Here is a 114,445-nt window from a genome sequence, read left to right on the forward strand (position 1 = left end):
TATATGTTGTGCTCTTTGGTAATCCTGCAGACAGCCTGCTGTGATCTGAGTAGTGTAACTGTTAGGGGAGTATAACTGGAGACCCTCATTTCCGTTGGAGGGATGTGATGTTCATTTACAGTAACTTGGATTTGTTGAAGTCTTCACTACTGACTTTTATCATATAATACACGTAATGCTTTTTTTTGCCATAACCAGATACCTCAGTCAGGTTCTCTAACTTCAGCTCCTTGAAACTCCGAATAATCATTTTACTACCTGGGAAGAGGAAGCCTACAGACATGGTTAAGCATAGGAAACTAGTGTTTCTGGTCTGCTTTGTAGCATAGTAACTACTTCAGGCAGACTAGAAATTGTGTTAGACTTGCAAGACTTGAGTCAGGCATAAATATTAAACAGAAGTTTAATGAACAAGTTCAGCATAGTACTCAGCCACTATACCTTTTGGTGTCATTCTAGAAAGAGGGCATGTGATTTTATTACAGGAGGAAGACAGCTTGATTCATTTGCAATCTTCCAGTATCTTTCTTTAAGAACAAATGCAGCTGATTTGGGCTGTCGTTGGCGGGTAAATATTCCTTTTTTGTTCCCCAAAACACGTGTGGTCCCTGTAGAGAAGTTTTAAAATGAAGCAAGTATACATCAAGTACTCTTTTATCCCCTACTGTGAACTGTTACAGTGTATGTACTAAATCAGGTTAAATGGAAGAGATGTATGCACTTTCTTCCGCACAGTCAGGGACAGTGGGGAACCTGGCAGATGTAACTTGTGTTATCTTGGCAAGAGTAGTGGTGTAACTGAGCAATGCAGCTGCAGTTTATTGTAGTTACAACTGGTAAGTCAATGACAGTTAATTCAGGTGTGCCCATTGACTTGATCAGTATTGTATTTACAGCAGATATTCCTTCTGCCATTGGTTCCACCTTCCATTTGACAGTGAAAATGTTGCGTGCTGTTTAACTGTGCTGTCTTTAGTAGTGTTTGTGTTCTTTTTGCCTCTTTTTTCATGGGAAACTGGAAAATACAACTGCAACATGTAGAAAGCCTGGAACTGCCTATGTGTATGTGAACTTGTCTGTGTTTTCTCCATCCTATTTGAAACAGCACTTTTCTAATTGCTGCTCTGTGCTGATTGAGCTTTCTAATACCTACATTGGTGCTCTACAGGTTGTTATGAATGGTGTTTCTCTGCCTGAAATTAACACTGACTGTTCACCACCCTAACTCACTGCAGGTGGCATATGCATAACTAGTTCCTTCTTACTAGGTCTTCTGAGCTGTAATTGTTTAATTTCTCTGTGTCTGCACTGTAATGCCCCATACTTTGTGAATGCACATTAATAGTGGGACAGAGAGTCATGATAGACAGTGGTCTACCAGAATGGCATCTGGTCTTCTAGTGCTTAAACCTCTACCAAGTTAATAATACATTATTTAAGGTGCTCTGTTACCAAGGGCAGTTGTTGATGAGATATGAAGCAAGTGAGACATGTCCCTAACAGCTGACTAAAGTTCTGAATTGAGGATAGGAGGAAATAGCAGTAATCTGGGTCTGCTCACAAGCTTCCTTTGCATTCTGCTCAAGCATGTTGTCTTGTGTTTTGGGGAGCATCTCTGCAGAGGGGATACCCAGGAGCTTGAGATGTGGAGGGAGGATGCATTAAGTACAGGCAGGACCTTCCCTCTTGGCTTTGTCACAGAAACCAGCTCAAGAAGCAGAAGGCCCTTTTGTCCTACCCTACAGCACAATATTCTTTGTGTGTCATAAACCACTTTAAGCTTGCATGGAGGCTGGAGAGTTGGTTAGAATATAAATGTAAGCTTACCTTGATTGGTCATGAAGTCTGCAAAGTTCCAGATGAGCTCCCCAATCACATACTCTTTCCTCTTCTTGTCAAAAACTGAATGGTACTCCCTTAGCATCGCTTTCTGATACTCCTCACTGAACATCAGAGGTGGATCCTACAGCCAGGGAAAAGAGGTGGCCTTGAATGAAGTGAGAGTTAATCTCAGTATATTTACTGCCTGTTTGCTTGGGACCTGCTTCCTCAAGACAACCTTAACAACTGCTTGGTATTTCCATTGCGGCTGCATTAACTGTGACAGTTAGCAACTTCTGAAATAGCAAGGGGAAGCACAGTATGTAATATATATATATTATATATAATGCCAGGGATGCCTGGGGGGAAGTCGTGGTTTTGCTCGGTGCTTTGTGATAGGTGTATGAGTGCCACCGTTCCCTGTGGGACAGCCTCATGAAGTGAATGCCCACTCTCCAGTGTCTGTTTTCCAACTAAGCATTGTCTGTGAATGCTGAAGTGCAGATTTTGGTGCTCAGTGCTTTTAGTCAAAGTTAAAACCTTCTCTCTAAGTAGAACCTAATCTTTGTTAGTAGCACAGCTCATTGATTTCAGTGGAGCAGGATTACAATCCTGGAGTCTTTCAAACACTTGTAAACTCTCAAAGCTAAGTCAGGCTCAGTGGTACCCACCTCTTCTAATTAAACTTTGCTACCCCTGTAAGAAGAGCAGTGCTTTTTTCCATCTCAAGCATCTATAGCACTTACACTGTGAAGTCCAGGGACGGAGTCTGCTCCATATTCACTCTGGATAATGGGTTTTTGGTAGGTTTTATACCAGTTCTCAAACTGGGCTGTGAGTTGTAGTGGAATAACCTCCAGATGGCCTGGGTCATGATACCAGGAGAAGTAGCTATTTACACAAATTACATCCACATAAGGAGCCTATAAGAAAGCAAAGGGTGAGAGTATTTTATCACAGAGCTCAAAGTAGGCAACCTTCACTTGCAAAGCTAAATCCTCCTTTTGGTTCATTTAGTGGAATCCAGTTTTATTACATGTAGAATAAAGTCTTCCCCCCCATCACTCAGGCCTTCCCAACATAAAACTTCTCCCTGGAAAAAAGCAGTTATTAAATTAAATAATAACATACTAATTTGGCTTTTTTCTTACAGACTTAGGAAGTCACAGCAAAAAGTTAGACAAGATCAGCCCATTTCATCCTCAGGTTTGTTAGAAGTTTTTGAGTTTCCATGATGTCTCTGGCTTGCTGGTACATTTAGATGTACTTCTTGAGTATTGGGATGTGATTATCAAGTTAGTGGTCAAATATTTTGACTAGCAACTAAATTTGTGCATCAATGGTGCAATACTAGGACTAAGCATTCTGCAAGTTATATGCCATTTCTACCACATGGACAGTACAATACAAAGGGCATGAAGCCCACTAAAGATAAAGTGATGTTGTATGTAACTTGTTCAATGTTCTCTTAACATGTTTTGTAATAAAAGCAAAAAAGTTCTAATATCACATCAGTGTATGAGATCTATTCTTTGCTTTTGTTTTCCTGTGTCCTTAAGCTATTCAGAACACACTCCTGGGGATGGGATGTCAGGATCTGGCATGTGTGTGCCTGATGCAGCAGCACTACCCAAGGGCAGATCCCTGCTGGGCTCCTTCAATACTAAGGCCAGCAGGTTTTATCCTGTGGTGGGGAGGAAGAGAGCCCTTGGAGCTACAGAAAGCCATGTCAGGACAGCCTGAAAGAAATACAAAGTGTAACCTGTAGCAGGGACCTGTGGTAGAATCACATCCCTACAACCTGCCTGCGAGAAGTGTTTATTGTACAGTAGTGACAAGTACTATAAAGCCATCTTGGAGCAATTAAAAATGACATAGGAATGACCCCAGAAACAAATCTGTGTGTTAAAGATCCTTGGTTCATGTTGTGGCCAGCTTAAGGTACAGACATCCAAGAAAAGTGCCTTTTGGATATTTATACAGCTCTAAGACTTTTATAATGAAGCTGGAAGAGCTTACAGATGATTCAGTGTTAATAGACATCTGCCAAAGAAGATCTAGAGCAGTTTAAAGCAGGAATTAAAGCAAAGCTGCCTTCCTTTAGACTTCCACAAGGCCTGTTAAGCATTTTAAAGAGGTTTAAGCTTTGGTTTAATTGCAGGTGAATGCAAGCAATGGAATAGCAAAGCATGACAATGTTAATGGAATCCAGGAGTCTGATCCTGCACACTTCACTCAAGACAAAGTACTGTTCTTTCTTATGGATTTCTTTTTCCCCAGCTGGACTACAACTACAGGATAAGGTGCTTTATACCAGAAACAGAAATGTAAGTTCTTGTTTGCCTCTCCCTATTAAATATCTCCAGTAAACTTGGGGAGGAAGGGGGGAAAGGAGAGTAATAGAAACGAGGAAATTTAGTGCATCAATGGAAAAAAAGGCTAGAAAATAAAGTGAACTTACACCATGATCAAGAGCATAATGAGCTTCTGTCACATAGGTTACTGGTCTGGAGGGATCGAGAGCTTTAGTGTGAGCTATCACCGTCCTGTTTGCAAACAGTAAAGCAAGAGTTCAGCAACAGCATGGAGAAGCACAGCCCCATTTCCCCAAGCTCTCTGTCCTTCCACCCTCACAGACATTTGGAGCTGGGTCTGATTTAGCAGATAGTACTGTTAATTCAATACTGGAGGATACTTAGTGATCATCTATCGAGTGCCTGTAATGTAGCCCATTCTATAGGAGTATAAACATCATGTCACAAAGCCAGCTGCCATCCCACCTGAAAAAAGACCAGAGTGGAAGTGTACCAGGCATGGGCAGCTCAGGAGTTGGAGATGGAACAGTGAGTTTGAAGAGGAAAACATAAGAAAGGTAATGGGAAGTTCCCCATCAGCTCTGCTCCTGCTAAAGCACAAGGCCACAGCAGACAGAGCAGTTAGAGGCCTTTGAGGAAACCCTGAATGAGGGAAATAGAGGAATGGGGAGATGACAGTGAATGGGAGGGTCAAGCTCTGCTGCTGCCTTGATATTGCAGGAGGGTGGTGTGTCATTGTGAAGAGTGAAACTTCATGATTACTGCTTATGGCACTTAAAGCTACTAGGGACAGTCTGCTATCCCATTAGAGAGGTGACTCTTGGCTAACCAAAGCTTAAATCTCTTTAAAGGGGAAAGGAGGAGAGAAGAGCAGTAGAGACTCAAAGCAGTGGCTCTGAAGGGGGCATCATGATCCCCAGCAGAACAAATAACCAGCACTAACTGAAGAACCTTGTCTTTACAATTAAAGGCCAATTATTTTACAGCTCTTCTGTAACCCTCTAAGAATTTAGTTCCCAGTCTTCCACTGGGAATAAGGAATATGCTGGTCCCAGCAGCTTTGCTTTAGCTCAAACCAGATGGACCCCTGTTAATTCTGCAGAGCCTTACGTTTCCCCACAGCAGCAGATGGAGGCTGTTACATCGTGCTGAGCATCAGTTCAGCACGTGAGCAGCTGCACTGTCAGCTTGTGGGTACTGCTCCAGGGCTCCCAAGAAATGCTTGTCCTCTCTTTACTACTTCTCTGTGCCACCCCCAAGGAAGAAGATGCACCAAGAGCCAAGCCTCACCTCTCTGTACAAGCAGATGCACTTACTTAAAGTAATGAGCTGCTGGGGCCAGCTCCGACGCTGGCTCGTTGGCTACTGACCACATCACGACGGATGGCCTGTTCTTATCCCTGCGGATCAGCTCCTCCATCACAACCAGGTGATGCTGCAAGGACTTGTTCCCAAAGCTCTCACTGAAACACAAAAGGAAGCAAGACCTGGTGAGGTGAGGATATCAAATCCATCCCTTCTGCCCTTCCCTGTGGAAACACAAGCTCCTGGGATGTACAACTGAGCCTTGATGCTGGGTAATGGCTCCTGCCCTATCTCCCCACACGGTTCAGGGCCATGCTTTGGGCTCATTACCCCAGATGACGTGATGCCGTGTGGCCGAACGCCCTCCGCTTGCCCAACCCCACCAGGCACACGTGGCACAACAGGCTGATTGCTCCAGAGAGCAAAGTACTTCCATTATCAGGACAAGGGGCGCTGGGGGACGGGGGTGCTGTTGAAGGCACACACAGCCAAGGGAAGGGTCTTTGAGCACTCTCTTACGGCAGTTTAATGCCCACGGCCGGGCACTCGTCGATCACCACGATGCCGTAGGCATCGCACAGGTCCATGATCTCCTCGGCGTAGGGGTAGTGGCTGGTGCGGAAGGAGTTTGCCCCCAGCCAGCGCAGCAGGTTGAAGTCCTTCACAACCAGCGGCCAGTCCAGCCCTTTGCCACGGATCTGGGGGGACGGAGAGAGACATGGCAGCCCCTCACAGCCATGTCAGCCCATTACAGCCATGTCAGCCCCTCACAGCCATGGCAGCCCCTCACAGCCATGGCAGCCCCTCACAGCCATGGCAGCCCCTCACAGCCATGTCAGCCCCTCACAGCCATGGCAGCCCCTCACAGCCGTGGCAGCCCAGCACCACCGCTCGCTCCCGGAGCACCTCCAGCCCCGGCTGCCATTTCCAGCTGACCGCACACCTCCCCGTGCAGTGTTCGCCTTCATGAGGGCACTGCCGCTGCCCTCCATGCCCGCCCGGTCCCCATCACGGCTCTGAGCCCGCGCGGCCGCCGCCATGAGGTAAAGCGGCGAGGGGAGGACGAAGCCTCGGGCGCCATCCCGTGGCCTGGCCTCGCCTCGCAGCCCTGCGGCTCCCACACGTTATCCCGGCATTCCCGACACCGGGAACCGCTGCTTGTGGCTGGAAGCCATGGCCGGGAGCCGCCATGCGAGCGGTGTCCCAGCAATGGCCGGCGTGGGGACGGTGTCACCTCAGCCATGTCCTGGTGCAGGCTGTGAGGAGATGGCTCCTCTGTGCAGTGAGGGGAGGTGAGGGCGGCCGCCGCCTCAGCAGCAGGACGTGAGGCACACATGGTGCACACTTACATCTGCATCCTCGTGCTTGTTGACGCCATGGAAGTAGAAGGGCCGTCCGTTGATGAGGAACTGTGTGCTGGTGACGTGCACGGTGCGGATGCCGACCGGGAGCGTGTACACGTCCTCCAGCATGGCCCCGTCCACCTGCGCCTGCATCTTCACCTGGAGATCCGAGGAGACGACACAAGTGACGTGATGGGCTCCGCAAGGATGCCCTGTCCTCCCTCCCCTTCACTGCCATGGCTACCTCAGCCTCCCATCCCTTCCCCTGCCTGCTCCTCACTGCTGCTTCAGCCACCTCCTGTGGGCCTCAGGGATGGAGCAAGGTTTGACTGAACAGGCAATAGAAACCCAAGCTGGGGAAGATGAAGGATGAAGAATGAACCCTGGATGCCCCTCCTGGGGCTTGTTCACTCCAAGAGATTCAGTCTATTTTCCCCTTACCCATCTGGGCCATTTTGTCTCCCAAAGCAAGGCAGCAGCAGAGCAGCAGCCCAACACCAGTACAGCACCAGTACAGCAGCAATACAGCACCAGTACAGCAGCACAGCACCAGTACAGCACCAGTACAGCAGCAATACAGCACCAGTACAGCAGCAGCACAGCACCAGTACAGCAGCAGCACAGAGTGGAAAGGGAGAAACATCACATTACCTCTAAGGAGTAGCGGTATCCAGGGGTCTCGTGCATCAGGTAAGGCCACCAAAGGTTTGGGTTCAGGACTTTTAGCTCTCCAGCTGGCCCATCACCTGTAGCAACCACTTTCCCCTCTTGGTCATATAAGCTCAGGGATAAGGAGTAGAGTGTGCTGCCAACAACAGACACCTGATACTGCACCATTGCTGGTTCAAAGGAGACAAAAGACAATCAGAAACTGCTATGAAAGGAAAAATACATGCAGCAAATGCTGAAGGGGTTTCACACAGAGCAGCATTAAAAGAGGGAGGTGCAGAATAACAACAGAGTGTCATCCCCATTTGGAGCCTCAGGTAGCTGCTGTAATTGTTTTGGACCTACCAACACTGTCTGATGCAGTAGTTGTCACAGTAATATCATCTATGTAGACAGAAGGAGTGGTGTAAAGCACAACTGGGCGATGGATTCCAGCGTAATTAAAGAAATCAAACCTGGTGTTCTGTATAAAATAGTTCTTGGGATACCTGAGTGAGGAAGACAGGAGAAATGGCTACGTTATGTTTCATTACAGGAATTGAAGGCAGCCTATGGATGTAAATTGTCATGTAATAACAAATGCTAGCTGGTAAAATAGTCTTTACAGCAGGATGGATCTATCTTTCAGTAGTGCTGCTGCTGCACTGAGGGGGACTCCCAGTTAACAAGTATCTAATGCACTGAGCAGGTTTGGTCCTGCAGGATAGCTGGTACTTGTATATTCCAGCTGAATTCAAGCTTCTCAAATCTGCCATTTATTCAACTTGGCAAATCACTTAATCCCAGTTCCTTGTGTATAAAACAGATACAATAACTCAGTGCCAATTCCTCGTAACAGCAAAGCTGAAACACCTCCCTGCTCAACTGATGAATTTCGGCATAAATACAATCCCATGCTTTCCTAAGGTGCTTGGAAGGTCCTATGAACCAGCAGCTGAATCAAGTCCCATTCTCTCAGTCCTGGGATAAGCTCAGCAGTACAGTAAGTAACTCACCTTGTGCTGTCATTCATGTATAGAATTGACCCTGGAGGCAGAGTATGGGGGGTGAGAGTGTTGTTGAGTGCAACAGTGATGCGGCAGGGGATCCCTGGGCTGTCCTGGACGATGCTGCTTATATCTGCCTCAAAAGGGAGGTGGCCCCCTTCATGTTCCACCACTTGCACTCCATTGACCCACTGCAAGAGAAGACACCTGTGAGCCCAAGAAGCAGGTTATTGGGTTTTGTGGCAAGCATAGAAGGGCAAAGGGAAGCCCAGCAAAAGGCAGTTGGGATTCCCAGTAACACTGAACCTTGTTCTGGGCTCTTACTCCTTGAGGGATCAGTTTAGCAGCCCTTCCTTTGCTGGGTGCTAGGTCTGGGTCATGTATAAGCAAGGGTCACTGAGATGACAGTGGCACATCCTGTAGCAAGGAAATGTTTTAGTTGCTAGTCCTGATACTGGAGAATCAGAGAAGAGACCTGGAAACAGGGCCAAGTTCTCAGCTGGAGGAAAACAGGCAGGGGTTAAGATATAAAATCTAGGCAGAGGTGTAGGTGCTGAACAAGCCACAAGACAGATTTAGTGCAGCACAATTCTGGAAACATAAGGACCATCTCCCATCAACATACCACAATGGAGTAGTAATGGGCACTGCCAAAGCGGAGCACCACCCTGGTGTTGAGGTTGTCCTGAAGCCAGCGGAGAGGGAGCAGCACCTCTTTCTCATACCAAACCCAGCCGATGTAGTTCTCCAAGCTGGGGTCTTGAGTGATATCGTTGAAGCTGGCAGGCACTGGCATGTCAATCACAGGGCCAGTCTGGCAGGAATGGAACAGAAAGGGAGGAAACAGTTAAAGAAATGTTACTGTCTTGGGTGTCCAACCTGTACTGCTGCAGGTGTCCCTGTCCACTGACAGCCTTACAATCCCTTTGTCCAGTGGAAATACTTGGGAAGATCTGTTTAGAAACCAGTGTGCTCTGTCACAGGTCCTGTACAAGTCCTGCTTTGTACCAGGCCCAGGTACCTGCTTGTTCCTACAGGAAGAAACTGCTCATATCTTTTCCCCTGATGGTGTATAGTGAAATGCTTTCATTAATGACTCTGGTACTCCAGAATCAGAGAAGTGAGGGGAAAAACATGCCCAGGTCATTGTTTCAGTTTGAGACTTGGCACAAGCAGTAGTTTCTCTTGCACAGCTCTAGGTGTTTGGTGAGCAGGGCTGGTGGTGTGCTGCCAGGTCACTGGTGTGGGGTGCTGCTTGTTGGGCTAAGAGTTGTAGAAGGGTTACAAGAGGCACAGATATTTTGGGTCAGATTCCCCATGGAAGGTTTGTGGAGACTGTTTGGAATGAGTCCACCCTTTCTCATTCCCTGAAAGCAAAATAGACTCCTTGGGATTACATGGAGTGAATTCACTCACTTAATGTAAGGATCATAGGCAGGCAGTGTTGGAATACATTTAACATTGAGATAACCAGATGCTATTGTGACATAGAGCTGTCCATCTTTAGTACCTACTGTGCTCATGATGTTGCACACAAGAGTGCTGCTGCAGCAGCTTCCCCTTTCCTCAGGAAGCCCTTCCATGGAGAACGGAACAAGGAAGGCCTGGTTGCCCAGGGGTGAGCATCATGTGCGCAGCTGACTCAGCACTGAACTGTACCAGTGCTGCAGAGAAACTCAGCACCCTTATCAGCCATCAGAAAATCCTAGCAGGAGAATCTCTGTATAGTGGAGTGGATTTTCCTGTACCTGATACAGGAAATCCCTTGACTGGAATGGCCATAATGTGCATCTCCTTAGGGAGAGTCTCATCTCAGGCAGGTTGAGTGTACATGGCCAAGCCTCCCTCTGCGGGAGCACAGTAAAGGATCCCTCTCCTCTGGCTGCCTCATTTCACTGTGCTTCCAGCAGCGAAGTGCCTTTCAGCTTCTCTCCTTCCGAAATTGGGCAAAAAAGCAGGCCAAAGGGCTAAAAGAGAAATGATGGACATGTACATTTTACACATAGACTACTTATTCCTTTTAGGTCATGGTGTTAATTCCATACTTGCTTGCAGTTACACTGGAATGGTTTATCAGCACTCAGGTACTTTGGAATAAAATCACTCGAGTGCCCTTTCCAGGCGTTTTTGTTTATCCGATGCTGTTGATCATAGATAAACGTTGTGCAAGGCAGCGCTAAAGGTGGCTGCGGTTCATTCAAATGCTTTCCGGCTCTGAGCCCCAGCGGGGTCATCAGAGGCGGGTGGTTCTTAGCAGGTCTCAAGGCACAGGCACAGAGCAGCCGCTCCGCAGGCCGGGTGGGAAGGGAGAGAGGAACCGGTCCTGCCTGCGGAGCAGCGGCCCTGCCCTGCGGCCTGCCCCGGGGCACCCCCGCCCGCACCCGCCGTACCTGCCGGAGCGGCCGCCGGTACCAGCGCTGCACGAAGCCGGCGTCCCTGCTCGGAGAGAGGTCTGCGCGGAAGCTCCAGAGGCCGCCGAGCTCCTTCCGCTCTCGGGACGGGGTGTCCCGGGGGTACAACATGCCTCGGGGCCGTGCCGCTGTCCGCCACACCGCCAGCAGCAGCAGCAGCAGGCGGCAGGACCCCGTTAACCCCGGTACCGTACCCCGGCCGCACGCTGCTGCTGCCGCCGCCATCCCCGCTGTGGGCAGGGCTCGGCCGTGGGGCGGTACCAGCGGGGGTAGGGCCTGCTGCGGAGCCCGAGCCGTCGGTTGGGGCTGCAGCCGCCTGTAGGCAAAGAGTGGCGTTCAAACGGTTGTGGGCTCCGAGAGGAGGATGGTTTTGTGTCTATTGATGTGCTTGCCCGCTTCCCTCTGTTCTCAGAGGCGCTTTATTTTCTGAGTCACTTTTCTTCATTCGCAGACTTGTTGAAGCGGGAGGGCAAGAAGTTGTTGGTAAACGGCACAGAAGAGGGCTGAGGACCGGATGGAATAGTGGGAACAGGCGGGGGGATGATTGCTGCGTTAGAAAACTACGGCAGGTCTCGGCTGTGAAGCACGGTAACACTTTCCTATTCAGACCACGGCTCCCAGAACTCCATTAGGAATAAAGAGAAAAGTATCACAGGGGCAAGGGAGGGAGGCAATGCCATCAGACTGGGTTTAGTTTTGTAGGATATTTATTTGTAGCCTATGTGTGCGTCCTGGATGATGACATGTACCTCCATGGACAGTAAGCAGCCGTCGGTCATGTTGTATTTGGTTCAGTTACAGAAGCACAAACGGCCTCGTTTACTGCAGGTCAGTGAATGGTTTGGTGAAAGGTGAATGGTCAAATGGGAGTACCAGTGATGATGATGAACTGTTTATTTAAGCAATAGATAGAGGTGTGATAATCTGTTAAAACCACCTCCTTTTTTCAAACAGCATTGCCCCCCAAGGTGCTGAACAGTGGCAGCTGGGAACAAGGGAAAGCTGAGTAGGCTGAGACATGTGAAATGAAACAATGGGGAGAAAGCTTAATTTTAACTGGAATTGCCCTAAAACGATACTCACTTGTGTGGCTTCCTACATGTGAGGAAAGGAAAGAACCATGAGCTGGGAAGGAGATAATCCCTCTTCTGAGTGTTGGTGTTGGCTGTTGCTGTCACCTTTCCACCTGAATTAAGTGTACATAATGGATTTCCCTGCCACAGCTAACTTGGCTGGAAGGTGAGACACATATACTAAATCAGAGAGAAGCATCAGTAAGCAGGAGAGGACCTGAGGATGTCCTGGCAGTTTGTACCGCAAGTAAGGCTGTTCCTGCTCTTAGTTCTGGTTTTACTTGTGTAAGGGCAAAGGTGGTAAATGATCTCTGTAAGAGGCAATAGCAATGCAATTTCTTTTTAAAGCACTCTGTACTAACTTAGCTTGAAGGCAAATCAGGGTATGTGTGACACACAGGGAAGTACAGGTAGTTCTGTGATGGGTTGGGATGAGCTGGGGTTGGCACAACCTGCCTAAGGCCATGCAAGCTCTAGTGCCAGGGCCTGAGGAGGTTTAATTTTCCTGCCAGAAGGGAGGCAGGGGAACATAATCCTAGCAGGAGGGCAGTGATAGCTGGAGATGTGGTGTGTGTTACAGGTGCTACACCAAGCATTCCCCTTTGTGAACGCACAGAGTCCTCCTGCAACACATGTGCTGACATTCCTACTGCTCTCCGCCTACCAGAAGCCACATCTGTCGTACTTCTAAGAAGGAAGACACAAGCCAGGAGTTTCAGTGAGCTACATACACCACAGTGTTTATTAACTCCAGGTTAGTGATATAGGCACAACGTTGCATCCACGGGATCTCTCCCCACACTCTAAGCCTGTTCCTTCAGCCTCTTGAGCTGCTCCCTCAGGTGATCGATCTGGGCACTCACGCTGCTCTTGGCAGTGCCACCCATGGCCGTGTACTGCTCCACACTGTTGAAGAAGTTGAAGACCTGGGAGACATCGCTGCCAAACAGGGGGCTGGGGAGGCAAAGAGAAGAGTGTCAATGGAGAGCACTGGGTGCTGGTGCCTGCTGGAAGTGCTCAGTGCCTGTGGAGATGGTGAAGGAGTGGACATGGAGCCTTTTGGGAAAGGGAAAGGCCTCCCGCAGCCCTGGCACTTCTGGTGCCTGACAGTAGCTGCTTGTGGGAGACCAGTGAGTCAGCTCCACAGATACAAGTCTGGAGGTAAAGTCTGCTGGAGGGCTGGTGCCTCCAGGTTAGGGCATGAGTTTCATCCAGTCCCTCCCAGTAGGTGCTGCCCGTGGCCTGCTGGAGCTGAGTGGTAGTGATGTTGTCCCCATTCTCCCAGCAGGATTTTGGGATGCTGTCTGGCTCAGATGATTTGGGGAAGGGCACCTTGTTGAGGGAACTCAAGGTAAAAGTGATACAAACCTGATGTTCTTCAGCTCATCAGGGGTGAGTTTATTGATGGGGATGCCTTTAGTCTCAGCAAGGTGGATGGCCTTTCCAGCAGCAATGTGGGCTTGTCTGAATGGCATCTGCAGTGAGTAGAGGCTGCAGTCAGTGACCAGGCAATGGGGGTGTTTTCCAAAGGACACAAAAAAGATGTGTTCTCTGTTTTGCTTGGCTCATTTTCATCTAGCAAAGTGCCATGTGAATCCAGTTGTGTTGACCCAGACTGATCACCTCAGAACAGAACACAAGGCCTCATCTCAGGCCTTCGCTAAGCAGTATTCTGCATCCAAAGGAATCACAGTTCCAAGTTTCTCGCTGATACTTACCCCTTTACGGACCAAGTAGAGAGCCAGGTCAGTCGACAGCATCTCAGGGCTCAGAGCCCTCTCCATGTTCTCCTTGTTGATCTGCAGAAAGGGTGAGAGGGAGGCATCATCACCTCTTCCTTTGGGATGTCAGTGGTCCCGGTGAGGGGACTTTATCTGGAAGGGACTTGCTCTAAAAAGACACTCTCATCCTAAAGCAGCTGACAGTGGTGGCCACAGTGAGCCATATGGGTGGGCTACTGAAGAGCCTTCATCTTAGGACCCATGTACAGCTCATTGACCCATGTTATTTACACAATGTGCACCCCAACCATGTTCAGTAGTGAGAGCTTGAAGCCTTACCTGGAGGGTAGAAATCACTCCAGTGGCCACCTGGAGCACAGCATTCAGGGTGTCCACAACATCAAAGACAGCCTCCTTGTCCTCCTGCATTAGAACAGGGATGGAAACTGCTGTGAGTAAACCTGGTGCAGCCCAAAAGCCCAACCAAGAGCCAAGAGCAGGGGCTCCTCTATGGCCATGGTGCCAAGTGCATTGTGCTGAGCCTCAGCCCCTTCCTCACCCCCTACACATAAGCAGGGCTTGTGCAGGGACAAGGACTGGCAAAGTGCACCAGAGTAGGAGAGACCTGTGTGTTTGAGAGACCCTGTGAAAGCCAACCTGTGTTTTACCTGCAGATCCTTGTTGTAGGTGCTCGGAAGGCCTTTGAGAACCATGAGAATGGCAGCCAGCTGCAGAGAGAAGCAGGTGAGGTGGTTAGGTACAAGAGGAGAAGCACATTGTCGCAGGAGAGGTGCAGAGCTCAGACTGGGCACATTTCTTTCAGCAGAGATGAGAAGGAGGAACATTCCTCAGCCCTGGATGAGCAGTTTCCCCATCCCCTTCTCTGCAGAGCCTGCTCACCCGTCCGAACACTCGTCCAGCTTTGCTGCGGATCAGTTCCAGGCTATCAGGGTTCTTCTTCTGAGGCATCAGGCTGCTGCCAGTGCTGGAAGAAAGGTGAGTGGAGTGTAACGGTGAGCAGGACCCCAGCCCAACAGACACGGGTCATGCTGCTACCTCCTGCTGCAGCCCTCCAAAAGCAACACATCTGTCCCTTTTTCTTTCTAGGCTTTAGGAAAGCAGTGAATTAAATGTCCCAACTTTCACGTGTTTACCACAGCAAAGCCTTTGGCTTTGCAGTCCTGCCTGGAGCTGACATGCAGTTTCACCTCTTACAGAGGCAGCAGAGAGGAGATTTGCCCCCAAGCCTCCCCATGGCTGCTCTCAGCAGGTCAGCTCTCCTTCTGTGACAACAAAGAGGGAGGGCTGTGTTGTGCTGCCCCCAGACACAGGAAATCCGTTAGGATTGCAGAGCTGGGCAGGCAGGTAAGGCTTTGGCAGTCAGTGCCAGCAGAGGAGGAAGTTTTCTGTGCCAGCAGTTGCTGGGGAGGGGCGAGTGCTGAATGCAGACTTGGTTGAGTTGCCAGAATCAGAAAGAAGTGTTCAGTACTGAGGGGTATTCACCCTACGGCTGCCTTTCTGCCAGCCTTTTAATGGTGTGTCAGCCTGGGGCAGCAGGGAGACCCCAAACACTGTCTTACTGTAACCCTCAGGTGAGGATAGCTGAGGAGGAGAGGCTGAGGGAAGGGCTCTTTGTCCAGAGACCTACCTATAAGCATCAGAGAGGGTCACAAAGCCAAACTCGCTGGTGCTGTAGATGATGAGATCTTCAGCCATCTTGCTCAGGTGGATCATCAGCAGGGTGGCAAAGGAGAGGAATTCCACTGCAGAGAAGGAAATCAGGATGTGGAAAAGGTGCTTGTTTGCTTGAACAACCCAGGGAGCCCTGACTAGAGTTTAAACACTATCAAAAAGATTTTCTGTATAAGTACTTCCTAGTGGAAGATTTCAGTCCTTCATGAAGGGAAGTTAACCAGAAAGGGCTCAAGAGGCTGCTTCTAGAATGGTGTTGGGAAGAAGTGATTGAGTTGTGCTTACCCACAAAGTCTCTCTCACTAACAGCATCCATGCTGTTCAGGCTGATGGAGGCAAAGTCCAGCTCTGTAAGGAAGGTAATGGACAAAGGAAGTTAGGCTTGGTATGAATGGAGCTAGAATATAGCAGTTTGCCCCAGCATGCAGGTAACTGAGCCCTTGAGTAGTCCCAGGAACACAAACATGCTTTGTTATTAGCCCAGGCAGGCAGTGTGCGGCAGAGTTGGTTCTGTTGATGGTCCTACCTTACAGGCACCTGTTGCTTCACTGCAGTAAAAAGTCTCCTGGCTTACTAAGGCAATAGGAGCTGCCTCCCTCCTCTTTCACTGAGCATCAGATAACACTTATTTCTTTTTAATTAACACTCTCCATGTGCATGTTTCAGATATTGCAACTTCAGGACAATGTGTCAAAGCTTCCCCATCTCCCAGGGATTATGAGCAGATCTGTGCCTCTCAGTCATGTGGAGATGTTTACCATTACGTAGAAGCTCTCTGTCAATGTCCAGTGGGTGACCAGCCAGAGCACCACTGCCAGGGGGAGAAAGAAACAGAAGTCACATATGACATCCTGCACACTCAAACCAAAGGTGAGCTCTGGCACCCAGTGATGACACCTCTCTGAAGATTACCCTCCCCAGGTTCATTTTGGTGTCATACAGTGTGGCATGAAGGTTGGCAGCTCTGATCTCTGAAATGAGAGCAGGGTTTATTTGTTAAAGATTGTAGTTCCTAATTTCAGGAAGTGAGAAGAACAGTCTCTCTGTGGTGACAGTCTGCTATTTGGCAAGAGAAGCAAGGATTGCAGCCTTGCAGGTCCTTAATGAGCAGATTATACAAACCCCAGTGGTTCAGGGATGCAAAGATGTGCCCCAGACGTTTCACAGAGCAAAGAGAGACCCAAGGACTACACACAAAGTAGACTTTATACCTTCCCAAAGGCAAGACATTCATCCTCCTCTTCACATCTCCCAGGCGCTCAGAGTCACGGGTCAGAGCAACAGCATGGCTGGGAAAGGACATGAGAGGTGAAGCATCTGATGTCAGAAAGTATCACACAACCCAAGAGGTGAGAGTGGCCAAAGCATGGAGCATGCAGGAGTCAGCCTCCACTGCCCCTCAATGCTTGGATCAGAGCCATGTGGGGAGCTCCTGTTCCAGCCTGCAAGGTTATCTCTGGTTTGTCACCAGCCCTGTCTGCACCCTCAAAGGACGATGTCCTTCTAGGCTCCAGCTGAGCACGGCCCCCAGGGTGGAGAAGGGTCCCTGCAGCCAAGTGTAAAGGTGGTTACCTGAGCAAGAACTGGCTCCATCTGATGGGCTGAGCTTTCTGCAGGTGGGTGTAGCCAGGCAAGATAACATCAATTTCTCTGCATGTGAAAGGAGAGAAAGAGGTGAGCAGCAGCTGTGAGGACACCAGCAGTGGCAGGTACACTGCAGAGTGTGCTGAAGCTGGTCTATCTCCCTGTCACCTGCTACCTAAGCACATGGGGTTTAGATTTCCTAATTTTCCAGAGTGGTATATCTGCCATAGGCCTCTCTGTTAAAACTGCCTGGTACAGTAATCCCTCTGGCAGGTAAATGTTCCCCCATGTACCACTGGCTCAGAGTGTGGTGTGTAAGAAGGAGTTAGACATGGAGTTCACACAGCTGAGCTTTTCTCATATTTAGCAACCTGAAATATGTTCCCCACTCCTTCAGATGGATTTGGTCCTTCTAAAGTCTCATCTGCATTTCCCACCTCAGTTCCTTTGCTTGGATAGACTGGGAGAGGAGAAAGGTCTTTGTCATGTGAACTGTGGGGAAGGAGGGTCCGTTGCCTTTCCCTCTGCTGCCACACACTGCCTGTCTGTCTGTAACTTCCTCTGCAGGAGACCCTGCTGCTGCCCTCACTGCAGCCACTCAAAGAACAAGCCTGGAAGTCTCCTGGTCCTGTAAGGCAAAAGTCATGGATTTTGGAAAGCACTTACATGGCAGCACGTTCCACCAGGGTCTTAATGAGCTGCAGGAGGTGACTGGAGATGACAGAGAGGGAATTCCTCATGAACAGCTTCAAGTCAGTCACAACCTGTATGAGATTGGCCACAGTCAGACAAAGCAGAATGTGACATATGTAGCGATGGGTCCCTTTTACAGCAATGCCCTCCTTGTTGTGTGTGATGGGAAGATCTTCCTGTTGTTATTTGGTCATTTTGATGTGGTAATGTCAGTATACCTTGCTCCTCAGGGCAAGAGCCAAAGGCAGCTCTGGTCTCAGGTCTCCTCAAGTGAGGTGGGGGAGGAGTAGAAAGGATTCAAAATAGATTCTGTACATACCTGATCATTCCTGCTTCTTCCAGTGTGCAGCTTTCCAGCTATGTCTCCAATCAGCTCCTGAGGACAAGAAGAGTATTTCTATCAGTATCTTTGTACTCTAAGCAGGAGACTCCACATGAGCAGCCCTCATCCCTGCCTGGAAGGGATTCTAGAGGATCCTGTGAGTAGCCATGGGATCCCTTGTGGGGATGGGCACATTTGGGTTCTCTACTTGTACAGTGCCTCTTGCACAAAAGGGGTCTTGGAGCCACTTGATTGTGCAGCAGGGGTCTAGTGGAATCTCCCAGTGGACCAGAGGTACAAGCACTTCATGTCAGGCAGATCCAGCTCCAGAGGAGCAGGAGGGAGAGATGAGAGGACCCAAACCTTTAGTCTGCGTTCGTTGGCAGTGTGGATATCCTCATCGGTGTGTTTCACCACAAAGGCTCCTTTAGACCATTCCTCAGAGATCTACAAACACCAGCAGAAACACCAGTCAGCCTCTCCAGTTACCCTGATGCTGCTGTGCATGAGTGTCCTCAGGAAATGCCAGTTTCTGCCATGCCAGTGGAAATCAAAGTGTTCAGTCTCCCATGAGCTGCTTGCTCTATCCCAGTATTCTATAGTGCACTTGGTGGGATTCCTCTCTCTCCATGATGATTCTGCACTGTTATGGCTATAGGAGGATTTCAGCTTTGCAGCAAAAAGGGAGTTCATTGTCCACCAGGATTTTCCTATACAAACATTGTATAGAGTCGCCATTGTCCATGGTGGGTGAGCAGGAACAATGGGATATTTTCTATGCAGCCTATGCATTGCCTGCTTCTGACTCGGGCAGCCAGACTCAGCAGGAAAATAATATTCCTAATTCATAGGGAAACCATTCCTGGTTTGAGCATCCGTCTCCTGCCCAAATGTCTCCAAGAGCCCTGAGTGCAGTACACATGAGCCTGTCATGTCTGTGACTTAGGGCAGCATTCCCTTTCAGGAAAGCACTTCAGCACATGCCTAGCTCCAAGGAATAGAACATGAGAACATGCAAAGATTCTCTTTAGAACAGCAGCTCAGGGATGCTACTAGAGATGCTGTCAGAGAAGGAGCCATTCATTCTAGCACACCTGACAGTGAGGGAAATAAATACCTTTTCCAGGCCACTCAGGATCTTCTCCATCTCACTTTTAGGTAGGATTCCAGTCTTCTCCAAGGCTTTGGCATAAGCCATGCTCCCCTGGATATCAACTTCAGCCAGTCTCTGATCATAGCTGATGGAAGCATTGAGCATCTCCATGACTGGATCTGTGCTTCCGCTGAATCTTCCTCCCCAAAGTTTATCTCCCTGAGAGAAAGGAAGCAGCATATTAAAGAGGCCCAATAACTTCAGTGAAGGTCCTATGCACTATATAACATCCAGTGCTCTATCTGTTCATGCAGTACTGAGGCCATGCTCAGCTATAGTTTTGCAGGTGGTAGCACTGACCAGAAATGCCCTGGACTTCAGAACCTTTGGGAAAGCAATGGAGAACCTGTCATTGTCACTAGTGTTCAGCTCCCAGGCTGTGAGGCCTGGCTTAGGAATCCTCTAGGACATTTTCTCTCTGCAGGGAGTCCTTGAAATTATTATCAGGGCATATGGTGCAAGATCAGCATGCATTTCTCTTTTAAGGCAGCTGCAGGTCAGCAACCCTTTGACAGCCTTTTAAAGGGGGGAAAAAGGAAAGCAGTCACTAACAAATAGAGTGAAAGCCAGTGTCATCAAAGGCTTTTTTATTCAGTTGAGCTAACAGATATGTTTCTTTGATTGATGAAGAGCTGAAGGCCAGCACAAACCACATTATGACGTGTTTGGGGCAACTCCAGTGTCCACGATGTTCTTGCAAGTTTTGGCCCAGAATTAGCATAAAACTGCTTCAGATCCAGGCTCCACAATGAGAGTCAGGCATCAAGAATGTTCAGGCAAATAAATCAATAGGAAGGTTTTAAAATGCATAGAAATGAAAGTTGGTTTTCTACCCATAACCAAGAGTCATAGAGTAACCCGACACACTTGAGTGTGTCATCTACGTAACTACTGCACTGGGTGACCAAAGACAGGTATGTAATTCTATCTATGCATCACAGCTGGTTGTGTGTAAGCTTTTTCACCAGTGAATCAGCAACTGAACGGATTCACCAGCTAAGAGACATATATGTCACTTTTTGCTTGCCTGGGTGGGACACCCCAAAACTCTGGCAAACTTGCACTGAAATGGAATTTCACTTGTGCCTTACAAATTACCCAAGATTTCAAAAGCAGCTCTCTAGTGCTAACAGGCTCAAAAAAGAAACTGGAGTCATTTAAAGGAAGGGCCTAAATCCGGTCACCATTACAGAGCAGGTAATAATTACTGATCTACCTGATTTTCTTTCAGACACCCCTGTCCAGTCCCTTCTCACACTGTAACTACCATGGACAGCAAGAAGCTGGTGGGACAGTTTCAAGCTGCTCTGTGTCAGGGCTTTATCAGTCAGACAAAGCACTGTTGAGTAACCCAGAAACTTGATTCCTAGTGATTGTCTCCATGTCTCTGCTGATTCCTGCTGAAACAACGTGACTGAGAGGGCAGCAGGAGAGAGCCTGCACAGGTAAGGGTGTAGGCATCTTGAAGGCAGGTTTGTCAGAAAGCTGAGGGAAGGAGGAGGGGGAATCAGAATTGAGCAAGAAAAGCAGTAGAGACTTCAGTGTGCATCTGGTGCCCACAGGAGCATGGCACAGGGGGTGCTGAATTAAAGGGCAGTAAGAGAGGCCGAGTGCTTCAGTAGGGAACAGGACTGTTCAGATATAAGTTCAGTACTATGGGTTTCCATCAAAGTGAGAAGTGGGTCAGCAGAAGCATTGCAACACATACATTTGCAATCAGGAAATTAAAACTGAAAGATTCACTTTAGCTAGCTGCGGGACTCTGATTTGAGAGGTGGCTATGACAGTCCAAGAGCTGACAGACAGTCCACAACCCAGCGCAGAGGAGGCCAGGGCTGTAGTAGTCATTTGAAGGTAGAGAGTGTGACTCACTGAGATGACTGCTCACGTCTCACCTGCCAAGCACAGAAACTGAAAACGCAGCTTTTGTACAGAGAAACGTTTGCAGAACCTGCTGTGCAGAACCTCCTGCCCCAACACAAGTCATCGGGAATGAACTGCACGGGTTATTAGTCCTTCCCTGGGAGAAGGAAGAACCTGCAGGCAATGGCAGCTGCTCAGCCTGCGACTTACACTTTAACTCAGCTGAATTTGTGTTTGCCAGAGCACCCCGAGACCACCCCTCCAGAGAAGCAAAGTTCACCCTCACCTCGCCTGCCATTGCGGACGATGTTCTTCTTGTTCCTACAGCGATCCCGCAACTGGTGCGACCTGTGGGACAGCGCAGTGAGGTGAGGCTCCCAGTCCTGGTACTGGTCCCAGTGGCCGGTCCCGTCCCTCGCCCCTCTCACCTGCTCCGCAGCTCAGCCCCGATCCCTCGCTATCCCCCAGCCCCGCCGCCCGCTTTTACCCCCTTGTGCGCGGGGCTGGCGGCTCGTCCCTCCCCGTCGGGGCGGGGTGTCCCCGGGGCCGGCCCCGCTCCGGTCCCCCCTCCCCTCGTACCACCCAGCGACACGGGGGGCTCAGCTTTGTCTGTGCTACAATGACATTCTCTCCCCTGTGTCCGCTGCCGGGGGCCTCTGAGGGTTGCAGGAAGTGCATCCCCCTTTTCTTGTCCCCTTTTGGGTTTCCTGCCCTTTGTCCAGCCCTCTTGGCATAGGGCCACAGGATAATTCAGGTAGGAAGGGACCAGTCCAGCTGTCTTTCTTATCATCCCCTTTCTGAGCTGAAGTCAAGGGCACAATGGGATTGCTCGACTGGAGCGTGCTGCATTCAGTAGCAGAGAGGGCGTGGGCAGAGTGACATGGCCACCATCAGGCTGCTTCTGGCTACCAAATCTGAATGAGCAAGTACCTTTTGCAGCTGGATTTCCAGTGTGCCACCTTCAGTATCAGTCCAGAACATGCCCTGTTCCCTTTCAGACTTCCAGGTTTGTGGGAGCACAGAGCATCACACTGTCTACACTGAGGGAACCTCTTTAGGCCATTTTGTTGTCAGATTTCTTCCTTTTCTGAGGTCCCTCATTTTTAATGCTTCTCTTGTAATGTTCCTCTATTAAGAATGTCTGAGTCCTTATTCTGAGCTTTGACAAGAGGTTGCTGAGGATTTGGAAAACCAGTCAGCACTAGAGTTAAGTCTAGAATGAAGCATGTACAGGGAGAGGCTTTACCTCGGGGTGTTTGTGATATGGGCTCAGGGCTGGCTATGTGGAGCATGTACAACCTGTTCAAAGATTGGCCTCCAGAGACCACTTGTGACCCACAGAGCTAAGAAGTGGAAGATGGGATCTCTGTGGCACCTGCAGGGTTGCCCTGTATCTATTTTGAGAGTTGTGTTTTCACATTATCAACCCTATGTATGTGTGCTATATGATAGCTTTGATTTCTAAATGTTACCTGTATTTAAACAGTTCCATGGTTAAATATACCAGTGAAAGCTCTACTTTCAGTTCTATTAGTTCCAGGCCTCTGTGTAGTTTTTTCCACATATCTGTATGTGCATCTCTCTGTAATGTGAGGACTAGAAATGGTTGAAGAATGCCAATGAAACTGGTTTGTGTTGCCAGGAAGAGTCCAGCGTAGATGGACACGTTTGGTCACTGCTGTCTCAAATTCACCCATGGTGCCTGCAGGGGACGTTGCTGTCACGCAGTGCATCCGTTCTCACAGTTCTCTTGCTGTGGCAGGGAAATATGACTAGCTCAGCTTCTTCCATAGGGAGCTAGGGGACAAAAGGACCAGGCACAGGAATTTGTTTAGGAGACAGAATATTCCACCGGATTTTCCCCAGGTGTAAAAGCAGGTTAGAGACATTTTCCTTGAGAAGAATTCACTACTTTCTGGGATGTCTCAAGAGCCCTTCTGTAGGTTTGTTACCTACTTGGGTGTCAGATCACAGTTACATAGCCATCTGCGGAGAGTTTCAGTACTTCATGATCAGCCTACATGAATTCGTGGTTTAAGTGCCTTCCTGTGGTCTGTAATGGAGCAGATCAGAGTAAGTCCAGAGTAGTGTTCAAGCTGCTGAGCCTTCTGTCTGTACAGATCTTCCTGTGGTAAGGATCAGGGCTTTAAAAACCCAAATCACAATGGGTTGTAATAGGATGATGGTAAAAGATATTGTGGGCCACTAACTGTTATAATCATAGGATCCCAGGCTGGTTTGGGTTGAAGCGACCTAGAAGCTCATCCAGCTCCAACCCCTGTCATGGGCACGGACACCTTCCATAGAGCAGCTGCTCCAAGCCCCTGTGTCCAACCTGGCTTTGAACACTGCCAGGGATGGAGCAGTTACCACTCCTCTGGGCACCCTGTGCCAGCGCCTCAGCACCCTCACAATGAAGAATTTCCTCCTAATAGCTCATTTCAATCTCCTCTCTTTTAGCTTAAAGCCATTCCCCCTTGTCCTGTCCCTACAGGCCCTTGTAAAAAGGGCTTGGGAGGCCTCTGCAGGTCCCTGCCAATCTAAATGATTTCACAGTTTTAAGGAAAAGGTGGATGAGTGGGAAGTGGCAGTGATTGTGAACTGCTCATGTAAGTAGGAGACCGAGAGTGATAATCTGCTAATACCTTCCTTTCTCTTTCAGTTTGGCAGAGCTCTGTGTCACTCAGCACTGGTCCTGAGGAACAATGCCAGACATCTGCTGCTGCCAGCAAGAGAAAATCTGTTCAGCCTCTGAAGGTATTGAGAAAGAGGTAGAAGGAACAAATAGGGACAAAGAGGGGGGTGTGCCACAGGTCAAGAAAACTTATGTGAGGGAAAAGAGCTATGCAGTGGAAATGAGGAGATATCCCTTCTTCTGGCTCTGTCTTGTGTTGGTGTCACCTCTCCCTTTGTTGCTCCTTTCCTCTCTCAGCTAAGAGCACATAAGTGATTTCCCAGCCACAGCTAACCTATCTGGGGGGTGAGACACAAGCACCGAAACAAACACAGCAGGAAGTAACAGAGCAAACACAATATAATTTTATGGAGTGGTGATTGAAATGTGCTGTTCTTTAAATGCCAGGAGAACAGATCAGGTTCAGGATCAGAACAAGGGGACACTGAGGGTGAAGTGTTGAAGAAAGGGAAGTTTTCAAGTGCTGGTTTTTCTCTTTAAGCACATGGGAGAAGAATGTCCTGGGGTACTTTGTTAATGGCAGGAAATTTAGCTTGTGGCAGTTTGTAGTGTTTGTGCTGTAGCCCTTAACCTAAACATGGGGAGGCAATGCTTGCATTACTGCCATTACCTGTTTGTGCTACAGTCTTGTAGTCCTAATGTATTGCTGCATCAGCAGAGTACAGGGTGCTGAGCACAACACCTTTAAAATGCTGTGACAGCAAAGAAATTGTCCATGACAAAACTGATACTACTGTGCTGTAGGTCCCAGGTTCAGGCTGGTTTAGTGTTTAAAGAAAACTGCACCACTTTCCCTCTGGACAACTGTTCTTTCTTTGTCTTTCAAGTCAAGTTGTAGGCATATTCCTCCCAGAAATCACTGCAGAACAATAGTGGGGAATGATGTTTCAGGTGTTTGTTTAATCAAATATGTAATTCCCCAAGTAGGGCTTTTTCTGGTCTTTATTCTGAGCATATTTCTATGAGGAAGGAAGGAAAATAGCATAAAGATTCAGAAGAGGCAGCCAGCCATGCCAGTGTCTTCTCGAACACTCTGCCACAGATAGCTTGGCTGGGTCACACAGAAAAAAGCTTGACCTGGGCCCATGCAACCCCTGTGATTTCAAGGAAACTGGGGCCAAAGGGAGCTTTGTGTTGGGCTGGAATGACCTCTGTGTTGATGTGCTGGCCACGTCCTGCCTAAGACTAAGCAAGTTTGGTCCCAGGTGATGAGAAGACTTCTTCTGGCCACTTCATCTCCCCTGTTGGCAGGCAGGCAGGAAGCATAGTCCTGTGAGGAGGGCAGTGATAGCTGGAGTTGTGGCATGTGTTACAAATGCAGTATCAGGTGCATGTTGTGCACACCACAAGCCTCCCTCAGCACATTATGTGTCCTGCTCTGGACTGCTGGGTCCAGCCTTGTGCTGCATAGAATCATGGAATCATTTAGGTTGGAAATGACCTTTAATATCATTGAGCCTTAACTGTAAGCCTAACAGTGCCAAGTTGGCCAGTAAACCATGTCCCTAAGCATCACATCTACATGTCTGTCAGATACCTCCAGGGGCTCCACAACTTTTCAAGTCTTATGAGGAGTGGCTGAGGGACCTGGGGGGTTCAGTCTGGAGAATAGAAGGGTCAGGGTCTCCTGCCTGACAGGAGATTTTAGTGAGATGGGGTCAGTCTTTTCTCTCGATTAACAAGCAATAAGACAAGAGGAAATGGCCTCAAGCTGCACCAGGGGAGGTTTAAACTGGATATTAGGAACAATTAATTCACAGAGAGGGTGCTCAGGCACTGGAACAGGCTGCCCAGGGTGGAATCACCATCCCTGGAAGTGTTCACAAACCATGTAGTTGAGGCCCTCAGTGCCATGGCTTAGTGGTGGCCTTGGCAGTGCTGGGGCAATGGTTGGACTTGGTGATCTGCAAGATCTTTTACAGCCCAGCTGAATCTATGTTCTATGATTCCCTGAGCAGCCTTGGCATGGTTTAAACACAGCCAATAACTAAGTACCAGCAGCCCCTCGCTCACCCCTTTATCCCCACACTGGGTGGGATGGGGGGAGAATGGAAAGAATTAAAACCTCACAGGCTGAGATAAGAACAGTTTAATAACTAAAATACAGTTTAATACTACTACGACTAATAATGATAACAATAAGGGAAATAACAAGGGGAGAGGATATAAAACTAAAAGGGAAAAGTTAAAACAACATTAAACACAAGTGATACACAATACAACTGCTCAGCACCTGCTGACCCACACCCAGCCTGACCCGAGCAGTGATCTGGGCCTTCTGGGTGACTCCCCCAGTTTCTATCCTGGGCATGACGTGCTGAGGTATGGAATAGCCCTTTGGCTAGTTTGGGTCTGGTGTCCTGTCTCTGCTCCATCCTGGCTCCTTGTGCCCCTCCTCACTGGCAGAGCATGAGAGCCTGAAAAGTCCTTTGTTGGGGTAAGCTAAAAACATTGGTCTGTTACCAGCATTGCTCTCAGACTAAAGCTGAAACACAGCTCTGTACCAGCTACTAGGAAGGAAATTAACTCCATCCCAGCTGAAACCAGGATAGGCCTGTTCCAGTGCTTGACAGCTCTTCTGGTGAAGAGATTTTTCCTAATACCCTCCCCTAGTGCAGCTTGAGACCATTTCCTTTTGTTCTATCCCTTGTTACTTGAGAGAAGAAACCAATCCCCACCTCACTACAACCTCCAGTCAGGGAGGTCTAGGGAGCGATCAGGTCCCCCCTGAGCCTTCTCTTCTCCAGACTGACCCCCCCAGGTCCCTCAGCCGTTCCCCATCATACTTGTGCTCCAGCTCTGTTGCCCTTCTCTGGCCCTGCTCCAGCACCTCAGTGTCTCTCTTGTAGTGAGGGACCCAGAACACAGCATTCAAGGTGCAGCCTCACCAATGTCAGGTGCAAAGGAACAATGAGTTCCCCAGTTTACCCACCTCCATGCCAAGAGACATATTTCAGGTCTCTTGCTGTAGCAGGACACTGCAGCTGCTCTGAACACACCAGACCCTGAGATATTGAGCACCCCACTGCCAGGGGAGAAGGCCACAGGCCCATATTCTTTCACACCAGTGAACATTTTACCAGGCTTCACCCAGGCTAAGAAAGCCCAACTCAGTCATGCCCGTAAGAAGGAAGACACAAGCCAGGAGTTTCAGTGAGCTACATACACCACAGTGTTTATTAACTCCAGGTTAGTGATATAGGCACAACGTTGCATCCACGGGATCTCTCCCCACACTCTAAGCCTGTTCCTTCAGCCTCTTGAGCTGCTCCCTCAGGTGATCGATCTGGGCACTCACGCTGCTCTTGGCAGTGCCACCCATGGCCGTGTACTGCTCCACACTGTTGAAGAAGTTGAAGACCTGGGAGACATCGCTGCCAAACAGGGGGCTGGGGAGGCAAAGAGAAGAGTGTCAATGGAGAGCACTGGGTGCTGGTGCCTGCTGGAAGTGCTCAGTGCCTGTGGAGATGGTGAAGGAGTGGACATGGAGCCTTTTGGGAAAGGGAAAGGCCTCCTGCAGCTCTGGCACTTCTGGTGCCTGACAGTAGCTGCTTGTGGGAGACCAAAGAGTCAGCTCCACAGGTACAAGTCTGGAGGCAAAGTCTGCTGGAGGGCTGGTGCCTCCAGGTTAGGGCATGAGTTTCATCCAGTCCCTCCCAGTAGCTACTGCCCGCGGTCTGCTGGAGCTGAGTGGTAGTGATGTTGTCCCCATTCTGTGTTGTGAGGGCCAGCAGTAACAGCACTGATTTTGGGGTATTGTCTGGGGCAGGTGATTTGGGAAAGGGCATCATAAGGAAGCCCATATGAGAGGAGGCTGATACCAGCCTGTTGAGGAAAGTCAAATGATACAAACCTGATGCTCTTCAGATCATCCAGGCTGAGATTATTGATGGGGATGCCTTTAGACTCAGCAAGGTGGACGGCCTTTCCAGTGTCAATGTGGGCTTGTCTGAACGGCATCTGCAGGGAGAAGCAGACGACACAGTCAGTGACCAGGCAATGGGGGTGTTTTCCAAAGGGAAAAAAGAATGGATGTGCTGTGTTTTGGTTGGCTTGTTTTCACCTAGGGCAATGGAATCTCAATCCGGGTTTTCTGGGGTGTGAAGAGGGAAGGAGTTAGTAGGTAAAACTCCACCTGTAAATTACTATCAAGTCCACCTGGCAGCAGTTCCACTACTTGGGATACATGTAAAGAATAGGTTTCCAGCTTTCGTGTCTGTTCACCCAGACTGATCATCACCTGGGAACAGAACACAAGGCCTCATCTCAGGCCTTCGCTGAGCAGTATTCTGCATCCAAAGGAATCACAGCTTCCAGTCTCCCCCTGACACTTACTCCTTTATGAACCAAGTAGAGGGCCAGGTCAGAAGACAGGATCTCAGGGCTCAGAGCCCTCTCCATGTTCTCCTTGTTGATCTGCAGAAGAAAGGTCAGAAGGAGGCATTACCATTAACTCTTCCATGGGGCCCAAATTAGCTGACAGTGGTGGCCATAGTGAGCCATATGGGTGGGCTACTGAAGAGCCTTCATCTTAGGACCCATCTACAGCTCATTGACCCATGTTATTTACATAATGTGCACCCCAACCATGTTCAGTAGTGAGAGCTTGAAGCCTTACCTGGAGGGTAGAAATCACTCCAGTGGCCACCTGGAGCACAGCATTCAGGGTGTCCACAACATCAAAGACAGCCTCCTTGTCCTCCTGCATTAGAACAGGGATGGAAACTGCTGTGAGTCAAGCTGGTGCAGCCCAAAAGCCCAACCAAGAGTCTGAGCAGCTTGGCCAGCAGAGCAGGGCCTCCTCTATGGCCATGGTGCCAAGTGCATCGTGCTGAACCTCAGCTCCTTCCTCACCCCCTACACATAAGCAGGGCTTGTGCAGGGACAGGGACTGGCAAAGTGCTCCAGAGTAGGAGAGATCTGTGTGTTTGAGAGACCTTATGAAAGCCAACCTGTGTTTTACCTGCAGATCCTTGTTGTAGGTGCTCGGAAGGCCTTTGAGAACCATGAGAATGGCAGCCAGCTGCAGAGAGAAGCAGGTGAGGTGGTTAGGTACAAGAGGAGAAGCACATTGTTGCAGGAGAGGTGAAGAGCCCAGAGTGGGCACACTTCTTTCAGCAGAGATGAGAAGGAGGAACATTCCTCAGCCCTGGATGAGCAGTTTCCCCATCCCCTTCTCTGCAGAGCCCACTCACCCGTCCGAACACTCGTCCAGCTTTGCTGCGGATCAGTTCCAGGCTATCAGGGTTCTTCTTCTGAGGCATCAGGCTGCTGCCAGTGCTGGAAGAAAGGTGTGTGGAGTGTTACGGTGAGCAGGACCCCAGCCCGTACAGGCACAGGTCATGCTGGTACCTCCTGCTGCAGCCCTCCAAAAGCAACAGAGCTGGGCAGGCAGGGAGGGCTTTGGCAGGCAGTGCCAGCAGAGGAGGAAGTTTTCTGTGCCAGCAGTTGCTGGGGAGGGGCAAGTGCTGAATGCAGACTTGGTTGAGTTGCCAGAATCAGAAAGAAGTGTTCAGTAGTGAGGGGTATTTACCCTATGGCTGCCTTTCTGCCAGCCTTTTAATGGTGTGTCAGCCTGGGGCAGCAGGGAGACCCCAAACACTGTCTTACCATAACCCTCAGGCGAGGGTACCAGAAGAGAATTACTCTCCAGAGACCAAAAACTTACCAGTAGGTATCAGAGAGGGTCACAAAGCCAAACTCGCTGGTGCTGTAGATGATGAGATCTTCAGCCATCTTGCTCAGGTGGATCATCAGCAGGGTGGCAAAGGAAAGGAATTCCACTGCAGAGAAGGCAGGAAATCAGGATGTGAAAAAGGTGCTTGTTTGCTTGAACAACCCAGGGAGCCCTGACTGGAGCTTTGGAGTTATTTCCTAGTGAAGGATTTCAGTCCTTTATGAAAGGAGTTAACTGGAAAGGGCTCGGGAGGCTGCTTCTAGAATGGTGTTGGGAAGAAGTGACTGAGTTGTGCTTACCCACAAAGTCTCTCTCACTAACAGCATCCATGCTGTTCAGGCTGATGGAGGCAAAGTCCAGCTCTGTAAGGAAGGTGATGGACAAAGTTAGTCAGGCTTGGTATGAATGGAGCTAGAATATAGCAGTTTGCCTCAGCATGCAGGTAACAGCCCTTGAGTAGTCCCAGAAACAGAGTCATATTAAACTCTTCACTGACTGGAGTCTTTTTTGTTAGCCCAGGCAGCCAGTGTGCAGCAATTAGCTCTTGCTGCTCTCAGCTAACAGGCATTGTCTCTCTTTGCAGTAAAAAGCCTTAGGAAAGAAAAGCTTTGGCTCCAGCACAGTGTATTGTGGTGCCATTGTAAGCCATACATCAATGCTTCTGTCCCTTCTAGATATTACAGGTAGGCAAGTGTCACTCAACCATATGGAGACATTTACCACTACGCAGAAGCTCTCTATCAATTTCCAGTGGGTTGCCAGCCAAAGCACCGCTGCCAGGGAAGAAAGAAACAGAAGTCATGCAAGATATTCAACCAAAACTGAGCTCTAGGAAGCAGATGAGGCAGAGCAAAGCCTGCTCAGTGATAATGCAAACTTACCTTCCCAAAGGCAAGACATTCATCCTCCTCTTCACATCTCCCAGGCGCTCAGAGTCACGGGTCAGAGCAACAGCATGGCTGGGAAAGGACATGAGAGGTGAAGCACCTGATGTCAGAAAGTGTCACACAACCCAAGAGGTGAGAGTGGCCAAAGGATGGAGCATGCAGGATTCAGCCAAAGGATGGAGCATGCAGGATTCAGCCTCCACTGCCCCTCAATGCTTGGATCAGAGCCATATGGGGAGCTCCTGTTCCAGCCTGCAAGGTTACCTCTGGTTTGTCACCAGCCCTGTCTGCACCCTCAAAGGACAATGCCCTTCTAGGCTCCAGCTGAGCATGGCCCCCAGGGTGGAGAAGGGTCCCTGCAGCCAAGTGTAAAGGTGGTTACCTGAGCAAGAACTGGCTCCATCTGATGGGCTGAGCTTTCTGCAGGTGGGTGTAGCCAGGCAAGATAACATCAATTTCTCTGCATGTGAAAGGAGAGAAAGAGGTGAGCAGCAGCTGTGAGGATACCAGCAGTGGCAGGTACACTGCAGAGTGTGCTGAAGCTGGTCTGTCTCCCTGTCACCTGCTACCTAAGCACATGGGGTTTAGATTTCCCAGTTTTCCAGAGTGGTGTATCTGTCATAGGCCTCTCTGGAAAACTACAGGCAAAGATTCCCCAGTCCACCACCAGTTTGGAGTGTAATGTGTAAGGAGCACAGTTAAACAGGGAGTTCACACAGCTGAGCTTTTCTCATATTTAGCAACCTGAAATATGTTCCCCACTCCTTCAGATGGATTTGGTGCCTTAAATTCATGTGGGAACCTCCCACCTCAGTTCCTTTTGCCTGGATAGACTGGGACAGGAGGAAGGTCTTTGTGATGTGAACTGTGGGGAAGGAGGGTCCGTTGCCTTTCCCTCTGCTGCCACACACTGCCTGTCTGTCTGTAACTTCCTCTGCAGGAGACCCTGCTGCTGCCCTCACTGCAGCCAGTCAAAGAAGAAGCCTGGAAGTCTCCTGGTCCTGTAAGGCAAAAGTCATGGATTTGGAAAGCACTTACATGGCAGCACGTTCCACCAGGGTCTTAATGAGCTGCAGGAGGTGACTGGAGATGACAGAGAGGGAATTCCTCATGAACAGCTTCAAGTCAGTCACAACCTGTATGAGATTGGCCACAGTCAGACAAAGCAGAATGTGACATATGTAGCGATGGGTCCCTTTTACAGCAGTCCCCTCCTTGTTGTGTGTGATGGGAAGATCTTCCTGTCATCATTTTGTCATTTTGATGTGGTAATGTCAGTATACCTTGCTCCTCAGGGCAAGAGCCAAAGGCAGCTCTGGTCTCAGGTCTCCTCAAGTGAGGTGGGGGAGGAGTAGAAAGGATTCAAAATAGATTCTGTACATACCTGATCATTCCTGCTTCTTCCAGTGTGCAGCTTTCCAGCTATGTCTCCAATCAGCTCCTGAGGACAAGAAGAGTATTTCTATCAGTATCTTTGTACTCTTAAGCAGGAGACTCCACATGAGCAGCCCTCATCCCTGCCTGGAAGGGATGCTAGAGGATCCTGTGAGTAGCCCTTGTGGGGATGGGCACGTTTGGGTTCTCTACTTGTACAATGCCTCTTGCACAAAAGGGGTCTTGGAGCCACTTGATTGTGCAGCAGGGGTCTAGTGGAATCTCCCAGTGGACCAGAGGTACAAGCACTTCATGTCAGGCAGATCCAGCTCCAGAGGAGCAGGAGGGAGAGGTGAGAGGACCCAAACCTTTAGTCTGCGTTCGTTGGCAGTGTGGATATCCTCATCGGTGTGTTTCACCACAAAGGCTCCTTTAGACCATTCCTCAGAGATCTACAAACACCAGCAGAAACACCAGTCAGCCTCTCCAGTTACCCTGATGCTGCTGTGCATGAGTGTCCTCAGGAAATGCCAGTTTCTGCCATGCCAGTGGAAATCAAAGTGTTCAGTCTCCCATGAGCTGCTTGCTCTATCCCAATATTCTATAGTGCACTTGGTGGGATTCCTCTCTCTCCCCATGATGATTCTGCACTGTTATGGCTATAGGAGGATTTCAGCTTTGCAGCAAAAAGGGAGCTCATTGTCCACCAGGATTTTCCTATACAAACATTGTATAGAGTCGCCATTGTCCATGGTGGGTGAGCAGGAACAATGGGATATTTTCTATGCAGCCTATGCATTGCCTGCTTCTGACTCGGGCAGCCAGACTCAGCAGGAAAGTAATATTCCTAATTCATAGGGAAACCATTCCTGGTGACCGTGTGGTGTGAAGAGGCTGGGCAGGTCACACTGAGCACACCTCAGCATGGCACTGGGGCTGTCACGATGAGCATTGGCAGTGTGCTCCTCAGGGCTTCAAGGCTCTCACTGGGGGCTTCTCAGCTGGTTCACATCCCACTGTTGGGCTTTGGTGCCTTTAGTGGGATGCAGTTTGAGCATCCGACTCCTGCCCAGAATGTCTCCAAGAGACCTGAGTGCAGTACACATGAGCTTGTCATGTCTGTGACTTAGGGCAGCATTCCCTTTCAGGAAAGCACTTCAGCACATGCCTAGCTCCAAGGAATAGGACATGAGAACATGGAAGGATTCTCTTTCTAGTGAGACACTGGAAGAGGTTGCCCAAAGATGTGGCAGTGTTCAAGGCCAGGCTGGACAGAGTCTTGGCTGACATGGTCTAGTTTGTGGTGTCCAAGCCCACAGCAGGGGGTTTGGAACTTAGTGATTTTAAGGTCCTTTCCAACTCAAACTATTCTATAGTTCTATGATTCTTTAGAACAGCAGGTCAGGGAGACTACTAGTGATGCTGTCATAGAAGGAGCCATTCATTTCAGCATGCACAACAGGTTGTGAAGGAATTAAATACCTTTTCCAGGCCACTTAAGATCTTCTCCATCTCACTTTTAGGTAGGATTCCAGTCTTCTCCAAGGCTTTGGCATAAGCTATGCTTCCCTGGATATCAACTTCAGCCAGTCTCTGATCATAGGTAATGGAAGCGCTGAGCATCTCCATGACTGGATCTCTGCTTCCAACAAACCTTCCTGCCATCATTTTATCTCCCTGGAAGTAATAGTTCAGAGACATTCTTAGAAGACTTTCTGATGTATCCCCTATAACTTGGTCAATGTCCATGCTACTCCTTATCCAGGTATAACTGAGGACACACTCAGGAATGTTTTCAGTTTGTACCATTAACCAGAAAAGCCCTGGACTTTATGACCTGTCAGGTCTGGCTCAGGAATCCTCCCAGTTGCTTTACTTCTGTAGGAGCCTGGAGAGGGTATATCCTGCCCATGATCCTATGAAGAAGAGTATCAGGGCATATTTTGCAAGACCAGCAGGGATCTCTTTTAAGGAAGCTGCTGATCACTGACCCTTTGATAGTCTCCTGACACAGAATAAATTACGGGATCCAGGGATATAGTGAAAGCTGTATAGTGAAACCTACTGTTACTTGAAATGACAACTTTTAAACCGCTACTCTTTGAGAGAGACTGTAATGAAACGGTTTACAAAGAGCTGTGGGCCAGCACAAGCCACATCCTCTAAACTACTCTAACTATGAAGTGCTTGAAGTTACCGTTTGAAGCATCTCCAGTCTTCATGAGGTGCTTGCAAGCTTTGGCATAAAAGTAGCAGAAAACTGGTTAAGGTGCAGACTGCAGAAGGGGATGTCTGGGTCCCTTTGGGTGTTAGGAATGTTCGAGTAAAGAGGAAAGGAAAGAAACACCCCCCAAAGCCCCAATGCCCTACACAAGGTCTGTGGAGCAGCGCGGAGCTGCGCAGCGCGCACGCTACCATGGACAGCGGCAGAGCCGGGGACCGGAGCAACCCCTTCCCCAGGGCCTGACCCAAGGAGGGAAGGGGAACCCGAGAGGAGAGCAGGAGAGAGCCCGTGGATGTCAGGGCGCAGGCACAGGGTGCTGATGATCCCGGTTGTGAGCGGGTTTGTCAGTAGGAGCTGTGAGGAATTGGAATTTGATTGGAATTGAAAAGGAAAGTTTTGCAGCTCCTAGCTGAGATACCAGTCCTTGGGGTGAACGGCAGGGGGGATGGAGCATGAAAGACGAGTGCTGGGAGCTGAGTGCTGAATGGGGAAGAGGTACCCAGGTATACCCAACTACTTGTGGGAATCAGAGGTGAGTCATTGCAACTATTGCAACAAATATGTTTGCTATCCCCTTCTCCATTTAAAACCCAGGAAAACAAATCGAGAAGCACCCAGGTCAGCAGGGCAGGTTGCAGTGCTGGGGTTATCATGCAGCTGAGCCTGTTTGCCAGAGCACCCCGAGACCACCCTTCCAGAGAAGCAAAGTTCACCCTCACCTCGCCTGCCATTGCGGACGATGTTCTTGTTCCTACAGCGATCCCGCAACTGGTGCGACCTGTGGGACAGCGCAGTGAGGTGAGACGAGATGAGGAGCCCGGTCCCCGGTCCCAGTCCTGGTCCCGATGCCCGACGCTGGCCCCTCTCACCTGCTCCACAGCTCAGCCCCGGTCGCTCGCTGTTCCCTGTCCCCGCTGCCTGCTTTTACCAGCACGGGGCTGGCTGCTCGTCCCTCCCCGTCGGGGCGGGGTGTCCCTGGACCCGGCCCCGATCCCGTGTCGTGTCCCCCCCCCACGGCCCCTTTCGCCCTTCCTACCCCCCAGTTGCCTCCGGCCCCTGTTCAGTGATGAGCAAGTCAAGGAGAGAAGCGTCTTTGGAGGCAGGGTGGCCGCAGAGAGGAGGGTTGAGAGAGATGCTTTGTTAGTGAAGTTACTGGTGTAGCTTGGGGCAGTGCTCTGGCAGTGCCAGAGTGTCTTGTATATGGATAGGTTGGCTCCTTTTCTGGGGATATCATTATACTGAAGGAATCACATCACTCCTTCTAATGAGCAGCCTTTGACAGGAATTGATATGATGGTGGATCATTGTTGCTCTATCCCCATTGCCACCTTAGCAAATACACAAGAGCAGAATAGGTGGGAGCTAGTTGCTCTTTCCCAGTTTCATGTAGATGAGGCTTTTCACCCCACCTGGAAGGATGCTGCAGCTCCCCTTGCTGTCACTAGTTGCATGGGGTCACTCTCACCAAGAGGTTCCTGTGAACCTTAGGCTGTGGCAGTGGGGTGTGAGGTTCTGCTCTGAAGCCTCGGCAGGGAGCCTGTCTCTTAAATTCATCAAACCCCAACTATCATGGAAGTAAAGAACCAGTATGAAGTACAACAGAGCTTTGGGAGCAGCAACTCGTAAAGCTACAGCTCAGCACCAGTTCCTCATGAGCACCTCACACACTGAGCACTTTTCTGCTTGCAGGTCTGCGTACTGAGTACACTAATATGGTATAATATTTTCCCATCTGCATGCTCCAAACCTTTCACGGAGCTCAGGAAACATATTCCAGCTTTCTTATCCACATTTTATTGGGTTCTTTGCATTCCTTTAACTGACCCACTTGTCCTTTTCTGCTGTTCTCTCTGTTCTGCAACTCGCCTCCTTTTCCTTTTTACACTTGGATCATTGATCATTAGGAAAGCTCCTTCCAACTGTGAAACCCCCCATTTTTACCATTTTTCTTGCCTTATTCACCCTTTAGGAGCGTCCTTGTCCTATCTCTGGGCATTGACAAGAGATTGCTGATGTGTTGGGAAAACAGTAACACTGAATTTGTAACCAGAGCACATCAATGTCAGTAAGATCTTATTAATCTGTGTCTGATATTACCTGTTTCAAGGGCTTGTGCTTCCACATGGGATCTGTCAGCACTATCCCTGTGTGTTCAGCAGACTTCAGAGGGATTAGTTTGCTTATAGTATGCTGTTTAACTCCTGTCTCAGTTTGCAGCTAGGAGATTATTCAGTCTCCCTTTTCCCATTTTTAGATGAAATAGGCAATCACTATCCTTTCTATAAAATAAGCAATGTAGAATACAGAGGAATGTATTTTTATAATAAGAATGAAATGAAACTTCCAAGCAGAAGTCATTAATGTAAATTGAACATTGAAGAAATAGCACTACTTAAAGGTGCTCGGAACTGGAGAGCTGGACTTTGTTGCAGGTCAGACAGTGAAATGGCATTGCAAATAGGTTTTCTAATGCACACTGGAATGGACTCTCATTACTGACTTCTCAATTTGATTTGGTTTGGATGGCTCTCCACTTCCCATCATCTTCTTTCAACATTTGATTTGCTTAGTGAAATAGGAAGATTAACCCCCAATCTATGGTTCAAAACCAAGGAAGGCCCGAGAGAAAGGTCTTCCCCTTATTTTCCCTTGTGGCACGTTGTTCACACATCAATATCCCCTGCTACAATATTCCTTTTCTAATCTGAGATACGATGAGGTAGTACTAAAGAGTAAATTGCCCACTTTGCAGCATGAAGAAGTTTAATTCAATGCATTTGAATGTCCTCAAAGTTTTGAGCTTTATTTGTGCCTGCTTTTGTCATCAGTCACAGCCTTACTATTCCTTTCCGAGTGCACTTGTTGCTGGAAGAGCACAATACCTGGGGAGTGCAGCTCCAAAGAGCACTTTGGTGGTTTCTAGAAGTCCATTTTTCATATTAGGACTCATTTCCATAACTGAGTCCAGGGAAGATGAAGGATGCAGACGCTGCTGCAGTGCACCTGCTTTAAAAACCTTCTGTCATTTAGGTTTAGGACAAGGCTAAAAGCTCTGTGGGCTGAAAGTGCTGCTCAAACGCACCGTCAGCTGCACTGCTGTGGAGCACTGCTGACATTTTCTGTTGGGAAAAAAACCAACTTTGTTTAATGAATTTTGAATGTAAAAGAAAAAAAAAGACACTAAATGGTGCTCAGCGAAATGCTGAATCCAGTAAACATCTTTCATGACAAAGAACACAAATACCCCGCAGATCTGCTTTCAATAGCAACTACTAGGCCCCCTGCTTTCAATAGTTAATACCGAGGCCCCTCTCTCACCAAGCCTTAGTGGTAACAATCACAGGCCAATGCTTAAAATGTTGACATGCTAAGCACATTTAGTAAAACCTATGTCTGCATTCCCTATGGATGGTGTAGCATAACTGTCTAACACCTAAAAATGCAGCAATTCAAAACAAAGTGAACTGAGCTCATCACCATCTCCTGGAAAGTTGTGTGTAAAGATAAGGAGTTCTCTCTTTAGATATTCCCCTTCTCCCTTGCATGGACCTGTAGCTGCTCCATATATATGTATATATTTACACCCTAGCATGTATGTCTCCATTGGAAAACACTTAGGAAGAATATCTCTATTTAACTAACTAGCTGTGGAGAGAGGCGTATGACACTGATGCCCTTGATAAGGTTATGTACAGCTGCTTTAAAAGGTGATGGGAGTATTCTACAGCTAGTTCAGCCTTACTGTATGGCTTGCGCATGACTGGATTTGATTCGGAAGGGCCTCTTAGGATACTCTTAGGATACTATTAGGATACCATTTCCCTTTGTCACACTTGGCAGCAGGTAACGATCAGGATCGGGGTGTATTTGAACAACGCTCATGTCTGTCCCCCATAGTTACAAGTGCTGGGGCGCAAGCAGCGTTACCATCACTGGCATTGGTGGTTCAGTGGTAGAATTCTCGCCTGCCACGCGGGAGGCCCGGGTTCGATTCCCGGCCAATGCAGTTGATGTTTTTTCCCCCCTCCTCTCCCCCCCTTTATTTCTCCTTCCTTTTCCGCTTCCGTCCCGGCAGCCCAGACTTCCTGCGGCTCCTCCCGGCCTCTCCCGCACTGCCCTCGCCGTCTCCGGGTGCCTGTGTCAGTGTCAAGGGAGGTTCTCGGTGCGGCGGCCGGGCCCGACAAGATGGAGGTGTAAGGAGCGGCGGGGGGGGGGGGGGGGGGCGCAGGGCCGGGCCGCAGCCTGGCGTCAGCGGGGGCCCCAGGGCAGGGGGTGTTCCTGGGTACATCCGTATGGGCCTGCTGTGCGGTGTGTGAGGGCTTTATATATATATATATATGTGCTTGCCTTGATGTGTGTGTGGGGGTGCATGTGTATAGGCTTCCTGTGAGGTGTATGGTATCGCTGGATCATAAAATCCCAGACTGGTTTGGGCTGAATGGACCTTAAAGCTCATCCAGCTCCAACCCCTGCCACAGGCAGGGACACCTTCCATTGGAGCAGCTGCTCCAAGCCCCTGTGTCCAACCTGGCCTTGAGCACTGCCAGGGATGGGGCAGCCACAGCTCCTCTGGGCACCCTGTGCCAGCGCCTCAGCACCCTCACAGGGAACAACTTCCTAATGTCTGACTGAAATCTCTCCTCTGCCAGTTTAAAACAGTTCACCCTTGTCCTATCACTACACGCCCTTGTGAAAAGTCACTCTGTGTTGCTGTATGGACCTCCCAGCAGTGTGTGTGTGTGTGGGGGTATTTCTATGGGCCTGCCTGTGGTGTACGGGGGGTATATTGGGCCTTTAACACCCCTATAACCAGCAGTGTGTTGAGGTGTTCTGCTGAGAAACCGAGGGGGTTCACCTTAAATAGAGTGCTGAAGAATCTGTTTATGGGGGAAAAAGGCAGCGTGGCTCAGCCTGACCCCTGCTCTCAGCCCCTGTCTCCTTGGGCTCCCTTCTCTGTCCTGCCCTGGAGAGGTGGAACATGGATCCTTGGCTTTGGGGAGAGTTATTCCTGTGAGCACTGTGGGAGCTGAATATGCTGGAGAAGGAGAAAACCTAATGGGGGGGTTTGATTATCTGATGTCCAGAGGTCACTTCCATCCTCATGGTGTGGTTACATGCATCAGTAGACAAGAGAGGTGAGTCAATGTGTTGGCTAGCTGATAACTGAAGTAGTTACCCCAGCCACCCCCAGGCAGCAAGTGGGGTTGGCTTCCTAAGCTGACAGCACTGTGTGTGTGTCTTGTTACCATCGCCCAGGCACAAAACAACAGGAGCTGAGCTGGTTGGAAGCATAGAAACTCGTTCTCATGAGTTCTGTGGAGCTCCTTATGTTGTGTGGATGTATATGCATATGTGGTACTTGTTTCTAGTGAATAGGAGCATGGAGGGTAGGAGTCCAAGGGGTGTCTGTCAGCATCCACCAAAGTCAGCTGAGCTATTGTAGTTCATGTTATTCATGGGTATTTCATTATCATTAAATCTTCTGTATTATTATAATCAAATCTTTACATAAAATGCAGAAATAGATAATAAATAGGAAATACCCATTGATATAAATAGGAAATATCCACAATACAGGTTTGTGTTATGTTAGCCTGAGTATGAGTAACAGCCTGCAGGGAAATGAGCTGTTCTTGTCGCTGCATACTGAAAACTGGTGTGAAACATGCACAGGCCAAAAGTTGCTTTTGCATGTGAGGAAGGGCAGGATTTGCCCTGCTCAGAAAGATGCTTTTGATACGCTGATGTTTGTACATCCATTTGTGTTTTGTTACCTTGAGTAGCCCAACTTATTTTACTGGTGCTGCTTCTTTTAGTACCAATAAGAAGTCTCATCAGAGTAGAAGACAGGAGGGCTGAATTCCTGAGCTTTGGGTGAATGTCCATTGTATTGGAATGGAACAGTTCAGTCCATTTTGCACTTGAGTTACTTTTGGCATTTAATCTTCCTAATCTTTTGCTTCCTGCATGATGGCCTTCATAGAGAGAAGCTTTGCAGCTAAGCAAACCTCTCTTAGGTTCACACCATGGCAGAAGTATCTGCTACTAGAGGAAAGAACCCTTCAAGAACCATTGTGATGTAAATATGTAGCATATTTTCAGTAGTAGATTTAAAGCCATGAAAGGGCAGTGATACGTTGAGAGGTGTGATGCCATATTCTGGGATACTTTTCCTAGTATTTTTAGCTTCTCAGTAATATTTTGGTTTGGACTCAGATTTGGGCAAATATTACTTAGTTAAAGATTCTAAAAAGAGTTTATACATGTGGTGTTAACATGACTTTTCTTCCTTTCTGCTTTATATTAAGTCTTATTATTGCTTAATATTAAGTCTTATTATAGTTTAATATTAAGGCTCAATATCATAAAATGAAGCAGACTGTTTAGCTGACTATTTAAAAACACATCCTAGCATTCATCATTTAGAATTTCTCATTTTCTGAATGGATAAAATTGGCCACTGCTTCAGGGTAGTTAGCTCTGAAGGAAAGGGTGGTTCTGCTTGTCAGTCCTGCAAACGTTCTGGAAGCTGAATGCAGGGTGTTGTTGATCAGTTTATAACTGCAGTAATGCAGCACAAGGAAATGATTTGAGACTGATTCACTTGCTGTCTGTTGTTAGAAGAAAAAATAAGTGGTTTTCTCTATGATAATGTTTTTGGATTAAAAAGGAAGCAGTTGTCTGAATTATTTACCTTCAGATAGCTTTCACAGTCTCACTGGTATACTGGTGTATTTACATGGCCCTTTCACTTAACTGAGTAATCCCCTATATCATTCTTCCATGGCATTATTTTTTCTAACAAAGAATGTCTTTGATCCATAGGGATTTCTGTAGCGATAGCCTGAATGCAAACATTCTGGAGGATTGCCTTTACCTAACAACAAAAGCTATATGGTTTGTAAAACATGAATGAAAGCTAATGCGTGTGTGAGCTCACTGGCTGAAGTTCCACTGGAGTCAGCGGAATGGAAGTTGAAGTTCATCTCAGCGTATTTCAGAAGGTCCTTTTCATTTAAAAACAATGATGGAACCTGTGGAAGTTTGTGGATGCATTGAACTCGTTTGAAAGTGATGAACGTGACAGTTCTATTCAAACAGTTGATGGTGCTTAACAATACATGGTACCTTTTTGTTGCAGAAGCTGCTGCACAGACCTGAGAAAGGCCTTTTTTTCCTTTTGTATGGAAGCTGTCTGTTGTTGTGGCTGCTGACTGCTCAGCAGAATGTGTTGTTCAGGGAATATAGGATGTTCGGGGTTGGGTTTTCTCCCTTTTTTTGAGTTTAAAAATATAAAATTACAAGGTGCGGTAGTAATAGATGAGTCCCAATACATGCTTGACTCTGTGCAGGCAACCTACCAGCAGTGGATAAGGATTCTTGCTTAACTGGGACAGAATTAGTGGGGAATTGTTTGGCTGGTGGAAAATAGGAAACTCTCAGCATTGCCTGATGCTGATAAAGGAGCAGGCACAAGAAGAAATGGCCTCAAGCTGCACCAGCGGAGGTTTAGATTGGATATTAGGAACAATTCCTTCCTAGGTTGGATATGAGGAGCAATTCCTTCCCCAAAGGATGCTCAGGCATTGGAACAGGCTGCCCAGGGTAGTGCTGGAGTCACTGTCCCTGGAAGTGTTCACACACTGTGTACATGTGGCCCTCAGTGCCATGGGTCAGTGGTGGCCTTGGCAGTGCTGGGGAACAGTTGGACTGGATGAGCTTAAAGGGCTTTTCCAACCTGGGTCATTCTATGGTTCTATAATAAAGAGGAAATGGAGTGCAGTTTCTGTTTTACTCAGAGCAATATGTTGTAAGTACAGTGCCGTATTTATACACACACATATGTCTATGGTACTAAAATAGTGAGTATCTGTGTTCTTGACAAATAAATGGCATATGTAATCTGGATTACATTTTCCACCAGTCTTTATTCAAATAAAACTAGAGGCCTTTGGGTTTTTCTGTAAGGAAGATACAAGGCAGGTTGGGTTTAGTGTGTAAAACCGGGTGAGTGAATAAAACAGAGTGGCTGAGTGAACAGATTATGTTGTATTATGATTTAGGGAGCGTAGTTTTCAAAGTATATTCATGTAATATGTATGGAAAACTGTTTTCAGAGAGGATAACACTTCATGGAAACAGCATCTGTTCTTTTAGAATGTGCAACCAGCCAAGAAAACCTTTAAACAATTTCATTTGGAATATAAGTAACTGTGTTTATTATCCCTTTTAGGAAGGATGCGAACGCCGCATTACTCAGTAACTTTGAGGTAAGTTTAACTGCATTCTGGTTTTCAACCAGCACTTTAAAGCTGTCATCAGTCACTTGGATACTCCTGTAGTAGCTGAAAGTTGCCAGTGGCAGTCAACGAGACTGGTGTGTGAGTTCCACCCCATTGCTTTTGATCTGGTTTTAAGAAAAGGAGCTTTTTAAAGAAGATCTGGAAATGTTTTTACCAGTAATGAGTTGTATTATTATTAGTTTAGTCCCAAATCTATAAAACCAGATATAAACATGGATGAGAAGCAGATATGTAGAATGTCAGTGGCTTGAACTTCAGCCTTGTTGTATTTACACTGTTGCTGTATGGTTACTTTGCTGAATCCTCTTGTTTATGGTAGGTTGTCATTTAGAATTTGATTCTCCCCATCTTTAAACACTTGCACAGCTGGGCAAGTGCACTAGATTTCGTGGTTCTTTGGGGGGTGTATGGTGCATCGGATCCCAAATGGGGAGTGTTGACCCCCATGTGACTGAGCAGCAATATCCAAGTTCTCTTTGTTTTTAGTTTAATCTTATGCCAAGCCAGTATAGCACTGAGCATCATCCAAGAACCTGCAACTTATTAATGCATAGTTGTATGAAAGCCAGTGCTACTGGAAATGCAGTCTTACAGCCCTGAATGCTTGTATTCTTGTAAAGATCTTCCAAAGCAGGTGAGGTTATAGGAAGGGTGAAGCAGTTTGCTCATCTGACATGTGTTATTCAGGATAAACACTCCTAGGAGCCAGTGATGTTGCTTAGTCTGGAGCCCTGTTGTAACAAGCAATGAATATCGGCGTACACATAACAAATAGCAATATGGTGTTCTTGGTGGCTTAACCTTAGCCAAGTATTGGAGAGATCTCAGTGCTTTGCTCACAAATGTAATTGTTTGGCATGGTTTTAATAAGCCAAGTGCCTTGTATTATTTTGTTACTGAAGCTGGAGTGTTGCACAGCTGTTTCCATCTCTTCTGAAGTAAATCTTGAAATGTTTTATCATGAGCTGCATCTGTCTGTGGACAGCAGAGCAACCATCTGGGGACTCTTAGAAGGGCTTTAAGGACTCACTTGGAAAGAACTGTCTTGCCCAAGAAATAGATGATACTTTGTAGGCCAAACTAGTATTAGGTGGCTGTTTGTTAAAAACATCTACTATTGAAGGAAAATAGCAAGTATTTCAGAGATTATTTATTGCAAAATCATCTCTGCCTCCTTCTTCTTCATGTGCTGAGGTATTGTTAGAATATAGATATTGTTGTCTGCTGAGGTTCAAGTGATGGCAGCCACATTATGTAAAATCTATATGTGTCCTAAAGGTATGGGCCAGAATAGAGAGAATTGCAGAATCCATTCTTCATGCTCTTTGGTCAGAACTTTCTTCAGCTGAGTCCTTTTGTTGGTGAATGTACCATGTGTGTTGGAAAAGAGCAAAAGGAAGTGGAAAATGAAGTTATACTGATGAGAGTGCTTATTTCTCATTTCCCTTTCACAGCAGAGTTGTCACATATGCAGCTTTTCATTCTTTACAGGAAGGGATTTGCAGTGTCTGCAGCTATAGGCTTTTGGGGCATGGCTTTTCACTGCTCTTCAAAGTACCGATTCCCCTGAAACTAGTGGTATCTTTCTGTTTGCTCCTCTTTTCAGTTGCAATTTGACTGGCATAGCTAACATTCTCTGTATCAAGGTAATATTTTGCTCAGAAAGTGGTGTTTGAAAGAAGTATTCAGAATAGACATGTTTTATGTTCCATGCCTGCGTTTCTTGTGTGAGTTTTGAGTTGTTATGTCGTGTTTTGGTGTCACTGGCTACGTTTTCTTCAACTATATATATTAGGTAAAAGTTCCTAACTTGAATTTTGGCTTTCAAGTCAGGACTGACGGGTGTTTCTGCTTCACAGAAGATGCAGTATAAAGGGATTGCAGGTTATGTTCTTATTTCTCACTGTCTAAAAATGTTTGTATTCTTATTTCTATGGACTTGTCAGTTTATCATGGATCTTGATATGATCAAGATATCTTATATGATCCAGAGATCTTATCCTGATCTTGAATGAAGCTAGTTAAAAATTAAGGGACGAACAGAAAGAAGTGGTCTGTTACTTTGCTGTGAGTATTAGCTCCTAATATACTGTAAAGCCTGAAGCAAAACATCTAAAGAAATTTCAACCTAACGTGATTTAATATGGAATAAAAGAGTGATTGTGATACTGTCTCAACATGTTGCTGTGGATGTAGCTATGATGAGTAAAGATGTTGTGGTGTTGCAACGAAGTTGACAAAGCACAGTTGCAAAAATCGAAACATCTTCCTTCAGACTTCGAATCTGGTTCCTACATTAATAATCACTGCATCATAAATGTGAAGATAACTTTATTACATTCTTTTCAGGAATGTCTGCTTGTATTACATTGCTGTGATGTAATGGGGAGCTAGTTTAATCTTTGTGGCTTAACATACCATAACACTGTGCTGGTCACTGTAACATTTACTATGATGAATAACTCCACTGGAGTTTAGAATGGGATCACTAATCTCTGGAGCATCTATAGGTCAAGCCTTTATTTAGTTGGTTCCTGGCAATTTGACAGTTGTAGAGTTTACTTTTTTTTGCAGATAAAGTAAAATTGCATCTCTGTGAGACAGGATACATATCCCTTTTAATATTATAGGTCCATCTCTTGTAACAAATCCAGTAGGGCTGTAAACTTGTGTGACATTTTGCTTCAAGCATCACTCATATTTGAATGGGAGCTCTGTGCCAGTACAGCAGGGTATGACCCAACCGTGTTTAGAACATAAGATAAACAAGTAGAATGGATTCATCCTGGCAACTTCTCCTTTGGAGCTCTTGGGTAACACTTAACAAGTGCTGAAAATCTGTTATTATAAATCAATTTACACACCTTTTCATTGTTCTGGTGCCAAAACATTTTTCACTTGAATTGCTGGTACATTCTTCACCAAAGAAGCCACATTATTCCTGTTTGGTTGATAGGATTTTGCATTGTTCATTTCTGTTTTCTGGGGAAAATGCTCTCAAATGGTCTAAAATACTTTGTTTTTTCCCCTCAGGTGTTCCAGTTACTCAATGATCTTAAGCAGCAGCGCAAAGAGAGTGGGAAGAACAAGCAGAGCTCTGGTCAACAGAATCTGAACACGATCATGTATGAAGTGAGTAGCACTATGACATTCCTTTGCAAATTAGCCCAGACTGGAGTAGGTCACATCCTTAGTCTGTATATTAATAATTTTGTATCAGATCTCCCCTTGAAAGACCACAGTTCAATAGTGTATTTGCTACTTTGCTGTGGCCACTTTGCTCAGGTTGTGGCTGCCTGCACTATCGGAGCAGAGGCTGATCTTGCTAAAATCTGTCACAACAGTTTAACAGTTTTAGTTTTGTGACTTGTTTTCTTCTCTTTATTCCAAATATTCCCTCCTTTTAAGATGCAGAGCAGAACTTTCTTTCATCTGATGAATTGATGGTGCCATGTAATCATGATTCCAAAGCTGAGGCACAGATAACATATGGTATTTTTTGTATTAACAGAAATAAACTGCTAATTTCCAACTATTTTTCTTCCTTTTATTAAAAGAATAACCAAATCATATATTCAGATGGAAACTTGAGTTGGATGTCAGACTGGTAATGAGTGTTTAATCTATTGCTAGGAAGAACTTATAAAATTGTATGCTACAAGTAGGAACATTTGAAATCTCAAATGAGCAACTTCAGTACAGACTTGCAGTGTGACCTGTTGTGTCTGTGTTGGAGAATTGCATGAGTAGCACCATGATTAGCAGCGAGTTGAAAGCAGTTTGCCTTGCTTGCATAAGTAATCCTGTTGAGCAGCAAAACTACTCATGTGAATAAGATTTGGCCTAGGCTTTGTTTTGTTTTAGTTCTGGCTTTGTTTGAAAAGGTACAGGGTTGTAATTCCTAAGCCTCATATTCAACAAAATAGGGGCTTACATAAGGTCTAATTTAAATCTTCATGGAGACAAAAAGTCTCTTCCTGTACCGCTTTGAAACAGCTGAGAAAGATCCTGTAAGTATATGCTGTCAGAAGGTACCTTAAAGCTTTAATCGCTTTGTTATATTGCTATGTGTTAAGTACCTATAGGAAGCTTGCTTTTGTGCATGGAGTGAAGCTGGTGTACACACTAGGTGTATTTGCTTTATATCTGACTGAAAGAAAACCAGAATTTGATTGTCTTTGTTCATGCTGAGTATGTCTTCATGAGCTGTGGACAGGCTTGTATGCACTGGTACTGAGCTAACTAGATGAAGCTTGCTAAACTGGAGCTCTGTTTTGCTGTATGTCCAGCACTTTAATTGATTTGAAATTGCTAAAGAAAGACTAAACTGGAAAAGAAAATGACTCCTATTAAGCAATTTTATTACATGACAGTATGATGATTTAGTGTCAGTCATTATTGATGAGTAACAACTTCATTTTGCCTGAAAAGGTCAGGCAGGGCTTGTAGAAAGGAGGAATATCGAACACCTTATTGTGCTTTTAAATATATTTCTTAACAGTGCAATGAACCTTGTGCTTAAGAATAGCAGTGATTCATATTTCACTAGTTCTCTGCCTGTGTAGTAGGATGATTTATCCTGTGATGTTGAAGTCTGTTTCCTTTTACCTAGCATTTTATAATGATAACGGATTTGAATGCAAATACACTGGAAATACATTTACCTACTTTCTGATCTGCCTTAGTTGATCTTATAAGCTCATTTTTAACCAGTGTGTTGTTTTCTGCTTTGAGAGTACTGATGCTGCTTTCTTGGCCTCTGATTTTCCAATATAAATATATAACATTTTCTAAGAAAGAAACTCAGATTACCATGTAGAATTGTAGGGGGTTTTATTATTGTTATAGACATCTGTGCATGTGGTGTTCTACTACACGAGTCTCTATTTGCCATCCAGTAAGTGCACCAGGAGTCAGTTGTATTTTGAGCTTTATGTATAGCTATGCAGTATCAACAGGTGAAGATGTTTTTCCTTAATGCAAACCAATCATTGACAATAGTCTTAAATCCTTCCGTTGTTGATGCACGCAATGCAGACAATGCAAGGATTTCCTTGCCTTTTCCATTGATGGGCATTATTTCCAACCTTAATTTTGGCGTCTCATCCCAGCACCAAGCAACATTCAGCAAGATTCTAAGCTATTTCCACTGAAAAGACAGCTGTAAATTGGCATTTGTGTGGAGTTTTTATCAACAGATGTTTGGTTTTTACTCATGTCAGATTACATTATGTATTATCTGCCTGCTGGGTGTCGTGTTGTTTTAAACAAAGCAAGCAGATGTAACATCTGCTGCAACAGTTAGCTGAGGTTGGTGGGTGTTACATCAAAAGATGGAGCAAAGATAAATTGTCTTGTCAGATAAGCATTTCTCATAGTTCTTGCAGATGTTCATGACAACCCATTTAACCTGCTTCGATGAACTTTCAGAAAGTATTGCCAAATAGCATATGAAGGATGAAAACAACCATAGATTGGAGAGCTTACTGAGTTATTTATGGGTTGGCAGTGAGAGTATCCCTGGCAATGGGCATGTGAAAGCTTGGCAGAAGGTAGCATGATTTTAAGGATGAATAGTATCAAACTTGTCTGAAGTGTTACTGCTTGAAAACAAAGTAGTAGAAAAAGAAGTAAATGTGAGTGATGCTGTTCAGCACAGCTGTAAGTATGTCCTGATCACAGTCAGCATCACGTAAAATCATTTCAAGCCAAGAAAGCATCTGCTGTCACCACAGCAGGTGGTTTTTTTGTAGACAGAGCTAAAATTTGCTCCTTTCCTGTGCTGTTCTTCAACATGTGACTCTGGGCTTTGAAGAGATGAGATGAATGGCCTCCAGGGCCACAGAGGGAATAATCAAAGCTGTAATTCTCACCTGGATGTGTAATGAGCTGGTTGGTTCATGTCCTTACAGAATGAATTCACTGGGGCTTTCTGGGTAAGTACTAATGTCATTTCCATCACGTAAAGTTGTAGTTACATGTTGCCTGTTTCTTACTCCCTCAGCATGTATCAGTATAGGCTTACTGAAGGTAGAAATACGTGAGTGATCTGTGTCATCTATGACAGTGCTTCCCACTGTTAAATAAGAAACCAAACCCCGAGCACTGGAACTGACTTTTCCAGTGTTTCTGAGTAATACTGAGGAGACTTTCCAAAATCAGCTTGTTCCATACACAACCGGTAAACCAAAGAGTAACTGCGAAATAACAAATGCTTTCTGTCTGTTGCAGACCCTGAAGTACATTTCCAAAACACCCTGTAGACACCAGAGTCCTGAGACGGTGAGAAACTTCCTCATAGCAATGAAAGGCCATAAGCTAACCAAGTAAGTTGTGCCTTTGATTAGAAGTGTAAACTCATGGTAATGTTGAAAAACTGATCCCCAAGTGCACAGTATGATAACCTGTCAGGTTTGGATTAACCTATTTTCTACCATTATTTAGATACTCATCCAAACATCTTTTCCTTCACTTGTTAACACCTACATGGATATTTCCTTAACTGGGCCAGTGGTTACCACTGTGTATCTCAAGCAGGTTCTTATCAGTGTGCTGGGTTTTAGCATGTTTTCACATGGTCCAAGTGCAAAGTAGAGTTCATAAAATGTTTTCTGAGGATGAAGTTGTAAGTTGTAAATGGGTTTTGAGCAGAGTAAAAGAACTGCAAAGAATCCCCAAACCCAACTCCCCCTCTAGTTTTATGAACTTTCTAAAGGAAAAATGCATTCATTTCTAAGAGGTGATTAAAAAAAAAGGTGACTGTGTTGCAGGGAGGTAATAAGTAAATAAAATTCTAATATGGATGTATGGGGAAAATGTTACTCTGAAGTTAATCTTCAGGTGAATCTGTCAAACCCAGCTGCTACAGAGCCGGGTTATGCTCTCTACTTAGCATTGAGCAAACTAAGATGTTCAGCTTCTCTTTTTGTGCTGTCTGTCCACCAGGATTTCTGAGATGTACATTTCAGTTACCTAAATACTGTGTCAGTCAACCTCCCCTCATGCAGTTTCCAGTAAAGCTGCACATGGAGTTCATTCTTCTTAGTTTGGGAAGTCCTCTGTAGGAAAGATTTCCTTCATAGTTCCAAGAAGACTCAAAGGGCATTTTTCCTCTTTGGCAGTGGTGCAAATACCTGTTCACAGTGCTTGGAATGCATAATCCTTGTGAACCTCTCTGCAGAGTGTGAGCAAAGCCTGCTGTAAATAGTCAGATCCAGAAAGAGATTGCATCAGTTGGCTACTTGCTTGGATAGCTCTAATCAGTCATCTGATTCTTAAAGCAGAGAGAATAAAGATTTAGTTGCTTCTAAATGCCTCCTCCTTCACCACAAAGGGGTAGTTTATGCTGTATAAACACTGTGTTCTTTTTCCCTGCTGGAAGGACTCCCAGAGAGTTCATGTTCTGGGAAGGAGAACTACTAAGAATTTGGTTATGTCACAAAAAGAAATGCAAAGTGAGAGCATCTGGAGAGTGCAGTGCTACGAGGCAAGTTTTTACCCTGTCCAAAGCACAGTAAGTTGTGTAGAAAGCAGATTGTCAGCTGTTTTGTTGGCTTTCAGTGCCCCCTCTCTACAAACAGCCATGCTCACATCCAGTCTGTCAGCAGCTCTAATCACAGTATTGCTGTCTCTGCAGACACAGGGGTGCTAGTACTTGGAAGCTTAGTCATGGGTTTGTAACTTTGCTTGTAGTGCTTTCCTTTGTAGAACTAAAGTTGCAAGGTCAGTACATCAGTGTTTAGCCCTCCCATAGCTCATTTTATATAGTAGGATGCTAGTTTATGTAGTGGGCTTGTTGGAGCATGGAGAAAATGCTCTTGAATATAAAGACCTGGTAGTATGGAGACGAAAGAAAGCATATTAAATTGGCAGCAAACTACTTCTTGAGTAAATAATGAACATCCTTCATTTCTGGTAGCGTGAAACAGTCATCCTTTTTGAAGTGGAATAAGCTGGTTCAGTCTGTACAGGACCAGTTTAGGAAAGCACTAGAAGAATTCTGTATCACAGCAAAAAGCCAGTGAGAGTTAAAAAGGCAGAAGAGTATTTTTCAGAAGTAACTGAATGAGTCCCATTAAAAGCCATTTTATGTCCCATTTTGGGTTTTTTTGTTGTTGTTGTCTTAAAGCTCATTTTTAAACTTCTTTCAGGTAGAATTTGACCAGGACCTCATGGTTAACTCTTACAAAAAGGCAGGGGATGTATGACATTAAATTACTTGATTACATCTGCTCCCCTGTATGGGGTCTCCAAGAGTGAAACTAAGTCAATGTTGGGTCTTAAGGATGAAAAATCTTGCTACAGAATCTCTTGGTCTCTCCTAGTGCCTATCTGTTTTGTGAAGATCTACCCAAATATTCCCCTTCCCATACCTGCCTCTTCTGTGACCTTGAATATAGCACTGCTGCAGAAGTTGAAGTAGTTGCAAGCTTGAAATGAGATTTCTGAACTGTTTCTTGTGGATGCTAGGAAGTGCCCTTGGTTTTATATGTCATCCTCTCTGTCCTTCTGAATCACTCTATGAGGTAAGCAAGAGAATTATTCCAGAGTCATTTCCTTCTGCTTCATGGCAGAGGGATGAGAGTGTGAAGAGCCAACTGCTAATTTAGGTTCCAAATTTACCACATTTATGGCTTATCTTAACTCAGATGGGACTGTGACACCTTAGTTTCTTGAGCATCCTGCACAGCTTTGTTAATATCTTTGTCATCTGGTAAAGAACGTGGCAGCTCTGCGTTTGCCACATACTTTACAGAAGAAGAAACAGAATTATTTAGTGTGATCTTGGCAGTTCTTCTTTCTTCTAATCTTTTCCATTCAGACACTTGAATCTAGAAGTATCAAAGCCCATCTGGCAGACTCTTCACACCAAAACACAGAAAGCATATGGAGTGCAATTACTATATAATGCATTTTATGTTAAACCACTTAAAATAGTAATGCCTCCAAGGAAATTCTGAACTACCCTTTGGTTCATAACCAGGACCATTTCAACACTGCTCTGTTGTTAAATAAATGAGAAACTGAAGGCTTTAATCATTTCCATTCTGTGGTATTCATATAAAAGACTTCACTTAGTGATTTTGTTCTGATCACCTGGTAGCGAGCTTTCTCCCCCTTTAGGAGGAAGGATATTTGCTTCAATGCTTCAGTGTTTGCTGTCCCAAGACCTTGCTTACATGATTTTGCTGTAATGACCTTTCCTCCCATGAAGGGTAATAAACTTCAGAGTCTGTCTTTGCCACTTCCTTTCTGGGCAAGGCTTTCAAAGATGTGCTGTCCCCCTTAATTGCTTAGCTGGTCATATGCTGTCTCTGCTAGTAATAGCTTTCTGAAAGTAGGTGCTTTGATTTAGTTGATGTCTGTTCTCGGTGAGGGCACAGCAGTGTTTTCTGTTTTCTTGTTGCAAGAGGATTAGAGGATCTGGTTAAAAGATTGATTGCAAACACCCGATCATCTTAGACTGCTTCCTCTGCTCTTTCAATTCCTTGTTATGACTCTGCCTCTTCCTCAGGGAGGAAACACTTAAGCAGTGCGTTTGTGCTGTTAGGCTCAGCATCTTCTTTTCTAATACAGGGACTTCAGGGCTTTGAATGGAAGAAGGATTTGCAGCTATATCTGAAAACCCGACGGAGGTAGGTAGTGTCCTGAGCTCACTGTCCCTGCTCAGCATGTTATTGCAGTGTTCAAGCACTAGGTTGTGCTACTGCATGTGAGAATTTCAAGGTAGCCAGGAAAGAGCCGACAAGAACAGAGGCACCATTTGAAGAACAGAGCTTTTCATCAAGTGACTTTTCATTTCTCCTGCATTCCTTCCACAAACCTGAAGGCTCTGAAACGTTCTGGCACCAGTTTGCTCATAGCCTTGTGTTGGCACGTGGTGTGGTTCCTGTAAAATCACCTCAAGCCTTTTCTATCTGTTACTGCTGCTATTTGCTACTCAGGGTACCAGACCAGCATATCTTTCCTGCTGACAGCATCCGTTTGTTGGGATTTTCTCATTTAAAATACACTAACGTGTACAGACAACCCTTTCCAAGTCATCTCAGATAGTTGCCTTGCTAAATGGAGCAAATTCAATGACATCTAAAGGTAGAGTTCACTCATATTGTCAGTAAAGTGTGGTTAAGCACAGTTTTTAACTTGTCATCAGTTATTCTGGTAGAATCCAGACTGTAGAACTGAGATTTTTATACACTGAAAAGCTCTGAACTGACATCGTACTGAGGTTTATTATTACCTTGTGGAGGCCTCAAGCTTTGGCTAATGCAGTACAGTAAGCTGTGTTGTACTTGGAAATACACTATGCCACTGGCAGCTAATTTTCCAGTTTTAGTCCCTGGAATGGTTTCATATTTTCTAAGGTGGTGTGAATGGCACTGCATGAAAAGAACATTTATTAAACTTGCGCTCTGTAATCGCCATCAAACGAAACTTGGCTCTGCTTGTACTTCTCCCTGTTCCTGATAGCCTATCTTGGATTGAATTTTGGACTAATCACATTTCCAATCACTGTGTATTATTATACTTCTTTCAAAAAGGGACATAAACATGGCCTTTTTTGTCCTTATGTTAACACATTCAAGGAAGGGTTGAGCTGAAAAGCAGCAGTACCTCTAGAAAGTATTTTCCCTCATTACTGCCAAAAACTACAACAAATATAAATCTCTGCGATATTAAACACTGAATGATTTCCTTTGTCATTTTTGTCTCCTCCAGAGCTTTGAAATGAATATTCAACACTAAAGCCAGTTTAACAATAGCATCATTGAATACTCTTTAAAAAGGCTGTTGTGTTTCTCTCTAAATGGGTTAGAAGTTAACCCTTCAATTTGTAGCAGTGTTGCTCAATTCTTCATATTCAGATGCCATTATCAGCCCTCAGATTTCATCCTGGACAAATGTCCTGACACTGAAGTACAGTGGGAACCCCACAGGAGAACACAGCCCATGGACAGCTCAGGACTGCTCATCCCTAAGCCGGATCTTGTGTGATCTTGATTCAGATGTTTTACACCAGTTGCTGGGGTTGACTCAAGACCATAGGATTTGAGTCTTAAGTATTTTCAGCTAGTAATGAAAGCCATGGTTGTCTGCTGTTAGTTTATGGTTTTCCTAGCAACTAAAAAGCATCTATTCCTGAGGATAAATTTGCCTCTGCACAGTCACAGATGTTTTAGGGGATTTTTTTAGCTCTATGTGCTGTATCTTGGCACTGATACCGTTCTTACCCATGCCTATAGATCTCCTACTAGAGAAATAAAATGTGCATACATCTATATTTGCATGCAGTTCAGTAGCTAAAAACATACAATACCAAGTTTTGTTTAAAGCAAAATGCTGTAAATATTTGGCTCACTGCTGACAGAATATGATACATTTTGTCTTAATTTACACAACAGTATGTGACTGGTTTTATTACTGTTTTTAATCTGTGAATTGATAATCATAGAATCATAGAATGGTTTGGGTTGGAAAGGGCCTTAAAGTCATCCAGTTCCAACCCCCTGCTATGAACAGGGACACCTCACCCTATACCTTGTCACCCAAGGCTCTGTCCACCCTGGCCTTGGACAGTGCCAGGGATGGAGCATTTACTGCTCCTTTGGACAACCTGTTCAGGGCCTCACCACCCTCACAGTAAAGAACTTCTTCCTTTTATCTAATGCACCTTCCCCTGTTTGTTTGAACCCATCACCCCTGGTCCTGTCACTACAGTCCCTCATGAAGAGCAATGCACTACAGCAGTGTACAGGCCATTTTTCTACCCAGATATGCAGTGTGGTCTTGAACACAAGACAGTGTTTTTTTTGTCTTCTAAAAGAACTTAGTTTTTACTGTAAAGGAGTCCAGCACTGTAATCTCCATCCTCACCTCCTCTCCTCTCCCCTCAAACACAGACCTCAGACCTATTTTCTTCTCCCTTAACTGCACATATTTTTGTCTCCCGCAGCCTGAGCTTTGTACGTCCTGAAGCCATCTCCACATCATTTTGCCCTCAGCTGGAAATGCTGATCTTGGCTCTAGCTGAGTCTCAGCTACTGCTGGATGCAGCCTAGAAGTGGGAAATTGCCATTTTGGGATTTCTCCCTAGGCAGGTCCTGTAAGAGTCTGCACAACAGACAATTAACTCTGATTAGTGGAATCTTGCTTTTATGTGAGAAAATGGCTTGCAGCCATCACTCATCTTTTGTGTGCATTCTCTTGAATGAGCAGCTTTCATGTTCCAAACAGTGTTAACATAAATCCAGGCAATCTAGAGAAAATACAAATACAGACTGTTGGGGGGCAATTAAGCTGAAAATGTTCTTCACCCTCTCTTTAGATGAATGGGGCAGTTATCCTTTTTACTTAATGTGCACAAGGGTAAGCCCACATGCTGTAGGAAGTGTGAAGTTGGTTTTATCTGAGTTGGCAGAAGTTTGGTTTATTTCGTAGATGTAATGGAGCATGAACTAAATTCAGGCTTATCGTATCTTGTGCCCAAGCAAAATACTGCAGTCAGCAATTGATATTGATGCATGTTGAGGCTTGCAGCATTTGCCTGCCTTAAAGCTTATTTTTGGCAGAGTTGTAGGTATTCAGGTTCTAATTTGTGTATGTGCTTGCAAGAAATACTGGGTATGGGGAGATTCTGATGCTAATAAGTCAGATTTTGGTATCAGTGTTGGAAGAAGTCAGTGCAGTGGGTACTGAGCTCCAGCTTAAAGTGCATGCAGTGCTACACTGCTAGTGTTGAGGGCTGAGTAATCCACTTCTCTATTGCAGCATTGAACTTCAGAGGCATTTTTGTATTTGCCTCAAGGGGATGCCAGGAGTAGTAACCTTCTGGTTACTCCTTTTGTTAAGAGTAAGGTTAGAAATTACACACAGGGAGAAGAGATGGGATAAAGACATCAAAAGGGTCTTCTGAGCTGTTCTCAGTTCACTTGGAGTAAGTCACAAGGAGCAGGAAGAGCTGCTAAGGTGGTCCTCCTTGTAAGCAGAGGTAACTGTGTCTTGCACACACACGCTTGGTATTTCTTGATTAATCTTAACAGCTGGCTATTTACTAAACAGAAAGGAGAAAAGGTTACTGTTCTCTATTGCAGGAGAAGCCTATCTACCCATACTAGTACCCATGGCACCCACACTACTGTCAACATATCTCTCCAGTTGTCTTCAGTTATCCCTTTTGCCATCTTGCAGTATTTTGCCAAAATACAGTAACTTTCATCTTCATTATCAAAATGATCTTTAGGTTGATCAGCAAATAACTGGCTGGGTACCAATTTTCAGATGCCAGTTACTGAATAGTTGGTCATTTCTCAGTGTCTGGATTCCAGCTCTGTGTAAATAAAACACATGCATTGCTTAAGTCATAATTCTATAATGTTAATGTGTGTAAAGATTGCTATTTTTCAGTGTTAATTGGTGTTTATGATTTCTAAGCCCCTATAGCACCTTCAGAGGAAATATGTCATTTACACAGCTTTTGTTTTCTTGCACCCTGGTGCTAATTCCTTTTTGATGTTCTGAGTCATTTTTCCAGTAGGGAGCTTGGCAGATCAAAACCAGGCATGAAATTTTTCAGCTAACACATTTTAATTACTTACTTGCAAATTATCCTCATTATTCTGTACACATTTTAGAAACAGCAAATGCTGTGAAGGATATGATCGCTGCTGAAATAATGCTTCAGCTTTATTCCTTCTGTCCCATCTGTAACACTTCTGTCTGTTCCCTAATGACTTACAGAAATGTTTATGCCTTTATAAGCAAAAAGTATTTGACAGGCAACCTTTATTGTGTCCTGTGTTTCTTGTCTTAAGCAAACATGAACAGTTTCACTGATTGGTTTAATCACGTATGTCACTGGGTTTAATGTATTTCTGTTATTTACTGCTCTGCCAGTAGCCTTTCCATGCTAAACATGATGGAGTTCTATGTGTTGTGAAATAGCTCTGCATTAAGTAAGATATGCATTCTTCAGCACAGGCATATATGGCTTTGGCTCTTCGAGCCTGTTTATTTGGCTCTGAAGTTTTGTTGGCAGTAAACTTCAAAGGTACTACTTTGAAAAACAAGAATAAGAGAATCTCGTATGTGTGGTTCAGTAAAAGTCAAATAATGTGTTTTATCTGGAGAGGTGGTGGAGCTATAGGGTAGGACTGGGATATGGCTTGCTGCAGAAGTGAGGAATGACTTGTTTGAAAAGGCTCTGATGTGAGAAGTGGCATGTGAGTGTGCAGTGCAGTGAGAAACTTGTATACAGTTATGAATTCATTAAACAGTGAAAGTCTATAAATAGGGCTTTGGGAGGAGGGGGAGGTGTTTTACAAGGAGATATCCTCATGGCTCTCCTGTGAGAGCTGAAAATAGTGTCTGTTTTAGCTGTCTGGAAACTGAGGCATGGACATGTGCCTGGCCAGGGACCATAAAGCAAATAACATTGAAAGTCAGGACCAGAGAGGCAGATTCTGTGCCTCTGTCAAGTGCTCCAGGCACAGGACCAGGCAGTTTCCTAGCTCTTGAGGAAAAAACATTAAACCTTTCATGCCTTCATTCAGATGAATTGGCCAGGAGATCTTTAATATTCTTCACCCAGCTCTATTGGGACTTCTGCTTTTATGGCAGTGATGTCTTTCACTACAGTTTTACAAAGGTGTGTTTCTTTCTCTCATTAATTCCTTAAATGACCTCTCAATTTTAGTTCCAGCATAAAGGATTTCAGTACTTGTCTCCTGTCAACATTAAGGTTTTCTTTCTGTCCTTCATTACTTCTGATAGTAGGAAATGGCAGCAGTTACAAATACCTTATCTTTCTGACAATAAATCAGCCAACAGTGATGCTCTTGGTTCAATGTTAAATTCAGCCATGCTTTTAGTAGTCTGTTACTGTAATGGTCAAGTTGCTGAATAGCTGTAAGTGGTTAGCATGGGAAAACAGAGGAGGTGTATTTGCTGCTTCCTACCAATGGAAACATATTTGGCTTTTGTGCTTGAGTCTCCAAACCCAAAACAATCTAATAAATTTGGCTGTCCAAGGTAATTCTGATTCCTTTGTGATGTCTGTAAAATCACAGGGTTCAGAAGTTAAGACCAAACCCTGTGTTGCCAAAGGGCTGTTAACAGGAGAGTGAGGCAAATGCAAACAGTTACTCAGGAGGGAATAGAGAATGTAGTAACTACAGTCACTGCCTTTAAATACTGCTTTATACTATAACTGACACAAAGAACCTTCTCCCCTGCATCCTCCTGTATTTTTGCACCTTACAGTTCAGGAGTGCAAGGACAGATCCTTTTCAGAGTACTGCAAGATCCCCAGGATGAAGGAGGAGGTCTGGAGAGAGGCCATGAACATAAATTCCTTCACAGCATGAGTTAGTGGAGGCCTCAAAGGATATAGAAACATCTGCTGCCCTGTACTCTTAAGGGGCTTACTTTTCCTTCTCCCACACCACATCTCTTCCCCACTCTTACACCTCCAAAACCCAACACTTTTAAAGCACTCACCTCTTAATTGTTCTCCCTTGGTCTTACTGTCTGTAAAATGGGGATAAATGGGGATCGTGGTCCTTCCTGCTTTGTACAAGGCACACAAATAACTGAGGGCAGACTCAATGTCCAAGTAGCCTTTTAACTGTGAAATCTGCAATCGAGGTGAAATCTGCATTTATCCACATGCCAAATGTCACTTTGCAGCAGACTGTTTATGAAGACTGAGAAACATCTGATGTGGTTCTGTAGAAGCAGGAAAGAAGATTTAAAGGATTGGGTGGTACCCATGATATTAGAGCTCATTTTTAAACAGACATTTTGAACCGTTCTGTGGTTTATCACAGTGGAGGTTTTCTGCTTTGTTTCCCCTCCTTTGTGCAAGTTTTAATTCCTTACCCCCTCTCCAGTTTTGAAATGTAGAGAGTAGAAATATAGGTACATTTGTAAAGCAAATGTAAATTGAAGATGTTCAATTATGTACACTTTTTAATGGTAAGTGAATGTATAGGAGGAATCCTTAGAGCTCTCTGTTGTGAGAACGTTGCATTAAAAAATGATAAGCTTTTCTTTTGAAGCTGAACATCACGATCAAAATGATTTCCCAGCATTTATACAAATGGTGGCAGAATGGCTCAGGGATTAGGCAGAACAATTAAAAACTCTTCCTTTTGTCAGGATCTTGGGTTTGTTACCAGCAGCCTGGATCTAAAACCAAGTCATCTCTTTGGAGCTATTTCCTATTCTTAAGGGCTGTGAATACACATCACAAAACCTTCTGGTGTAACAAAGCCCATGAGCAGAGCAGTTTTCTTCAGTCCCCCATAGTCCTGTTCCCATCACTTGAAATCATGGACATTTTAGCTGAAGAGGGCCTGTTAGATCATCCAGTCTGTGGTAATACAGGATTTTTCCTTCAGGAAACACCAGCCAGGAAAATGTTATGTGTGTGCTGCTCGTTCGGTGTGTTTAGTGGATAAATGAAGGGCCTTATTCTTTGGGTGTCAGCCTGGTGCCTTCTGAAGTACTCCCTTCAGTCTCAACACGTACACGTGTGCTTGGCAACGCTTCTCCTGAGGAGTGCAAGCACCTTGGTCTTTGAACATGCCCCACTGTACATCCATGAATGATAAAGCATTGAAGTGCCTGACAGTGTTACAAGCTATGAGCTGGAGTTGGGTTTCAAGAGCAGCCCGTGTTGAAGCCATGTGAAATGGGACAGTACATCTGAAGTGTCTCCAGACACACAGACCTTGACCTGTGGGTTGTAAACGCCTGTGTGGGAGAGATCTGTGTTCTCTTGAAAGCTGTGCAGTTTCCTTTCTAAACTACCCACAGGTCCAATAAACCAGGGTAATGCTCTTCAGAAACAGTTCAATGTGCATTAAAGATGCCCTTTAAATAAGAAATTCCAAGCTTTAGTTCTTCAGAATGGCAACTTACTACTGTACCAGAGACAGTTCAGGCATGCTAGCTGTCACTTCTCACTTCAGCGTGTGAATGTGTGCAATAAAGATGTGCTGCATAAAATATAGATGACTGCTAGGAAAGGCTGTATATCAAGTAATAATAATTCAAGATTCCCTACCCCCCAATATCCTTTCAAGTTTCTTCTTACCTTTTCTTATTATACTTTAATTGTATCTTTTTATTATAAAACTGCATTTGTTACTGTTTCATACACTCTTTTAAACATCTGTTGTAGCTTTAGCAGTGTTGTATTGTGCTGCTCTGTTCTAAAACACAAAGATCAGCTTCCAGCATTAGACGTGCTGCTATTATGTGGTCAGTGTTTTGAGCTTCTGAACTGAGTGAAATATGCATTGCTGGCATATGACAGCTGGTTTTTTACTTTGGTTTTAGACTTATTTGTATTTAAGTAGGGTGTCAGATTAATAATTCAGAGCTATTGCCTGAATGTTGTGGTTTGAATTTAATGAACATACTTGTTTGATCATGTCTTCAAAAAACAAAAAAGGAATAAAGAAGAGAGCTTTTTAAATGTCAATGAAACATTTTCTCTCAAGCCCATTCTTTTAATTTCTTTGAATGATCAAAGTGTTTAAATGGACATTTGTGAGTCATGATTTCTTGATGAGAAAGTAGAGCTAATAGCTGCCTGGTTAAAATGAATCCAGTAAAACTGTGAGGATGGGTGAGCTTAATGATGGTTCTGAATGTACCGGGAGTTTTGCCACTGGCTTCAGTGGTGCTACCCTGTCTCTCTGGAGTATTGAAGTGTTTTGTGTTCTAACTACCAAAGTCAGACAAGTTTTACTGACTTCTCCCCCTTGCAGGCAGAAGAGAATGGAATTTGAGCTATTAAAAAGAGATGCAGCATGATTCATACCTAAGTCAAAACAAAAGAAGTTAATATTGACTGAAAGGCTTTTGTGCTAAAGGCATGGGACTGCAAATCTGAATTGCTTTCTGTCTGCCTTAGAGTACAGACAGGAGATCAGAAGTGTTTGAGTTACTGTAAATGGACAGGTAAAGAGAAGTGTTTGAATTATTGCCAATCAGTGAATTGCCACTTGTATGTTAAACCAGCAAAAGAGTCTGGGATATTTTGACAAGTTGTTTAGTGTTTCCATACAGCTTTTAACAAAGCAACAGTGGATGTTAGTTAATGCTTGTACAGTAATGATCTCAGGGTCTCTGCCTTGCCACCATAGACTAGAGGGGGAAGTAGCAGTATGCCTAAACACATAAGAAAGTAGTGTATTTAAAATATCCAAATGATCATGGCAATGAAACCACACTGCAAACCCAGTCAGAATTATTCTTGGCAGTGGTGTTTCACCCCTAAGTTATCAGGAATGTGTTTGCATCTTCCCAGTCGTTTGAGGGGATCCTCAAATTACATAGTAATGCGGATTGTCTTACGCTTTGCTTTTAAACAGGGCAGAAAAGCTCCAGTTGCTTAACCACAGGCCTGTGACAGCAGTTGAAATACAGCTGGTAAGTAACAATGCTCCTGACTGTTGAGAGCTCAAATGAAAGCAGCTTTAACCTTGAAGATCAATTGAATCATTACTTTCTTACGGTCAGTGATTGAATGTATCCCTTTATGCACATCTTTACATTCATGGCTGCAAATCCACTCTGCTTCCTCTCAGAGATCTCCTTAGAGACTTGCCCATCTTTCTCTCAGACAGATTCTCCACCTCTGTTTGCTTTAGTGTCACATAGTGAAAATGCCCAGTGCAGTCATTAAAGGTTAGTTGGGGTGTTACAACTAAGAATGTATTTAACCTGAGTCTTTTTGCTGCTGCTCTGTAATCGAGTACTTGATTTTTTGACAGCTGTGGTAACCTGATTGTTTTAATGCAGGGTTTTATGTTACAGTAAAACCAAATGCACTAAAAAGGATCAAGTAATGAATGATATGGACCTTTGAGCAGTGGTGCAGATTGAGAAATGGATATAAACAGACTTTTGGATGGAAAATAGCCATTGTCAATCTGTTAAGCACAATTCTGATGTAAAGAGGGATTGTTGCTAGATAGAAATAGTTGATTATATTTTCTGAAGTATCTCCTTAGGAATACAAAATCCTGTGGTAATAAGTTATTATAATAAGGATATTCTTTTAGTAAATATCTCTTCCGTTAAGACCATCTGTTTACAGTCTTGTTCTGAAACCAAACTGTGTAGCAACAGGATCAGATTTTGCTGCACAAAAGGGAAGGATTAAAGAGGTACCAGTAGGACTATTTTTCTTTCCTAGCCAGGGAGTAGAAATTATAATGCTGAAGGCATCTCATAAAAGAATGCTTCTAGCTGAGGAGTTAATACTGTGTTTTGTGATGGAGGAGATCAGTGTCAATCATCAGCCCAACCAAGAGCATTAAGGCTTCATGAGTTTTGCTTAGGAAGTTAGTCAAAAATGATGATACAGAGTATGTCTCATACCTTTGTATATGCTGAGACAGTGACATATTATGTTCCTATATAGGCCATATATGGTCTATTTTCCCCTTCTTTCAATTCAATGGTCTTTAGCTGCTTTCAGGTGACTCTGGTTTTGTCTGTCTTCCCTTCTCTCCTCATTGTCCTACCTTGTTCCTGATAATCTTACCTAGCCATAAAATACTGAAAATAGTTTTGTTCTTATGTCATATTTGGAGTTCAGAGAGCAAGTGGAAGAAAATTGGGCCTTTATATTAGAAATCAGGTTTCTGTGGAGTGTCATACGTCAGATTTTCCAAGATTTGTAATGTCAAGGTTAGATAAAACTCATTGCTGAAACTTGCAAGATACAGGTAAGAGATATAAGTTTGATGTCCATTACTAATATGTAACCCTTCTCTAAAGTTCAGAAGCAGTTTATAATATTCATACATTCAAGGATCAACCTGAATTTGTATCATCATGGAAGCATTAGGGATGCAGTTACTTCTGTTCCATTGTGATACCCCTGTAATTGCCAGGGCAAGTTTCTCCAAAACTAGTGCTACAGTAATCTAAGTTGACTGGACTGTTAGCACTGTGTTAAATGAAGCCTCCCCAGAATTGCAGTACGTTCACTCTTTCATCAAAGCACATCAAAGTCTTTTGAGCACAGTGGCTGCTAAGAAACTGCAGGGCATTTTTGTTAGTGAAATACAGAAACTAGAAGCAAGGAAATGATTTTGCTGTTTGATTGCTGTCTTGAGTGATTTTGGGGTTTGGTAAGGACTGAGGAAAGAGATTGTAGCAGTGCAGCTTCTTTGGAGCACACAGACCCTGTCTTCTCTGAGCATCTTTGAGTATAAAATAATGCAGAGCAGTGGAGGCTATCAGCGTTTTCTTTGATGTCAACAGGGAGAAGATTACCCATTCACATATTTCATGCAGGCAAGTCAATTCACTGCAGTTGATGAATGAGAGACAGCCCACAGAGAAGTGAATACTAGGTCTGAAATCACCTTGATTCTCTTTTCATCAAACTTTCCCCTGCCACTGAAAAGCTTTGAGTCACTCCTGGGTTTGAGTCAGAAATACATGATGATGAAGACTCTGACCACTTCATCTCATGTAGGCAAATCAGTCTTAAAAGCTTTAAACAAAATGCCACACAAGCTCTATCTCTGTCTCTCACTTACTTTAATAGTTTTGATGTCTCAAACTTTTACTCAGTGCTGCCTGTCCATGGAATGGAGTCAGGTTTATCTGATAGGCTTGTAATAGCTGATGTGAGAGGATAGTTATATTTACTACTGCTTGTTGCTTTTTTGCCTTTCCAGCTTTTTGTGGTTTATTCCCTTCTATAAAATTCACTGTCTTTTGTTGCATGCAAACTATAAATCAGTTTTGATAAAATCGTATTTAAGCTAAAAGGCAAATTTATGTTGTGATCTTTTGATCTCAAGTTCCTTTGTAAATCTTTATGCAGAAATTGCTGTAATTGCTCATATTTGTCTTTTCTGGACTGCATGTGAGGATTTGTTTTCAAACAACAATAGCAACAAAAGGAGCATGAAATTCTAATTCATATCCCACAGGGTAAAACACTGTACACATTGCAGCTATCTTGACCTCCTGTTTTAATCTTTAACATATGTTCCCGGCTCAGTGATTCAATTCACAAAGGAGGAACAACAAACAGCAGTGGTGCTCATCTAACCATGACAGTGGGCCAGCTTTACTTAATGCTGAGCCATGATGGGTTTGAAGATTAAACATCATCTTTCCTAATGAACAAATTGCTCCACATTCTTCTCTCTGAATGGAAAAGTGGATTTCAATTCTGTGCTTTTGAAAACTAGATTTCCATCCCAGAGAGCTTGGTACCACATCTTATGTGCTCTGCATAACCAGCCTGACAAATGGTCTTTTATTGTTGAAGGAAAAATAAGAGTGTAAAATATCCTTCTGGAAGCGAAAGACGTTAAGAGGATTTAATCATTTTACGTTCTCGACAATATCTTTTGCTCCCCACTTTGCATACTTGGTTAATTATCTCTGAGGGACATTAATCCAATCATTCAGTCTTTCACTTTAGTTCTTTTTTATGTGCCTTTTTTGCTATGAGCATGTTCCTGCTGAACAATTCCAAATTACTGCTCAAAGGAGGAAATAGTCATTTTCTCATCAAATACCCGTCTCCTACACTGGAGTTAAATGATGTGCTTGATAGCTTGGGAAGGGATCAGACCCGTCTCCTACACTGGAGTTAAATGATGTGCTTGATAGCTTGGGAAGGGATCAGACCCCTCTTTTTCACTGATTATTTTTTAAATAGAGCTTTAGTTTCGCATTCAAATAAACAACAGCTTTTAACCCACAGGTTGTTCTCTTGTGTGATGCTGAGGTTTGTTACCCGTCAAATATTACTTATCCTTGTGACAGTTTCTCAGTTCTGAGTGAACTTTGCAGGGTTCTTTAGTGTGGCTTTATTTATGCTTCTTAATTAGCAGCGTATTGTCATGTCTCAAGAGACTAAACGTTGACAATGAAAGCTGGAAAGGAGCACAGCGAGGATGGTGAAGTCTCTTATACTTTGCTTGTATTTGGGTAAGCAGAAAAGACAAGGGATGGCTGTAATTAGGGAAAGCATGTTCCTAAAATGATTGTCCTTGTTTCACTGGTAAAAAAGGAATATACATGTTTATATGTCTGTGTTCTTGTTTTGTGCTTACATGTATACCTGGCACTACTAATGTGCAGATTTGCACATTTATTTTAGGAACAGACATTGTAATGTTTGAGATCAGCTCAGTAGTCAGGCAAGCTGGGCTTTTCTGATCTACCTGCTCCATAAATGAAGCCTTCAAAAGCTTCTGAAAACTAGCTTTCTGCCATGAGAATGTATCAGCAGGCTTTAATGGGACTTACTGCTTAATGGAATTCTATTACTGCGTTCTGATTTGGTAATTAGGGTTGTTTTGTTCTTCTGAGAAACTCATACATAGTGCTCCATTAAAAAAAGCTACTGTTAAAATGTGCAGCTGGGAAAAGCTGCGTGGTACTAAACTGTTCCACATACACATTTGTTTTATAAGCCCAGCTCTGGTTCCCAGTAGCGGTTATGTTACTGTGCAAGGCATCTGCCAGTGTTTAATTCCACACTTGGCAAGTGATTTGTCTTTTCATTCTCATGTAGCAACATTCAGTGATGGATGTTGGATGCGTGTTTCATTTTGCTGTGTTAGGAAGCCCATCCATAGATAAATGTGGAGAGGAGAACAGAACTGGCATCCTTTTCTTGTTGTATTCTCTGTTTAATAAATGTTTGCCTGATTTTAAGCTTTAAGTCCAGTGGAGTTAGGTGGACTCCATGAGTGCTTGAAATTAAGTCAATACATAAGCTATGGCTTAACACTTGTAGCTATGAGGTGCTTAAGCAGGTGGAAAATTGGTTATTAGACTTTTAAATACAGATTGCAGTGCTCTCAAAGGTGAGCAGTACTGGGGCTTCAGCTGCCTTATGAGTATGTTGTGTATATTCCACAGTTCTGAAGGTCTGGCTGTTTTTGTTAATACATTCATTGACAAAGTAAGAATCAACTTTAGGTACTCAGGCTTGAAAAGTATATCTTAGCTGCAGGGGGAACATGCCTCCCTTTCTTAGCTGTAAGGATTGTGTGCCAATTATTAGCAAAGTTTTCCTGTTTCCTTCTTTGTGTCCTTCTGTAGTTGTCTTGTAGATTAGATTGTTTAGAGCATTAGCTGGAGGGGAAATGAAATGTGAGAATTGTGTAGTGTAGTAAGACATTGCAGTGATAGCTTAATAACTGTTACAAGTTTGAGTGAACTAAGAAGTCATGGAGGTCTGACTTAACTGAGTTGATCTTGACCACGTAGTTCCGTTTCCTAGCAAACACTGTGTGTATGTATGAATGACATTGCTATGCTCTAACATTTGCTACAAAACCACTGCAGTTATTTTGGGATAGTATAGACCTGAATGCTGAAAAGCTGTAACAGCTCAGGAATTATTTATTACAAGCAGCAGCATAGCTGACATGGCTTACTGCCTGCCTCTTGTGTTCATTTCAAGCAAATCCTTGCTCTCAGCCCTGAGCAGACACGCTTGTCTTGCAGCACCTCATGCTGCAAGACAAGCATTTATCTACAATAAGTGCTTTTTATCTATCAGCTGTGTTACTGTAACATTGTCCAATTCTGCTACTTGCACAAATCCCTGCATCTTGCAAATTCACACTTCAGTGGAGCTTTGGTTGACAATACCCTACACGTAACACATGGCATCATCTGTGAGGATAAACTATTTCCATTTGGTGCCTGTGGCACTGCCAATATAAACATCTTATGTCATACACTTATTAAAAACATTAGCATTTTTGTTTTCCTTAGTATAAACTTTGCATTCCTGACTGCTCATGGTTTGAAGCTCTTGCTTGAGCACTGTTGGCCAATTGCAAGTTAGAGGTTAGCAAGGCTTTTTGGGCAGATTTTTCATCTATTGGTAAGATTCTTGCTGGAAAAGCAGGTACTTGAATACAGTGGTTTCTTTTTGCCTCCTAGGCTTTTTCATACACACAATTTCTCTTCTGAGTATCATAACATTATTTCCTAGTACTATCAATAGCAAAGGTATTTTGTCTTCTAAATCAGAAGACCCTGAACATCTGTTGAATCTAGAATAAGCTTCTGAGTGACCTTCTGTTTCCCTTGAGATATGCTTTCCTTTTGGACAGTTTCATTTGCCCCTATCTACATGCTCTCTGTGCTTAACTTTGTGTTTTTCCTTTTGGCATCCTGCTTTGCTGCTTTCTAATTGCTTATGTTTCGTAAGTCACTGCTCAGGCTGTTTCCCTGAGGAGTGAAAGAAATTGATTTTTATAGCTTATGCATTTGATCCTTTGAACTCTTGCCTAGTATCACAGCAGAATAGTGCTGAAGCATCAACTGGAATAATAAGTTGTCCATCCTGCCTAATACAGAGTTTTAACTATTGGTAGTTCCTGGTGTGGGAGCTGGTAGTGAGGATGCATGGCTTTGGAGGCATTGAGAGGTGAGCCCCTGATGAGTTTGCTGCAGTAGTTTAAGGAATTACCACTTCCCTCTGGCAGAGGCTGTGGATCTGTCAGCAGAAGGAAATTTGGAGCTACATTACCCCCTCCTCAGTGCAATATCTGGCATCTTTCTTTAAAGATGCTTTTCACAACCATTTAATGAGACATCAGCGTCAAAGTGTCTGAAACATGTGAGACTGTTTCCTTTCATCAACTTTCTGGTAAAGTATGGTTTCTTAAATGGTCACAGCAACCACCAGAGCTCATCTGGTGATGTCCTGAGTCATATCCACCATTTATTAGTCTTGCAGGCTTCTGTGTTCAGCCAGTACAAAGGACACCAACATGGTTGTTCATACTGGGAGCTGGGGTATTACCCACTTGGCACTGAGGAGCACATCAGAAGCAGTGATTAGACACTCGTATAAGTGTCCTTAAATGCAGGAGTTGAGAAGAGTTGATGTTGATCTAGAAATCACTCTCTATTCTCAGTCTGAGTTCTGATTAAGTTCCTTGTGGCTACCTGCTACCTGAAGCAAGCACCTAAAGGAGAAAGTGTTTGGAGGAGAAATGGAAAGGAGATACCTAGGGAGGGATAAAATTTAAGTGGGGAGGTCTGACTTCATGTGATCCAATATATCAAACCTAAACCAGACAAGGGGCCATTTTTCTGAAGAACAGAAAGCAGTGGGATGGTAATAAATGTGGGAGACATTGGTCACTAAGAGAAGAATCATCCTGCCTTAAGTGATACTGTCTGTCCAAAGGATGTGGGCTTTTTCTTTGTATGATTCCTGTTGCTATGGGACTGTGACCTTTCAAATTCAATGTAACAGTAATTAATAACCCAATCCAAAAACCAGGCTGAGAATCCTCTACAGAACTTAATAGCATGGATCATCTACAGAGTAGTGGCTTTGTCAGCAGTGTTGGTGATGGGGAGTGTATGCACACAGTGCAGCGTACTGGATTGTATATTGTTGATGCTCCAAGGTATGCTAGTCAAGCTGCTGAGATGATCACTTCTGAAATGCAGCCTAGCAGGCAATTACCTGGTACCACTTCAGTAGCTGCAGCAGTTGCTTACACAGAAGGGTAATATTAGGAGGAGTTTTAGTATATTCTAGTGCACAATGTATAGTATAGCAGCTGGTGGTAATGACAGCCAGGGCTGTTTTTCAAGCCAGGGTCCTACAGTAGTTCTTGAACTAACAGTACTTGGAAAGCTGCTCCACAGAGAATTTCATCCTTTGATCAGGATAGTCCCCAGAAACAGTAATCTGCAAATGGATAATCGCTCTCTGCCTTTGCTACATGAGTGGATTCTAGTGTCTGTGTGTAATGGCTGATGAAAGATGATCAGATTGTGCAAAGAGGGATCATAGGACATTGAAGGGGAAAAAAAAAGTTAATTGAATATACCACTCTGCTTTTTACAAGGCAAAGATGTGTCTGAATAGCTGACAATTTATAGCTAGAGCTGATTAAAACTGCATTGACTTGGAATCATAATTTAATATAAATCACTGTGCTTCAAAGGGCATTCTAAAGGACTTTGTATAAAAAGAACATCTCAAACCCCACAATCCTAATTGGTTTCATTTGCGTTTGAAGAGTTCTTTTGGCTTGCTTTTCCGGGCCTCTGACAAGCTTTTCCTTTTAACAGCTGCCTATAAATTAGGGCAGTTGTTTTAACTGGTAGCAGTGATATAAGAGTTCCCACAGCTCCATAGTGAGAGCAGGGCCCTAATTAATTGTAGGGAATTTTACTGTTGATTCGTGACAGCGTGTTTTGTGTTGCCTTTATCTTCAGGAATCTCACAATCTAAGCACATTGGGATAAAGTATAGCTGCTTAGGATGAGGTGGTTTCTTTTATGGCCTGATTGCTTATAGTCTAGGTGCAGGATAAGATAGAAAGACTCAGTTAACCGCTCTCTGTCATCTCATTTTAGTTCATACATGAAAGCACTGGAACTTAGGAAAATCAGCCTGGAAGGTAGGTTTGCACATGAGCTCAATGAAAAGCCTGACTCAAGATATGGATGTGTACTGATGAGAGAGGCTTTAGAAGAAACCAGGGAGGAAAGTCTGTTCTGAGTGTGTCATTCTGGTTGCTGAGACCCCATTATGGAGTGCCAATTGTAACAGTTTACAATGGAGCTCTTCTGTCTTTATTTTTGAATACTGTAAGAGTTCCACTTTGTAAAATGCTTTGGCAATGAGCTCAGACTGTGTCTTGCATCCATTGAGAATTCTCTTTCCCAATTAGTTGAATCCTTCTGTTTGGATTCAGAACAAGGAAGGAAGTATGGATTTAATGATTACAATCCATTGCTTTTTTAACCTGCAGATGGTAGAAGAAAGCGAGGAAAGGCTCACAGAAGAGCAGATTGAGTCACTTCTCCAGACAGTCACCAGTATTCTTCCAGGGGATCCTGAAGAACAACAGAGAGACTCAGCAATGGCAACTGAAGACAAAAGTGACCAAGCTTAGGAGGCATCTAGACCAAAGCTGGCAACGATTTCAGCGGAAGAGAATCAGCTAATATTTTTCTGGTTTTTACTTGATACCAGTTTCATCTTGTATTGGACATCATTGTAAAATATGTTACAATTTTTATGACTTGGAGGTGATGAGGGAACCAATTGTTTACCAGAAAGCATGGAAAAGGACATTATTGTTTTGGCATTTTGTCATAAACAGGAATGGCAATAACTGAGTTTGTAAAGTCTGAGAAATTATGGGGCACCCAATCTGAAGCTTTTGTATTTTTTCCATTACCCATGTAACAGCTGTACATTTGAATAGGCTCATGTACAGCTGGCACTGTTTTAATTATCACAGCAGTGCTAAAATTATAATTGCTTTCATACGTTTTTGAATTGCCCAACTGGTTTTCAGAATGCATTCTACAATACAAAGCCAACTTGTGGAGCTGTTTGTGAAGAGGGCTCTTTTCAGTGACCAGAACAGAGAATAATGTACAAAAACTGCTTGGTATCTGGCCAGACAGTTTCATGTAGGCTGTTGGCATCGTGGAAGTGAGAAGATCTGTGGGAAGGGTAACTGTTCTCAAGAATGTCTGGCATTTCTTGGTAAAAGAATTACCCAGATCACTAGCTAAATCAATGTACTGCCACCATAGTCAGCTGCATTGGACCAGTTTATGGCAGCTGAGGCTCTGGACTCAGATGTTGAGGCTCTTAGTAATACAAACAGAAGAGTATTTAGGTGAGATGTATATTTTCCCTTCGACTGTTTGTTTCCATAGTTATATATAGACAAGTCACAGTCTTGTGAACATGCTCATGACCATGAAATAAATGAATGAGTCAACACCGGAGTCCTAATCTGGTTTGGAAGGATGGGAATCGGTCCTTGTTAAAGCAGAGTTTTCTGTGTACTGAGCTTTTGTCTGACTGAAGATTTCAGGATCAAGTATTTAATGTTGAAACTATAGATGATTATAATAAATCATTTGGGTAGTATACATATATATACATAAAGTAATGAGTTATACATGGCACTGGTTTTATACGATGACTGCAGACCATTCTTCTATAATTATAACATACTGGAAATAGAAATAAAGCTTAAAGTGTATCCTGGAAATTTTAAATCTTATAGACAAGATATAGGAGTTTGGATCAGGATATCTGACTTCTTTGCTTCTGTCATGGTTTTACTTTGTGGTTTTAGACAAAGAATTTATGCTTTCTAAGCCGTATGTGAAAGGGAGAGATAACTTCCAGTGTCTGGGGGATTTATGATACACATTTCCATGGTATTTTAAGCTGCTTTGATGTTTGGAGAGGAGAGTAAATAATTGGAAAATATATTTGTTACCTCTTAAAGATAATTCATCTGAAACGCATTCCAAAGCTGGAGACTAAAGCTGCGTTTTGACTGGGGAAGGGTATTAGTATTAGAGGGAAAGACCTTGGTTGAGTTTTATGATACATCATTATGCATTTTTTCTCTCTAAATGTGCAGCAAAACAAAAGAGGTAAGTAGATCAGAGCACAGAATGGCATGCAGCTAATTCCATAATTAGCACTTTTACCCGTAGCAGTCATGGTTTGACATGCTCTGGCCTTGGGCTGCAAGTGTTTACATTTTTAGCTGTCCTCTTCTAAAATGCAGATACTGAAGCACGTTCTGAGCTTACAAAAAGCAGATGGAAGCAGATTGCAAGCGCCTTTAGCCAGCAAGGATATTTTAACAGATCTCTGAAGCTGGGTGTTCCATCTTGGGAACTGCTGATTTGTTATCGGGGTGGATGTTTGCCAGCATCCATGTTGTCCTCTGCTGTGTGTGTGTTGTACAAGATACAAGAACTTGCTGTTGTATTTAACCTTGTCATCAAAATCAGTTCCAGATGGATACATGTATTAAACTTGTGCAAACACATGGGCAGCTCTTTCAGGCTCAGTTCAGGTACGTATAAGTTCCCTATAAATGCAATTCTAAGTTAACATTTAAAGGATTCTGGGATTTTGACATCTGCATTACATCAAGAAATCATTTTTAAACGTACTGTCTGTGCTCTGTGATCCTGTGAGTGCAGGTTAGGAATTGCTGTGGTGCTGAGAGCAGGTTCCTGTTGTGCTGTTTACCCTAAGGTGTGTTTTTCGGAAAGCCAAGACTCAGAAATGGGTTATGGAAAGCAAATGTCTCATCTTGCTTACGTGATACCATCTTTCCAGTGTCCTGTGTCTTACATGACAGATCTGCTTCTCTCCCAGGGCTGCTTTTTGTTAACTCATCAGTTACCTAACACAGTAAAAGTACTCTTCTAATTCTTTTGAAGGAGAGAAGATGACACAAAGAGGTGATAGTCTTCTGATGTGTCACGGGTACAAGAAAGTATACATGTGAATTGGGCATTTCAAAGGTTGGTTCCTAGTATCAAGAACAGAGAGGCAGAGTACTCCTCACTTTCTGATATTTAAGCACATATTGCTTTTAGCTTTCTCATTTCTTACATGTTCCTCATGTTTATTGTCTATTGCGTGTTTGGCTCTTGGCTCATTGACAGCACTGCTTAGGGCAGCTCCTGTGCTCTCAGCACTGCTCTGAGAGAGAGGGAATGAGCTGCCAGAATTCCTCTCCTATTTTGATACTTCTAAATACCCAGGGTTCCTCTTCTCATAAATCCAAGCCCAAGAAGGGCAGCTTGCCCTAGGCCTTGTTTGGCAGCTCTTGCTGGAGAAGTTTTATTAGAGCATTTGTTTTTATGGGAGGAGAAGGAGCTCCTACCTGGCTGTGCTCCGGAGCTGGGAAATGGATACACTGGGAACAGAAATGTCCATGGGGAATCTTGTAGAAGATCCAGGAAATCCCTGCCAATGAGCCAAGCAGCTTTGGTGGTGGTCAGACCATGGCAAGGCTGCATAGGGGCTGCTGCCCACCACTGAAGTGCAGAATTGGACAAGCTCTCCTTGTCTCACAGGGAGCAAAAGGCATTTTGTGTCTATCTGTGTGCTGTGTTCACTAGGTAAAGGTGTGTGGTCTTCAATAGAAAAGGCAAACCCCAACATTTGGAGGTTTGGCTTTCTTCTGAAGCAGGTTTTCTTCTGAAGCATGCCTTTAAACATGGTTATTCTGGATCCTGGGTTTGAAATGCACAAATCTTCCTGCACTGCATTGTCTATGACTAAATGTTTTACTGCCTCTGCCTCCCTGGGGTGGCAGCTCTGCCATGGCAATGCACAGACAGCACGTTCTGCACCCCAGAAAAGGCTTTGCTTCTGGGCATGAAAGCTGCTTCTCTGCTCTTGGACACAGGCTTCGAAAGCATCAGTCTTGACAGGGAAGCTGCTGTTGTTGAGTGACTTCTGAAATGCTTTGGGCTTTGACAGAGGAAGAGGAGTTGGGGGAGCCTGTGTGCACCTCAGCCTGGCTGAGATGGGGCTTTTCCCACCTTTCTTACTTTGTTTTCCATGTGCTAACCATAACCAGTCTATTCCAGCCTGTTCCTGCTGCCAGTCCCCAGAGCAAGGGGATGCCAGGCTCTTCCGAAAGACAGACTGCAGAAGAAGCAGGAAGATCTTCCATGCCTGAAAACTTGTTGGTTTATTTGCTTGTAGCAGTTGGTGTAAGTAATAGAGAGCATCTTCCCCCGTGAGCTTTGCCTCACTGATACACTGAGCATATGTGGTTATGAAATGCTCCTGGTAATAGAGAAGGACTTATGGCAGTATCTCAGTTGACCCCTCTCCAGCACAGGCAGGGGATGCTCACAAGGTAACCACCCCACAGAAATACAGCCTTACGTGGAATGTGAGTGACAGCCATTGTCCTTTCCGGGTGACACGCTGACCAGGCAGGCACACTCAGCTCCTGCTGTTCCCAAAGGTCTGTTCTTTGTCCTTAGAGATGTATTTCCTTCCCTGCAGATGTGTAGGGCTGGGGTAGAAGATGCAGAGCGAGGAGCTGGTGTGGCAGGATGGATGGTGTCTGTCTGGAGGGTTACGTAGTGCCTTTGGAGCTGGGATCAGTCAGCAAATGCCAGCTCTGCTACTGGCCTGTGGCCTTAGGAAGGTTGTTTCTCTCTCTTTCTCAATGCTCCCAATGCTGCACTGTGAAATCAGGGATTGGGATCCCTGTTCCTGGGTGATATCCTGTAAAAGGGGAGGAGGTTTGGGTCAAGGCAAGCGGGGAACTAGTTCTCCTTGGGATGTTAAAGCTCTTTAAAATGCTCCAACAGCAGCTTGGATGCATCCAGCCCCCTCACACTCCCCCAGATGAGCCCAGGGGATCTCTATAAAGAAGCCCAAAGTACCCGTTAAAACCATGATATTTTATAACCTTCCCAGAGAGAGGAAGGTCACTTTAGCCCCTTTCCAAAGGCCTGCTCTATGGAGGCGCGCATTGGGATCCAGCCAGCATCCTGGAGGGAGGGGGTGGCAGCTTTGTTTAGGTTGGAGCTGCTGAAGACGTTGACAGAGAAGATGTTTTGTGTTCCCACAGAAAGAATCCTGCTGCAGAGCTTTTATAGAGCAAAAAGAAAGGCTTGTGCTGAAGGAGACAGAGCTGCAGCCAAAGCACAACTGAATGCAGCGAGCAGATAGGAAACAGTTCAAGGCCCAAGAACTTTTGCTTGCCACAGGCAGGAGCCTCAATGCACATGTTGCCTGCGTTCATTTCCCTCTGCATTAAGGGTCTTTATTAACTGTATAGAAACAACCATCAAAGGTAGCAGAGGCTGTTCAGCTTTAAAGATAATGAGAATAAAGCTGGCCTGAGAATCAGCCAAGTGGGGTGAGAGAACGTCTGAGAAGAGATGGGGAAGCCAGAAGTCATGGGGAAGGATTTGATGCATGTAGTGAAGCTGGAAAGGAGCTCCAGGGAGTGCTCAGGGATGCTGCAAACAGTCCCAAGTGCTTTCAAGAGCTGTGGCTGGTGGTAAGGAGCATCCTCTGTCTCCTTAACACCATCTGCTCATCCCCTCAGATGAGCACAAAGGCTCGCTGTGGTTTAAAGCCCTTATCTGTGTATTGCACCCCTTGTCCTCCTCCTAAGGAGCAGCTTCACTGCCCCACTGCTGCTCGCAGTTAGTGCTCGGTCCTGCAGGGCTCCTGCTCGGTGCCTGCTGGGCTGCGAGAGAGGAGCTGGCAGGAACCATCCGGCCTCTGCTTTATGGGGCCAGGCACAAACCTCATTACTCATTTACAACAGAACAGCCCCCAAAAGCTGCACTTAACCCCCCTCAACCCCGCAGTTTGCATGGCGAGCCCTCCACCTCTCACCCCTAAACAGATGCCCCATCGCTTCCCATACGCAGGGTGGTGATGTTTAACATGGCCTGGGTCAGCCATGGGGCCGTGGCTTTAACCTGGAATATCAGTGCAGGAGGAAGCGGATGGGCTCAAACCATCAGTCCCAGCTGGAAAGGAGTAACCAAGCATCTTCACACTGCCCCATCAGAGTCGCACCTTACCCTGTGTTGGTCCTTGGGGGCTCCTGTGTCACTGGATGTCAGTTTGGGGAAGCAAATCCCTTTTGTTAGAGTCCAGATGCTGGCAAGTAAAAGGCATCCCAAAATAGAAGGCCTGAGCAGTTGATATTACCCAGCCCAGTGGTGAGCATGGGGGGGGTTCTGCTTCCCCACCTCTTCCCACACTTTATACATGTGTGTATTTTTATATCTAGTGGAAGTTAACCCCTGGGGCTGTGCCAAAGGCTTTGTAAATGTGCTCTGTTGGACTAGAGGGGTTTTGCCAGGTCTAAAAGGACCTTTAAGGGCTTTGCCACAGCACAAACTGTGCTGCCTGTCCAGAGGAGAGCATCAGCTGAGATGAACCCGGGGTCAGGGCTGAGGGAGTCCATTGCCTGACTCAGATTGCTGTTTCTTTGTTATTTAGGTGTGTTCAGCTACCTGACGGGCTTGGGATGGACAGGGATTCACAGCAGGACATGGTGAGCTCCGGAATGCCCCAGTGGGCAGAAAGCAGGTGGGGTTTAGGGGAAACCTGCAGCACAAACACCTTCATGTCTCCCTAGTCCCCATCCTGATGCGCTGGGCACCTGGTGTCCCATGTCCCACAATGGGGCTCCCATTGCTGTGTGCTTGGCTGACTCCTGTTCCTCTATCCCAGGCCAGCTCCATCCCAGCCCCTTCCCAGCCTCACTGACTGCAGCATCAACTGTCCATCCTCCACTTAGCATCTCAAGATGTGGTTGAGGGTTTTAGACTCTTCAGCTTCATCTGCAAAGACTTTGTTCCCCTTTTGTGCTGTTGATGGGTTTCCTTAGGAAAGGCTGTGGCCAAAGGTTTCCAGGGATGCAGCAGCCGGAGGGCAGCTGTGAGGGAGGGAACAGGAAGCACTGAAAACACCCACTCGAAACCTGTTGGGATCCAAATGCTTCCTCCCAGCAGGTTTGTTCCTTCATTGCTCAGCAAAGCCCATAGAACCCCCCGGATGCTGCTGCTCTGAGCTGCCCACACCTCAGCATCCGTGAGTGGGAAATGGGCCATTTCAGGCCAGTTTAAACACTGAGGCCAATTTAAACATCTTCCCTTTTCCTGTGCAATGTCCTGTCCCCAGGTGTGGGCTCTGCACAAAGTTGCCTCTTCCCCAAGCCTGGAAATGGCCCTAAAATGTTCCTTGTGCATCCGCATGGAACATCCCTGTGTGGGGCTATCCCATCCATGCCGGGTGTCTGCAGTGGGATGGCTGCTGCCCATCTTGGAAACCAGCAGGTTTGGTGGGATGAGATGGGGTGAGCAGTATGTGAATGGTCAGTGTTATACTGGTAGGATACTGTTGATCCTGTTTGCTTGTTGCATGGGGCTGATGTGCTTTGGGTTCCTTGGGAAGGGGTCTGGGGTGATAAAGATCGCTGGGATGATGAGAACAAGCAATTGCTGCTGGTTCATGCACTTTCCTTGTGCACAGATGCCAGGAGTGGCTCCAAAGGTGAATCCAGGCCTGGATTGTGCTGCTGCTGGATTGGGAAGGGGGAATGTGTGTGAAGAAATGCCCAGGGCAAGGAATGCACTAACCTGACTCCTTCCCAGGTAACCAGCAGCATCTCACTGGGATTCATCAGAGCAATGGAAAGTGAGGTCAGACCATGGGTCCCAGCCCATCTCTAGCACTCTGTACCGAGGAAGCCTGTGATTCAGCCCCAAACCCTACAGTGTATTCTACAGACGCTGCTTCTTCATGGTCTAACCTCCCAGAGCTGCTGCTGCTGCTGCTCTGGGCACTGGGGTTTGGGCTCTTCCCAGCTTTCTTCCTGGCTTTTTGCAGCTCTGGAAGCTGGAGCCTTCCCTCCAGTGCCAGCTGAGCTGGTTGTATCAGGACAGGAGCGGAGGCTCTGAGGAAAGCCATAAATACTGTGGGGCTGGGGATGAAGCAGGGAGCTGGCAGGAGCGGAAGGACAGGCAGAGGGAGGCTGTGGATCCTGTGTATTTGCTGGGGCCTCAGCAGAGCCCAATAGTTAATCATTAAAATATGCTTATATGTAACTAATCTCTGCAGGACAATGAACTGAGGAATTATTTAGTGCTATTTAAATGGGTCATAGTAGTCACTATAATAAGTGTGCCTTGAGCCAATGGGAGCTATCAGGCTCCTATAAAAACGGGTGGGGAAGAAATAGCAGCTAGAAGGAAGAGATTGCGGAAGATCCCATGTGTGTCCTGAGCTGCCTCTCAGAGCCCTCCCAACCTGCCTGAAACCAGGCTCCGGGCTGAGCCCTTCATCAAACACTGCTGATCCCATTGGGGTCAGTGGCTGCGGTGGCAAGGACGGGGTCTGCCTGGAGCCAGCACTCGCTGCCGCTCAGCACGGCCCATGGGGACCAGCATCACCGATTTAAGGCTAAAAAGGTGAATTTCAGCAGTGCTGTGAGTTGGGGGTTGCATTGCTGGGGCAGGGGTGAGAGGGAAACGCTTCCATGGGGCTGGTTGTGGTGAAACCCCATTTGGGTTTGCATGTTTGGAGGTGTGCTGTTAGCAGCGTTATCAAGGTGTTATCCTGGGGGGACAGGGACACAGCAGAGGGGGTGCTGCTGCCAGGGTTCTGCAGTAGCTTTGTAAAGGGAATGGGGTGGGGGAATGAATGGAAATGGGTTTTAGTGGACTTTGATCGGCTTGTGAGGGTTGTATCAGCAGGGTGCTCTGTGAGCTGATCCCAGCGGCTTCCCAAGTCCTGTTCTGCAAGCACAGTGCTTGGCTCCCAGCATTCCCACTGGGATTCTTTGGCTTTATCCCTGGTATCGTTCGCAGCGCCCCAGGACTGATGCATCAGGTGCTGTTGGTGAGCACAGCTCAGACCCTCCAGCACAGCACTGATCCCAATGGCTTTGTGAGGATGTATCTGCTGGAGGCAGAAGTGACCCTGAGCTTTCTGCAGCCTTGTTGCCTGCCTTGCAATGCCCAGGGAGGTGTGAGCTGCAGTGATCTGTAGCCCCACAGTACATCCATTTACCCCTGTGGTGATGCACGCTGCTGCCCTGGCTGCTGGCCCTTGGGTAACCAGTGAATCCAGCATCTCCAGACATCATTTTCATCTGGGGCTGGACCAGGTGACCTTTGAGGGTCCCTTCCAACCCAAACTGTTCTCTGATTCTATGATACTTGTTTTTTCTCCCTTCCTTTAGTTTCATCCTATTTCATCAGCCTCTTTCAGTGAATTTTCTGTCTTTGTCCAGTTTTAAGTCACGTACAGTTGATTTACACCAAACCCCACATTACATGAAACTAGCTTTGAGCTCCCTTTTCCCTCCTCGCAAGTGGGTGCAAAGAGTTTCAGAGGTGATCGTGGCTGCTCCAGCTGCTCTCCCATCCAGAAACTAAAGAGCACAGCCTGTTTCCTGTTAGATTTTGCTGGTCACATTGATTTACATTGTTTGTCTCGTGTTTTATGGCTTCCAAACTGATGTTGTGTTAAGCTGGCTGGAGTTTAGGCAAGAAATCAAATGCAGGCACTGGCAGGCTTCCCCACATGCATTCATGAGGGTTGATCACATCATAGTCACATTTTCTTAGTCACTGGAGGACAAACAGCAGCACTGCCTTGCTTGTGTCCTGGCTGGTTTGCATTGGGGCTATGCTGGTAAAAGGAGTTGATACTCAAAGTGTGGGGTAACACAGGCTGCAGAGGGGCTGCATCCCCCCCGTGCTATGGCTGGGTGCTCCTCCAGTGGTGGTTTGGTGCCATGGGGTATCTCTTGTCTTTATCTTAGCCCATGGGGTTTATCTTTTATCTTATATTCTGCCTGTTGAGGAGGGGATTGAGAGTGGCTGATGGGCACCCAGCAGCCAGCCAAGTCCATCACACCAAACCCATGGTTTGGGGCATCAGTTCATATGTATGTGTGTGTGTAGGATAATAGAATACCTCAAGTTGGAAGTGACCCATAGAATCATCAAGTCCAACTCCCTGCTCCTCACAGGGCTACCTAAAACTAAACCATATGTCTAAGAGCATCATCCAGATGCTCCTTGACCTCTGACAGGCTTGGTGCCATCAGTTCCACTGTACGTATGTGCATTCTATACATACATGCAAATGCATTTGAAGCAAAGCAGGATGAGTTTCTCCTTGCACAGAACATGCTGCTGGGACTCTGCAGGTGAATGGGGCTGCGTATTGCTGCTGCTGGTGACACAGGTCAGTGCATGGGTGGCTTTCATGGGGAGGTTGTTCATACAGACACAGCTGATCTGAGGGGATCTGCATCCCCAATGGGTTGCTAGCATCATCCCTGCTGCCTCTCAGCAAGTCTGTGCAATGGGCTGTGGATGTGTCCCCAGGAACCCCAACAAAAGCAGCTGCTCCATCCGCTGTGGGTCAGTCAGAGGCTGGATGCAGAGCAAGGAAGGGATTTCTGCCCAGAGGAGCCCAAAGTGTTTGGAATCCGAAGGATCTAAGGGAAAAAGCTTCTCGCTGTTCACATGAGTGAGGAAAGGTTCTTGTATCGTTTCACAGGTGTCAGCAGCACGTTGGGTTGGGAATTCTGCTGTTCCTGCACCATTTCTGGCTGAGGAAATCTCACTCTTTTCCTTAGGAAAACAAGAAATAGAATATTCCTGTAGGATTGAATGTGAGAGAATGTGCAGGAGTTAAGATTAGGGAAAGCATCCACAGAAACCCGCAGGTTCCTGTGGCAATAGGTCAAACAGCATTTAGCATTAACTAGAAATCATCTATGTGTGTGTGTATATTGGGGAATAGCAGAGGAACCACATGGGGGGTGTTGGAGCTGGATGGGTTGAGCGAGTCCTGATTTCTATTCCCTGTCTCTCCATTGCAGTTGGAACACCCGTGTATTGATGCTGCTCTCTGAGTGATTTACAAGTGCTGCTGCAGGGACACAGGTACATCATTTGCCTTTGCTGGTGTGACTTTGGGTTTCATAAGGCAAACCAAAGGGATTGTTTCTTGTTGTGCCCTGGGTTTTCCCACCAAGGGGCAGAGCTTCAGGAGATCATCCCTTTGGTGCATTTCACCTCTGTGCTGCTTTTTGAATGTAACATCTGGTTTCTGGTTGAGGGGGATGTTATCCGGTGGCTCGAGCTGGGAACAGGGAGAAAGGAGGTCTGGGTTTCATAGCTTGTCTACAATGAATTTACAGTCCCAAGCAGTGGGTGAAGGTTTCAGATGTCTTTGTGCCTTCAGGTTCCCTGCTTGGCTCTCCTGGCTCCCATCACCTCTCTGATGAAGGTCCCACCTCTGTTTTCTCCTCGTCGCAAGCTCAGCAGCATCTGAGCGAGCCCAGAGGGAGCATTAAATGCTGAGTTCCCCCTTTGAAAGGCCACTGTAAAAATCAATGATTGATGGAAACCAAACAAGAGGAATGAGCTCTGCACAAGGTCCTCCCTCCCTGTTGACTTTGGCCTGGGGGCTCCATTTCACAACCTGCCTCAGGATACAGCCTTGGGAATGAGAAACGGGGCTAAACCAGGATGTTGTTTTCAAGCAACATCATGGGCTGAGCTGTTCAACCACTGCAAACAGGGGAGGTCCATGGCCAGGGGAGGCTGCTGGATCCAGCAAATGAGCCTGTCCCCAAGAGCAAAGGGGGTTTATTTATCCTATTATTAGGGTATTGCGTTTCCCTCCTTGTGTGCCCCCAGGAAAGGAGCCAAACTGGGGTTGCTGGATTGATGCTGGTTGGTGATGAGCCTGAGAGCAGCCCTTGTGGAGGGAGAATTGGGGTTTAATTCAGTTTCTTTTAGCTCACAAATCCAGCTCACCCATAGAGGGGTGATGGAAACAACTGCACATCCAGAACAACCAACCATGGTGGGGATGGGATTTACAGGGAACCATAGGATGGTTTGGGTTGGAAAGGAGCTTAAGATCATCCAGTTCCAACCCCCTGCCATGGGCAGGGACACCTCACACTAAACCATGGTCCAACCTGGCCTTGAACACTGCCAGGGATGGAGCATTCACAACCTCCCTGGGCAACCCATTCCAGTGCCTCAGCACCCTTACAGCAAAGAACTTCTTCCTTATATCCAAATTATACAAATATATAATATACATATACATATACATATACACTGTGCTTTGTCTCATCTTTAATAGTCTCACCTTTAAAAGAAAAAGGCTGCTCCATGCCTGGTTTCACTGGCAGCATTAACAGTGTTCTTTATGCAGTTTTAAAGCTGCTTACACTTCCATATCTCATTGCAAGCTCTCCAGATGGTGAAGGGATGAGTGACAGACCCGTGCCTTGAGCGGGATGGAGATGCCAATGTATTTAGGTGATGGGATGGTTTTGTTTCCAGAGCTAGTGGCTGCAAGAGCCAAGTGCTGTGAGAGCAGCCGAGCTGGCTGTGCTGTGCATTGCAGACTGCAGCCAGTGGCCTGGGCATGGAGTGCGCAGCCAAGGTGATGTCTCACTGCCACCATCACAGCCAGGGGATGTGAAGGGCTTTGAGTGGATGCAAGCAGAGCTCTGTGTCTGTGGCAGTGGGTTTTAGGGGGTTTTAAGGCTTTTTGGGTTGTTTTTGTTTAGCTGTTGGGGTTTGTGAGCTGCTCTTTCATTTCCTTGTGCTGTTTTCCAGACACAGATGAGATCATTTCTTGTACCACTGGCATTATAAATAAGCTAATGGGTACTTAGTTCATTAAGTCACCACCCTGTTTGTTACTGCTTTACAAACTCAGGACTTAAGCCTGCAAACTGCTGAGCATCTCAGCCATTCAGACTTCATGGGACAAGAAATAGCTTATCCCTCTTCTGCTTAGGGCTGCCGTGCTGCTAGCAGTGCTTTCCCAGGCAGACACCAGTGGATGGGATGGATGAATGTGCTGTGCAGGCACAATGGGGCTGTGAGGAGCATCCCTCCTCTCTAGTAGATGAAAGCCCAGCACTTTGCTCCCTGCTTCCTTGTCCAGCCACGCAGAGCAGCTCAATGAAGGCCACCAAGAGCATCGCACATCACTCAAAGCAAACACCTTCAGCAGTGTGGTAGGGCTCATGTGAGACTCTAAGAGCTCCAGTTTGGTGAATCCCTGTGATACTGGTTTATTCCCCCTTTTATTTTAGGGAAACCTAAAGAAAAGGAAGGAATTGGGCAATGGTTTGTTCTTGGATGTTCCCATGCTAGAGACAAGCGCTCTGCCTGTGCACGTCCATAGTGCCACATAGGCAGCTGTCTGCAAGCCAAGGACAGGGGGAGATGCCTATAAATGTAAGAGAGGAGAGCATTCACTGCTGCTCTGTGAGTGGAAAACCAGTTCCTTCTGTATTTACTGGATAGCAAGGACTGCCTGGAAAACCCAGGACCTCTGCACCTCCAGAGGCTCCTGCAGCTGGGGAAAAACAGTCTCCCCATGAAATAATACATCTGATGCCTAAACCGCCTGTGAGAGCAGGGCTGAGGTGTTCCCAGCTCCGTAATTGTTTCTCCAGCCACATGGAAAGATCAGTTCTCAGCTGTCACGTTTAGAAAGCAGCAGACACGAGATCAGACAGAGGTGGGAGAATATGAAGCTCTTCATCACTAAGTGCTGCTCGCCATGGTCAGAGCAGAAATGGAGGATGAACACTGAGAATGGCACCTTCCAGGTCCTGCAGTGATTCCCATGGCTTGGTTTTGCTGGGTTTGGCTGTGAAACAAAATCCTATGGCTATCAAATATGCCCCAGCTCATGAGCCCATGAGACTCCATGTCTGCTTCTCCATCCCCCAGGGCAAACCTTGCACTGCCAACATGATCAGCATGGGAGGCAGGCAGGCCAGGAAGATAATATCAGTATCAGAGAAAAGCAATAAAGATGAGTGTGCCCCTGGGAACCACAGACAGACACTAGCAACCTTCCAAGTTAAACTGCATCCTCGCTGGGCTCGCAGCTGACAGCTCTGCTCTGCTCCTAAGACAGACTGTGCTAGGGGCAAGGCCTGATTTTAGGTGTAGAATCATCTATTCAGCAGAAACATCTCATTCTCCTGCTGTGAGGGGATGCAGAGGAATCTCATCAGCTTAATGGCTTGTGGGGCCTGTTTTCCCTGTACTTGTGAACACAGACCTTGGATGCTCTTCTCCTCCAGGGATCGTAAGTCTTCCCTGGCTGGGTCGTTTTGGCTCTGTCTGCAGTTATAGACACTGCTGTGATCCATCTGCAGTGGTGGGTGCCAGCTGCCCCCATTGCTCCCCATCCTACCATGGTGTGCAGCCAGGACTGGGGTATTCCCATCCCTTGCCCCTGCTTCTGGGGTCTGGAGTAACCCTCAGCCCAAGATCAGTTTAGGGCATCACAGAGGCCAGGATATGGAGAGGGATGTAGCCCCATGGTCCTCTCCTGGCCAAGGACCCCACTGAGGGCTTGAAAGCTGTGCTGATTAAAGAGCTGGCAGTTCACTTGGTCAGTGAGGTGTTACATCCATCCTTTCCCCCCTACCAGAGGGCAGTTTGTTCACAGTCATAAAGACAGAGATAACAGGATGGACTTAAGCATGTCTTTGACACAGAGCCAACTAAGCACTTAGGCAGGGAAGAATGGATGCTCAGTTGTGCTCTGGGCTGTGAGACAGCACAGGCACACGTGGGGCTTGGGAGTTCTGAACTACCTCTACCTAAAGGCTGGATGAATGTCCCAGAGGCACAGGACAAGCTGAAATCCAACCCACGTTGTGCTTTATCAGCATCCCCCTCCAAATCCCCTCAGTTCACTCTGGAATGGATCTACCCATATAAACCCTCCTATAACAGAGGTAATGGAGAGGTTTTGAGGCAGAAGCAACAGCTGAGCCCTCTCTCCTGGCTTTCCAAACTGCCTTTAGTGAGTGTGGGGCTGAAAGCCACAAGCACCAGTCCTGCTCCATCTGCCTCTGCCCGTGACAGCCAGCCAGCAATGAGCAGGGTTGTGCAATCCCTGCTGAGGCATTCAGGGAAAAGGAGTAATATTTAACAGTCCTGGCAGGAGCATGTTGGAGGCAGCAAGTGCAGCTGGGCAGGGCCAGAGGGAAATTCTTTGCCTTCTTAAGGTTGGAAAGGTGGAATTACAGTAAAATACTCTTGGATGAGGTCCAGGATACCGGAATGAGCAAGTTTTCTCTTGCTTTTAAACATCACATCTGAGCTGAATTCAGGAATACTCTTGGGATGGAATTGGTGTCAGGAGCATTGGAAGTCCAGGGAGGAAAAGGGAAAGAGACCTGGTTGTGACTCTGGATGTGCCAGACCTGTGGCTAGCAGAGGTCAGGGCAGCACTGCTGGGGACTGCACTCGCACATGTAGTGGCCCAGCAGTGGATGCTGTGCTAGGAAAGATGCTGCTCATCGGGCAGCCCTTGGTGCCAGTGTAAGGCAGCACAGTCTGTCACTGCTGCTGGAGCTGTGACACTCTGCATTGCCCAAGGTGCTGCCACCATCCCTGTGTATCCAACAAGTGGAGGGAGCAGGGATGCAGCCACCAGGCTCAGTCCCTCCAGGCAGGGATGTTCAGCTGGTTTTGATGTGAAGTTGTGCCTCACGTTTGGAGCTAACATGAAAAAAAGGCTTAATGGGACGCCCCTAAACGACTCCAGCTTTCAGGACTCAGGGCTGCTCTTCATCCCTCCTCCTCCCACCAGCAGTCCCAGATCCAGCAGTTAGCACTGCTTTAAAGTATGGGAACAACAGGGAACCGTGCCACTGCTGAGGGAAAACTGGACACAAAGCAGGAGCAGCCACTAGGACCCACTCCTGTTCCTATTAGAGCCCAGCACACCCTGAGTGTGGCCCTGCAGCATCAGCCAAGCTTCAGTCCTGGCCTCATCCTTCATCCCGTGCATGCGGCTGAGCCTCAACAACGAGGATTTATTCCCGAGCTTCAAGGAGCAAACCAGGAGCAAGGCAACAAGGAGCAGCCAATGGAAGTGTCAAACAAACCATGAGCAATTAAGTGCTATAGCTTCTTGTTTATCCACCTGCAACAGCAGCTTCATGGCTGGGACTCCAGCTCTGTCTCTATTGAGACTCCACATGATGCAGTATTTGATGGGTTATTTGATCCATGGTTCTCAGATGAGTGATGATTAAAGACGGGCCCAGCGCAGGACCCCTCTACTTAACAGCAGCTCTGTCTGCCTTGTGCAGCTTTTCCCTTGGAGAATGCCATTTTTCCCTTCCTGGAGGCTCTGTTTGATTGCCATGGATTGGAAGCCTTTAAAAGGGACTATCTGTGTGAGTCACAGTTAAAGCCACAAAAGAAAAACCAATAAAGCAATCTGAGAAGTGCTGTTTAATGGATGGAGGCAAACTGACTGGAAACAGGATACAGACTTTCATCTTTAAGTGGTCAGTTCAAATCCAGCTGCATTCGGGAGCAAATGACATTTATTCCTCCTCAACAGCTCAGAGAAAAGGAATTTTAGCACCTGAAAGGAGCTGCTGCTTTCTCTGTGCTCCCTGAGCAGGTCTGAAAGCCTTATGGGTGTTAGGTACTCTTGAGACTCAGTCTTTACAGGGCAGAGCTTTTCCCACCATGAAAATACACTGTCCTGAATGTAGGTATCTGCCTTTGCTTCATTTTCTTAGCAACTAAAACAAGCATAAGCCTCACTGTATTCACCCCTCTCAATAGTGATGCTTCTCCATCATCTCAATGAAGCAGGAGACATGGAATGAGTGCTCATCCATACAGCTCTCCGGGCAGCGCTGGCAGCGGGTGTTGGCTCATCAGTATCAGTGAAAACCACGTCTTGACAGGCTCATAAAAGCCTTATGACAGTGCGAGGGCTGTGAGACACGGGGTAATGGGCTGTGATTAACTCCCTCATCCTGATGGCATCGCTCTCAGCTCTGGCACTGTCGCTCCGCATCTCGTGGGACTGGGATGACGGCAAAGCCCAGCTGGTTACCTCCCTGGCAGCCCAGGATCTGTTCTGTCTCTCCGGGAGATGGGTCAATGAGTCAGACCTGATCCTAGAGCTTTCGGGATGGAAAGGGATATCTTCCTATACAGTGGTTTCCATCAAGGCCTCACTGCTGGTGCTGTCTCCCAGCCCTGGTGTCCCCAGCCAGCCAAGCTCTGGTGGCTCCATGCTGCACTGTCCTGCTGCAGTGACACAGAGACTGGACTTTGGGCTGGCATCATATTAAATCCCTTTGGATGACTTTCTTCCCCCTATTTGGCAAGCAGCAGAGATCTGGGGAATATCCCACGGGATTGTTCCCTCTGATTGACCCTGCAGCTGCCCTGACTTCTCTGCAGCATGTTTGTCTGCATGCGGTGATGGCAGCTGGGCCAGGGCTCCCCTGTGTAAAGAAGAAATATGTTTTCTGTTTAATTCAGCCTTTACATATCACTATGTTAATGTTAACAAGTCAAATTCAACCTATTTCCCCACTTTTTAGGGGAAAAAGGAATAAAAGGTATCATTCTGCAGAGCACTGGGAAGGAAGCAGTTAGGCTGACCTAAGGCAAGTGTTTGTTAGAGGTGAGTTAATCTATAGATGTGAATCTGCTCATATGGTTACACCTCCAGGAACAAAGTACTGGTGCAAATCATCTCCCCCCTTGCCCGGCTGCTCAGCCAGCTGTGGGGCAGGAGGGTTGTGAGATGTGCTGCAGCTGGCTCAAGCTTGTGCTCCAGCCTGATGCTTTTCCAGATGTGTGCACAGCTGCACACGTGGTGGGCACATGGCTGGTGCTTCCCCACTGCTGCAGGTGTGTGACAGCAGAGGAGACCTGAGCTGTGGGTCAGGCAGTACTCCCTGTCCTGCACTGCCTTGTGCCTGTTGAAATGTGTAACTGTGGCTTTTCTCCACTTACTGGACATTTGTAGTGCTGCACTTAACACCCAGGACAAAGGGACCATGGGGTTAGGATGGTTTCCAAGCAGCCGAGTAAGCCGATGGCATCCTGGCCTGTATCAGCACCAGTGTGATCCGCAGGGCCAGGGCAGTGACCATCCCCATGTACTGGGCACTGGTGAGGCTGCACCTTGAATGCTGTGTTCTGGGTCCCTCACTACAGGAGAGACATTGAGGTGCTGGAGTGGGGCCAGAGAAGGGCACGGAGCTGATGCAGGGTCTGGAGCTGAAGTGTGATGGGTGAACGGCTGAGGGACCTGGGGGGGTCAGTCTGGAGAAGGCTTGGGAGGACCTTATTGCTCCCTACAGCTGCTGACAGGAGGATGGAGTGAGGTGGGATCTGTTTCTTTTCCCAAGTAACAAGGAATAGGATAGGAAGAAACAGCCTCAAGCTGCCCCAGGGCAGGTTTAGATGGAGCTGAGGAACAATTCCTGCCCCACAGGGTGCTCAGGCATTGGGACAGGCTGCCCAGGGCAGGGCTGCAGGCACCGGCCCTGCAAGTGTTCACACACTGGAGACGAGGCCTCAGTGCCATGGGTTAGGGGTGGCCTTGGCAGTGCTGGGAATGGTTGGACTGGATGAGCTTAAAGGGCTTTCCCGACCCATCTGATTCCATGATTCCAGACTGCGGGAGGGGTTTTCCTGTCCCACGGCTCTGACCCCCCCCCCCCCCCAGCTGTGCACATCTGTCCGCGCGGGGCTCCTGCAGATGCTCACGTGGCACCACCGCCCAGATGTGCGCCCCCCCCAGCTGTGAGCACAGCTGTTCCCCGACACGCCTGGGGGGGGGGGGGGGGGGAAGGGGGGACGAACAGCCCCGCCCACAACGATAGGCCCCGCCCCCTTCAGCTGTCAATCTTCTTCTGTGGTCCAACCGCGTCCCGCGACATATGGAGGCCCTCGACCAATCAGGGCGCGGTTGTGATTTCCATGGCAGCTGCAGCCGCGCGGCTCGGGGCCGGTCCGGGTCTCGGTCTCCGGTCTCCGGTCTCCGGTTCCCGTCCCCTGCGATGGTTCCCGAGCGGAGCCGCGGCGGAGGACGGGCGGCAGCGCCGCTGCTGCGGCTCTACCCCGGCCCTGGCAGCGCAGGTGAGGAGCCGCCCGCAGCACCTGAGCAGGAGGCTCCGCCGGGGCCGTTCCCCGCTCGCAGCCCCGATGGGGCGGCCCCGGTGCTGCCGGAGCCGTTGCCTTTGTCGGCCGGGGTTGGTGGGGGGGGGACGGGAGCGGAGCGGCCCGGAGCGCTCCGCTGTGCGGGCATCGCAGCCGGGAGCGCCGGGGGATGCGCGGCGGGGCCGGGGCTGGGTTCCGTGCGGATCTGAGCCGGGTAAAGGGGAAGGTTCCGTGCGGGAGGAGGCTCACGGCTTTGTTCGGCAGCGGGGATGTGTCGGGGGAGGCTGCGGGCACCGCGGCCGAGCAGGGGGGGCTCCTGCGCCCGGAAATGGACCCACAGCGCTGCGTTTGTGTCCGCAAGCAAGGCAGAGCTGTCGTGGCGTGTGAGAGCTCAGCGGTAGTGTATAGAAGGGCGAGCGTCTCGGCTGGAAGGGGTTTCCTGGTGCTGTCGCTGGAAGAAGCCATTTGCATGTGATGGTGTGAGCGTGGATTTGTAGGTCTGTATCTTTATCATGAAGCAGTTTGAGTCAGTGAAGTGCCTTGTGTAAAACAGAGTGCTGGAATCTGCCTGAGGAGGCACAGCACAGGTAAAACCGCACGGAAGAGGAGCTCATCTGTTCATCACTGTGAGCTACTGCCTGGTTTCCCCCTCTTTTAGTTAAAAACCAAACCATCCATTTAAAGAGCTAGAAGCTTATGTTTTGCCAGTAAAATTCCTCTTGTTGAATTGTTCCCCACTGTAGTGCTTAACAGATACTGTGTATTCTGGTGTAACTGGGAGCATGTTGGTAACCCTCTTTTGACCATTCAATATGCCAATCCAGATCATTTACTGGATGTCTTATATATGCAGAATATTCTTTGCTTTCATCGTTTTACTTAGTTGTATTTTTAAACTCATTTTAGCTGGTTTCAATGTTGAAAAAGCTGAAAGTGCTTAATTTTGAGTCAGATTGGCATCAGTTTTGGGTCTGCTATGGTTTGCTTCTCTGGAAAGCTTGTCAGTGTTAGTAGATCCAGAGAAAGGACAAGTGCTTCTGACTTTCCTTACACACATACACACATACGTATATACATGTATATGTCTCTCTGTATGTCTATCTACATGTCTGTCTAGTGGAAGATTATGCAGAAAGCTGTCTTTTGGGGGCTGTAACTGGTAAACGGAAGGATTACAGCTTGCTGCATCTTTTGATTATATGAGAGAAATGCATAAATGTGAGCTCTTCTTTTTTTACTCCTTGTAATGTGATTGCACTCAAAACTGTGGGATTATTACAGAGTTGTATGTGGTCTCCCCCAGTATGGAAACTTGGGATTCATCCAGCTTTAGGTTAAAAAACAACCCCCCAAAGTAGGTTCAAGGGGAATGCAAATCTGTGAACAGCATTCCTACAGCATGGATGATAAGGGAATGCTGTTCACACATCTGCATTCCCCTACACTAACTCTGTCCAACTTTGTCCTATCGACTTGTCAAACTGCTCTGCGTGAAGACAGGCTTTCTGAGGTCGAGTTGGCTCTTTCATCTCTGCTGCTTTCTGGCAGATGACTTACTGCTTAGTTCTTTGTGGAAATGAGTAAAAGCTGCTTGTTCTGTTTTATCAGCCTTTCCTACTGTGTATCTAATGGGAGAGGAAACCTAGAGAAAACAGATGCAGGGCTTGATAGCCCTGATGGTTGAAAAGCTAAAGATGGACTTGGTACTCACAGCTGCTTGAGTTTTACTGCTAGCTTCGCTGTTTTGCTTGGGGTTTGCTTTCTTGTGCTGTAATCTGACATTCCTCTCTGATGCTGTTATGGGATTGGCAGTAACATATGATATCCGGTCTTTGGGGAAGTCATTAAGGTGATTATGCAAACACCACTTGAAAGGCATGAAAGTGCTTCCTGGATACTTAAATGACTTTTGGAACTATGTTCCACACGAGCCTACAATGGTTTGGATGGCTTCTTGAAGTGGTGGTATACAGTGAATATTTCAGTCGTGTTCTTTGGTGGTGTGCTATACCATTATCATGTAACTGTCAGCTTTCCTATGCAATCTTCTTGGTGGTGAACAAACACCAACGACCAGAAACAAACCAGTTCAGTGAAGGAATGGCTTTATGGAATTCCTTGCTGTCAGTTTTATTTAGGAATGCTGAAAGAATGACGTTGTATGCAAAGGCTTCATACTGAGACTGTTTAATACAGAACTTTCTCTAAGAAATATATTGTCTCCTCTTTTCTGAATGTATATTGTTTGGGAGATGATTCCTGAGCATTCTCAGTACCTGCTGCCTCTCCAGTATTCAGGTTTATAGAGCAAAAGTGAAGGTGCAAAGAGAGACAAGGAAGGTACTGATGTGATTGGCATTTACCTCTTTTAAGTCCTGGTAACATTTCATCTCTCTTTCGACTTTCAAGAGCAGAGAACAGAGTGACAATGATAACAACAGGTTAGGAGTTTTGTTTCCATTCACTTTAGCAATCTTGCCACTGTAAAATGAATGTCCTCTGCAGATTTATACCATGGGCCTTGGGTGCAGTAGCCAGGCTGTGGCTGTGCATCTGAAAGCGTTTCTGACCTGGGAGAATCTTCTGGTTCTAAAGTCTGTCTAAAGCCTTGGAGGGGGGAATTGTAGCCCCAGAGACTAAGAGATTGAATAGACCTCCTAAGCAGGAAAAGAAAATCCTATGAACACAACAGGGGGACAAGGTTAAACTGTAGAGGGAATGTGAGGGGGAGCACAACTTTCCAGCAGTGTGAACTCCAGCATTCCTGCTTTCCAGCAGAGGTGGGATGCTTATGGGAAGCGTGATAGCCTTTGAGAAGGATGCCTTTGAGAAGGATGCCTATGAAGTGTGATAGCCCAATTGACACACAGCTGAGTGTGATCTTTCCTCCCACCAAAGCTCTCCAGGTGTGTTGAGGTCAAGCATGATGGTGAATCCTTGGGCAGATGCAGGGACAAGATACACTCACAAAGATCTAAGCAGTACTACTGTGTTTGCTCTTCCTAGAAAGAGATCTGGTTGTCAGAGTCTGAGCCAGAAGTCCAAGAGGTGGAAGCAGAGCACAAGGACAAGCTAATCACTGTGAAATGCTTTTATTGGCGGGGTTGGCAGGGGTTTGGTTGGGTTTTTTGTTGTTGATATTGATAGTGCCAGTGTTATTGTGCTGCACTTTAGCCTTGGAAGAAGCTTGAACGTGAGAAGTGAGGTGGTCATCACTCTTTCCAGCCTCGAGAGTGCAAGTCTGAGCTCTGGAGCTTAGGAGGCTTGTTTATTACTGGGTGGTAGTGGATCATCTCTATTTCCTGCTGGCAGGGAATGCTTTAAACAACAACAGACCCCAGACTGGTCTAACATCAGGCACGAATAAATGATTCACCTCTTGACTATGCTAAAAACCTGCAATGCTTTTTGGGTGAACTTGAGGAAAAAAGGTCTTGACCTGCTGCATGCAGGGAGAGGGAAGGAGGGAGAGATGGTTGGTGTGTGCAGAAGGAGGAAACAAAGCAGGCATTTTTGCTTTGCTAACATCATCTTGTGGCTGACTCATAGGCCTGGCTTTTCTGGGAATAAAATTCAGCTCCATACACTTCTGCTTAGCTGCACTTTCTCCTGGTGAAACGTGGAGAGCTTTTTTTCTTGGAGGTACACTTATTTTCCTAGGAATTTGGTTTAGTCTCTCATTGGGAACTGTTGCTGCTGAAGGTCTTCCTTACTTGTAGTCATCCTCAGCTTCCTCAGTCTATGACTGTGTTGGGTGTGTTGTTTTGGGTGGTTTCTCTGTTGTTTTGGGGTATCTTTATTCACATGTGCTCTTAGGTGGAGCTTCACTGGGCTTCCCTCAGCTCACAGTGGGTAGGAATGCCGCAGCTTTTCAAAGCTCTGCTTAAATGCTGACAAGGGATTGCTTTGGCCTCCTTGTATTTTTAAATGCTCTCACTTTTGTGTCTGTTAGCAGCAGGACATTGAAGACTTGTAATAGTCCTTCAGGCTGGCAGATGTGATCCAGAGCACTTCCTCATGGTGAGCAGGGAGAAGGTGGGGTTTGTTGGCAAGCTGCTAGCAGGGCAGTAACTTCCATACATCATCCTTGTCCCAGAGAGCCTTCTGTGTAACTTCAGGCCCAGAAGGGAGTTTGCTGGCTTGGAGGGTAGCTTAGGTTGCTGATTCTGACTGCTCTTCTGTTGGCTTCCTGACATACAAAGTCCTGGTCTTGCCACAGTTCACGACAGTTGCAGGCTGCAGGTATTGCTTCCAGGTGGAACAACCCCATTTGTACAGGAGCTCTTTATGGTCTTCCAGCCTTTGGCATCTTTGAACTCAGCAAAACCAGCTCCTGCATCAAATGAGAGTATTTGTGGTTGAGTGGTATGGGGGGTTCTTTGTCATGTGGATGGGTTTTTGTTCTGTAGGGGAGGGGGCAATACTTGGAGCAGTTGAGGAAACCTACTGCAGACTGCAAGGCTGGTTTGCCTTCACAGCTGGAATGATGCTGACAGCCATCATTCTGCTTTACCCAACCTGTGAGATCAGGATCTCAGCCTTCAGTCAAAAGGCTTCTGCTTGTTGGTTCGGAAAGCTGGTGCTGGTTTTCTGTTGTTGTTTGGTTTAAGTGATATATATCCTCTTATAAATGGGCAAACAGTTGATGCACTCACTCTTGACACGTTTGCCTCCCGTAATCAGCCACCTAACTGCAGCATTTAGGGAATGTTTGTGTCGTCTTCCTTTTATTCCTTTGAGGAAATGAGGTTTATGGGATTTATTCAAACTTGAATCATGTCAGGAATTGTGTGAGCTATAAATACTTGCAGGTCTGGTGTGCTCTGTGGCAAGCCCTGTTCCTGTTGTGGTAACTCTGTACTGACTTTGAACTAAATCTTCACTGTACCTAAAGCATTTAAAGGTACTTTAGGTACTGTTTGCTAGTGTTAAGCAAACCAGTTTCCCCTTCCCTCATTGAAGGTTAGGTGTGCCTCCTGAATCTGTTCTGATTTCTGAGTACTGTTCAGCTGACCCCCACTTACATTTCTGGTAATGTGTTTCTTTTAATGGCCAGGTTTCTAAGGTACAGGTGAAGCCAGCTCCTCAACAAGGAGAGGTATGTAAAGGAGAATTAAACCTCTAATGGAGGATGAATTGATTATGAGAGTGATGTTCTGGCAAGAGAGTGTGGGAGAGCTCCATGGCCATTTCATATAGAAAGAAGTGAGTTAATCCTTAAGTTATGATTCCAGGTTAATTTTGGTAAGAAAGACTAAAAGCTGAACTTTGAGTGTAGTCATAATTGTTGATTGGAACAAGCTTTGTTAGTGTGAAGAAGCAAGACGTTCTCTCACAGCTTGGCAACTGGCTCTCTTGGATGCACTGCAAGAGAAAAGTATCCTGTGACAGATGCCTGCATGAGGAATTCCCTTCCTTCCTCCCTTCTCCTGCCCCTGCACTGCTATGGTGTGAAGTGGGAGTTCTGTCCTCTGCCTATTGCCATCTGGTTGCACAGCCTCATAGAGCAGAGGCTGCAGAGTGCAAGGTGCTTAAGAGCTGCAGCAGCATCTGCAAGGCAGCTTGCCTGCTACTGCTGACCATAAGGGCAATGATCTGGTGAGGAGCAGCTCTCCAGGGTCTTGCTCAGATGGTGACTTCAGAATCTGGGGGTTAATGGCTGGATTGGTGTGGAAGAAAAGGTGACGTGGATGATGTTTTGGAGAGAGGGCAGAGGAGGCAGAAGGGTGTTCTTCATTCAGGGCTGTGTCGTGCCTTGCTGACAGAGATGGAAAAGCCTTGAGGATGCCAGTCATTTAAAATGTTGGCTGTACTTGGAGGTCCTCACAATTAAGAGCATCTGTGATTCATACTGTGCAGTGAGTTATTTAGAGTACTGATTTCATTTGGGTTTTGAGAGGAAGAGTCGGTTTTCAGCCTACCTTGTCTGAAAATCCAAAGCTGATGAACTACAGGATACAGGTAAAACAGCTGTCTGTGTAATAGCTTTCATGAACAGAAAAAATAGAGATGCAGTGTACAGATTGTCATGAACAGATCTAGTCATCCAGGCAGTCGAGTCCCAGTTTTATCTCAGCTACTTGGATATAACCCACTGCTATTCATTTTAAGGCATGGAATAATCTTAGTCTTTCTTGTGTCCACATTGGAATTTGGCAGACAGGTCTTTTTTTAAGTCTTTTATTTCGATCTAAAAGCTTTGTTCAGACTCAGGCATCATCTCTCACAGCCTTTGTTTTCATCTCATCTGTAAGAATGAAAATTGCTTTTAAGTAAAGCAGTATTAAGAATCCTACATGAAAAAAGGGGAAAAAAGGAAATCCTTGGGTTTATTTTGTGTCTCTTGGGGTTTCAGACTTCATCTCCTTGGAAAAATAACCTTTAGAATTTACAAAAGGGGCTATATGGTATATTTAGGAATAGATGTGCTGGCTTTGCAAACCCTGAATTCCAGTGCAAGTCTAACTTGTTTTCGGATACTGAGCTCTACTGTCACTGTAGAGAGCAGTACCATACCTATTTCAAGAGAACTTGCAGGAGAAAAGAAGTGGCTTTTGGTGTGGTAAAATTGACTTGATTCTAATAAGTCATATAATAGTCATATTGAGAAATGGCTGTCACAGACAGAGCTATTCTTAATGGCCTAAAGGCCTCTATCGAAAATTGGACACTGTCAGTGTTGATACGTGACTGTGCAATGGCTTTTACTATCTTCTTGTGTCCTGTGAAGGAAATAGAGTATTGCAAGCAAAACAGGAGATCACGTAGCTATGTGAAAGTGTGATGATGAGCAGTGTACTGCTACCATCCGTGCAGCAAGCCAGAGGGATTCTAATGCTTACATTTGCCTGTCGTTTCTAACATGATTTGTGTTTTTTTTTGTTCTTGTTGGTTGTATCTTGGTGACTGGCTTCTTTGATGTGTAGAGTCCCATATAGATGATGTCTTGACTGTTAGCAGTAGCTATCCAATAGGAGAATCCTTTCAGGTATGTTAAGATGTGCCAGGGAACTTACATGTAAATGGTAACTGTAGTCATGATTCCTATGTTTTGTGTTGTGTCTATGGGTAAACAAAAAGGCTTTTTATTATGGGATGGTCATGTTTAGACTTTGCATTTACTGGTCTTAGTGCAGCACCAGGAAATAATAGGTTTATTGGACAGAGCCTTGGGTGCCATGGTTTAGTGTGAGGTGTCCCTGCCCATGGCAGGACGGTTGGAACTGGATGATCTTAAGGTCCAAACCATTCTATGATTCTATGAGTTCTGGTGTTGATTCCTCACAGTAGATCTTTAACAAAGTTCTAAATACGTATTTTCTTTTTCCCCTCTCACCAGACCTTAATTTATTTTGGATTAGGATTCCCATGGCATGTGAACTAGAAGATACTTTGAAATAGAAGGTTTCTTTCCTTTGAAGCCACAGTCTTTTATCAAAATGGTTGGAAAACTCAAACAGAACTTGCTGCTGGCATGTCTGGTGATCAGCTCGGTGACGGTGTTTTATTTGGGCCAACACGCTATGGAGTGTCACCATCGGATAGAGGAACGCAGCCAGCCTGTGAGGATGGAAAGTGTGAGAAGCACAGTAAGAACTGCTTCCAATGTGAACGCAAACAAAACCTTTGCTTACAACAAAGACATGCCTTTAATATTTATTGGAGGAGTACCTCGAAGTGGCACTACCTTAATGCGTGCTATGCTTGATGCCCATCCGGATATCCGATGTGGAGAAGAGACGAGGGTAATCCCAAGGATTCTGGCAGTTAAGCAGATGTGGGCTAGGTCAAGCAAAGAGAAGATCCGACTGGATGAAGCTGGAGTCACGGATGAGGTTCTGGACTCAGCCATGCAAGCGTTCTTGTTGGAAATCATTGTGAAACATGGGGAGCCTGCTCCGTATTTGTGTAACAAAGATCCCTTCGCTTTAAAATCCTTAACTTATCTTGCCAGAATTTTCCCCAATGCCAAATTTCTTCTGATGGTACGGGATGGGCGTGCATCCGTGCATTCCATGATATCTAGGAAAGTCACAATAGCTGGATTTGACCTTAACAGCTACAGGGACTGCTTGACCAAGTGGAATCGTGCTATAGAAACTATGTATAACCAGTGTATGGAGGTTGGTTTTGAAAGGTGTATGCTCGTACATTACGAACAGCTTGTATTGCATCCTGAAAGATGGATGAGAACTCTCTTAAAGTTTCTTCGCATCCCATGGAACCAAGCTGTGCTGCACCATGAAGAAATGATTGGAAAAGCAGGGGGTGTCTCCCTTTCAAAGTGAGTATGAACGTTCCTCCTGTACCTTGTATTGTTCTAAGAGCTAAAATAGTACATTTTGCATGTAAAAGACCAGTCATAATGTGGATTCAGTTTTTAAGTAGCTAATGATGTTTTGGGGAACTGATTTATGATGTGTGTTAGCTGCGATGTAAGAATCACTGTTAACTAATGATTTGAAGTCTCTGATTGCTCCCATTGAACAGCTGTCCCACTAACGTGTATGGAGCATGCGAGTGGATTTTTAACTAATGATCAGTCTAACTCGAATTTAGATGTCTTGTATCAGCCTTACCTCCAGTATAACTTTGCTTTTCTCCATGCCCCAAAATGAAGCTGGCTTATTTTATCTAGACTGGTGTTACTCATCCTGGCGAGATCACCCCTTTGATTTCAGCAACTTAAGTACTGTCAGTGCAAGAATGGCTGTTGAGTTCTGTTTGCCAAGAACATACTCTTCCAGGAAACTTGAGGAAGTGTTCCAACAGAATAGAAAGCAGAATTGGAGTGCAGTTCTGTTGGCACGGGCTCCGAAAAGAACAAGCATTTTGAATAACATTAACCTTGTTGTAAGCAAATCTCTCAATATTCTGCTGTGCCATCTGTGCACCTGATTTAGCCTCTTTCAGAAACCAAACTCCAGTTTAATTTCTTGGCTTTTGGTTATTGAATATTCATCACTGGCCAAATGCTTCTGAGTAACAGAGGCCTTGCACAGCCAGGAGTGTGGGCTGAGTAGAGACACGTCAAGCTGTTGGACACTGATTCCAATGTCTGTAAGAACTGGAGGGTTGAGAAATAAATACTGGGAGATTTGGTTTATTTAATGCCTGGGGAAGGGGCTGTGTGGGGTTTAATACATTGGAGGGGAATAAGATGTAGAGCAAATCATAGGATTATCAGTCAGCAGCTACAAAGAGAACTTGAAACAGCCACCACCACTGTTCACTGTTCATTCCCAGGGCATCTCAACCCCCTTTTTTTGCTGTTTGTTAACAGATTGAAGGTGTCTGATAATGTTAAGCTGAAGCAGGGCACTGTTGTATGTCTCTGCAAGCTGGATCTGTGGTGTGAACTCCTCTTCAGTTACCTGTATCATGTTACTGCTTCACAGTGGCAGCTGAGGGGGGACTAAACATAGTGATATAAATAGGTGCTTGCCAAGTTCTGTTAAGTGTCCTGTAAAAATAACTATGCAAAATGTCATTTCTTCTAAAATAGTATTACCTTACAGCTTCCAGATCAGCGTTTTTGAACGTGAATGAACCTCTATACTATAGAACTATAGTAGCCTTACTGAATTCATGCAGTTTCAAGTAATATTCCTGGTTAAATCTGGTGGAATGGGATGTGAGGAGCTGAGAACACTTGTTCATGGCTCTAAAAACTAAGGAATTGGATTATTGGAAGTAGAATATTTAGTTTCATGTTTATTTTTGATTCAAGCTTTCAAATTCAAGAGGGGCAAGTAGGAACATGTGCTTTTGACCTTCAGTTCAGTCTGTTCATGGACTTCTGCATGGTTTTATTATCTCTCATCTGATATGTGAGAGAGATCTATTATTTCAGAAGGCTCTGGCAGTAGTGGAAAAAGAAAGGGTTTTATTAGCGTTATGTCTGATGTTTTTCATCTAATCAATTGCAATAGCTGATGAGATTTGTTTTTCAATTGCAAGAGACATCTATAATCTGATAATGATTATATTATTATTATATATTACATATACTTATTATTCATATTATATGTTATATATTACTTATTAAATAATATAAAATTTTATTATTTAATTAAATTATATAATAATATTCTTACATATATGTGACTCAGGCTTTTGAAGGCTGTAAGAAAAATGGCAAATATGAAATTCTCTTCAATGTCTGTTTTGTGTATTTAACAGATATGAAGTTAGGGAGGGGGAGCTTGCGATTCCCCAGTTTGATTTCCTTGTACCAGTTAAAACTGCCTGCTTGTAGCATCCCAGCTTCTCACTGCCCTCTTGTGTGCAGTCAAGTGCTGTGGACAGGGACTGCTGCCTGTGTAGGGAATGGGTTGCCCAGGGAGGTTGTGAATGCTCCGTCCCTGGCAGTGTTCAAGGCCAGGTTGGACAGAGCCTTGGGTGCCATGGTTTAGTGTGAGGTGTCCCTGCCCATGGCAGGGGTTGGAACTGGATGATCTTAAGGTCCTTTCCAACCCAAACCATTCTATGATTCTATGAAATGTGATGTTCATTTAAAAGATCCCACCACATAAACCTAACCTGCCTAGTGTGGTAGGGACAGTATGAAGGTAAAATCAGTTCCCTCGTTGTCAGCAAGGTAGAAAACCTCAAAAGTGAGAGAAGGAACTACTACTATAATCTGTAAAGGCTGTGGTATTGTGTAAAGAAAATGAGCAGAGAAGCCTTATCACCTTCCACTCACTATAAAGGCTCTCAGACCTTTCACACAGGCTCAGCATCCTCATGGGTACCTGGGGGTGGTGTAATTGTTGGAGGGGTTTTGAAAAACAAATCTGACAAGAATTTGTTGTCTTGAAATGTTAAAAAATGATAAAAAAATAAAATAGATGTCAGTGTTTTTAAAAGCCCTTTATAATGGTGATAATCCCTGGTGACAGAATGGACATGTCTGAGAATATGGTTTTCACTCATCCGAAATCCAACGCTGTCAAATGAAATCTGTATCAGATGGAATGAGGCTCTACGGGCAGTGTAAGATGTTTTGTGTGTAGATTCAGATTGTGCATGGAGGTTGTTTCTGTGCCAGGGATGAGCCACCTGGCTTGTGGAATTCTTCAGGCACTGAGCTCTGTTCTTCTCTTATTGCAAATGCAAACTCTTATGCAACAGTCTGTTAACAGCAATATAGGTACCAGACAGCCTGTGTTTGAGATTCTGACTTCATCTGTTCCCCTGGCTGCTTGGTTTGAGGAAGCTCTTGGCTGCCTTACTCTCTTTTCCTGCATTTGCTTAGTAATCCCTGTTACTGATGCAGCCCTAGTCTCACTGTTCTATTTTACTTCTTGTTTTGGTTTTATCCAGCTGCAAGGAGAACCAGGGCAAGGGTTTTAAGGATGTGCACTGCAGCATTTGTAGTAGTGGGAAGCCTTCTGTGGTTTGAAGTAATTGCCAGCGTGGCTGTTGAAGGAATGTACTATGGCTGGACTACATGCTATAACTAGTATTGTTAATATAGCTCTGGCATTTGCCTCCTAACTGAAACCAGCTGTGGTGACCACGGACACAAAGAAATGTCAACCCTTTTATAGTGATTTTTATTAGGTTTGTTATGAAAATAGCTGTCTAAGCAGAATTACTTCAGAATGTGCTATTTTTAATGCATACCTTTCATCTGATTCTAGTACAGATGTAAAGTGTTTGGGGTTAGTCGTGTCTTCCATGCTACCAGCTGCTTTCAAACCTGAAACTGTGCCTGTGTGCTTGCAGTGGAGCCTGGCAGCGCTGACCAGGCAGCGTTTGCCATATGCATGCATAATCAAATATGTCAAGACCTGCTATGTTTCCTTGTTTTGAGCTGTTTGATGTATTTTTGGGGGTGGAGGGGTGTGTTTCTTTCCTCCTGTCCCCAGTCTGTCTTCCCCCATGCTCCTCAGGTGTTCTTTGCTCTGAAGGATCTTTCCCACAAACTGTGTTTTACTTCTCATCTTAACTAAAAGACCAGAAAAGGATTTATGCTGAAGACCAAATGTGGTATAGTGTATTTTTGACTCCATGCCTTGGAGCAGCTAAATGTAGTTCCCTGCTTATCTCTTGCCAGTGATTAATCACCAGGAAGTGTTTCATGCTGAGCTTATTTTTACCAAAGACTAAAATGGGAGTGGGGTAAAACATACACGTTTTAAATGTGCTTTTACTTCAGGATGAGTTAGCCACATGTGGACTAATGTAAGTCCTAACTGATGTCTAACACCCATTAGTTTGGGGTTCCAGTAAGCTCTTAGCCAAGGCCATTGCCTGGTTCTCACAATGTCACCCTTGTTTTAAATGGTCCAGTCAATCTGCAGCTTTGGTGATGGGATTGGCTGTCTCTGAGAGGGGAAGGACTGTAAATCATAGCCTTTTACAGATCTAGGGATATATTTGTCTTGACATTCCCAACCAGCATGGTTCTGAGGGCTCCTGACTTGTGGTGCTTTGTTCTCTGCTTTGCCACTTTGACCTTCAGAAACTCAACTCTTAACAGCTGTTTTCTTGCTCATTTGATATGAAGTTAGATTCTAATTAGAAGGATCAAAAAGGCAGTGCCCAGGCTTTTTACTTTGCTTGTGACCACAGGGCAATAGCCTTCAGGAGGGCTGAAATCAGGTTGTTGCTCCCCAAATCCCATTCTGACTTCCTGCCTTTGGTTTGAGCTACTGAAAATGGTTGGAGAGAGCAAGGCTGAGTGTTCTGGCAGCTGTCTTACATCGTCTTGGTCATCAGGTGCTTACTCATCAGCTTCCATTAAACACCTTTTGCAGCCATCTGTGAAGGCTCAGCTTGCCAAGGTGGTTTCCCCATGCGTGACCATTTCCCTGTCTGGTTTGTTCTGTGTTGATTGTGTTTAAAGTACATCAGGTACTGACCCTCCAGCATTGTATGACTGACTTCCTTCCTCTGTCCTGGAAACATTCTAGCTCTGATGACAAGTGAAAAAGAGCAACAAGACTGATGACTGGAAGACGTGCATGTATGGTTTATAATATAAGGCTTTCGTTGCACAGTACAGGGTGCATCTAAATGGGATGCTTCTTGCTATTGATTTAATGTTTGCTCTGCAACTATTCCTTAGCCTCTTCTTGGATTCATGAAGTTAATTAGGTAGCTGTAATCAAACTTGTTCCTCTTGCAAGCTGAGTGATGTCAGTCTTGAGAGCAATCCGACTTTAGCTCAGGCTTCTGGATTCTGTTGGCATTATATCTGGAAATGCCATTTATTTCTTTGTAGAAGATGCTTTCTCATCTCCTGCCTGCTGTAGGACCAGAGCACTGAGAAATAACTCAATCTCAGTTTTCTCATTCTTTATCGTGAGTAGAAAAGCTACTGCTGTTACACTTCATACTGTTCCTTTCACATAGATCACTTTCATTTCTGAGTGGTAGAGCTTTGTGAGATGGAAAACCCCTTATGATGTAAATAAGGCATGGGAAGAACGATAATTGCAAGTGCATGTGAGAGCTATATGCTTAGCATCAGGTTTGAGGCAGGTATAGCCATCCAGCAGGAATTAGATACTGTGGCATACCTAGGGTATTACTTGCAGTGCAGATGCAAATATTCCTTTAGGCATCTCATATATACAGACCTGATTTTTACTCTGCCTTAGAAGAAAGATAAACTTTGACCTCCAAAACGCTTGTGCACTTTTACTCCTCAGCCTGTTCTGAGTCCTGCTGGCCTGTTTCAGGAGTAACACAGTAAAGGTGTATGTTTCCTAACCTAAAAGAAGCAAGGAATGTGGGAAAACAAAGTGGGGACAGATTTCTTCCCTTGGAAAATACCAACGCAACAAGCACCCAGCAAAACTAGGGTGCAAGAACAAGCATGGGGCTTTAGGACTGGTGACTAAAAGAGCAACAAATCAACTGTTTCCTAAGCACAGTGCATATGACACTGCTGTGGTTATTCACTTGCCTTGAAGAACTGTGTAATGGCCAAACAATCAGTAAAAGGAATGGTTATGAATAATGTTATTGAAGTCTATGGATTTCTGTCATTCCCATAGAGGTGTCTTACTGGAAGAGTCACAGTATGTAGGGGGGAAGAAATGGCACTTGGACTTTAAATTTGGAATACAACTTTCAAGAGCATTTAAGACAATGAAAGAGCAAGTGTGGGAATTTGCCAGTGGGCAAACAGCTTTATATGTAGGTGTGTGCATACTTTTCACTTAACAGCTCTTTGGCTTTCACTGCTGTCTTTAGGCAAAGAACTTGCCCCAGGATGTTCTGTATGAAAGCCTAAACCATGAATGTTGTGCTTGTTATTCTCATTTTAGCCTCATGTCGTAAAACTTCACTTCCCATCAGCTCTGTAGAAACATGAAATTTGGAAAGGGAAAGATGAAAACCCCACCAAAATAAGCTAAAGATCTTAATGCCAGTGAAGAAGCAAGTATTGGTTGGAATGCAAAATGTAATCTGTCTTTCTTCTTCCACAGGGTTGAAAGATCTACTGACCAAGTAATCAAGCCAGTCAATGTGGAAGCACTGTCAAAGTGGGTTGGGAAGATACCTGCTGATGTTCTGCAAGACATGCCTGTGATTGCACCCATGCTAGCAAAACTGGGCTACGATCCGTATGCCAATCCACCAAATTATGGAAAGCCAGACCAAAAAGTTGTGGAAAACACAAGGAGGGTAAGGTGTTTTTGTGTGTTTAGTGACTGACTGAATGGGTGTGAGCTATGGAGCTGAAGAGCCTTGTTCGTTTGGGAGTTTTAGAGTCTGTTTCTAATACCTTTTGAGACTTAGCAATGTGGTTTCCTTGCCATGGGAATGAAAAGGAAGAATTCTGTGGGACCTTGAGCACTGGAAGTCTTTCTCCTGCTGCTTGGTTTATGTTCCTTTAACCCAAACCAAGGCTTGAGCCGTGTTCTTTGGTGTATGTAGCTAAACCTCTTGAGAACTGTGCACATAGCTGGGGAGCTAGTTAGTAGTGGCAGAAGCAGCTTTCTCACCCGAGCATCAGACTTGCCTGATGAGTTCAGCTTCTCACCCATGAGGGTTGGCAGAAGCTCTGACACAAAATTACACCCCAAATACTTGGTAGGATTTGAAAAGTGACCCATGGAAAACGGCTCAAGATGATCAAAATGACACATTTTTCCTATTCTTTGCTGTCCTTTGTAGAAACAAACAAAAGATGGAGGGAAGTCTGCTGCTGATTAACCTAAAGTTAAGGATTTGAGTCTGAACTTAATGTTGGAATGTGAGTAGTTAGGCTATACAGCTGTTTATCCCTGGAGGTATCCATTGGAAAGCTCATTACCATTGTTTGAAATGAGAGTAATTAATTCCTATGTCCTTTGGAGAATGTATACTTGATTAAAAGAAGGTGCCTGTTGCTGCTGTGGCAGAGTAATCATTGGAAAAATGGAATGAAACCATTAAAAAGGACTGTCTTCCACTAGCCTTCAGTATTAACCCCCCCTGGTTCATATGCTGCTGAGCTAAATACTGATGGAGGGGGAAAAAAGGCTTTTAGTGAAGTCTTCAAACACTTTTGTTCTTGCTTTCTTCTTACATTTCTTCACCTTGGCTAGTCTTGCACAGAGTTTTGTGCAGTTTGTGGGTATGTTGCTGGAGATGAAGCTGTCCAACTAAAATCTTTCCAAAGTTCCTCTTCAGTGCATAATAAGTACATATAAATCTTGCTTGTAACCATTTATTGCTTCACTTTGTGTTTGGAAGCTGTCCTGTTGTATTTTTATTTGTGGTCTCTGAGAACTTTTACATTTAACACAGAACTTGAATTTGATGCATTGAAAACAGAAAGTTTCGACTTCTGAAGCTGAGCTGTATTGTGGTAGCACAGTAACCCTTGCAGTGACTCACTGGGGGTAATGTTGAGTTATCTGACACTTGCTGCTCCGATACCATCATAGTTTCTTAGTCCCTTTCAAATGGCATGAGCTAGCACTTCATGTGATCAGGGGCTGGAGCACCTCCTGTATGGAGACAGGCTGAGACAGTTGGGGCTGTTCAGCCTGGGGAAGAGAAGCTGCGTGGAGACCTCATAGCAGCCTTCCAGTATCTGAAGGGGGGCTATAGGGGTGCTGGGGAGGGACTCTTCATTAGGGACTGTAGCGATAGGACAAGGGGTAACCGGTTCAAACTGAAAAAGAGGAGGTTTAGATTGGATATAAGGAAGAAATTCTTCCCTGTGAGGGTGGTGAGGCACTAGAATGGGTTGCCCAGGGAGGTTGTGAATGCTCCATCCCTGGCAGTGTTCAAGGCCAGGTTGGACAGAGCCTTGGGTGCCATGGTTTAGTGTGAGGTGTCCCTGCCCATGGCAGGGGTTGGAACTGGATGATCTTAAGGTCCTTTCCAACCCAAACCATTCTATGATTCTGTGAAGGGAATTGCTTTTGTCTGGCACACAGAGCAGCATTAAGGGAGAAGGACTGATGGGTTGGTTTGGTGGGGTGGGGGGTGTTCAGTTTTGTGAGGGTTACATAAATGCTGGCTTAAATTGATGGTGGAAGTTGCAACAACAGGGTGGAAGGCCAGCACCACTGAAATTACTGGCAAGGGAGATTCCGGCTCCACCTAAAGATGGAACAATGCTGTGTCATCCAGTGCATTGCATAAAGATAAGGAGGATGAAAACACGGAATTCATTTTCAGGCTGCAAAACAGCTTCTGTTGAGTGCAGAGGGGTCAGTATTTTATGAGCAGAAGCCTGTGCATTGCCCTGTTGTAGAAGATAACTTCAGAACATTACAAGCTTTAAACTGCCCCATGTCTGTTCTGAAATGTGCTTAGATGCTGTGTCTGGAGCTGTCCTGACTGCACTGAGCACAATCTATGGCTTCTTGGAAAAGGCTACAAATCAGGCTTAACAGTGAAAATACTGCTCAGCAATGACACGATGCTGCTGTTAGTCCTGAAGTTAAGACCTGACAATGTAAAGGTGCCTAAACTAAGGGCTAATAATGGAGAAACACAGAAAGGAATGGCTACTGTGGTGCAAGATATTAGCTTCCTCTAGCCTTTCCAAGCAGTAAAGTCCTCTTCTTGTTTTCTCCTTTTCTGTCTCTCTGCTGGTGACTGTACAGGTTAATGTACAGGTTATGTATGGGTTAAACCATCCTTTTTGTTCAGTCTGGAAGCAAAATGATGATCCTCACTGGCTCCAGTACAGTGCTTGAGTTAGAATTTCTATGTGCTCCTAGGTAATGCAATGGAAACGATGCTCTCTGCTAAGTTTGGGTTTTTCACTTGAATGCTACCTGCCTTGGGCACTGGAATGGTTAGGTTGGGTTTCTATGCCACTGTAACACAGGGCAGAAAAAGATGGAACCACTGTGTTTGTTTTTGTCACCTTAGTTCTGCTTTTGTTTCAGGAAATACCAGTGTTTGAAGCTAACCTCATCTCTTCTTACACTGCTCTCCAAGTGCTATGTGGTGTTATGAAATAAGACTCTGGCAGTATCTGCACTGGTGGAGTACAAATCCAACACGAGGATAACAGAATTTTCTGATGTTTTCAATAACAAAGCCATTAACTTCTTGTTTATCTGCTTTATGTTGTCCCTGATGATATCCTCTTTTATGGCACATAACTTCATCTTGTCTCGGCTTAAGGAATGCAGAGCAGAGAGAACAAGGTCTGAACAGCATTGCCCTATTCAGCAGATCTCTGCATGCAAGCTCCTCAAGAGGCAACTTCTAGTTATTCAGTGACTGCAGAATTGGGCCATCTTGTGTTTTCCTTCTAAGCCTGTTGCTGGTCTGTTCATTGTATTACAGTGATTGCAAGAATCCCTTCCTTGCAGATACACAACTGGCTACTTTTCTTCCTCCCCTAGAGTTTTAACACATTCTACATCCTGAACATAAAGGAAAACTGTAACTAAAAGGGGTTTTCACTTGCAGGTGATGCAGAAAATTATTCAGCTTGCTGCACTGGTAGCCCCATCACTATATGTTGAATTACCAAAGTAGAATCGCTCCATGTTAGAAGTGCCAGATATGTCCTTATCAATATTGTGAGTCTGTAAAAGCATATGTCAGCAGTTTAACAGCATGTACCAAAAGCAGAGAACAGCTCATAACTGGAAGACTCTGACTTATGCCCAGTAGAAACTGGCTTATTGTTATGTTATGATTGGCTAAGTGGTTTCCTCTCGCATCTGTAACATATTACATCAGATTTTCTTTGGCACATACTTCCCCCACTAAATGAATTTGTATGCCTGGAATACGTATTCTAGTCATTTCTTTTAACTTCTTCATGAAGTTTAATGTTCCTTGCCCTGGAGAGGTTGAGGGACGGAAGTGTACAGAACCATGTAGAAAAAGCTATGGTTTTCATCATGACTGTTTAAATATGTGTGGCTGCATCTAATCACATCCAAAAGCTGTTCTCTATGTCTGGTTATAGCCTGTTGATGGTATTTTCTGCAGTAACATCCAGAGGAATAAACCAGCTCTACTGACTCCTGTTCCGTGCCTGTTTTAGATTGTGAGGAAATGTCTCCTGCTGGTAAAACTAGAGACATCCATGGCAATCCTGATGTCAGGGTTTTATATTGGAGGTTTTAGAGACAGAAACAATCTATGGTAAAGAGTGTGAAGTATATTTATACCCATGCATGAGAATCATTACTTGCGCTGTCAAAGATGTGTAATTGAGGTATGCTGTAATGACAGGCTGCTCGAGGCCGTGCATCTCTGCTTACACTGGGTAACTTCAGCATAAAAGCATTGGGCTTTGTGGGCATTTTCTGATATTCAAAACAAAAATTGCAGGGTTTATTTCATCTGTGCCATTTCTACCAACAGCACAGACTTCCTCAGTGTCCTGTAGGTTTGTTTAACACCCTCTTCAGTGGGCTTTTCCAGCACGTGGATTCCCAGTTGCACTGGTTTTCTGCAGAGGTGCTGATACCTATGGTTTTTAAAGGAATTATGCGTATATATAGATAGATATATATATATGATCAAAACACAAAGGGATGGTTGCAAGCTGCCTTTTGGTGGACATTCATAGCCCAGTGTAAAATCTTGCTGTCTGTGTTAGATTTGCATCTCAGAAGTCCCCTTACTTGGCAGTTACAACAAAGAGGTGAGGAGTTGTGTAAGCCTTGTGAGCTGCCTTAAAAGCCAAGGGGAGTCTGAAAGAGCAGGATGTACCTGCATGTACTGTGCGGTACAGGGCAGCTTCTAGACAGGGCTCTGCTCTCTTTTTGCCAGTGTTCCTTTTGTTCCCTGTAACAATTAAACACTTCTGGCCTTGTACTCTGCCATAAAGACCCATTACCCAAAAGACCCATTGCCAAAAAGACCCATTACCTCTATGTACTGGAGCTGACCCGATATGATGTGACTCTGTCTAAACCAGGCTTGAAAATGGGTGCTTTAATCTTCTATAAAGAGGAATTCTAGGTTACACTTCTGAGTAACACTTCTGCTCCACAGTTTTCCTTGAGAAACCCCTTTAGAAGGGTTTTCTCAGCCAGCTGGATGTGGAACTTGTTTTCTGATCTCTCTCTGCAAATATTATGCATTTAGTTTGGCTTATAAGAATGTGCTTTGTTGTTTGAACAGAGCACTGCCAACACTGCACAACAAACTGACACAGGCTTAAGATTCCTCCTCCCTCTAGAAATCCATTTGGACTCACAAAATAATTCCCTTAGCAATGGTAAACACCATTTCTGCTCTATTTTAATGAATACTTGCTTAGACTGGAAATCATTCCAGTGTCCCACTTCTGCCTCTGCTCCTGCTCTCTGGATAACAGGGTTTCGACTTAAATTGGTCAGGAAAGAATTCTGAGTCTGAAACCTCTCAATTCCTTTGGCTGCAGATGGAGTCATTGTTTTTGGGGTTTCTGGATTGCAGTCGATCCCTGGGTTTTGATTCCAAAGGGCCACTTGCTGGGTTTGGAACTGCTTTAAGCCAGTTTGCGTGCAGTCTCGATCTTGACAAAACCAGTGTTCTAGGTAATGTCAGTCCTGAACCAAAATCAGGCAGTCTTGTGTGTTAAACCTGATCTTGGTGGGCTGCCACTGGTTAGGTTTGCCTTTGTAAACTGAGGTGTGTAAAGTGTGATATTTCATGTGAATATAACAGCAAGTGCCCCTGAAACATTTTCTTTCCAGGCTATGACATTAGCATTGCTGATGGATGAAAGCCCTTGGCCAACCACTCTTAGGTGGATGCCTATTAGGAGTAAATGCTGTTCCTACAGAGGGCATCACAATGGTAAAGCTTCTAGAGCAGACACACATATAGGTCTGAATGTATGTGTGTGGAAATCAGACCAAGGTGTGTTTGTAGGAGAAGGAAAGGAGGAGGCTTCCAGAGAGACAACCATGGTTCTGTCACTCTGGTTGTGACTCAGTCACAATGTACCACCATCATCATCAGTGTGAGCTCCTTTGGAGAATTCCCAGGTACTGACTGTAGTGGTTTGCTAGGAATGGTGAAGAAGGCTCTTTATAAAGTTAATATCTTTATAAAGATAACAGTGGGGTTTTATTCTGGTGAACCTTGCCTAGGTTCTGCTGCGGTGCTTGTTTAGGTGCTGATGTTGCTGATCTGCAAGCTCCATTTCTGCTCTCTAGAACACAGCCTGCATTTGAATGGCTTGGCCAAGAGCTGAAAACATGAAATACTTGCCTTCATGTATAAATATTTATGGTATATCCAGGCTCTAGTGAGCCACGCACTGAAGTTCTGACCGGTGTGGCTTTCATTAAGGTTTCCATGGGAATGACAGTCCCCTCTGGCTACATATAAATGAGAGCTGTACCTATCAGTTTGAATCAGCCTTTCTCTTTGATCTAAACCCAGCCTATGAGAAGGAGCAGGGTTCTGCAGTCTATGTGTGTAGTAATTCCTGCTCTCATGCTGGGACTTAGCAAAGCCTTGTTGTTTGGATGTGTTTAGCCTAGTGATGCAGAGCAGTGAGAACTGCCAGCTTCTGGGTCCACTGCACATGAGTCACAGGTTTAATGCTGCAGCCTGTTGTGGGGTGAGACAGGAAACCTGGAGCTGACTCAGCTGCAGGCCAAGGCCATGGCTGTAGATGGACAAAACCTCTTCATGTTCTGATCGTCTCTTCATAGGGAAGGGGAGAAAATGTCTGTGCTGAGTGATTCAAGGTCTGACACAGAGTGCTTGGGGGAAAATTGTACTGTTATAATATATATATATGTCTGATGTAATATATAATACATCTGATACTGTTATAATGGTATCTGTGTGTCTTGAAGATGAAAGGAAATGTATGAACTTTCCTGTTACCTGAAAATGACACCAAATTATATATGGAATAAAGGGATCGATAGGTGTAAGACAGGGTAAGAAGGAGATGCTGATGCTCCTGAGTGACCATTTTAGCAACACTGAAAGGTAAGCTGTTAACATTTTCACACTGACTGTAGTCGTGTTGTCTCCATGAACTGTATCTAACAGTGCTTTCCTTTGACAGCACAGTAACATGGGATCAGTTTTCTGTTTGTGTGATTGATACATGGTTTGTATCTAATGAATACAGTAACAGGTCAGAAAAATCACATTATGGGACATTTGTTGAGTTGAATTAAAGGCATTTTATGGAGTATATATAAGTGAAGGTGTTGAAATGTGAAACAGCAGATTTATTATAGGTAAGCCTCAAGTTTGATGTGGTAGCAGGTGACTCCTAGTGTAGTTCATCATCCTGTTCTTCTAAAAGCATAATGAATGGATTACACAGGACTTACTTAGTAATTTGAGCAAGCTTGAAATGTATGAGTTACATAGTTTTACCATTTTAATGCAGACAAGGTGGGAGTGTTGAGTACAGAGCAAGCCTGGTACTGATCATACAGCTTCAGCCAACCAAGCCTCGTGAATCAAACCAGCTTTTAGAACCAGACTGTGCTCAGTTTAGTTAGATCTGATTTAGCATTACTAGATCCTAATGACCCAGAAGAATCTTTCCCCCTTCACAGGTTCTTTACCATTTTAAACAGCACTGAATGCTGCCTTAACTTACCTATTGTTTCCTGTTTTCCAGGTCTATAAAGGTGAATTTCAGCTCCCTGACTTTCTTAAGGAAGTGCCACAGGTACAGTATTGGGTTAATTTGCTTTTTGCGGGTGTAGTGGCAAGTTAGTGTGTAACCAGTCTGTATCAACCCCTCCTTCATAAACGTGATTGTGTTTGATCACAGAATAGCTCACCCATGAGATGGGATCTGCAGTGCTCTTGCACTAGCAGCCCCAACCCTGTTGTGAGTGCATGTGTAACTCCTGTGTTAATAGTATGGTGCTTGTAAACCTGAGCTGAAGGAATATTGCTGTGAGACTCAAGGACTGTCTTTTGTACAGACCAGACGGCAAAGTTTGTTCTTTGTAGAGAAGCTTTAACTTTTGTTGCCTTCCGTGGAAAGGCTTAAAGCAAATATAGACCAGGGAGCAGTCTTTGAAGAAAGAAATGCTACTGTAGGAGACAAACCAAGCAAAACCAGTTCAGCCATGGCTACTGATGGGGTGGGGATGTAATAATGAAGTGAACTATTGAACTTTGGATTCCAGGGATGCCCCATGTTCAAGGCCAGGTTGGACAGGGCTTGGAGCAAGCTGCTCTATGGAAGGTGTCCCTGCCCATGGCAGGGGTTGGAACTGGATGAGCTTTAAGGTCCCTTCCAACCCAAACCATTCTGGGATTGTATTTACAATTCCTAATCTGGCACCTTTCAAATGCTCTGAATGGGCAGCAGCTCCTTAAGGGACCTTTTCAACAGTGGTTGAAAGAGCAAAATCCTTACCATGGAGCTCTCAACCTGCAGCATCCATGGATGCCTTCCCCAGCTGTGTGAGTGCTGGAGCCGTGCTTCCAGCCTCATGCCCTTTCCTCATGGAGACATCATGGAAGGGGTTTGGGCTGTAATCACAAACCCATTTACAGGAGGTCAGTTTGGAAGGTGGCATCCCTGGCTGCTGGGCAGCTCTTCTGTGTCTCCTGAAGGTATTGGAGCACATGAGCTGGATTTGTTCCGTGGAGCTGCCTGTTGGAGTGCTCCCCTTCAGTGTACTGAAGGGTTTCTCTGTGTGTGTCATTCCCCTCTTCCATGTGCAGTGACACCAGTGCTCCCTCCCTTGCAGATGTAAGCTCCTCTAACCCAGCCATGAAGAACCAGAGCAGATGATCCAGACAAGGAGCAAATCATTTAACTTCCCTTGTCAGAGAAATAACAAGATATTTGGGGTTTATTCCTTAAATGAACCATTTTATATGAATAAGAAACAATTCATTTTGTTTTCTTGGGTAAGAGCTGCTCAACGAGCCTCATAAAAATACCAGTTCTTGTAGGTTGTATAATTGATGGTAAATGTCTGAACACCATCTAAAGTGCTCTCACATTATGCTTGGATAGAAGCAGCAGGAAGTGGTTCATCTGCTGCTGTCTCATGTAAAACTGAATAGAAAAATACTTGGGTTTTTTGTTGGTTTGGGTTTTTTCAGCCCCTTGTGCGTACACAGGAGCACTGCAGGTGCTGCAGTGTTAGGAGAGGAAGCAGAGCCAGGGGCACTCGGCCTCCAGCCGTGTCTCTTTGCCTGCAGTACTTCATCCTTCCACTTGATTTCGCATCCTTTCTGATAGCCCAGAAGTTTGTTTTGAATGCAGGTGTAAGCAGCCTATCAAAACCAAACCGATTTGCAATGCCTTTGCTTTTCAAAGGAACAAACCCACGCACGATAGAGCCAACTGATGGCCTTCAAATCCCCAGTGTTAGGAAAGGTTCTTTGACTGTTGTGAGCTGCAGAGAGGGAAGAACACACAGGAGAACCTACCACATGTGGGCAAAGAGGTTTTACTTAGTTCATTAAAATGAAACTGAATTGATTAAAAAGGAAAATTGGTTTCTTCTGTTCCAGCCAAAGAAGACAGTAGAAGGAAAGTCTCGTGCCAAGATAAAATGAACATGGATCAGTGAAGTCGAATAGCTGTAGTGTCTGTCTCATGTGTTCAGAATGTGACTTTATGCTGTGGACACCAGTTCCTTCTGATAAAGCTTTGTGTGATCTCTCATGTGGGCTTTGCTCTTTATATTGGATGTTTGCCTGCTCTCACCCTTTGAACAGTCAGTGCTCGTGCTTTGCAAGTCATGCTCAGCTAATAGAAAACCAGTAAGAACCTGGCACCACGCAGCTAAATGTGCTGTTGCTCACAGCATTGTTCACTCTCAACTCTATGCAGCTTAAGGGCAAGACAGCTGTTTAAATGTGTGCTGCTTGCAAGTGATTGTCAGCAAATTGTCCGGCCAAAGTGGGCTGCAGTGATTCCTAATGCTTCCGAATGCAATCATTGTGGTTGGTTCAAGGTTATCTGTCTCCAGTGTTGCAGCTAAAGTTGCAGCAGGGCTGCCTGCAGGGACAGGCTGTGCCAGAACAGATGAAATACTGCTGAGAAGCAGTTGTGAGCAATGAGGGAGATGAGCTGTCTTTAAAACTGAGCACACTGATCAGAGTGTGCCAGCAAAATAAAGGGTCTGCCTACAGGATCCATTAGTTAAATTACACTGTGTTTGCCAGTTATCTTGTGATAGAGCACAAGAGCTTGGTCCACTCGTGGTAGTGAATGGCCTCTTCCAATCCATATGGGAGGGAGGCTTCAAAATGGGACTCAGCTGACTTTCAGCATTGAATTGCAGCATTGACCAAGCTCGGAGCAGAGTTATCCACAGTAAAGTCATCTAAAAAGCAAAACTAAGCTGTGTAAAATAGTAAAAGAATAATGTTTAAGCTGTAAAACTGACACTGGAACTGATGCTGCCAGTGACATTCTTTACTAAAGCTCAAATTAACTAAAGCTCAAATGTAACTAAAGAGCCAGATGGTTTTGAGTACAAACACTGGTGCTGGTGATGATATTTGTTTTTCCTCTAATACAAAATAGCTAATTTCATGTTATTCTTTACCTGACAGACTGAACCTATGGAATAGAAGCTGCCATGGATGTTCCTTACACAGAAGGTAATAAGAGCTTGCAGTCCTGTTCATTTGCTGCTCTTGATGCAGTTCAGGTGATTTTTCTGTTAAAGTTGTGTAGCTCCATGTAAGATGCTGGGTTACAGAACCCAGAGCTATGGAGCTTGGGTCAGAGCTGGTGAGAGTAACATTGAGGTAAGTTCAGGTGGTGAGAGCTCGTGTGCTTTAAGCCTCACAGCGTGCAGTTCCACATGGCTCATCACAGCACCATGGTGAAACCCTAAAGGTGCCTCTTCATCAGCTTTCATTTGGCTTTCATTTTGAAATTGTCCTTTCCAAAGAGGAGCTGATTTGTGTATGGTGTGTTCAGTATGTCCCAGAGCCTGCATTTTCCTTGCTGAAATAAGGGTGGCAAGATTGTGCAGAGAACATGGGAAATTCCAGGCTAGTTAATGACTGAATGGTGTAAGCATTACTGTATTAATAACCCAGGGTTTTTACTTGTCCACTGTGCTACCAAACGTTTGAGCTTGACAACAAAAGGTGGTAAAATGGGCACAATGCATCCAGTTTAAATACAGCCAAAAGCAACATGGCATGCAGATATACCCAGCATCGATACTTAATATGTGGCCATAAACATAGCAGGCTATAGACCTAAATATAGCCCAAAGCATCATCTCAATTAGAAATAATGGATATAAAAGTTTTCTAAAGCCTAACTGCAGGCATTCATTCTGAAATCAATAGAGAAGCCATAGCCTTGTCATGTAATCAATGTTAAAATGACTAAACCATCTACTTCATTTTGCCACTTTCCTCTTCCACAAATGTATTTAGAACCACAATATTCCCATCTAAAGCTGCTGCCCAGTTTCCAAGAAACCACTTTAAGTTCCCAGCAGTAACTACCAGTGGTACATTCTCAGGAGAGACACTTTCAGTGTGTCGATGCAGCCCACTTCCACATGTATTTTGAATGGAGGTGGAAATTCATGAGTTATATTCATATACATACATGAATGTATATATTATATCTAAATATGCTTGAAAAGCAGCCACGTTCCTTAGGGGAAAGTTTTAGTGGCACTGTGGTCAGTCTTGGCAGTGATTTCACCTAGTGAAAGAGCAGTGATTACTCCTAAGGCTGCAGTAGCTGTAATTAGGGGTGTCAGGGATAGAAACCAACTATCAATCAATCAATCAATCAATATCACATTGTCAACTCAAACACAACTTTCTTTCTCTTTAGAAAAGACGCAGCCTTTGCACTGGAGGTGCTGCCACCAGGACCGTCCTGCTGCCATCAGGGGCCTGCTTTCCTCTCAGTGTTCTCCCCCCTCTTTCATGCTGTTTTTGTTCAAGCTGTTGCTGTTGTGGCGCATGTAAACCTGCTCCATAGACCTCACCCATGGTAATGTAGAACTGTGTTACAGCCACACCACTCCCGGGTTTTAAGTTGAACAGACTCCAAGCACTGCCTGTCTCAAGTTGCTATTGTCTTCATGACAAACCTCTGGCTTCAGCTGTTTGCTTTCCTGCATCAGTTTGGTTTTTCATGTGTGAAGCTTCCAAAGGAGTGGTCTGTGCTTGTCCTAAGAGGTTTCTGGTGGAACTGTTGTTTTATTCACGTGTGGAAATTGTTAAATATCTTTTATTTAAAACAAAGAAGTTGATAATTCCCTGTACAATTATAATTCAATGATCTTTTGTATTTTATTTTTCAAAATAAATGCTTTAAATGTGATTTTCTTTTTGTTTGCCTCGAAGTTAACATTTAAATAATACAGAATATTGACACACATGCAGATGCAAGATATGCTCGAATGGCCTGGGTTTGGATTTGCTTTTAAGGTTTGCAATTGAATGCAGTTTGTTTGCTTGTAATAGATGTGAGATGAGGAAATAGTAAATTAGAGCATCCAATGGAGAGGTAGAAAAGTGTAGTGTGAGATCTGGTTATTACAGGAAAAAACAGGTCAGTTTTAGCATCCTGAAGCTGTTCCTCCAAGGCAAATCTGTTCAGACAGATGCTGCTGCTGTGAAGCAGCTGCTGCTGCAACCCTGCTGTGGCACG

The 114,445-nt window shown here is 45.3% G+C and overlaps 6 protein-coding genes and 1 non-coding gene across 12 annotated transcripts in view; 4 read left to right on the top strand and 3 right to left on the bottom strand.

Moving 5' to 3' along the window:
- VKORC1L1 (vitamin K epoxide reductase complex subunit 1 like 1) overlaps positions 1–3,330 on the top strand; it is a 21,431-nt gene extending 18,101 nt beyond the window's left edge. Inside the window, exon 3 of the mRNA XM_005154326.3 lies at positions 1–3,330. This exon is cut by the window's left edge and continues 5,865 nt beyond it. The gene's annotated coding sequence lies outside the window, so the exon portion shown is untranslated.
- On the bottom strand, positions 379–11,087 carry GUSB (glucuronidase beta). The gene is made up of 12 exons (XM_005154411.4): positions 10,830–11,087; positions 9,065–9,253; positions 8,449–8,630; positions 7,799–7,941; positions 7,436–7,623; positions 6,791–6,943; positions 5,961–6,139; positions 5,453–5,599; positions 4,283–4,367; positions 2,568–2,744; positions 1,828–1,963; positions 379–608 (listed from the first exon to the last, which is right to left on the bottom strand). The coding sequence occupies exons 1-12, from the start codon at positions 11,073–11,075 to the stop codon at positions 451–453; spliced, it is 1,983 nt and encodes a 660-aa protein (XP_005154468.4). The 5' UTR covers positions 11,076–11,087; the 3' UTR covers positions 379–450.
- A 1,549-nt stretch (positions 11,088–12,636) lies between these two features.
- ASL (argininosuccinate lyase) lies at positions 12,637–21,462 on the bottom strand. The gene is made up of 17 exons (XM_034068915.1): positions 21,380–21,462; positions 21,238–21,299; positions 19,053–19,247; positions 18,299–18,382; positions 17,933–17,989; positions 17,587–17,684; positions 16,909–16,986; positions 16,548–16,625; positions 16,095–16,147; positions 15,622–15,684; positions 15,293–15,407; positions 14,545–14,629; positions 14,313–14,372; positions 13,984–14,067; positions 13,642–13,722; positions 13,292–13,398; positions 12,637–12,877 (listed from the first exon to the last, which is right to left on the bottom strand). Exons 2-17 carry the CDS (start codon positions 21,247–21,249, stop codon positions 12,727–12,729), a joined length of 1,401 nt encoding a protein of 466 aa, XP_033924806.1. The 5' UTR covers positions 21,250–21,299; positions 21,380–21,462; the 3' UTR covers positions 12,637–12,726.
- Positions 21,463–26,794: 5,332 nt separating this feature from the next.
- On the bottom strand, positions 26,795–33,333 carry LOC101870292 (argininosuccinate lyase). The gene is made up of 15 exons (XM_034068943.1): positions 33,067–33,333; positions 31,953–32,036; positions 31,595–31,651; positions 31,249–31,346; positions 30,593–30,670; positions 30,205–30,282; positions 30,044–30,096; positions 29,623–29,685; positions 29,315–29,429; positions 28,842–28,926; positions 28,610–28,669; positions 28,265–28,348; positions 27,982–28,062; positions 27,500–27,606; positions 26,795–27,035 (listed from the first exon to the last, which is right to left on the bottom strand). The coding sequence occupies exons 1-15, from the start codon at positions 33,331–33,333 to the stop codon at positions 26,885–26,887; spliced, it is 1,461 nt and encodes a 486-aa protein (XP_033924834.1). The 3' UTR covers positions 26,795–26,884.
- A 1,244-nt stretch (positions 33,334–34,577) lies between these two features.
- On the top strand, positions 34,578–70,157 carry CRCP (CGRP receptor component). Of its 2 annotated transcripts, none has more exons than XM_031053625.2 (6): positions 34,578–34,606; positions 42,042–42,078; positions 45,145–45,243; positions 48,343–48,437; positions 60,492–60,549; positions 68,904–70,157. In XM_031053625.2, the coding sequence occupies exons 3-6, from the start codon at positions 45,235–45,237 to the stop codon at positions 69,045–69,047; spliced, it is 306 nt and encodes a 101-aa protein (XP_030909485.2). In that variant the 5' UTR covers positions 34,578–34,606; positions 42,042–42,078; positions 45,145–45,234; the 3' UTR covers positions 69,048–70,157. The 2 variants fall into 2 exon arrangements, with proteins under 2 accessions (XP_030909485.2, XP_005154384.2); XM_005154327.3 differs by lacking the exon at positions 34,578–34,606 and adding an exon at positions 37,884–38,001.
- Positions 37,744–37,814, top strand: TRNAG-GCC (transfer RNA glycine (anticodon GCC)). The gene has a single exon. It is a non-coding gene; the product is annotated as a tRNA-Gly (tRNA).
- A 9,214-nt stretch (positions 70,158–79,371) lies between the features above and the next one.
- Positions 79,372–114,115, top strand: TPST1 (tyrosylprotein sulfotransferase 1). 5 transcript variants are annotated; one of them, XM_034069010.1, is made up of 6 exons: positions 87,268–87,411; positions 94,772–95,716; positions 101,877–102,075; positions 109,451–109,501; positions 112,366–112,413; positions 113,621–114,115. In XM_034069010.1, the coding sequence occupies exons 2-5, from the start codon at positions 94,872–94,874 to the stop codon at positions 112,381–112,383; spliced, it is 1,113 nt and encodes a 370-aa protein (XP_033924901.1). In that variant the 5' UTR covers positions 87,268–87,411; positions 94,772–94,871; the 3' UTR covers positions 112,384–112,413; positions 113,621–114,115. The 5 variants fall into 5 exon arrangements, with proteins under 5 accessions (XP_030909573.1, XP_033924901.1, XP_033924899.1 ...); XM_031053713.2 differs by lacking the exons at positions 87,268–87,411; positions 112,366–112,413; positions 113,621–114,115 and adding exons at positions 79,372–79,386; positions 111,316–112,359; XM_034069008.1 differs by lacking the exons at positions 112,366–112,413; positions 113,621–114,115 and adding an exon at positions 111,316–112,359.
- The last annotated feature ends 330 nt before the right edge of the window (positions 114,116–114,445 follow it).

This window comes from Melopsittacus undulatus, chromosome 13 (genome assembly GCF_012275295.1).
Source record: "Melopsittacus undulatus isolate bMelUnd1 chromosome 13, bMelUnd1.mat.Z, whole genome shotgun sequence".
In the NCBI taxonomy this organism is placed as follows: domain Eukaryota; kingdom Metazoa; phylum Chordata; class Aves; order Psittaciformes; family Psittaculidae; genus Melopsittacus; species Melopsittacus undulatus.

Bases quoted from the DNA above. Each gene is read 5' to 3' on its own strand.
- GUSB (XM_005154411.4), bottom strand. From the start codon at position 11,075: ATGGCGGCGGCAGCAGCAGCGTGCGGCCGGGGTACGGTACCGGGGTTA. The intron at 6,140-6,790 runs GTAAGTGTGCAC...CCGTCCCCCCAG, and splicing joins ACAAGCACGAGGATGCAGAT to ATCCGTGGCAAAGGGCTGGA. The intron at 1,964-2,567 runs GTAAGTGCTATA...CCCTGGCTGTAG, and splicing joins CCGTCCCTGGACTTCACAGT to GATCCACCTCTGATGTTCAG.
- CRCP (XM_005154327.3), top strand. The intron at 42,079-45,144 runs GTAAGTTTAACT...TTTTCCCCTCAG, and splicing joins CATTACTCAGTAACTTTGAG to GTGTTCCAGTTACTCAATGA. The intron at 48,438-60,491 runs GTAAGTTGTGCC...GCTTTTAAACAG, and splicing joins AAAGGCCATAAGCTAACCAA to GGCAGAAAAGCTCCAGTTGC.
- TPST1 (XM_031053713.2), top strand. From the start codon at position 94,872: ATGGTTGGAAAACTCAAACAGAACTTGCTGCTGGCATGTCTGGTGATC. The intron at 95,717-101,876 runs GTGAGTATGAAC...CTTCTTCCACAG, and splicing joins GGGGGTGTCTCCCTTTCAAA to GGTTGAAAGATCTACTGACC. The intron at 102,076-109,450 runs GTAAGGTGTTTT...CCTGTTTTCCAG, and splicing joins TTGTGGAAAACACAAGGAGG to GTCTATAAAGGTGAATTTCA.
- LOC101870292 (XM_034068943.1), bottom strand. From the start codon at position 33,333: ATGGACATTGACCAAGTTATAGGGGATACATCAGAAAGTCTTCTAAGA. The intron at 30,097-30,204 runs GTAAGTTTGCAT...CTTCCCTGGCAG, and splicing joins AATGTCTTGCCTTTGGGAAG to CGGTGCTTTGGCTGGCAACC. The intron at 29,686-30,043 runs GTAAATGTCTCC...CCTTCCTTACAG, and splicing joins TAGAGAGCTTCTGCGTAGTG to AGCTGGACTTTGCCTCCATC.
- ASL (XM_034068915.1), bottom strand. The intron at 18,383-19,052 runs GTATTTATTTCC...TGGTGTTTGTAG, and splicing joins TCCTGAGTGGCCTGGAAAAG to ATCTCTGAGGAATGGTCTAA. The intron at 17,685-17,932 runs GTATGTACAGAA...AATCTCATACAG, and splicing joins GAAGAAGCAGGAATGATCAG to GTTGTGACTGACTTGAAGCT.